A 144,179-nucleotide genomic window follows, 5' to 3' on the forward strand; every position below is an offset into this window, starting at 1 on the left:
TAGGTTATGTTCTATCTTTTTTTGCAGGACTGCGGAACAGACATATGGATGCAGACAGCGCACATGGGGTCATTTATCAAACTGGTGTAAAGTAGAACTGGCTTAGTTGACCAAAATGAAAGGTGGAATCTGATTGGTTGCTATGGGCAACTAGGCCAGTTCTACTTTACACCAGTTTGATAAATGACCCCAACAGTGTTTAGTCTGCACTTTTGCGGTCCCATTGAAATGAATGGGTCCTTGTCTGGTCCGCAAAAATAAAAAAATTATGGTCGCGTGCATGGAGCCTTATGAAGGTTTACATAAACCTGGAAAAACCCTTTAAGGCCTAGATCACACGAACGTGTGTGATCCGTGGCCGTATTGCAGCCCGCAAATTGCAAGCCGCAATACACGGCCACAGTTCCGTGTACATTCCGCATCACGGATGCGGACCCATTCACTTCAATGGGTCCGCAAATTCGGAATTGCGGAACGGCGGAGTGCTTCTGTGGGGTTGCGTCCCGTACTTCCATTCCGCAAAAAGATAGAACATGTCCTATCTTTTTACGGAACGGGCGGATCTCGGACCCGTTAAAGTGAATGGGTCCGCGATCCGATGCGGCTGACCCACGGCCGGGGATCGTGCATTGCGGGCCGCAGCACGGGCACGGGCCACACACGTTCGTGTGAACTCGGCCTAAGGCTGCGGCTACACACATGACAGCAAGTCTCCAAAAAATTGTGTGCTCAAAAACGTGTGTGCATTTTGCCGCTGCGTGACTATTTTAGGCTGCGACACCCATCATGTGACCAAAGATTACTGTGTATCAGTGCAGCCAAACTGAATGGGATCGCAAGTTGCTGCAACCCCAAAAAGAAAAAAAAAAAATCCAGCACTGCTGGATTTTTTGCAATTCTGGAGTCATGGTCGCAACAAGTCGTGCTGAAACCCCATTCAGTTAAATGACTGCAGAGCTGCACACCAATCTTTGGTCGTGCATTGGGTGTTGTGGGCAAGATCGCCATGTTCGCTTTAGGGCTCATGCACACGACCGCGTCGTGTTTTGCTGTCCGCAAATGGCCGGCCATGTGCGTTCTTCAATTTACGGAACAGGCCGCCCATAATAGAAATGCCTATTCTTGACCGCAAAACGGACAATAGGACATGTTCTATTTTTTTTGCGGCCCCACGGAACGGAGTAACAGATGCAGACAGCACATGGAGTGCTGTCCGTATCTTTTGCGGCGCCATTGGAGTGAATGGGTCCACATCCGAACCGCAAAAAATGTAGCTCGGATGTGGAACCAAACCACGTTTGTGTGCATGAGCCCTTAGGCCCCTTTAACACGAGCGAGTATTCCGAGCGGATGCGGTGCATGAGTTGAACGCATTGCACCCGCACTGAATACCGACCCATTCATTTCTATGGGGCTGTTCACATGAGCGGTGATTTTCACGCATCACTTGTGCGTTGCGTGAAAATCGCAGCATGCTCTATATTCTGCGTTTTTCACGCAACGCAAGCCCCATAGAAGTGAATGGGGTTGCGTGAAAATCGCAAGCATCCACAAGCAAGTGCGGATGCTGTGCGATTTTCCCGCACGGTTGCTAGGAGACGATCGGGATGGAGACCCGATCATTATTATTTTCCATTATTTTATTTTAACATGGTTATAAGGGAAAATAATAGCATTCTGAATACAGAATGCATAGTAAAATAGCGCTGGAGGGGTTAAAATAAATAAATAAATATATAATTTAACTCACCTTAATCCATTTGCTCGCGCTGCCGGCATCGCTTCTGTCTCCTTCTTTGCTGAACAGGACCTGTGGTGAGCATTCATTGCAGCAACAGCACCTGTGGTGACATCACTCCGGTCATCACATGATCTTTTACCATGGTGATGGGTCATGTGATGACCGGAGTGACGTCACCACAGGTCCTGTTCAGCAAAGAAGGAGACAGACGAGATGCCGGCAGCGCAAGCAAGTGGATTAAGGTTAAATTATTTTTAATTAACCCTTCCAGCGCTATTTTACTATGCATTCTGTATTCAGAATGCTATTATTTTCCCTTATAACAGAAAATATTATAATCTACACAACCCCGATCCCAAGCCCGAACTTCTGTGCAAATCTGGCCCGTGTGGCCATACCCTAAAAAAGCAGTTCTGCAGCGCTTCATACGACATGCAGTTTTCCCCTTTGAGTAGACTTTAGTTGGGTCATTTTGTTTATTACTGTTGGAAACTCTACTGTTTTTACTGGAATTCACCTTTAATGTAGGCGTGAGTCAAAACAGGATATAAGCCTTGATGACATTTAGAGAAGCAATGTACCCGGTTCTTAGAAGCAAAAGTCTAAATGAAGTGTCGCTGCTGATGATTAATTATGCTGATACTTTTTAGATTTCATATTTTCCATTGTATCTCAGTGATCTTCTGGTAGAAGGGAGGCGAATAACTACTGACAAATCTCTTCAGTGACTAGTGGAAAGATATCATCAAGCTTCTTAACCTGATGAAGGGAACCCAAGTATCCCCAAAATACGTTGTTTTATTTGATGAGAATCACCCTAATAGAGAAGAATCCATTTATCTATATTGCAAGTGTCTCAGTCTGTGTTTTTTTGCACCATATCGTGATCCTGCTACGTTTCTACTCGTGGAAAGATGACAGCTCTGTTCATCCGCTACTGTATAGAGATCATAGACATGTCATAAGTTGTTACCTCCTGGTTTAATCGAGGAAATAATACTATATACAATGCATTCTTTATAGCAGCACGGTGGCTCAGTGGTTAGGACTCGTGTCTTACAGCGCTGGGGTCTTAGCTATGAATCCGACCAAGGACAACATCTGCATGGAGTTTGTATGTTCTCCCCGTGTTTGCGTGGGTTTCCTCCGGGTACTCCAGTTTCCTCCCACACTCCAAAGACATACTGATAGGGAACTTAGATTGTGAGCCCCATTGGGGACAGCTTGATGGTAATATCTGTAAAACACTGCGGAATAAGTCAGCGATATATACAGTACAGACCAAAAGTTTGGACACACCTTCTCATTCAAAGAGTTTTCTTTATTTTCATGACTATGAAAATTGTAGATTCACTCTGAAGGCATCAAAACTATGAATTAACACGTGGAATTATATACATAACAAACAAGTGTGAAACAACTGAAAATATGTCATATTCTAGGTTCTTCAAAGTAGCCACCTTTTGCTTTGATTACTGCTTTGCACACTCTTGGCATTCTCTTGATGAGCTTCAAGAGGTAATCCCCTGAAATGGTTTTCACTTCACAGGTGTGCCCTGTCGGTTTAATAAGTGGGATTTCTTGCCTTATAAATGGGGTTGGGACCATCAGTGGCGTTGAGGAGAAGTCAGGTGGATACACAGATGATAGTCCTACTGAATAGACTGTTAGAATTTGTATTATGGCAAGAAAAAAGCAGCTAAGTAAAGAAAAACGAGTGGCCATCATTACTTTAAGAAATGAAGGTCAGTCAGTCGAAAAATTAGGAAAACTTTGAAAGTCAGGGTTATTTGACCATGAAGGAGAGTGATGGGGTGCTGCACCAGATGACCTGGCCTCCACAGTCACCGGACCTGAACCCAATCGAGATGGTTTGGGGTGAGCTGGACCGCAGAATGAAGGCAAAAGGGCCAACAACTGCTAAGCATCTCTGGTAACTCCTTCAAGACTGTTGGAAGACCATTTCAGGGGACTACCTCTTGAAGCTCATCAAGAGAATGCCAAGAGTGTGCAAAGCAGTAATCAAAGCAAAAGGTGGCTACTTTGAAGAACCTAGAATATGACATATTTTCAGTTGTTTCACACTTGTTTGTTATGTATATAATTCCACATGTGTTAATTCACAGTTTTGATGCCTTCATAGTCATGAAAATAAAGAAAACTCTTTGAATGAGAAGGTGTGTCCAAACTTTTGGTCTGTACTGTATGTGCATAAAATAATAATAAAGTCCCATCTTCATCTCTCCTAAGTTGAGCTCATAAGCAAGCAAGCGCACTCAACAGTTTTCTTAAAGGGGTTGCGCAGCCAGTACATATTGATGACCTATCCTCAGGATAGGTCATCATTACCTGATTGGTGGGGTCCGACTCCTGGCACTACCCACCAATCAGCTGTTTGAAGAGAAATCTAAATCAAATCAATATTTGGTGCGAGTACCCTTTGCCTTCAAAACATCAATCAATTGTTCTAGGTACACTTGCACGCACTTTTTGAAAGAACTCAGCAGGTCGGTTGTTCCAAACACCTTCGAGAACTAACCACAGGTCCGCTGAATGTAGCCTTGCTCAAATCCTTCAGTCTCTTCATGTAATCCCAGACAGACTTGATGATGAGATCAGGTGTTGCGGAGGCCATATTATCACTTCCAGAACTCCTTGATCTTCTTTATGCTGAAGGTAGTCCTGAATTACATTGACTGTATGTTTGGGGTCATTATTCTGCTGCAGAATAAATTTGAAGCCAAACAGATGCCTCCCTAGTGGTATTGCATGGTGGATAAGTATATGCTTATATTTCTCGGCATTGAGGACACTATTAATCCTGACCAAATCTCCAACTCCATTTGCTGAAATCAAAACTTCCAAGGAAGCTCCACCATGTGTCACTGTTGCCTGCAGACACTTATTACTGCACCACTCTCCAGCCCTTCGGCAAACAACCTGCCTATGCACAAAAAAAAACTCACTTCCTATATTTTTGTGCATACTTGAGTTGCTTGGCCTTGTTTCCATGTCAAAGGTATGACCTTTTGGCAACAATTCTTCCATGACTACCACTTCCGACCAAACAGTGGATGGATGTACCTGGGTATCACTGGTTTCTGCCAGTTCTGAGCTGATGGCTCTGCTGAACATCTTATTTCAAAGGAAAATAAGCATGATGTGTCTTTTATTTGCTGCACTAAGTTTGCTTGCCCGACAAATGCTTGTACAGTCTTCAATGTTGCCCATTCTTTGTGCTTCTTCAAAAGAGCTTGAACTGCACATCTTGAAACCCTATTCTGCTTTGAAATCCTGAGAGAGACCTTGCGGATGCAGTATAACTACCTTGTGTTTTATTCCTGTGCTGAATCTTGCCATGGTGTATGACCTGTGACATGAAACGGTCTTCCACAACCTCACCTTTGTAGCAGAGTTTGGCTGTTCCTCAAAGCTGTTTCCGTTTTGGTTAATACGTTTTTGAATCTCACATGAAAAGGAAGTTCATTATCATACGCTTGGTATAATTGGTTAATCATACACCTCACTATAATCCTACAAAATCTCAGATTTTTTGCAAGTGTACCTAGAAGAGCTGATGCTGTTTTGAAGACAAAAGGTGGTTACACCAAATATTAATTAGATTTATAGCTCTATTTTATTCATTCACTTTGCATTTTGTCAATTGCTAAAAAATAAACAATTACCATTTCAATTTTTGAAAGCATTCTTCTAAAACTTTTGCACAGTACTGTATACACATCTTGTAAATGTGCTATAAATGTATTTGGTGGAATACCCCTGGAGCCTAAGTAGGGTTGGTATTTCTTCCACAAAGTCAAGCATTTTAATGGCGATCAGCGAAGGGATAGGAGATAACAATTGTGAATGTTTTTTTTTTTTTTTTTGTGGCTACTCTCAAGTTACTTTCTGGCCTTGTGCAAAGACACAGAAGTGAAGGGGAGGTACATTTTGTGTTAACATTTCTCTTGCTGGCATGGTTTACAGGGAGGATTCTTTTTGGAGGGACATGCCTTATTGGCACACTCCTGGGCGGATTTTCCAAACTCACGTGAAAAAATATATATAATAATCAGCGCTGAATCCAAGCAGATTTTCAAGCCTTAAAATTACGCACATTTTTGATACTTTTTTTTGTGTTTTTCAGGCAGATTTTTAGCCGAAAAAAATGGCACAAAAAAAACGGATGTGCACATCTAACAGTGTGTTTTTTCTGCTTCCCATTAATTTGAATGGGAAAATTAGCTCTGATTCTGCCCTAAGATAGGACATGCTGTTTTTTGTTTTTTACACGTGTAAAAAAGAAGAAAGTGCTTCTTTCTATTGAAATGAATGGGGGAGGGGTCTGTTTTGAGGTGTTTTTGGAGCAGATTTGGAGGCAGAAACATTCCAAAATCAGCGCCAAAAAACTCTGTGTGAACTGACCCTAAGGCAGGCGTTTGTATCGGGCGTTTTTAATGGGTGGAAACAAGCAAACGCCCATTTACGCGCGTTCCCGCTGATGTCTATGGGCGGGAACGCGCGACAATACGCCCCAAAGAAGCTCCTGTACTTCTTGAGGCGTAGGGCGTTTTACAGCGCGTTCGTACGCGCTGTAAAACGCTCAGGTGAGAACCATGCCCATAGGGAAACATTGTTTTTTGCCTATTGAGCGTTTTACAGCGCGTAGGAACGCGCTGTAAAACGCTCAGGTCTGAACCCAGCCTTAAGCTGCACATACATGTTAGCATACCTGTCAGTGACTCTCCCATACAAAGTAGTGAGGGGAGGTATATTTTTTTTAACATTAATAAAAATATTGACTGACCTGTGAGTGCTCTTGCTGGCACGGTTATTGATGGAATTTCTTGGGGGACATGCCTTATAGACACACTCCCAGACAGGCACTGGTATGTTACACATGCACACTCAGTTTGGCCAAGCATGTGTTTTTAATTGGGATAAAGGAATATGCTGCTGCCAGATACCTCTGGCAGCCAGTTATCTCCCATGGGAACATGCATGTTGAAATCCATTATGCCCAGTCCTTCTTTGCCCCAATATTTGGCTTCAAGAGAGAGTTCCGTGATACCCATACCCAATAGAAGATTAACTGATACTGCAGAATTTTGTGGATTCAGCCGACATTTACCTAATGTGTATGGGCACATTTTGTGGAGATACTGTTAATGGAGACAGAGGGCACTGTTAATGAGGGAACTCTCTGCCTGTAACTGTTTACAGGGGAACTCTACCTTTCATTACGGAGCCATGGCCACAATTTTAGACTATGTTCACATGGCGAATTCTGACACTGTCAAAATCTACTGCGTATTCCGTAGTAGAAATTGCCACGGTTTTAGGGCCACTATTTCAGTTTCAATGACGTGGACCCACCCTTGTAGTTTAGCCACATTTTGTGGAGCTAAACTGCAAATGGACAGCCACCACGGCTTCCATTGGCGTCCATCTTGGCGTGACATGTCCTTTCTTGGCGCGGTCACGGCTTTAAATCGCTGGCCATATGAAAAGCAGCTCGGTCTGCCACTGAAAATAATGGGAGGCAGATTCCATACGGCTGCTGTCCTTTTTTTGGGGCGCGGAGTGCATGCCAAAATTTTAGTCAAAAGATGCCATGTAAAGGCCCTAAGAGTGCAGCAAAATTCTCCCAAATATTAGTCTATTTTGGTGTGTGACAACCATTTACCATTACGTATACAATATAAGCCACACCCGCCAACCCAGGAAGAAGTCAGTTGTGATCGCCATAGTAACCACAAACAAAAACTCAATGGAAGTGTAAATGGTGCACAAAAAGCCTCTGCAAAGTTCAGCTATAGGCAAAAGGGAAGGACAATGTGTACGTGTTGACACTTTGAGGGATAAGATCATTATTAAAGTCATTCATGCTTCCGGTAAAACATGCCTTTAAGGGCTCATTCACACGACCATATGGTTGCCGTGCCCCTGTTGTGGACTGAAAATAACGGTCCGTAATGCATGGGCACTAGCTGTGTGAATCCCGTATTGCGGTGCGGACCCATTGACTTGAATGGGTCCGCGATCCACACAATACGTTAAAAAAAATAGGACATATCCTATCTTTTGCGAAGAGGAAGCACAGACCTGAAAGCCCACGGAAGCGCTTTGGAGTGTTTCCGATCCTTACCTCCGCATGTCCTATCTTTAGCCGTATCTTGCCGTATTCAAGTCAATGGGTCTGCATCCGCAGCACGGAGTGCACACACCCAATGCCCGTATACGGCAGACCCGCAGTTTGTGGTCCGCAATACGGGCAGGGAGCCCTTACGGTCATATGAATGAGCCCTAATTCTTATCTGTGGGTGTAATATACTGTATATATTACTGCAGGACATTCAGACAGCGGTGGGGACATTAGAAGTGGTGCAGGTATCTGTAGGACTCATTTACATAAGGCCTGATTCAGACAGCAGACATTTCCATCTGTGTCCTATCTGGACTGCATCTGTGTAGCACATAGCCCAATAAACTAAATGGTGTAATTCACACTTAAATTTTTCTGTACGGCACGCGCTATTCTTATACAAATTCTGTCTGAGAATCATTCAAATGAATGGGTCTGAAAAAAGAAGAAACAGACATCCGGATACATCAGTGTTTTGTGGATGGAAAACATAATGGCACTGTGAATCGACATTTTCTGTGTAACCCATGAACTAAGGCTACATGCACACGAACGTTGTTTGTTTCCCAGTCCGTTCAGTTTTTTTGTCCGTTTTAGTCTTTGCTACAATGGATCCGCAAAAAAAAAGAAAAGAAAAAAAAACTAACAATGTCATCAGTTTTTTTTTTTGTGGATCCGCAATTTGCGGACCGCAAAACACATACGGTCATGTGCATGTAGCCTAACATGGAGCAAATCCTACTTCTGAACATATTGGTGATGTGATCTTCCCATTGAGTCAAATAAGCATGAAAAAAACTGTTATAATAAACCATTTGCAGGTCTGTAATTATTCATACCAGCTCATTAAAGGGGTTGTCCAAAGACAACAACTTATCCCCTATCCACTCCACATAAGAATGGGGGGGCTGTGTTCCCCAATTTTAATGGAGCAGCAGACACACATGCATGTCCATCTCTCCATTCAGCTCTATGGGACTGCTGGAGATAGAGTACAAGCGCTCGTCTATCCCAAGCAGCACTGTAGAGTTGAATGAAGCATCAGCAGAAACATGGCCCCCCATTCTTGTAATCCACAGAGGGCCCAGTGGTATGACCTCCACTTATCAGACACGTATAGAATAAGTTGTAATGGGACAACCCCTTTAAATGTGTTGCATGAGTTTCGAACCGTCGCCTATCCTGTTCATAGGCAGTGTCAGCACTAGGGATGAGCACAAAACTTAGTTTCAAAACTGTATGGAGCGAGCGCTCCGTACAGTATTAGAATGTAAAAAAACATTTCCAAGTGGTACCTTGGGACGGAACCAGAGTTCGGGATTTTTTTTTTTTTTACAGTAGAAATCAATTTATGAAGTTATTGCGCTAAATCTCGCGAGACTTCGCGAAGCAATAACTCATCGGGGCCAATACATTCTAATACTGTACAGAGCGCTCGCTCTGTACAGTATTGAAACAAAGTTTATGCGAATCGACTTCGGATGTTTCATCCGAAGTCGATTCACTCATCACTAGTCAGCACCATTCACATGAATACTTTATTTCTTGACAGTCCATGGACAAGAATGGCTCTGATTCTAGAAACTGAGACATTTCAAAGGGCAAACACGAAACATATTGTAGATTGTGTGCTATAAAAGGAGATAATCATGAAAAAGGTTTCCAAAAAACACAGCCCTGAAAAACCATATTGTGTGCATATGATTCCTAAGCAACAAAGGCACACTGTGTGCTGTCCGCATCCATTCCGTCCCCATAGAAAATGAATGGGTCCGCACCCGTTCCACAAAATTGCGGAACGGATGCGGACCCATTTGCGGACGTGTGAATGGAGCCTATAACCGACCATCCCCTAACGTAGCAGTCACATATACTGTATATAAGTCCTGGTGATTTCCACACGAGAATAAATGTTAGATCCAAATCATCGTTTATTTCTTTAGACAGGTGGGATATTGATTTACAGAACACAATATGATAGGTAACTAGGTCAGTTTAGGCAAGGCTGGAAGCAAAGGATTAAATCTAATTGAGGATTTGTATATAACGGTGCAAAAAAATATATCATTAATCCTGAGTGTGCTACTAGGCACTGCCGGGTGATCTGCTCCATCCCTGTTCTATGCTAGGACCCATTCTACATATACATAATGTGTACATAATGCGTAATATAGATTTCAGGAGTTTTATATAATAAACCGTTACTGTGTCAAGCCTAGTGCAGGGCCGGGGGGAGGCAGCTGTGACAGGATCAGCCATTCTTGTGTACACCCCCCATTGAGGCTCTTAGACTCTGCTTTATGTGCCATGGGATGTGTTCAGGGATAGAAATACATACCATATAGCAGGGATGCTCAACCTGTGGCCCTCCAGCTGTTGTAAAACTACAATTCCCATCATGCCCTGCCGTAGGCTGATAGCTGTAGGCTGTCCAGGCATGCTGGGAGTTGTAGTTTTGCAACAGCTGGAGGGCAGCAGGTTGGGAATCCCTGGCATATAGGATCAGCTAAACAAGTTTCTCAAGCAAGTCCAGCAAGGTCACCTAAAATGGACGGGTTTGTCTTTGAAGTCTTTCGTCTTTGTCCTCTACTTGTGTGATGGTATTTTGACAGCTAAGGCAACGTTCTCCATCAGTGCCATTATACAATGCACTGGTTGTAATCCCCGCGTCTGGTCTAATTACAGATATATATTAAGCCTGGCAGGTATTGTGAATACTTGGCAGATCCGTGAAGAAGGCGGTTCAGTTACTGTGGTATATTAATTTTATCACTGAAGCACAGTGCAATGCGAGAAGGGAGGCGGAGTGTATTTCTTATGATGAAAGATAATATTTCACAAGTCTAATTTTGGGTTTAGCCCTAAAATCCAAAAGCCATCCCCTATCTCACCCACTATGTACTAATTACTTGTGGGAAAGAGCATCTTCACTCCAGAATCTTACACTTATCAGAGTGCCACCATGAAGCCTCCCTGCCTTGCATGGCTCCACAGCAAACTCTTCTGTCCTAGTGCTCCTCAGTGGCCTTTCTTCGTGCCTCTACGGCCTCACCTTTTTCCCTCCTACTTTCATACACCCCCTGTGGCCTCCCCCTTATCCTTATACAACTCTACTCCTGTGCTTATGCACCTCCACAGCCTCCACTTTTGTATCTCCACAGCCTTCTCGCCTGTCAGTTGCAACCCCTCCCTTGCATACATCCACGGCCTCTTCTTAAAACACCGACATGGCCTCCTATCTTGTCCATGCACAACTTTGTAAACTCCTCTCCTGTGCACCTCTGCAGCCTCCCCTTCTGCCCTTGCACACTTTCACAGCCTCCGGTCTCTATAGCCTCCCCTCGTGCCCTTCTGTGCCTCCTGAACCTCCCCTTCTACCGGACTACTCTCTCATCCTACCAAGCTCCATACCCCTCTCCAGTCCTGACCAATGCTGTGAGTAATGTGTAGCATTCTCTGATCCCTCTATGCTCCATGTTTAATATCATGCTGTGTTTCACTGTATGCTAACTTTCCGTCTTTGTTACTTTGTGTTTGCTTTGCGTCTTTGTTACTTGCTTTTCCTCAGGACTAAAAACCTATTTATCAGCTATAATGCCACACATTGCTTAGAGGGTGGAGGAGTGGCAGACAGGATAGAGGAGATTATTCAAGGAGGCTCTGAAAACAAAGTGAGATAATGCTTAAATCAACAGGGTACTATTAACATGTTAATAATCATTAATCCATGCACAAGGCAAATTTACTGTCCAATGAGCTTTTTTATCGCAGCTTGGCCAAAAAAATTCTGATTCATTTCGTCCACTCCAGTTCTGTACAGGGGACTACACAGGCCAAAAGTAACAAGTCATCTTTTCCTCCATAAAAACCTGCGCAGCAGCCAGTGCGCGACAAATGGCCAGATAACTATGAACAGAAAAGTCCGAGACTTGGCCAGCACAGGATGTCGTTTTTTCTGTAAAATGAGACAAAGCAGACACGTTCTAATGCCACAAAAAAGTAGAAATTAAAGAATATCTGTTCTAAAATATTATTTTACCGCTTAACACAGTCCACGTTCCTTAAGCCAGCCACAGACATCAGATTTCTTTTGGTTAAAGGGGTTTTCCAATCTCCATTAAAAATAAGAGGCTGACTGGACAGTCATTTTTTGTTTTTTTAAAACACAACTTTTGACAGCCCCATCAAGGTGGAAGGCATGATGTTCCATAGAGTCATGTGACCGATGCAGGTCAATCAATGGCCTCAGCAGTGACATGTGCAAAAATGGTACGTGACCACTGAACCTCAGCGGTCATGTGCTGTCCATGCACGTCACTGCTGAAGCCATTGATTGGCTGACAGCAGCCATTAAACAATCAGGGTTGAAGGCTCACATGTAGAGGACGCCATATCTGGAGAGAAATGTATGCTATTATTTACAAGTACTCTTATTAGGCTCTGTTCACATTTGTTTGGTGGCTCATGTGCAGAATTCATCATATTTAACAGGACAAACAACTCTGCAGTCAATGGATCTGTTGGGCACCAGTTATGTCATGTGACGGATCTGGCATAGCGTTACAGCTTCCATTATAAACAGAAGCCACAACACACACGTGTTAGCCTTAGGCTAAATTCACACATTGTGGATTTCACATGGATTTGGGGTGTGGACTCTGCACTGCAAATATGCAACACAGTACAGTTCAATACAACTCTATGCTATTTTCCAATCCCCATGTACATACTACAGAGTTTTGTCTCATGCATATCCGCAGAACACCCATTGTCTTGCAGATTGGGGATTATCAGCAGATTTCTTCCATTAAAGGGGTTATCACATGATTAATTAAAAAAAAATATGTAAACCAATATCATATAGTATATAACAATCTATTTCTAATAAACTCAGAACCAGCCCTGAACCTCACATGGATCCAGAGATTCCCCATTCATTGCTCAGCTAGATTTATATAAAGCTGGCAGCTTAGGGGGTGTGCACTCTCTCAGGGGGAGTTTCCTTTCTACTGCAGTTGAAGAATGGAACTAAGGGCTTGTTCACCCGAACATTGCCCCTCCGAGCCTGTGCTGTGGACCGCAAATAGTGGTTTGCAATTCACTGACAACAGCCGTGGGGCTGCCGCAAAAAGATAGAACTTTGCTCTATCTTTTTGCGGTGCGGAGGCACGGAACGGAACCCACAGAAGCACTCCATAGTGCTTCTGTAGGGTTCCATTCAGTGCTTCTGTTCCGCACCGCATCTCCGGATTTGCGGACCCATTCAAGTGAATGGGTCCACATCGGTGAAGTGAATGAGCCCTAAGCATGTGCTTACATCTCAGTGAGCAGGACAGAGAAATTAGAAAAAAAAGCAAACAGCAAGTGGCGCTATACAGATAGATTTCAGTGAATAAGGCCTCATGCACACGACCGTTGTGTGCTTTGCGGCCTGCAAATTGTGGACCTGCAAAACACGGATGGCGTCCGTGTGCGTTCCGCAATTTGCGGAACGGCACGGACAGCCATTTATATAACTGCCTATTCTTGTCCGCAAAACGGACAAAACTGAGCAACGGATGCGGACAGCACACGGAGTGCTGTCCGCATCTTTTGCGGCCCCATTGAAGGGAATGGGTCCGCACCCGAGCCGCAAAAACTGCGGCTCAGATGTGGACCAAAACAATTGTCGTGTGCATGACTCAGTAGCTATAATAAATTTTTAATTACATGCAATTACAAAAGTATTCAGGTCCAGGTGCTGGTTTGAAAAAATGTAGAATATTTTTCATGGAACAACCCCTTTAATGAAGATTACATTCACAACTGACGTGTGTTGCAGAATTACCTGCAGATTTGATCCACAAGTGTAATTTTATGACTACTGTATTTAGTCACCGACATTGGCCCGTTTCACACTCTGATTACTGACATACTGCACCTTATGTGATCTCTGTGATTGCTCCTGTGTGTACTGTCGCTGTTCCTGTGAGAGAAGAAAGGATCTTTGTTTAGTATGAATGCTAAATGACAGCCAAAAACCTAAATCCTATCTGGACAGATATGTCTGTGCTCATTACCTAAATAAATGAGCCACAGAGAGACAAGAAAAAACAGGCCTAAAGTCTTAGAACATAATAGATGCTGTGAAACTAGAAGTCCCAGCATGACTTGTAGCTCACTTTATATCTGACACCGTCTTAATGGGGTTGTGCCAAGTTTTCAAGTTATCCCATATCCACAGAATAGGGGATAAGTAGCAGATTGCTGGGGGTCCGACCACTGGTCCCACCACTAAACACGAGAACAGGGATCCCGCTCCCCCATCCTGATGGAGCAGCAGGTTGTGCATGCGCTCTGCTGCTCCATTTATTCTGTATGAGAGCACCGGAGATAGCAGAGTACAGTATAGAGAATGAATGGAGTGGCAGTGTGCAGGCGCCATCAGAACGGGACTCCTATTCTCAAAATCGGTTTGGGATACCAGCATTAGGACCCCCAGCGATCAGTTAGTTACGGTATCCCCTATTCTGTGGATAGGAGATATCTTGAAAACTTGGCACAACCCCATTAAAGGGAATGTATTACCTACATATTTTCGCTAAATAAAAATCAGATAGACAGTTATACATGTTCTTTCCTTATAATCTATTTTTATTTTCTGATTACATATTTTACTTTAATTCTTTTTTTTTGTACATGATTATGGAGGCAGCCATCTTACCTGGACCGCTCTGAACAGCATTCAGACATACAGTCAGGTCCATAAATATTGGGACATCGACACAATTCTAACATTTTTGGCTCTATACACCACCACAATGGATTTGAAATGAAACGATCAAGATGTGCTTTAACTGCAGACAGTCAGCTTTAATTTGAGGATATTTACATCCAAATCAGGTGAATGGTGTAGGAATTACAACAGTTTGCATATGTGCCTCCCAAATGTAATGGGACATAATAATAATCATAAATCAAACTTTCACTTTTTAATACTTGGTTGCAAATCCTTTACAGTCAATTACAGCCTGAAGTCTGGAACGCATAGACATCACCAGACGCTGGGTTTCATCCCTGGTGATGCTCTGCCAGGTCTCTACTGCAACTGTCTTCAGTTCCTGCTTGTTCTTGGGGCATTTTCCCTTCAGTTTTGTCTTCAGCAAGTGAAATGCATGCTCAATCGGATTCAGGTCAGATGATTGACTTGGCCATTGCATAACATTTCTTTGGTTGCTTTTGCAGTATGCTTTGGGTCATTGTCCATCTGCACTGTGAAGCACCGTCCAATGAGTTCTGAAGCATTTGGCTGAATATGAGCAGATAATATTGCCCGAAACACTTCAGAATTCATCCTGCTGCTTTTGTCAGCAGTCACATCATCAATGAATACAAGAGAACCAGTTCCATTGGCAGCCATACATGCCCACGCCATGACACTACCACCACCATGCTTCACTGATGAGGTGGTATGCTTAGGATTATGAGCAGTTCCTTTCTTTCTCCATACTCTTCTCTTCCCATTACTCTGGTACAAGTTGATCTTGGTCTCATCTGTCCATAGGATGTTGTTCCAGAACTGTGAAGGCTTTTTTAGATGTCGTTTGGCAAACTCTAATCTAGCCTTCCTGTTTTTGAGGCTCACCAATGGTTTACATCTTGTGGTGAACCCTCTGTATTCACTCTGGTGAAGTCTTCTCTTGATTGTTGACTTTGACACACATACACCTACCTCCTGGAGAGTGTTCTTGATCTGGCCAACTGTTGTGAAGGGTGTTTTTGTCACCAGGGTAAGAATTCTTCGGTCATCCACCACAGTTTGTTTTCCGTGGTCTTCCGGGTCTTTTGGTGTTGCTGAGCTCACCGGTGCATTCCTTCTTTTTAAGAATGTTCCAAACAGTTGTTTTGGCCACGCCTAATCTTTTTGCTATCTTTCTGATGGGGTTGTTGTGTTTTTTCAGCCTAATGATGGCTTGCTTCACTGAAAGTGACAGCTCTTTGGATCTCATCTTGAGAGTTGACAGCAACAGATTCCTAATGCAAATAGCACACTTGAAATAAACTCTGGACCTTTTATCTGCTCATTGTAATTGGGATAATGAGGGAATAACATACACCTGGCCACGGAACAGCTGAGAAGCCAATTGTCCTATTACTTTTGGTCCCTTAAGGCCCCTTTCACACGGGCGAGTATTCCGCGCAGATGCGATGCGTGAGGTGAACGCATTGCACCCGCACTGAATACCGACCCATTCATTTCTATGGGGCTGTTCAGATGAGCGGTGATTTTCACGCATCACTTATGCGTTGGATGAAAATTGCAGCATGCTCTATATTCTGCGTTTTTCACGCAACGCAGGCCCCATAGAAGTGAATGGGGTTGCGTGAAAATCAAGCAAGTGCGGATGCGGTGCGATTTTCACGCACGGTTGCTAGGAGACCCGATCATTATTATTTTCCCTTAAAACATGGTTATAAGGGAAAATAATAGCATTCTGAATACATAGGGCTGGAGGGGTTAAAAAATGTTTTCTTTGATGACATCACTCCGGTCATCACATGGTACGTCACATGATCTTTTACCATGGTGATGGATCATGTGATGACCGGAGTGATGTCATCAAAGGTCCTGTAACTGTACTTAATGCTCACCACAGGTCCATTCAACAAAGGAGACAGAAGGAGATGCCGGGCCGCGATCAAGTGGACTAAGGCGAGTTAAATTTTTTATTTTATTTTTTTAACCCCTCCAGCGCTGTTTTACTTTGCATTCTGTATTCAGAATGCTATTATTTTCCCTTATAACTATGTTATAAGGGAAAATAATACAATCTACAGAACACCAAACATGCTCGATTTTTCTCACACCTGATTTTAAATGTAAATACCCTCAAATTAAAGCTGACAGTCTGCAGTTAGAGCACATCTTGCGTGCCTCCGCGTTTTGTAGCGGTCCCATTGACTTGAATGGGTCCACGAACCGTTTTCCGCAAAAATAATAGGACAGGTTATATTTTTTTGACGGACTGGAACCACGGATCACAGACGTGGATGGCAAACGGTGCATGAGCCGAGTTTTAAACGGACCTATTGAAAATCAATGGGTCCGCAGAAAATCAAGAAAAACGATGCAACGGACACGGAATAAAACAACGGTCGTGTGCATGAGGCCTTAGAAGGTGTTTGTATGAGGTCACGGTCAACAGACAGCATCACTCTTGTTCTCAGGCTGTATGTAGTATTGCAGCTTAGCCTTCTACATCTGCATGCAAAACCAGACAGTCTGAATTTATTATCCTAGTTATCATAATTTGTTTTTTTAAGGAACACTATATGTTTAGGAGCACCACTTTACATGTGCACCATCATAAGTTACTTAGGTTCATGAATCTATATAACATAATTAAAGGGGTACTCCCATCTTAACCATTTATGGCCTCTTGGTCTTGCACCTATCTCCAGAACAGGGATTCCCCTGACCTAAGGTCCCTTGGTGAAGCAGCCTATATTCACTTCTACATGCATTCGAAATACATTTAAACACAGTTGCGCCCAGGGGTGGGACCCTCAGATATGGCATATCCTTTGGATACCTGTTAACTGTGCAAAATAGGAACATCTCTAACTGATTAAGGATGCAGGATCATAACCTGTAAAGCTCTCTCCAGGTTTTGTAGCCGCTGACAGAGACCCTGGACTGTTGCTTGCAGAGCTTCCACTGTGGCTTTAATCTGAGGGCTCAAGTGGTATTGGGCACTTTGGCATCTGGTCTGTAATCCAGTTGATGTGTCCCCACTGTCTTCTTCACTGGGACTTCTCAGCCAAACATCATTACCTGAGTGAGGCACTAAATAGAGGAAAACACTCTGTGAAAAGCCATGTAATCTTGCAAAAACTATTCTTAAAACCGGTTTTACCCCCCGATATAGGATACCCCTTTGGGACCATCCTTCTCTCCCTACATCTATTTGTGTATCTGGCAATAAATTTATGAAGCTGCAGAATAAACCAGGTATTATAGGTCCCAATGACCCTTATCCTAAGCTGCCACACATCCAGCACATCTAGAGGTGGTTACCGCTTTTTGCATGCTTGAAAAATAATGAACTGAAAGACACCCAATGATATTTTGGTAAGAATTTCTCATCCTTTTCTTTTGCCTGTATGTCACAGAACAACAAGGCAGGTGGACTCCCTGGTCTTACTAAACCCTCATACTGATGTAAAATTGAGAGATTAGCCAACATATCCTACTGTGGAGGACATGTCTGAGCCCGAGCACCGCGCCAAGGTTTCTCAAGTAGCTCGGGACCTAACACTAAACCCCTGGGCTAATCAGCCAGTCTTGGGTGGGGCTCAGAGCTCTCTCCCTCCTACCATTGTAAGCATGGCTGCATGCTGGAGGTAACTGGGAGTTTGATCTGAGTCAGACCTTGCGCTCCTGTAATTTGCCCACTGGCTCCTGGTATTGCCCATACGGCACAGGTAGGTTTAGCGTTAGGTCCCGAGCTACTTGAGAAATCTTGGCGCAGTGCTCAGGCTCAGACATGTCCTCCACAGTAGGATATGTTAACTAATCTCTACATTTTACATCAGTATGAGGGTTTAGCAAGACCGCAGAGTGCACCTGTCTTTGTATAAAAGTTATTGTTATTTTGTTTGATTGTTTATCACATCCACACATTTTCTATCCTGTGTAGGATATCTATTGTGGTACTTGTGGTCTGCTGCAGGCATCCTCCATTGTATGCATTTTTGCTGGGGATTGCCATTAGCAGCAGACCACAAGTGCAGGATCTGCCCCCCCGGCATAGATGCACCACTGCATATGGGGTTGAGCACTTCCTGCTTTTCCTCACCACGCCAATTTGTAGTGTACTGTATGTCACAGAACTAGCTATAGTTGGCAGCTCAGGGTTTTACTGCGGCCTAGACAAGTACAGCAGAGGAAAAGCCATTCTTTGTGAAATTTTGATGGGAAATAGCAATTATCAGAAGAAGATCTTTCAATGTTTGCCTCATTTCACACTTTCAAGGTGACCATGACCATACACTTAAAGGAGTTATCCATCTCTGTGTCCCACTCCAATCTTGAGAAAGGGGCCCTGCTTCACGCCGCCATGAAAGGAGAGCTGGCTGTGCATGCGTGGCTCTCTATTCACGTCTAGGGGACTTCGGAAAATGGCACAATAAGCTTGCTCACCTATTTTCAGAGCCGTACATGCACAGCCACCCCTCCCTTCACAGTGGTCGAAACGAGGCCTAGTTCTCAGCCCATCAGACATTTATGGCATTTCCTTTGGATATGCCATAAATGTTCAGATGGGGATAACCCTTTAAGATCTCCTCATTGCATAGTTACTCTGATCTGTACCTGGTCCGATATTATCATCCTTTCGTCTGTCTGCACTTTTCCTCCTTGGTCTAGTCTTGGTCTTTTTGTGTGCATCAGATGCTTGAAATAAGTGTGGGTAAATCTTAGAACCATTTTCTTCACATTCCTAAAAGGAAAGGCATTAAACGGGATGCACATATTAAATATATATCTGGACAGAGTGTATACGATTTTAATAGTTTATTACACTAGTGTCTCACCTCATCAGATCCCAGCTGTTCCACACTGTCAGAATATTCATTTTCAGAGCCGCAGCTTTGGAGCTTCTGCTCACTTTGCAATGGGCGTGTTGTCTCACCTAAATTTCATTAGACAGCAACAAGAATTATGGAACCTATACACATTGATGTATTGTCAACCAAACGTCTAATCTGTGTGGGAGCTCCTGAATATCCCCAAACAAATGATTTCGAGGGAGAGAATATTTTTGCCCTATCCAGCAGCTTTATTCCCGTTCCCCATTGAATACATAAACGATCGGCCAAGTCGGAAAGGAGTCTGGAGAGATAGCTGTCAGCCAATAGATATTAAATGTGTATGGCTGCCATATCTGTTTGTACTGACCTTTATGTATGCCCAATACTGCAGATACAGAAGTGACAAAAGCTTCTATATCCTGTTTGTTTCAGGAGATGACATGACCCCGATCCATCCCTTGTCTAAAATATATCATAAGGGTGTCGGGAAGGTACCATGTTATCACTGCTGTTAATTTCCACTTCTGGATCAGGGTGAGGCAGCATGTCCCACCGTGACAGAGCTGAGAACTGAGCACATGATAACTGCCAATTTTCTCAATTTTCATGGAAATATATAAGCTGCCCACTCCAAGGCAACTGGATCATAACAATTAAAAGGGTTCTCCAGGAATTAAAAAAAATGAAAATACTTAAAGGGATTCTGTCATGACATTTGAGGCCTATAACCTAAACATATGACTAGGTCCCTACTAATAACCCGAATCCGAAACTGTCCTTATTAAATGTGCCTGTGGCTCTATTAGCACAGAAAACAGGTTTTTATAACCTGTCATTCACCTACCCAAGGTGCCCAAGGGGACGTCGCTTCATACAGGGTGCCCGGCTGCAGCCATCTCCGTCTGGTGCTCAGCGCCGCCTTCCCACTAGAAATCGCCGCCCTCCCTTTCTATAGAGCCGCCTTCCTCACCTCAGCACCGCCTCCCTCACCTCAGCGCCGCCTCCGAAATAGTCTGCTCCCTCAGCTAGATCTCGTGCGGCTATGAGAGGATGGCTGCAATAGGGCGGTCAAGGCAGGTTTGAACGAAGTGCGCCGGACGGCGCATGCGCACTTCGCTCAACGAGGCCGCTGCCAGGAGTCCGCACGGGCGCATCAGGTTATACCTAGTGCGCACGCGCGGGATCTGGCTGAGGGAGCGGACGATTTCGGAGGCGGTGCTGAGGTAAGGCGGCTCTATAGAAAGGGAGGGCGGCGCTGGGCATCAGATGGAGATGGCTGCAGCCGGGCACCCTGTATGAAGCAATGTCTTCTTGGGCACCTTAGGTAGGTGAATGACAGATTATAAAAACCTGTTTTCTGTGCTAATAGAGCCACAGGCACATTTAATAAGGACAGTTTCGGATTCAGGTTATTAGTAGGGACCTGGCCATATGTTTAGGTTATAGGCCTCAAATGTCATGACAGAATCCCTTTAAATATTATTTTATAATAAATATATTCACAAATACCTTTCATTACTCAGAATGGCTTGTTTCGTCTAGCAATCATTAGGAGAAATAAAATGGCCGCCTTGCTATTAGTACACACAAAACCTGTCCTAATCACACAGGAGGACAAGTTCTTTCACCACAATGAGCCATAGTGCTGCCTCATCCTCCTCTCTGCTTTGCTTTTCAGGAATCATGATCCTGAATACAAGAGAATATCTGTGGGAATGGAGATGATGAGGAGACATGAGAGGAGGGTGAGGTGTGGCTAATGAGCAGCAGCATTTGTTTACAGTCTCCATTACCACAGTCTGTCTGTCCCCTCTGTACTTAATGTCTCCTCATGAACTAAATTCCCCAGAGATTCAGCTAAAGATCTTATCATCTGTATTTAGGATCATAATCCCTGACAAGTAGAGAGGAGGAGGAGGAGGATGAGGCAGCTTTTTACCTCAGTGTCGTGAAGTAACTTTTCCTCATATGTGATTAAGACAGGTTTTGTGTGAACTAATGGGACAGTGGCCATTTTGTTTCCCCTGATGATTGCTCCCCAGACAAAACGAGCCATTATAAATAATGAAAGGTATTTGAGAATATATTTATTATAAAGTAATATTTAACTATTTTCATAATTCCCGAAGAACCCCTTTATTGGGAAATACCATAGCTAAGAAATTAGATTATGAGCCCCACAGGCACTTATGAACGATGACCATTTCTAGTCCTGCCTAGAGATCAAGATCAGTGATGCTCCCTATGTCATAGGACTTCATTTTTTACATTAATGTAACCTAAAACACAGAAGCAGCACCTGCATTTAGTTATGACCTTTCCCAATCTGAGTAGCAGAAGAAGGAAAAGGGCAGATCAATGTGCGCTCCATGATTTATTGGGTTAAAAATACAGAGAGAATACACTGTGCAACGTGTGTTGCTGGCGGGCCGCCGGTCTCATCAGGCACATACTGCCCACCAGAGTAACACATTCCCACTCAGTTTTTTTAACCCAATAAATCATGGAAAACTAGCACCCCTTCTTCTGACCTTTTCTGCTACCCACTGTTTTGTAGGATTCTTTGGTTACCTGGCGCAGGAGGGAGCTGCTGAAGTTCTCCATCAGGAAATTGTCTACACGTCTTCAGTGGTGCTGTGCCAGCAGCACAACATCCTCTGGTAAGCGGCCCTACACCCTGGGGGTCGGCCTCCAGTACTTGTCAGGGCATACACATGAGGCACAGCCCTCTCTCTCTCTCTTTTGCATCATTAATCTGTGCCACATCTTCCAGCAACTAGTGCAGATTTCACATTACCGTGAATGGTTCCAATTTGGTCTGTAATTCAGAGCAGATTTACACACTAACCTAAGGATTCACTTTGTTTGAGCTCTTCTAGCTCAGAGAGTGTACCCAGCTCTGTCTCCTCTGATATGGCTTCATATTGAATAGTGTCGCTAGATTGCTGCTCCTCCATATCGTCACCCTCTGGGATCACCTCCTTTGTATCTTCACAACTCTCTTGCTCTGCAACAGGACGGTTATACACAATAAGGGTACATTCACACAACCGTGCCGTGTTTTGCAGTCCGCAAATTGCGGGTCGCAAAACACAGATTCCTGCCGTATGCGTTCCGCATTTTGCAGAATGCAAAGGGCTGGTGCTATAAAGAAAATGCCTATTCTTGTTCGTGATTGCCGTGGAACGGAACTACGGATGTGGACAACACACTGTATGCTGCCCGCAACTTTTCCGGCCCCATTGTAAATAATGGGTCCAGACCCATTCATACAGTCGCGTGCATGAGACCTAAAACAGACAAAGACAACATCAAGCTACAAATTACAAAACTATCACAGGCCAAAGCCATAGCTTGGATGAGTGCGAGACTGGGGCCTCTAACTAATTCTTAGTGACTTTATATACCATTATATGATGACGCGCTATATAAAATCTCCATCCGGATAGTCCTATAGCAACATCTTGTTCCTGTTTTGGGTGTATAATCTACTCCATAATCTAATGCATAATCTACTCCACTGCATTGGCCTATGTCTATATTTGGGAAAGTTTTAGATTCATCTTTCTAATATACTTTGGGGCAGATTTGCTACTATTTGTAAGACAGTCTAAGGCTAAGCCAGACTTATCACAGTGGCTGAACCTGGATGATAAATTTGGTACATCTTTAGACTATCTAGTCTGAGTTTATACCACCTATTAGTTGACTGGCTTTGTGCCACAATTTTTAGAGCAAATATAGTGCAGAGTGGCACAATCTAAGTCACGCCCATTCCAATTAATCAATGCCCACTTGTCTAGCAAGGAGAAAAAGGGCCTAGGACACTTAAAAAAAGGTGGCACCAGAATTCTGACTGAATATGACCCAGATGTCTAGCGTATTTTGATTAGTAAAGTCTGCCTTTATTATAACTCCTCACCAGCCAGAACTGGAAGAATATATATTGTATCTACACTGAAACACTGAAGCGAACTCAGAACAGGAGAGACATTTGTGGTGCTGATGTGGTTTATTCTCAGGAGATTGTCTAGACTGGATATAACTGTATCCGCTTCTTAGCGGAGATCAGGACTAGATCTCTGGGGGGTTTTGACTTTGGGATACAAACAGGAATGTTTAAATTCACTGACCGCAAACAGAGATCTTGAAAACAGTGATACAATGAAACAGAAAAAAGAAAAAAAAAGCTTTATATACATCAAACTGGAAACCCCTTTTAAGTGTCCTTAGGACTGTATGAATTTACATTTGACCCACTCACACGTGTTGAGACATAAATAACTAAATATTTACAATTGGTCACTGGGACCAGTGATTGTCTCTGGGTTGACACTCGTTGTAAGCATATATAAAATTTATCATTTATTGTTTATCCTTTAAAAAAATACACTAATTAGAACTAACACACATTCAAAACTATCAGCTGCGTCTGCATTGTGGCTAGTAGCGTCTTTTAGTGGCTGTGAAGACGCTGGAGATGCAGTCTATACTAAAGGCTGCCTGGCTGATTCCACTGAGTGCTGGACCTCCAGACTGTATTTCATGTGCACTGTTCTTATCACGGTGCACTGCCTACAGGTAGTGGCAGCTCTCCTGGCGTTCACTATATGCTCATTATATAATCCTAACTGGACTTGTTATTTTGCAAGGCTTCAGCTGGCTAAAATGTTACATGTATCGCTATCTGCCCCCCATCGTCGTCCCGTGTAAAGGGACCTTTACAGCTAATTTTTGATGCATTCTTCTTTCATTTGGTAGATGGCAATTCTCTGGTGATCAGATAAACTTTGACCATTGGACAATATATTAGCTTATCCACTAGATCTTTAAACTTTACCCCTTGTGCCCTACACAAATTACTTTGCTGACACCGCAAACATTTCTTATACACATGCTCACACTGTATAAAGGCATGGCTGCTTTCAATGAAAATGGGGCCTTTGGCATATGGAGCCCTTTGCCATTTTATCCAAAATTCAGCCCATGTAATACCACCATATAGTGCCAAGATAATATTGCCACATATAGTGCCCACATAATGTGGAGTATTCAAGTAATACTCCCTTAAAGAGGCCGCACACTGTGCCCATATAGTTCCCACATAATCACATTCGCACCAAGCACTGCTAAGTAATACTTTGGAAAACCTCTAGTAAAGATGGACAATGGGCAGTTGCCTAGTTTTCTAACCCCTAAGAGCTGGATACTATAGTTAAAGAGTAAGTGAAGAACTTAATAATATGTGAGGTTTTATAGAGTAGGAGGACCACCTACCACTGGTCTGGAAAAAGGAGCCTGGGGGACGCGGCATGTCAGGGATGACATCATACAGGGGGCGGAAGGGCTCAAACATATCAGGCGATTTGTCTTCCAGAGGGATTGTGTCTATAATCTGATACAAAACACAAGGGTTATGGTTTTCTTCACAACAGATTGCCCTTTAGACTCAGATACCAGTACATATGTATGTCAGGTGTACATGTACAGGCAGCTCAAATGCCTAAGCTCGCCACTTAGTAATGTATTTGGCAATGTACCCAGTATACACTGTATACCAACCCAACTAATAACCAAGCTGCAGTGTTGTGGCCAGACTTTCCTTAACCCGCGGCAAAAAGTCAGCCGACTGCTCTAGTTCTGTATGTGCATATCCTGGCCAAGAAAAAACGACTTGTTGCTTTCCCCTGGGGCACGTCATCTCCTACCTGGCATGCTAGTGTGGTCATGTGGGCAGATATATGTTACTGACAATAGTTGCAGTTCATTTTATAGATTCTTTCAAATTTATTTTTATTAGATAAGATAAGGAATGCTACATTTCCGATAACCCATGCAAATGAGAGTGTAAGCGCATAATGTCCGTTTCAGAAAATTTCCTACCCAATTCTGTCGTCCAGTGCTGAATATAATTGGGCGTAACCTTACTCCTCGGAGTTAGTAAATAGATGTGTAAGTACAATATCAGTTTCCTTGGGAGGTTCCCTTTATCCATAAATTTCTTGAACCCAGTCCTCTCCCTTCTCTCACCTATTTATTTATGTAATCATTTACTGGTGGAGTACACGCCGGATCCGGACAACGCAAGTGTGAAAGAGGCCTAAGTTCTGAGGCATTCATGAAGTTTCTGCGCCTAGGAACTTGTGGGATGCTTTGCAGGCCCCCCTCTGCATCTGGTAAGCCTCCAAGAAACTTTTCTACCATGTACTCTCTGAGTTTATCCCACACCGGAGCAATATCTTTCATTCCTGGTCTTACAAATAGAGGAATAAGGTCAGCTGGCATATTCAGTGAGGGACTACTCAGAAGGCCATATTCTTTATTCAGGGTTCTAATCACTGATGCTGTTCCCCTGAAGAGTGGGTTATCATCTAAGGGCGTAGTATTGCTCTATAATAAGTAAGGGCATCTGGAAGGCCTAATCCTCCATGTTCTTTCCTCATTATTAGCCTATGGTAAGCCACTCTAGGTCTCTTCCCATTCCATAGGAAATTAGAAAAGATCTTCTTTACTTGAGAGAAAAAAGAGCTGGGTAAGAAGATAGAAAGCATTTGTAAGACATATAATAGTTTGGACATGATAAAGGTTTTCAATAGGTTTTTTCTTGCCATCAATGATACATAGGGGATTTTCAGAGACTTTAATTGTGTCTGAATGTCTTTAAGTAAGGGGACATAGTTTAGTTGGACCAGTCTGCCAAGCTGGGCGGGAATTTTAACTCCTAAGTAAGTAATATGAGACTGTTGCCATTTAAATGGTGTAGAGGTCTTGAGGGTTGACACTATCGCCTGAGAAGCAGAAATATTAAATTGCTTCAGTTTTAGAATGGTTAACCTTGAAGTTAGATAACATCCCATATTGTTCGAATAGGTCAAGTAGATGTGGGAAGGCCTCGACAGGGTTTGTTACCCATTTTAGAGATTCTGATGATATCTAGGGCTAGGTGCCAGCAAAGTCTTTATCCATAAAATGTCAGGGCTGAAATTTAAAGAGACTGTGACACCAGTAAATGTTATTTTAATAAAGTTCAGCATGAAAAACTGGTTACTTTTGTAATTTGCTTCATTTGTGAGATTCTCTTTACTTCATTATAATGGCGTCCCCTGGTGTTTAATCTGTACAGTAAGGTTTACATCCACCTACATGCTCATTTCCACCCTTCAACTGCCACTAGCCCTATCTATTGTTAGAAGCTGTGACAGTTACAGGAAGAGAGATGCAGCAGAAAGGAAACACTTCCTGAGCTGTGACAGGGAAAGAGCTGTAGCAACTAGGACACTCCCTCTGAGCTGAGCTATGATAGGGAGAGGGCTGCAGCAGATAAGACACGCCCCTGAGCTTTAAAAGTAGAGAGCTGTAGCAGATAAGACACACCCCTGAACTGTGATAAGTAGAGAGCTGTAGCAGATAAGACACACCCCTGAGCTGTGATAAGTAAAGAGCTGTAGAAGATAGGACATGCCCACTGAGCTGTGATAGGTAGAGGGCTGCAGTAAATAGGACATGTCCCCTCAGCTGTGATAGGTAGAGAGCTGTAGCAGATAGGACATGCTCCCTGAGCTGTGATAGGAAGAGGGCTGTGGCCGATAGGATATGCCTACTGAGCTGTGATAGGGAGAGAGCTGCAAAACAAAGGACACCATTACTTTCCATTACTGGAATACTGATACAACTTTAATAGCCAGGGGTCAGCAACCTTCGGCATTCCAGCTGCTGTGAAACTACGACTCCCAGCATGCAAACATGCTCAGCTCTTCTTCTAACTCCCATAGAAGTGAATGGAGCAATAAGGAAGTTGTAGTTTCAGAACACCTGAAGTGCCAGAGGTTGCTGAGCCCTGTTATAAGCAATCTACCTTTGAATGGCCCTTGTCTTGGAAAGCTATGGCCCTAAATGACTGCCATGTCTGTCTGTACATTCACTTGCAAGTCATTTACCAATGTTCACTGGCTCTGAACAAGTCAAAAACCAGACATCATTTGGGCTGTGATGATGAGTTTTAGCAATTTCTCCCTAATTATTACACTTTGCATTTGATGCTATTAGGAAATCGCATTGCTATGTACCTTTTGTGCAATTATTTTCATTTCTCTGATATAAGCACACATGGCATCTTCTTGACTCATAGCCCCAAGCTTGCTCCAGGCATCCCTGCAAAAACAAACCAGGAAAATGGAAACTGCATTTTGGTAGTAAAAATAGAAAAGTATTCGGTAGTCCACACTGGGACATGTTGCCTCACGCTGATCCAGAAGTGGAAATTAAAAGCAAAGTGACAATGTGGTACCTCCCGGCCCCCCTTATATATATTTTATCCAGGGCGCTCATCAGGGTCCTGTAATCTCCAAAAACAAATAGGATATGGAAGCTTGTGCTTTTCCTAAATTACATAGCGCTCACCACTGTTTCACTTCTGCATATGTATTACTGTGCATACATACAAATAAGGTCAGTACAAATATGTATTGTCAGTCCTTACAGGGACTGTCTCATCTTCACAAGCTCTTTTTGAAAACAAGGCGACCAGACGATCAGCAGATTGCAGCTGCTGCAGGGAAAATGTATTATTAGATGGAGGCCAGTCAAATGCCAGCGTCAAAGTCGCTAATACTTATCCCAGCCCACCCCCTATGGCATTCATATTATCTCATAGGGTATATGTGCAGTGTTCATACCACTTATATTTGCCAATCGGATCCCAGAAAGGAGGACGGGAGATATTGCAGGGTCCTACTGTGGCCTGTTTGTAGTAGCCGTAGAATCTGAGCATTTCCTCATAGGACGGCCGATAAGCACCTAGAGTGAGACAGAGGGTACACAGATACAAGGGATTACATACACATTCATTGGGTAATGCTAATGAAAGGTGGCTTTTTAGACATTAGCATTGGAGTCTATGAGGATTACATTATGTTCCTATGAAGCCCTGCCACAGGCAGGGGCTCCATAGGAACTTATGTGCGGCAGCTTTGGATCATTCCACAGCTGCTGATCATCAAGTGATTATCCGTGATCAGTTGTAGTCGGTGGAGAAACCTGGCAGTACATATTACATTTCCCTGCAGTGCCACCACAGGAGAAACTAGGCATTACACAGTGTCCTTTAAATTCTATGATCTGCGTAATGCAGGGCAGGTCCTCCAGAAAGATGCACTTTGTTACCTCTCTATTGTGGCTGAGAGATTAGAACCCTGAATAAAGGACCACCTCTATTAAAGGGATGGCGCCACCAATAAATGTTATTTGAATACAAGTCAGCATGGAAAACTAGTTACTATTGCAATTTACTTTCTGTTACAAAATAATTTAGTTGTGAAATATTCTCTTTGCTTCATTATTGTAGCTCCCCTTGGTGTTTAATTTGTATAGCAATGTGCACATCCACCTACTGAGGTGGTCGCACATGCTCAGTTCCATCCTTCAACTGCCACCAGGCATATCTACTGTTATAAACTGTGACAGTTACAGGGGAGAGCTGCAGCAGAAAGGACACGCACCCTGAGCTGTGATAGGCAGACAGCTGCAGCAGAAAGGACACTCCCACCGAGCTGCCAGCCTGGAGAGAATCTAGAAGAGCAATTGGAGCAAGAAATTGTGCAATCTCTGGATCCATGTGAGGTACATGGCTGGTTCTAGCTTTGTTAGAAAGAGATCATCATGTACTATATGATCTCTGGTTTTAATTTTTACATCAATCATGGTATAACCTCTTTAACCTAGTAATCACTAGCAGGGTATTTGAAAATGGGTTTTGTAAAGTTGACAATCCCTTTAAGAACAATGACTTGAAGATGTAATATCTGCCTATCCAGGTATGAATTGCAGAAATTCTATTTGCATGACCTGTCTATGAGCTATAATTGTCAAAGTAGCTTGGATAAGCGGAAACCAGGACACTGGGTCAAACATAGCCTGAATAATGGACATAGAACAAGGACTGAGCTGGAGGCTGTGCCAGTTACCAAGACATCTTGAAGCGCTACGGGCAAAAGCTACGCCTGGTACTGCCACTTCACATGCCATCCTATCTGGGGGTGTTATGCACTGCATCCATACATACCGTATAATATTTATGTGTTTAATGATATGGCTCAGTCTATTATAATGACATCATTACTGTGATCTATCATTGCGTCTCCATACTGTCCATTGTTTTCTTATGTGGCAGGGAGGCCTGTGGGGGTCTGCAGGTATAGGGGCCCAGGAGCATGTCATGGGGATAGAATTTGTGTTATGTATTATTCCTCTTGCATTGACAGGCACATAATAAATAATTCTTCCTCACATAGCAGCACATGGCAGGGTTTCATTAGATTATGCAGGGTCACATAAGGGCTTTCTTTACATACCATCTTTTGGTAAGCTCTGAATAACGGACACAGCTGCATTGAATTGCCTCCGATATCCAGTTTCATCTTGATCCGTCCCCATGAGTCCAGAACGCGGCGCTGCACAATCCCTGACTGCGGCGTAGAAAGCTCCTGTGCTTCGTTAACAGGGCAGAAGTGCTGCCAGATACTGCCGTGGCACTGATCTGCTGTACAGCGTCCTGATAACAGATGAACTCTGATCTGATTCTGTTGACTTGGTTTGTAATAAAATGACAAGAAGGCCAGAACCTGCAAAAAATAAAATCACACTGGAAATCTAGTAGACAACATCATAGCTACTCTTCAGTCAACTTATATCTACTTCTGGGAAAATTGGGCGACAACCCATACAGCCGTCAATACAGTACTCACAGGAGTTGTCACCCGGCTTTCCAGGAGATCTGAATGGAAATTTAAAGGGAGTCTGTCACCACATTTGGGCATATTAGACTGATCAAATAGCGTTATATGTGCCACCCAGAACTTAAAAACGGTACCTTTGTTGTATGTAACGGTACCTTTGTTGTAGCCGAAAATGAACTTTTAAGATTATGTAAATGAGCCCTCTCAAGTGCCCAGGGCGGCGTCTCAATCCTCCGAGCCCCAGGCAGCACCTCCTCAACGGCTCATAACCCCGCCCTCCGTGTGCCTCTGCCCGCCTGTTTACTCCCCTCCTCTGTCCTTTTCCACTGCAGCTGCGCGGTCAAACTCGTAGCGGGCTCATGCGCAGTAGGTATTGCGATGCCCTGCCAGGAGCGGGCATCGCATTGCGCATGCGCCCGCTACGAATTTGACCGCACAGCGCAGCTGCATTTTTAACATTTCGCAGAAAAGGCTGACTAGGATGTGGTTACTGCTGATTTTGATTTCATTTTAGAGGTTTTTTTTTTAAAGGGAATTTATCACCTATAGTTTTTTTTCAGTTTTTTATAGATATGCATTACAGCAGCCACATGGGCCATAAACACAAACAGGAGGGGACCCCATTGACTTACATGGGAGAGTTTTCTGGGCATGCTTTGTGACCTGCAGAGGTCAGGAGGGAGTAGTAGATAAGCTGTGATATCACCTATTGTGAATGTTGGAATATATATACATGTACAAGTAATCATGTTAATATTTAAATTGTCTTTACCAATTGATTATCATGTACATCTTGGTTACCTTCCCTATATATACTTGTTTGAAACACTGTTATCACTGCTTGACAAAGGCTCCATGGAGTGAGCTGAAACACAGATACATAAACACCCAATTTTTTTTTTTAAATACGCTTAATATAAAAGAAATCTTGGTTTAAACAATAGGCCATTTTCTGATTACACATTCTATTTAAAGTGTAACTGTTGTTTCAATTTATTTTTAATATAATGCAGGGACAGAAATGTTAAACATTTTTGTAATATACTTTATTAAGGAAAGAGGTTTCTTTGTACTAGAAAACAGCGTCGTTACTAAGGCTACTTTCACACGAGCGTTCGGAGCGGATCCGTCTGATGTTTCATCAGACGGATCCGCTCCGATAATGCAGACGTTTGCATCCGTTCAGAACGGATCCGTCTGCATTATTACTTAGAAAATTTTCTAAGTCAGAAAGTAGCCTGAGCGGATCCGTTCAGACTTTACATTGAAAGTCAATGGGGAACGGATCCGCTTGAAGATTGAGCCATATGGTGTCATCTTCAAGCGGATCCGTCCCCATTGACTTCCATTATAAGTCTGGACGGATCCGCTCGCCTCCGCACGGCCAGGCGGACACCCGAACGCTGCAAGCAGCGTTCAGGTGTCCGCTCACTGAGCGGAGTGGAGGCTGAGTGCTGGCAGGCGGATGCATTCTCAGCGGATCCGCCTCCACTGAGAATGCATTAGGGCCTGACGGCTGCGTTCAGGGCCGCTTGTGAGCCCCTTTAAACGGAGCGCACGAGCGGACACCCGAACGCTCGTGTGAAAGTAGCCTAAGGAGAGTCTGTCTTCAGTTCTAGACTGCCTCTTGTCACTACCCCACTCCTTGACTATGTACATGTGCTCTATCACTACCCATCACCCTTCCTATCCGACCTGTTACACACAGGCATTTTCAGCGCTCACTAGAACTTAAGACTGAAGACAGATTCTCCTTAGCAATGTTCAGGTAGAGCTTTTCTAAAACTCTTTACACCCTGTTTTCTAGTACAAAGGAACATCTTTCCCTAATAAAGTATGGGGGTCATTCATTAAGCTGAAATATGCCTATATTAGGCGTATTTCAGCTAGGGATAAGCAAATCGACTTTGGATGAAACATCCGAAGTCGATTCGCATAAAACTTTGTTCTAATACTGTACGGCGCTTTTGCAGCGGCTGAAGAGAGGCTGAAGCTCTCTCTGCCCATGATGTGGAGACTGATCTCGTAGAATGAGCCCCAACCTCCATGAGCGGAATAACTCCCTTAGAAGAGTAGGCTAAGGAAATGGCCTGTCTAATCCACCTAGCAATAGTCTGAGAGGAGGCTGCCAATCCTTTCCTTGCTCCCTGAAACAAAATTAACAGACGTGAGGAGGATCTCCAAGGCCGAGTGACCTGTAGATATTGCAAGATACATCTCCTAACATCCAAACAGTGGTATTCAGAATCCTTCTTATTTTTTGGGGAAGCACAGAAGGAAGGTAACACTATCTCCTGAGAACGATGAAAACATGAAGAGACTTTTGGTAAAAAGGAAGGATCAGGCAAAATCACTACCCGATCCTCCAGGATCACCAAATAGGGAGGGTCAACTGAGAGGGCAGCAATCTCACTGACACTACTAGCCGAGGTAATGGCCAGAAGGAAGGCAAGCTTAAGGATGAGCAAATTCGGGGAGATTTTATGGATAGGCTCGAAAGGGTCAGAAGTGAGAGCAGAGAGGACTAAGTTTAAATCCCAGGGGGGAACTCTATTTTTACATACATAATTTAGACACTGCTGTTACAAATCTTTTAATCCAGGGGTGATCTGCTAACTTAAAATTCAGACAAGGCGCTTAAGGCTGAAATCTGGACCTTCAAAGTGCTAGACCTAAGTTTTTAAATCCACCCCTCTTGTAGGAAATCTAACACGAGCGGGATGTTTTTTGGCGAATCTGAAAAAGCTCCTCCAAACCTTAAGGTAGATCTTGGAATTGACCCTTTTCCGACTGGCCAACAGAGTCTACTACTTCCTCAGAGAGGCCCCTTTTCTTTAAAATCTCCCTTTCAATAACCAGGCAGTCAGGTGTAGCTTTCTCACCTCTGGGTAAAAAACTGGACCCCGAGACAGAATCAAGGCTATCCTGATCGCATCCAACTCCCTGAAATTGTGCGACTGGGAAAGAGATCTGCTGTCCCAATTGCCTTGCAATGTCAGGGACCCCGCATGGGCTCCCCAACCGGAGGGGCTCGCATCCGTGGTTAAGGGGAGAACATCCTCCCAGGTCCAAGGAATTCCTCTCTCTAAGTTCTTGAAATCCATCCACCAGCCCAAGGAATCTAGGGTCTGGGAGGACAGAGACATCTCCATGTCCAGAGAGGGGAGATTCCCGTCCCAGTGTTGCAGGATCTGTAGCTGAAGAGACCTTGAATGGTACTGGGCCCATCCCACTCCTGGAATAGCGGATGTCATGAGACCCAGCCCAGACATGGCCTCTCTTATGGTGACTGACGGAGACGAATGAAGAAGCTGAACTCTTGACCTGACCCGTAAGGCTTTCTGCAGGGGTAGTAGGTACTTCTGGGAAGTGGAGTCCAGAATCATTCCCAGAAAAATGCATCTCTGGCTTGGGCATAGACTGGATTTTTCTAAGTTTATCTCCAATCCCAGCCTCTCTAGAACTTCCCTCAACCAGGCAATCTGACCCTGAAGAATCTGATCTGACCGGGCCACCAGCAAAAAAATTGTCCAGGTATGGTATAATGAGGTCCTGCTCCCTGATGTGGGCCATTATTTCCGAAATAATCTTTGTAAAGACCCTCGGAGCCTGAGAGAGTCTGAAGGGTAATGCTCGGAATTGAAGATGCAGAATTTCCTTCTCTAACTGGACCGCTACCCTCAGAAACCTCTGGTGGCTGGGATGAATAGGGACATGATAGTATGCATCTCTCAGGTCTACTGTGGCCATGAAGCAGTCCGGGAAAAGATTGTTTACTACCGATTTGATGGACTCCATACGAAAATCTCTCATACTGCAAAAATTGGTTTAAACACTTCAAGTTTATTATGGTCTGAAACGAGCCATTTGTTTTTTTGACCAGAAAAAGAGTCTAATAAAACCCCTCTGTCAATTCCTGCTCTGGGACTCTTACTAGCACCTTTTTCTCTATCAGGGAAAAAACCTCTAATACGATGGCAGAATGTTTTGCGGGATCTGACCGGAAATCTGTAATTACTAATTTTCCTACTGGAACACTCTGGAATTTTAGTTTAAGGCCCTCCCCTATCACTGACTTTATCCAGGGGCTGCTGGAGATCTTCTGCCATTGATGTACAAAAAGGGACAGACGACCCCCAACAGGTGCCCTGGCTTCATTTGGATTGCTTTTTTGAGGCATCCGACCTGGAAAAAAGAAATCCCTTATTCTTCTTTCTCGGACCTGCAAACTGTCTTGCTCTTTCTTTCCCATTAAACGACCCTTTGTTAACTCTGGGACAGAAAGATCTTTTGGGTGTCTGACTAACAGAGGGAAAGCCCTTCTTCTTGTCTGAGGCCTTTAACCCCTTAAGGACTCAGCCCTATTTCACCTTAAAGGGTTTCTATCACTTCGTATCACATATTTAGCTGTCAGACACTAGCGATCCGCTAGTGTCTGCTCTAACAAACCATCCTAATATGATAGGTTTTGGGGCAGCCGTTTCGCTAAAATAAGAACTTATATCTATATGCTAATGAGCCTCTAGGTGCTATGGGGGCGTCATTAGCACCTAGAGTCTCCGTCTACCTTCATAAACTGCCGCCGCCCAGCGCGTCCCTCCAGCCCGCCCATCTCCTGCTGAATGCGATCCTCCCCGTGCGCGTCTCTGTTCGGCGCATGCGCAGTGAATGTCTGACCGCTTCCCTGCACAGACATCTCCACTGCGCCTGTTCCTCGGAGCACTATGATGTCATCGGCGCAGGCGCAGTGGAGATATCTGAGCAGGGAAGCGGTCAGACATTCACTGCGCATGCGCCGAACAGAGACGCGCACGGGGAGGATCGCGCTGGGCGACGGCAGTTTATGAAGGTAGACGGAGCCTCTAGGTGCTAATGACGCCCCCATAGCATATAGATATAAGTTCTTATTTTAGCGAAACGGCTGCCCCAAAACCTATCATATTAGGATGGTTTGTTAGAGCAGACACTAGCGGATCGCTAGTGTCTGACAGCTAAATATGTGATACGAAGTGATAGAAACCCTTTAAGGACTTGGCCATTTTTTGCAAATCTGACCAGTGTCACTTTAAGTGCTGATAACTTTAAAACACTGACTTATCCAGGCCATTCTGAGATTGTTTTTTCGTCACATATTGTACTTCATGACACTGGTAAAATGAAGTAAAAAAAATAAAAATTTATGCATTAAAAAAATACCTAATTTACCAAAAATTTGGAAAAATTAGCAAATTTCAAAGTTTCAGTTTCTCTACTTCTGTAATACATAGTAATACCCCCAAAAATTGTGATGACTCTACATTCCCCATATGTCTACTTCATGTTTGAATTATTTTGGGACCACTACAGGTCTGAAGTCACTTTGCGAGGCTTACATAATAGAAACCGCCCAAAAATGACCCCATTCTATAAACTACACCCCTCAAGGTATTGAAAAATGGGGATGAAATTTGAGGTTTTCATTTTTTTGCCAAATTTTCAATGGTTAACAGCCAAACAAGACTGTATCTTTATTGCGCTGACTCTGCCGTTTACAGAAACACCCCATATGTGGCCGTAAACTGCTGTACGGGCACACAGTAGGGCGTAGAGGGAAAGGTGCGCCGTATGGTTTTTGGAAGCCAGATTTTGCTGGACTGGTTTTTTTGACACCATGTCCCATTTGAAGCCCCCCTGATACACCCCTAGAGTAGAAACTCCATAAAAGTGACCCCATCTAAGAAAATACACCCCTCAAGGTATTCAAAACTGATTTTACAAACTTTGTTAACCCTTTAGGTGTTGCACAAAATTTAATGGAAAATAGAGATACAATTTCAAAATTTCACTTTTTTGGCAGATTTTCCATTTTAATATTTTTTTTCCAGTTACAAAGCAAGGGTTAACAGCCAAACAAAACTCAATATTTATGGCCCTGATTCTGTAGTTTACAGAAACACCCCATATGTGGTCGTAAACTACTGTACGGGCACACGGCAGGGCGCAGAAGGAAAGGAATGCCATACGGTTTTTGGAAGGCAGATTTTGCTGGACTGTTTTTTTTGACACCATGTCCCATTTGAAGCCCCCCTGATGCACCCCTAGAGTAAAAACTCCAAAAAAATGACCCCATTTTAGAAACTACGGGATAGGGTGGCAGTTTTGTTGGTACTAGTTTAGGGTACATATGATTTTTGGTTGCTCTATATTACACTTTTTTGTGCGGCAAGATAACAAGAAATAGCTTTTTTGACACGTTTATTTTTTTTGTTATTTACAACATTCATCTGACAGGTTAGATAATGTGGTAATTTTATAGAGCAGGTTGTCACGGACGCGGCGATACCTAATATGTATACAATTTTTTTTATTTATGTAAGTTTTACACAATGATTTCAATTTTAAAACAAAAAAAAGGTTTTATTGTCTCCATAGTCTAAGAGCCATAGTTCTTTCAGTTTTTGGGCGATTATCTTAAGTAGGGTCGGGATGAGATGACGATTTGATTGGCACTATTTTGGGGTGCATATGACTTTTTGATCGCTTGCCATTACACTTTTTGTGACGCAAGATGACAAAAAATTGCTTTTTTTTACACCGTTTTTATTTTTATTTTTTTACTGTGGTCACCTGAGGAGTTAGGTCATGTGATATTTTTATAGAGCCGGTTGATACGGACACGGCGATACCTAATATGTATACTTTTTTTTTATTTATTTAAGTTTTACACAATGATGTCATTTTTGAAACTAAAAAAAAAATCATGTTTTAGTGTTTCCATAGTCTAAGAGCCATAGTTTTTTCAGTTTTTGGGCGATTATCTTGGGTAGGGTATGATTTTTGCGGGATGAGATGACGGTTTGATTGTTACAATTTTGGCGTACATGCGACTTTTTTGATCACTTTTATTACCTTTTTTTGGGAAGTAAGGTGGGCAAAATTTCAATTTCCTCATAGTTTTTATTTTTATGTCGTTCACCGTGCGGGGAAAGTAACATGACCGTTTTATAGATCAGGTCGTTACGGACGCGGCGATACCAAACGTGTAGGGAATTTTTTTTTTTTTCATTTTTAATCAGTGATAAATGTGTTTTTTGATTTTTACTTTTTTTTCCACTTTTTTTTTTGACCCAGACCCACTTGGTTCTTGAATATCCAGTGGGTCTGATGTCTGTATAATACAGTACAGTACACTATATAGTGTTTTGTACTGTATTTTACTTACACTTTGTCTGAACAGATCTATGCCTTTAGCACAGATCTGTTCAGCACCATGGACAGCAGGATGCCTGAGAAGGCGTCCTGTTGCCATGGGAACCTTCCCCGTCTGCTCAGTTGTGGCCACAACTTCGCAGAAGAGGAAGGGTAAGGAGGGGGGCTGTCTGGCGGCTGCCTGGGGGCTCTCTCCTTCACCATCGGGGGGGCTGCAAAGGCACAGCAGCCCTCCAATAGGAGAGGGAAGCAGCTCCCTCTTACTGTTAACTTTTTCCATACAGCGGTCCGTACGGACCGTGGTATGCAAAGGGTTAAACGGCTGACATCTGCACAGATGTCAGCCGTTTATACCAGAGTGTCAGCAATGTGCTGACACTCTGGTATAACCACTGGCCACCAACGAATTTTCAAGAGGAGGCGGGCGGGGGATCGCGATCCCACCTGCCGCACCGCCCACAACCCCCCCCTGCACCACCCGCCGGCAAAAAATCATGCAGGGGTGCAAAATCGATATTTTAGGCACACTAAAGTTTCTGATCAGAAACTGCAGAAAGCGCAGCAAACCGCAGGTCTGAATTGACCTGCGGTTTGCGGCGATCACCGTTACCGGGGGGGTCACATGACCCCCCCTGGCGTTGTGATAGGATGCCGGCTAAATGATTTCAGCCGGCATCCTGTTCGGATTAACCCCCGCAGCTCCGCAATCTCGATTTAAACTTTGGACGTACCGGTACACCCTGAGTCCTTAAGGATTCGGGAAATGGGGCGTACCGGTACGCCCCAAGTCCTTAAGGGGTTAATAAATCATCAAAATTCCCCCTGACAAGGGATAGTGCACAGTTTTGCCTTGGAACTGGCGTCTCCGCTCCAGCCCTTTAACCAAATAGCCCGCCGGGCAGAGTTGGATAAGGCTGAGCCCCTAGCAGAAAATCTCAAGGGATCCGCAGAAGGGTCAGCTAAAAAATCCAAGGCATTGTTTATAAGGAAGAAAGTAATTGCTCCCTAGGGGTATCCCTTCTAATGTGAGCCTTTAACTCCCCCATCCACACTTTCAGGGACCTGGCAACAGATGTAGCGGCAATGGCAGGTCTAAAAGTTACCGCAGAGGCGTCCCAATTTTTTTTTTAAATAAACCTCTGCCCTTCTGTCCATTGGGTCCCTGAGTGAACGCATATCCTCAAAGGGGAGCGCGGCCTTTTTGCTACAGGGGCATCCAGCTTTGGGGCTCTATCCCAATGATCAGACAATTCCTCATTGAACGGATACTTCTGCTTCACTGAAGAGGAAACGAAGAATTTCCTATCCGGTCTTTCCCATTCTCTGGCAATCACCTCCTGAATGTTCTTATGCACATCAAACACTTTCCTCTTCTTGCCTCTTCTTGGGGCCTAACCCTTCAAACATTGTATCCTGGACTGAATGCTGTGGCTTCTGATCCTCCAACCCCATCGTAGCCCTAACCGCCTTTACTAGGGACCTAGTGTTCTCCACATGAAAAAGTGGTCTCCCTGCGGCCTTGTCTTCAGAAGAATCGTCTGATGACCCCCACTCTCCTTCTTCCTCCAGACCCAAAAGTATCTCACTGTCACTGGAGGAGGAGTCCTTAGCAGCAGCAGAAGTAGTACCGGGACGGTGCTTTATCAAACCGCAAACCAACTCTCTGACTTCTTCACGTATCATTAAAGACAGAGTTTCCTCCTCCATTAACTTGCCGATACATGCTTGACATAGGGGTTTTGCCCAGGCAGAAGGGAGCTTACATACACCACATCCCCGTTCCTTTACTCTGGTGGTCTTCCTAGAAGACTTCTTTGATACCCAAGCAACAAAAATGACCCCATGAGCATATAAATAAATAATATTCATGCTGGGGTAAAACCCCTCTTACCCCACCCTGGTACCGATGTATCATTGATGGTCTCAGTGGGTTCTGCGCACTGAGCCTTCTCCATGTATCACACAGCCAACAGCCTGAATGGAGGTACTGCACACGCTCTTTTCACCCAGCGTGTCAGTAAGCTGGCTGGGCTTTTCTCCTCAAGTGCGCGCAGCCGGCATCCCTCCCCTTCTGGTCCAAAGCATAGCTTCCTCCCACCGCTGCAACCCGGAAGTAAAAGCTGAAGCACCTGACAGTGAACGCGCGGGCCGGCGTCCTAACACGGCCACAGAGGTTCGCAGGAGCCCGGGAAGGTCAGGACCCTCTCTCAGGAACCGGGAAGGACGGAAGGGGTAAGGATAGAGAAGGGAGCCCAGACTTTTGCAGCGGCCCCCAGAGGAGAACTTATGCTGCATGGGGTAACCCTCCACACACTGTTACAATAACTGGGGCCCCCGCAGCTCTCTTTGCTAACTCTTCTTCCAGTGGATTCGGTTCCCTCCTGCCCTTTAGGACATTAAACAGAACTGGAGATAGAGGGGATGATCCATCCGTTAAAAAGGAGGTTCTGGTTCCTGTTGCCTGTCTGAGGAGGTGGAGGCGGTCTCTCCAGGGGTGCTGTTATAGGCGGGAAAGAAATGACAGTTACACCTTAAGGAAGAACTCCAACCTCTTTAAATCAACCTTCTTCAGTTGCGTTTGGCCACACATCATTAAATTGCCAGCCATAGCGCCCCCTCGACAATGCCAGCCACCAAGCCCTTCTCCTGATATTGCCAGCCACAATGTAGCCTAATAGTACTAGCCACCATCTCTGGCTGGAACCGATGACATCACCGGCCTAGGTTATGTGTTAGTGGAGTGGAAAAAGATCTGCTCCACTGTCCACCATAGATTGAGGCTCTCTTCTCATCAGAAGATTTTGGTGCACTTTGCTGGTGCTTCTTTGTCCCTATGACAACACTGAGATAATAGTATAAAAGAAGGGAGTGCAACTGTAGGGACACTGTGACTTTAGACATCAATCATATTTAAGGGGCTTTCATTTCGGTCTTCTTTACTATACAGTCTGCAGGGCTACAGTCATTCACATGTAGGAGCAGCAACAGATACAACATAAAGATGGCACCTTCATGAGTGAATGCTCGTAGTCTTTCCATTAACAGAGCACTTGTTCTGAGAGGGCATACATACACAGATATACATTGTTAAATGCTACAAGTAAATTATTCATAGATGAGAAAAATAAAGAGAAATGTGAACTCAATAGGTATTTTAGGACCTCCACCCTAGTGATTTTTATTCTCAAGAGCATGGAATAACTGTTTACTACAGAGGTGACTACCTAGGGAACGTATGCTGGAAAACAACTTGTAAACCAGAAAAGGAGAGAGGTTGTGAATACAATAAAGGAGATTAGGGGCAGGACAACCCAAGTTCTTATGTACTATTAAGGCTTTATTACACTGGTCAATGGTTGGCCAGTTCATCGTTAACGAGCGTTCGCAGGAACCACCGATTACCCGAAACAAGCAAACACTTGTTCATTGGAATCTTTCAACAGTATGGGGACGAGCAATCAATTGCACTAGTAATCACTTGTCCCCATACAGTGGAAGAGACCGCTGAATGTAACAACTGCGGTCTTCTCCGCTAGTGAGCAGGTGATTGCTGGAAAGGAACGCTTCCCTCCTGACAATCTCCTGCAGGATCTTTTAATCTAATACAGCCTGAGTCCCCCCCCCCCCCCCCCTTCATGCTTAGGCTACTTTCAAACTTGCGTTCGGAGCGGATCCGTCTGATGTTTCATCAGACGGATCCGCTCCGATAATGCAGACGTTCGCATCCGTTCAGAACGGATGCGTCTGCATTAAAACTTAGAAAATTTTCTAAGTGTGAAAGTTGTCTGAGCGGATCCGTTCAGACTTTACATTGAAAGTCAATGGGGAACGGATCCGCTTGAAGATTGAGCCATATAGTGTCATCTTCAAGCGGATCCGTCCCCATTGACTTACATTGTAAGTGTGGACGGATCCGCTCGCCTCCGCACGGCCAGGCGGACACCCGAACGCTGCAAGCAGCGTTCAGGTGTCCGCTCACTGAGCGGAGGCTGAACGCTGGCAGGCGGATGCATTCTCAGTGGATCCGCCTCCACCGAGAATGCATTGGGGCCAGACGGATGCGTTCGGGGCCGCTCGTGAGCCCCTTCAAACGGTGCGCACGAGCGGACACCCGAACGCTAGTGTGAAAGTAGCCTTAAATGGCTTAGTCAATTAATAAATATTTATATTTTCACGCTCCTATACCATTTTACAGTTATATATAGATAAAAAGTGGAGGAATACCTTTGTAAATACATTACCTTACTTAAACTGATCCTAAATTTTAGGCTGTATTAAACTCCAGAGCTGTGTACACATTTCAGTGGAAACCGTCAGCAATCTTGTGAGACACACGCCTGGCAGTTTACCTGAACACCTGTGATGCAGGAGGAAACAATAGTTTTGCCTTACATGAGATTTCTGCTGATTTTTAACCGGAGCACCATGGTTTCTTCATACAGCTGATCAGCAGGGGTGCCTGGAGTTGGACCCCCACCGATCTGATACGGATGACCTATCCTGACGATAGGTAATCAGTACTATATTCCCAGAAAACCCCTTTAATGATCTACACCTATCTGCCATAACATTAAAATACTACAAGCCCCATACACAACAGGCTGCTGTGTTCTCACATTTGAGGAGCTCTTCCTGGGACTGAACCTGACAGGCTACCCTTTTTTCCCCATGTGCATCAATGACCCTTCGGGTGCCGATTCACTTGTGGTCTTTCCTTTGACCACTTATGTAGGTACCAGGGGTGGATTGGGAACTTAAAGTGGCCCTGGAACAAAAACTAGAAGTGGCCCCTTGTTGTAGGAAGGTCCAAACTGACTGAAGTCTGGCCAACACAAATAGGCGGTGACAAGAAGTAGGCGGTGAAGGGTTAAATAGAATAAGCTATATGATCTGTATGTGGGACAGGATGCTGGGTGACATCATACTAGAGGAAGAATAGGTTTACATTAGCCTTATGACCATATAGGGAATGGATTCTGCTCAGCAACAGTGAATATGTGAATCACATCTGTTTCCAATATGTGTGGATGAATGTCTATAAAGATGCTAAATTCTTAGAATTAAATCAGAACTGTTTCAGAAACACGTCTGTGTGTATCATTGAGATAGTTCTCCAGGTACCTGTCTGTGGAGACAAAGGAAGAATCAGGGTGCATTCAGAAGCAGATTTCTTTCAGCTGGGGGCTCGTCCGGGGATAGAACATACAGCATCTAGGTAAGTACGGAACATTCCTGTCTTTAATGACTGGGGACATTCCGATGCTTTCCGACAAACATACAGTTTTTTCTATTTTGAATCCACTTCAGACACACTGAAAGGAATAATATCTATAGTTAGGCAAGATAGACTATAAATAGACTACTGGCCAAGTCTAACAGATAAATTCTTTAGGGAAAGATTTAAAAGAGGGATTCTTTTGGGAAGAATTCAAATAGTGTCTGCACCCTGATTTCTCTTTGTCAGACAATTTCTATTGCTTCTTATCTGTCACTTTCTTTATGCTCTCTTGTATGTTATGATGTTATGAAGCATTAAGTAATTTTTATGCTGAAGGTAAGCAGCAAATGATACTGTGAAAACTGTACTAACTTTATTGTGTGTGTCCTGGATAACCGTAAGATGCCCCACTTTTCTGGCGAGGGGAAACCCGCTAACACAGAAACTAGTGAACGCAAGTGACGGTTTGAAGGGATAATACTAACAGTCCGTTGAGAAGGAAGTTGAGCATAGACATAAGTCCTCTGACTGAGTTGACAGGATTGTTTGGAGCCTTTACGGTTCAGTACAGCCAGTCCTGGGGAGAGTTCAGCTCTGCTTCAGTCTCAATTAAGTTATAAGAAATGGGTGCAAAGCAAGGAAAGGTCTCTCCACCCCCCTCCTCACCATTTAGGAAATATCCCACAGATATATCCATCCCTTCCAAAAGAGGAGTTAGATTTACTGGCTGGATATACTGCTACCAATATCCAACCACCTACAGCTCCCCAGCTCCCGCAGCCACCTCCGCAGTTGCCACAACCTATGCCTGATCAGAGTGGTCAGGATCCAGCGGCTGGTGCTGGGGATGTCATAGCTCCCATGCGCCTTAGATCACAAAAGTATTTTCCCAAACCTGAACATATATCTCATCCTGATGAGGACAATGACCCTGTTGAAGAGTTCCCTTTTATGACTGTAGGGGACACCTTGTTAAAGAAACCTATTAAAGTAGATGATATTAATAAGATTGTTAAACACTGCCCTAAACCCTCTTCATCTTCATCTGGGACATTTAATTTTTTGAAAAGAGCTTGTAAAGGGAGATGTCTAACTCAGGAGGATATGCGCCTTATAATAGATGGGATAGTTAGGCACAATTCCCCCTGAGATTGGAGTAAGGTCCCCTCTATAAGCACTGTAGAGCCCCCGAATACGCCGGCTGGAAATTATAAATTAAATACTGAGGCAGGCATAGACACAATGTGGGAAGAAATTAAGTGTGAAATGGAGAGGTGTTTTCAGACTAGGTCCTCGTTGCCGATTGCTGTAGCCTGTAAACAAAAATCAGGAGAGTCTGTTATAGACTTTTGGAAGAGGTTTAATGAAGTTTGGACTCTGGAGGCAGGAATGAGTATTCAGAATAATATGCATTCTATGCTCAGACTTTCCTTACCAACCTACAGCCACATCTCCAGCTTACAGTTAAACAAATGATCTCCGAATGGCCTGGTCTTAATAAAGATCAATTTCAAAATAAGTTAATGGAGAAAGATGCGGCGGGTTGTTTTGAAATGGTAGGACCTAAAGAGGCCCATTACCAAACACAGGATAAGAATTGTCCCTCAAATCAGCCCAATAGGGGAAGTGGCAGAAGAAGAGGTAGAGGGCCATGCTCTGGGAGAGGGGGGGAATAATAGAAATCGTTCTGCAGGTTGCTTTAATTGTGGTAAGACTGACCACTGGATCAGTCGATGCCCTTACCCACTCAGGCAACCTGCCCTAAATGATACCCAAGCTCAAGGCACCCAACCATACCCACAAGCTCAGATCCAAGATCTCCCCCCCCCCACCACAGCCCCAGAATAACACCCCTCGTTTTTCCGTAGCCTGGGAGCAGCAGACATCAATGAGGAGGCCCAGGGGACAGTATCCAAGCATTCACTCTCATCACAAACCACTATAAGGAATCACCACTGATTGTGTTAACCATAGAGGGACGTCCTCTCCCTTTTCTTGTGGATTCTGGTGCTACTAGTAGTACTATATGTGAGGATTATTATAGTGGTCCAAGAGAGAATGCTGAGCCCTCTGTGGGAATTAACCACCTCCGGACCGCTGTACGCACAGACGCGTCCTGGAGGTGGTTGATTCATTCCTCCTGGACGCATATACGCGTCCTCTCGCGAGACGCGAGATTTCCTGTGAACGCGCGCACACAGGCGCGCGCGCTCACAGGAACGGAAGGTAAGAGAGTTGATCTCCAGCCTGCCAGCGGCGATCGTTCGCTGGCAGGCTGGAGATGTGTTTTTTTTAACCCCTAACAGGTATATTAGACGCTGTTTTGATAACAGCGTCTAATATACCTGCTACCTGGTCCTCTGGTGGTCCCATTTGTTTGGATCGACCACCAGAGGACACAGGTAGCTCAGTAAAGTCCCACCAAGCACCACTACACTACACTACACCCCCCCCCGTCACTTATTAACCCCTTATTAGCCCCTGATCACCCCTGATCACCCCATATAGACTCCCTGATCACCCCCCTGTCATTGATTACCCCCCTGTCATTGATCAACCCCCTGTAAAGCTCCATTCAGATGTCCGCATGATTTTTACGGATCCACTGATAGATGGATCGGATCCGCAAAACGCATCCGGACGTCTGAATGAAGCCTTACAGGGGCATGATCAATGACTGTGGTTATCACCCCATATAGACTCCCTGATCACCCCCCTGTCATTGATCACCCCCCTGTCATTGATTACCCCCCTGTAAAGCTCCATTCAGACGTCCGCATGATTTTTACGGATCCACTGATAGATGGATCGGATCCGCAAAACGCATCCGGACGTCTGAATGAAGCCTTACAGGGGCATGATCAATGACTGTGGTGATCACCCCATATAGACTCCCTGATCACCCCCCTGTAAAGCTCCATTCAGATGTCCGCATGATTTTTACGGATCCACTGATAGATGGATCGGATCCGCAAAATGCATCCGGACGTCTGAATGAAGCCTTACAGGGGCATGATCAATGACTGTGGTTATCACCCCATATAGACTCCCTGATCACCCCCCTGTCATTGATCACCCCCCTGTCATTGATTACCCCCCTGTAAAGCTCCATTCAGACGTCCGCATGATTTTTACGGATCCACTGATAGATGGATCGGATCCGCAAAACGCATCCGGACGTCTGAATGAAGCCTTACAGGGGCATGATCAATGACTGTGGTGATCACCCCATATAGACTCCCTGATCACCCCCCTGTCATTGATTACCCCCCTGTCATTGATCACCCCCCTGTAAAGCTCCATTCAGATGTCCGCATGATTTTTACGGATCCACTGATAGATGGATCGGATCCGCAAAACGCATCCGGACGTCTGAATGAAGCCTTACAGGGGCATGATCAATGACTGTGGTGATCACCCCATATAGACTCCCTGATCACCCCCCTGTCATTGATCACCCCCCTGTAAAGCTCCATTCAGACGTCCGCATGATTTTTACGGATCCACTGATAGATGGATCGGATCCGCAAAACGCATCCGGACGTCTGAATGAAGCCTTACACGGGCGTGATCAATGACTGTGGTTATCACCCCATATAGACTCCCTGATCACCCCCCTGTCATTGATCACCACCCCTGTCATTGATCACCCCCCCTGTCATTGATCACCCCCCCTGTCATTGATCACCCCCCCTGTCATTGATCACCCCCCTGTCATTGATCACCCCCCTGTAAGGCTCCATTCAGACATTTTTTTGGCCCAAGTTAGCGGAATTATTATTTTTTTTTCTTACAAAGTCTCATATTCCACTAACTTGTGACAAAAAATAAAATTTGACATGAACTCACCATACCCCTCACGGAATCCAAATGCGTAAAATTTTTTAGACATTTATATTCCAGACTTCTTCTCACGCTTTAGGGCCCCTAGAATGCCAGGGCAGTATAAATACCCCACATGTGACCCCATTTCGGAAAGAAGACACCCCCAGGTATTCAGTGAGGGGCATATTGAGTCCATGAAAGATTGAAATTTTTGTCCCAAGTTAGCGGAACGGGAGACTTTGTGAGAAAAAAATAAAAAATATCAATTTCCGCTAACTTGTGCCAAAAAAAAAAAATTTCTATGAACTCGCCATGCCCCTCATTGAATACCTTGGGGTGTCTTCTTTCCAAAATGGGGTCACATGTGGGGTATTTATACTGCCCTGGCATTCTAGGGGCCCCAAAGCGTGAGAAGAAGTCTGGTATCCAAATGTCTAAAAATGCCCTCCTAAAAGGAATTTGGGCCCCTTTGCGCATCTAGGCTGCAAAAAAGTGTCACACATCTGGTATCGCCGTACTCAGGAGAAGTTGGGGAATGTGTTTTGGGGTGTCATTTTACATATACCCATGCTGGGTGAGATAAATATCTTGGTCAAATGCCAACTTTGTATAAAAAAATGGGAAAAGTTGTCTTTTGCCAAGATATTTCTCTCACCCAGCATGGGTATATGTAAAAAGACACCCCAAAACACATTCCCCAACTTCTCCCGAGTACGGAGATACCAGATGTGTGACACTTTTTTGCAGCCTAGGTGGGCAAAGGGGCCCATATTCCAAAGAGCACCTTTCTGATTTCACTGGTCATTTACCTACTTACCACACATTAGGGCCCCTGGAAAATGCCAGGGCAGTATAACTACCCCACAAGTGACCCCATTTTGGAAAGAAGACACCCCAAGGTATTCCGTGAGGGGCATGGCGAGTTCCTAGAATTTTTTATTTTTTGTCACAAGTTAGTGGAAAATGATGATTTTTTTTTTTTTTTTTTTTCATACAAAGTCTCATATTCCACTAACTTGTGACAAAAAATAAAAACTTCCATGAACTCACTATGCCCATCAGCGAATACCTTGGGGTCTATTCTTTCCAAAATGGGGTCACTTGTGGGGTAGGTATAATGCCCTGGTATTTTAGGGGCCCAAATGTGTGGTAAGGAGTTTGAAATCAAATTCTGTAAAAAATGACGAGTGAAATCCGAAAGGTGCTCTTTGGAATATGGGCCCCTTTGCCCACCTAGGCTGCAAAAAAGTGTCACACATCTGGTATCTCCGTACTCAGGAGAAGGTGGGGAATGTGTTTTGGGGTGTCATTTTACATATACCCATGCTGGGTGAGAGAAATATCTTGGTCAAATGCCAACTTTGTATAAAAAAATGGGAAAAGTTGTCTTTTGCCAAGATATTTCTCTCACCCAGCATGGGTATATGTAAAAAGACACCCCAAAACACATTCCCCAACTTCTCCCGAGTACGGAGATACCAGATGTGTGACACTTTTTTGCAGCCTAGGTGGGCAAAGGGGCCCATATTCCAAAGAGCACCTTTCGGATTTCACTGGTCATTTACCTACTTACCACACATTAGGGCCCCTGGAAAATGCCAGGGCAGTATAACTACCCCACAAGTGACCCCATTTTGGAAAGAAGACACCCCAAGGTATTCCGTGAGGGGCATGGCGAGTTCCTAGAATTTTTTATTTTTTGTCACAAGTTAGTGGAAAATGATGATTTTTTTTTTTTTTTTTTTTTCATACAAAGTCTCATATTCCACTAACTTGTGACAAAAAATAAAAACTTCCATGAACTCACTATGCCCATCAGCGAATACCTTGGGGTCTATTCTTTCCAAAATGGGGTCACTTGTGGGGTAGGTATAATGCCCTGGTATTTTAGGGGCCCAAATGTGTGGTAAGGAGTTTGAAATCAAATTCTGTAAAAAATGACGAGTGAAATCCGAAAGGTGCTCTTTGGAATATGGGCCCCTTTGCCCACCTAGGCTGCAAAAAAGTGTCACACATCTGGTATCTCCGTACTCAGGAGAAGTTGGGGAATGTGTTTTGGGGTGTCATTTTACATATACCCATGCTGGGTGAGAGAAATATCTTGGTCAAATGCCAACTTTGTATAAAAAAATGGGAAAAGTTGTCTTTTGCCAAGATATTTCTCTCACCCAGCATGGGTATATGTAAAAAGACACCCCAAAACACATTCCCCAACTTCTCCCGAGTACGGAGATACCAGATGTGTGACACTTTTTTGCAGCCTAGGTGGGCAAAGGGGCCCATATTCCAAAGAGCACCTTTCGGATTTCACTGGTCATTTACCTACTTACCACACATTAGGGCCCCTGGAAAATGCCAGGGCAGTATAACTACCCCACAAGTGACCCCATTTTGGAAAGAAGACACCCCAAGGTATTCCGTGAGGGGCATGGCGAGTTCCTAGAATTTTTTATTTTTTGTCACAAGTTAGTGGAAAATGATGATTTTTTTTTTTTTTTTTTTTTTCATACAAAGTCTCATATTCCACTAACTTGTGACAAAAAATAAAAACTTCCATGAACTCACTATGCCCATCAGCGAATACCTTGGGGTCTCTTCTTTCCAAAATGGGGTCACTTGTGGGGTAGTTATACTGCCCTGGCATTCTAGGGGCCCAAATGTGTGGTAAGGAGTTTGAAATCAAATTCTGTAAAAAATGACGAGTGAAATCCGAAAGGTGCTCTTTGGAATATGGGCCCCTTTGCCCACCTAGGCTGCAAAAAAGTGTCACACATCTGGTATCTCCGTATTCAGGAGAAGTTGGGGAATGTGTTTTGGGGTGTCATTTTACATATACCCATGCTGGGTGAGAGAAATATCTTGGCAAAAGACAACTTTTCCCATTTTTTTATACAAAGTTGGCATTTGACCAAGATATTTATCTCACCCAGCATGGGTATATGTAAAATGACACCCCAAAACACATTCCCCAACTTCTACTGAATACGGAGATACCAGATGTGTGACACTTTTTTGCAGCCTAGGTGGGCAAAGGGGCCCACATTCCAAAGAGCACCTTTCGGATTTCACTGGTCAGTTTTTACAGAATTTGATTTCAAACTCCTTACCACACATTTGGGCCCCTAGAATGCCAGGGCAGTATAACTACCCCACAAGTGACCCCATTTTGGAAAGAAGAGACCCCAAGGTATTTCGTGATGGGCATAGTGAGTTCATGGAAGTTTTTATTTTTTGTCACAAGTTAGTGGAATATGAGACTTTGTAAGAAAAAAAAAAAAAAAATAAAAAATCATCATTTTCCGCTAACTTGTGACAAAAAATAAAAAGTTCTATGAACTCACTATGCCCATCAGCGAATACCTTAGGGTGTGTACTTTCCGAAATGGGGTCATTTGTGGGGTGTTTGTACTGTCTGGGCATTGTAGAACCTCAGGAAACATGACAGGTGCTCAGAAAGTCAGAGCTGCTTCAAAAAGCGGAAATTCACATTTTTGTACCATAGTTTGTAAACGCTATAACTTTTACCCAAACCATTTTTTTTTTACCCAAACATTTTTTTTTTATCAAAGACATGTAGAACAATAAATTTAGAGCAAAATTTATATATGGATGTCATTTTTTTTGCAAAATTTTACAACTGAAAGTGAAAAATGTCATTTTTTTGCAAAAAAAATCGTTAAATTTCGATTAATAACAAAAAAAGTAAAAATGTCAGCAGCAATGAAATACCACCAAATGAAAGCTCTATTAGTGAGAAGAAAAGGAGGTAAAATTCATTTGGGTGGTAAGTTGCATGACCGAGCAATAAATGGTGAAAGTAGTGTAGGTCAGAAGTGTAAAAAGTGGCCTGGTCTTTCAGGGTGTTTAAGCACTGGGGGCTGAGGTGGTTAATGGGATACTGACCAGATCTTATGAAACTCCTCCCCTCTCGATCCAACATCCATACAAGCACCAGTCAATGTTCACACACAGTTTTATGATCATTCCAAATTGTCTGGTGAATTTATTAGGGAGAGATTTGTTTGTCCTGTTGAAGTTGCAGTTGGGGATTAGCAAGACGGGACACCTACATGTCACAACCTCAGTTATGCCCATTCATGTACCAAAGGATAATTGTTTTTTATATTTGGAAAGCCAACCTCAGGATCCGCTACTTGATCCGGTTCCTCCTGAGGTTTGGGCAAATACCGACCAAGATGTTGGCCTTATCTCTTGTACACCATATAAGGCAATGCTTAAGCCCGGCGCTGCACCTGTTTATGTTAAACAATACCCCCTTTCCCCAGAAAAAGAAAAGGGGATTGAGTCTATGTTGATGGAATTCCTAGAGGCAGGGGTTATTGAGGAAATTATGTCCCCCTATAATACACCTATCAACCTAGTGAGAAAGGCTGATAATACCTTTAGGTTTGTCCAGGATCTTAGAGCGGTAAATGCACAGATCATACCCATAGTCCCTATGGTTCCAGGCGTACCATCTCTGCTATCAGCTATTCCTGCCCATGCAGAGTTTTTCTCTGTTATTGATTTAAAGAATGCATTTTTTCTGTCCCAGTTGACAAGGAGACACGGCCACTTTTTGCTTTTACATTTAAATTATACTTGGTGTAGAATGCCTCAGGGTTATGTAGACTCCCCAGTAGTCTCCTCCATTGTCCTCCAAGTTACACTTCGCCCTTGGACTGCCCCTCATGGTTCTGTCCTTCTACAATATGTGGACGATCTCCTCATATGTAGTCCTACTCGGGAGGCCTACCATGCAGACTGTGTTAGTTTATTACTGTGGTTATGTGAAAGTGGTCACAAAGTTTCTAGGAAGAAATTACAATGGTGTATGGAAAGTGTTGAGTATTTGGGCTTTGTTCTCAGTAAAGGTGAGAGGAAAATCAGCCATGCCAGAATTACCTCCGTACTGGGTCTGCCCTGCCCACAAACCAAGAAAGACATGTTGACCTTTCTTGGCATATTTGGTTACTGCCGTCAATGGATTGCTGATTGTTCCTACTATGATAATATTCTGAGACAAGCCACTAATACTGATATGCCTGACTTCATTAAATGGTCTGAGGAAATGTTACAAGCTTTTAGTCATTTGAAATGTGGGATGGTTTCAAGTCCTGGTTTGGCCCTACCCGACTACGGCGTGAAGTTTCACTTATTTGCCAGGGACAATTGTAAAACCATGGCGGGAGTCCTGGCGCAAGATCATGGAGGCAAATTCCGCCCTGTTGCTTTTTCCTCAAAAGTGGTTCCCGAACAAGTTCAGGGCATGCCTGCGTGTCTCAGGAGTTTGGCAGCCTGTGCTATGGTCGCTGAGATGGCCACGCCTATCACCCTAGGTCAGTGATGGCGAACGTTTTATAGACCAAGTGCCCAAACTGCAACCAAAACCCACTTATTTATCAAAAAGTGCCAACACAGCAATTTACCCTGTATACTGCAGTCCAATATAGTATATCTTCCATGTACTTTATCATTTCGCTATAATAGCCTCCCTACATTCAGTGCGCTGCCTGTGCTGTTCATAGTGCGCCCTGCCCTAATCAATGGTAGGAAAAGTCTAAGGAATATTGGTACGCCATAGACTTTTTCCAGGGTGCGGGTGCCCACAAAGAAGGCTCTGAGTGCCGCCTCTGACAACTGTGCCATAGGTTCGCCATCACTGCCCTAGGTCATCCCACCACTCTGCATACCTCACACAATGTTCAGGCCCTATTGAAGAACATACATACACAACATATGTCAGCACAAAGACTGAGTGGATATGAAGTTTTGTTGCTATCTAATCCTCAACTTCATATCAAATACTCAGCACCCACATTCGGACCAATGGCTATACTGAATGCCCTACTTGGCTACAAGGGAGAGCAGGATGATTTGCCTCCTCCCCATGCATGTACTGAACTTATACATGAACATACCTCACCTAGGCCTGACTTACAGTCCACACCCATTGAAGGAGCACCTGATATTTTTGTGGATGGATCCTGTTCCCGCCCTAATGACAACACTCATCATGCAGGATACGCTGTGGTTCAACTCCCTGATGTTATACTGGAATCAAATCCTATACCTTTTCAGTCAGCCCAAGCAGCTGAACTGATTGCCCTCACTAGAGCTTGTTGTCTTTTTGAGGGGAGATATGTAAATGTATACACCGATTCCAAATATGCCTTTGGGGTTGTACATGATCATGGGGTAATCTGGCAGAGGAGAGTCTTCATAGCTGCAGATGGGAGACAAATTTCACATTCCACCCTAGTACATGATCTCCTGGCCGCCATCCAATTACCAAGCAAAGTTGCTATTATCCATTGTAAGGCACATACTGGTCTCCAAACACATATAGCTAAAGGGAATGCCCTAGCTGATCAGGCAGCAAAAGAGGCTGCTATTAGAATGGCAGCAGCAGTTCAAATGCCCTCCCTAGTTCCAGACATTACCCTTACTGACAATCTATTGCTCAGCCTCCAGGATTTGGCTACCAGTAGTGACAAAATAGAATGGCAGTCGGTAGGTGCAATACAAGACCCTAAAACCATGTATCCCAGTTCCAAGTGCCCCGATTTTAATTGCACAATATCATGGTCTTGGCCATAGGGGGGCACAGGCAACCACTGACCTAATTCGGAGAGATTCTTTTATACCAGGTCTTAGATCAAAAGGTACAATCTTATGTTTCACGGTGTATTATATGTCTCAGAAACAATCCATATAATTCAAAAAAGGCCCAACACCAGCATCTGAATTACCCGACTTCGCCATTCACTCACATACAAATTGACTTCACCCATATCCCAAAGACAGGAAGAAAGCAGGAGTATGCCCTTGTAATTGTGTATATGTTCTCTAGATGGCCGGAGGTCTTTCCTACCACCAATGAAACAACATAAATTGTGGTAAAAATTTTGTTACAAGAGATTATCCCCAGATGGGGGTGTCCTGTTCAAATTGACTCAGATAATGGCCCAGCTTTTGCGTCCAGGGTATGTAAGGAGCTTTCCAAAGCCCTTAGGATTGACTGGAAGTACCATCTCCCTTATCACCCACAGAGTTCAGGGGTAGTAGAAAGAATGAATAAAACAATTAAAAAGAAAATAAGGAAAATTACTGGAGGCACATTCACTAATTGGAAAAAGTTCTTGCCTATAGCCCTAGCAGAAATTAGGATGCAGCCTAATAAGAATACTGGTTACTCACCATTTGAGGTCCTAATGGGAAGACCCTTCCCCACCCCTTGGGGTCCAAAGGCCCCGGTGATAGAAAAAGGGGATCTAGAAGTAGTACAGGCAGAATATGTGAGGAAACTTGTAGAAACTTTAAATCAAATTGATTGAGATGTTGCTCGTGCCTCTCCTTTCTCTCCACAGGAAACTACGCATCCTTTCCAACCAGGAGACGTGGTGATAGTCCAGCGCCTGGCAAAAGGACGAAAACAGACTGAGTTCCCGTTTGGACTACCCACCCGAGTGGTAGCAGTCACCAGAACAGCGATGCTCACAGAAGAGGCTCCAATCTGGATTCACGCTAGCAGAGTGAAAAGGGTCCCTGAGGCTTCTTCTCCAGTGACGGACAAAGACAAAGAGGGTGAAGCAGGTGTGAATTCCCTGAACAAAGAGGGGAGCTCAGAAGAAGTTTCCCTGAAAAGTGCCTTGCCACAGGCTGAAGATGATGACCCCACAATATTCTGGGAGATTTGTTTGTCTGCTGATAATTATTAATCTTTGTGTTTGCTTGCCAATCTGGCTTATTACTACATGTATTTATCACCCAGAGGAGATGAGTTTCTTCTGCGGTGCACCAAATAGTCAGTATATAAAAGAGCTCAGGAGCAAGATCCCTTTGCTCCCGTCCCCTTTTATTCTGAACAGAATAGTATAGTCAGGATGGCAAATGCCCTAAATGTTAGTTCATTGTGCCTTAAAGACTTACAGAGCCCACGGGATCTTATACAAACATGTGTTATTGCTGTGCCTACACCCGATTAATCCCTCCTTGAAGTCAGGTCGAAGGCTAACAATACACAATCTTTTATTCCCTTGTATGACTTCTGTGGGGAGTGTCAGAAATTAGGAAATAGCAGGGATAATATTAGAATAAACACTATTAATGTGACTACAGCAGAGACTTGTTTTACCTTTTCCCAGGATATGACTTTATATTGTGATGGTAGAGACATAAAAAGTGGATTACCTAAGAATAGTGTATATGATTATATTGATGACACCTGTAAAAAGAATAGTAGGCTTGCTAGCTCCCTGGATAATTCCATGAGTTGTAATAAGACCATTGTGACTCCCAGTTTTATCTAGAATATAATGCTCCCTAAGGGATGGTTTTTGTCTTGTGGTAACATCACTTACAATTACATTCCTGCTAATGTTATTGGAGGTCTCTGTGCGTTATCCAGGCTGACTTTGCCCCTTCCCAGTCAACCCCCTATCAGGAGAGCTTACAGATCAGTTACCAAGACTTTACCAGAAGACTGTGACTCTACTTTACCCCTTCTCAGTCGTACAGAATATACAAGTTTTGGCGCCTCTATATTAGGAGTGTCTGGACTGGCTATATATAAGACTCGTACTATAAATTCTATTGCATGTGACTTAGCAAAATCTCTGAATCATACATCTATCGCCTTATCAGATATGCTTTTAGATATACAAGCGTAAGAGGAGCAGTGCTAGAAACTAGATTTGCTGTGGATTATTTGTTACTTAAACATAATATAGGATGTCAAGATTTTAAAGGAATGTGTTGCTTTGATTTATCTGACCATTCCAGATCAATCCAGTCCCATATTCAAGCGTTACATGAAATTGCTAATAATATCAGGAAAGATGTTGATTCATCCTCTTGGTGGGACTGGTTATTGAGCTGGCTGCCGGATTTGAGTTGGTTGAGAACATTATTTATCAGTATTATAATTATAATTGCTTCCTTGATTGTTATATGTTGTTGTATCCAATGTATCCCTTCCCTCATACAGATGTTTTGTGTAATGTGTCCAAAACCCACAGACCCTGGACAATCATATGCTACTTACCTCTCTATGAGAGAAAGAAGATAAGTCATATTCATGACTTAAGAGGGGATTGAAGGGTTAAATAGAATAAGCTATATGATCCATATGAAGGACAGGATGCTGGGTGACATCATACTAGAGGAAGAATAGGTTTACATTAGCCTTATGTCCATATAGGGAATGGAGTCTGCCCAGCAACAAGTGAATATGTGAATCACATCTGTTTCCAATATGTGTGGATGAATGTCTATAAAGGTGCTGAATTCTTAGAATTAAAGCAGAACCGTTTCAGAAACACGTCTGTGTGTATCATTGAGATAGTTCTCCAGGTACCTGTCTGTGGAGACAAAGGAAGAATCAGGGTGCATTCAGAAGCAGATTTCTTTCAGGCGGGTCAGCAATACCATAGTGCAGCACAGGATACCGTCCCTGCAGAACCAAATACCACAGTGTAGCGCAAAATACTACCTCAGCAGAACCAAATATCACAGTGCAGCACATAATACTGTCACCCTCACCGCAATATTCAACTGTATCACCATCCTGAGGGTGCAGTTGAATTCAGAAGAGCACCTGCTGCCGCTGGCAAGGTGCCCCTAGCATTAATTCATGCTGAGAGCATTAGATTGTATGTACCTGGCTGGGGGCTATGAAGAGGGCTCGGGCATTGGCCTACCAGGAAATTTCCCTGTAAGGTCTAAGACCAGTCCGCCCCTGGTAGGTACTAATCACTGTACACTGGTAACACTTCACAAGACCTGCCATATGAGAGATGCTCTGACTCTAGGGCTGCAGTAAACGATTATTTTAGTAATCGAGTATTCTATCGATTATTTTTTACGATTAATCGAGTAATCTAATAAGAAAAAAATAATTAATAGACTGTTTTCCTTTATAAAAACTCATCAGACCCCCTGCCATTAGTCCCCAACACCCTTTGTTCCCCACTGTGCGATCAGCCCAAGTGCATCAGTTCCCCCCAGTGCCATCAGGTCCGTTCCCCCAGTGCCATCAGCTCTCTCCCACCAAGTGCCTTTAGCTGTCCCCACCCCAGTGCCATCAGCTCTCCTTCACCCCAGAGCCATCAGCTCTCCTTCACCCCAGTGCCATCAGCTCTCCTTCACCCCAGTGCCATCAGCTCTCCTTCACCCCAGTGCCATCAGCTCTCCTTCACCCCAGTGCCATCAGCTCTCCTTCACCCCAGTGCCATCAGCTCTCCTTCACCCCAGTGCCATCAGCTCTCCTTCACCCCAGTGCCATCAGCTCTCCTTCACCTCAGTGCCATCAGCTCTCCTTCACCCCAGTGCCATCAGCTCTCCTTCACCCCAGTGCCATCAGCTCTCTCCCACCAAGTGCCTTTAGCTGTCCCCACCCCAGTGCCATCAGCTCTCCTTCACCCCAGTGCCATCAGCTCTCCTTCACCCCAGTGCCATCAGCTCTCCTTCACCCCAGTGCCATCAGCTCTCCTTCACCCCAGTGCCATCAGCTCTCCTTCACCCCAGTGCCATCAGCTCTCCTTCACCCCAGTGCCATCAGCTCTCCTTCACCCCAGTGCCATCAGCTCTCCTTCACCCCAGTGCCATCAGCTCTCCTTCACCCCAGTGCCATCAGCTCTCCTTCACCCCAGTGCCATCAGCTCTCCTTCACCCCAGTGCCATCAGCTCCCCTTCACCCCAGTGCCATCAGCTCTCCTTCACCCCAGTGCCATCATCTCTGCTCCCCCAGTGCCATCACTCCCCTTTCTTTGTGCCATCAGCTTTACTCCCCCAGTGCCATCATCTCTCACCCCTTGTGCCATCATCTCTCACCCCTTGTGCCATCATCTCTAACCCCCATTGTGCCATCAGCTCTAACCCCCATTGTGCCATCAGCTCTAACCCCCATTGTGCCATCAGCTCTAACCCCCATTGTGCCATCAGCTCTGCCCCCTTGTGCCATCACTCCCCTTTCTTTGTGCCATCAGCTTTACTCCCCCAGTGCCATCATCTCTCACCCCTTGTGCCATCAGCTCTCCCCCCATTGTGCCATCAGCTTTACGCCCCCAGTGCCATCAGCTTTACGCCCCCAGTGCCATCATCTCTCACCCCTTGTGCCATCATCTCTAACCCCCTTGTGCCATCATCTCTAACCCCCTTGTGCCATCAGCTCTAACCCCCATTGTGCCATCAGCTCTAACCCCCATTGTGCCATCAGCTTTACTCCCCCAGTGCCATCAGCTTTACTCCCCCAGTGCCATCATCTCTCCCCCTTGTGCCATCAGCTCTCCCCCCATTGTGCCATCAGCTCTCCCCCCATTGTGCCAGCTTTACTCCCCCATTGTGCCATCAGCTCTCCCCCCATTGTGCCATCAGCTCTTCCCCCATTTTGTCATCAGCTCTCCCCCACTGTGCCATCATCTGTCCCCTCGTGCCATCAGCTTTAACCCCCTTGTGCCATCATCTCTCACCCCTTGTGCCATCAGCTCTGCCCCCTTGTGCCATCAGCTCTGCCCCCTTGTGCCATCAGCTCTGCCCCCTTGTGCCATCACTCCCCTTTTTTTGTGCCATCATCTCTCACCCCTTGTGCCATCATTAACCCCGCTTGTGCCATCAGCTCTCCCCCCATTGTGCCATCAGCTTTACGCCCCCAGTGCCATCATCTCTCACCCCTTGTGCCATCATTAACCCCCTTGTGCCATCATCTCTAACCCCCTTGTGCCATCAGCTCTAACCCCCATTGTGCCATCAGCTCTAACCCCCATTGTGCCATCAGCTCTCCCCCCATTGTGCCATCAGCTTTACGCCCCCCATTGTGCCATCAGCTTTACTCCCCCCATTGTGCCATCAGCTTTACTCCCCCCATTGTGCCATCAGCTTTACTCCCCCAGTGCCATCATCTCTCCCCCCATTGTGCCATCAGCTCTCCCCCCATTGTGCCATCAGCTCTCCCCCCATTGTGCCATCAGCTCTCCCCCCATTGTGCCATCAGCTCTTCCCCCATTGTGCCATCAGCTTTAACCCCCCAGTGCCATCATCTCTCCCCACTTGTGCCATCAGCTCTCCCCACCCCTTGTGCCATCAGCTCTCCCCCACCCCTTGTGCCATCAGCTCTCCCCCACCCCTTGTGCCATCAGCTCTCCCCCACCCCTTGTGCCATCAGCTCTCCCCCACCCCTTGTGCCATCAGCTCTCCCCCCCCCCTTGTGCCATCAGCTCTCCCCCACCCCTTGTGCCATCAGCTCTCCCCCACCCCTTGTGCCATCAGCTCTCCCCCACCCCTTGTGCCATCAGCTCTCCCCCACCTCTTGTGCCATCAGCTCTCCCCCACCCCTTGTGCCATCAGCTCTCCCCCACCCCTTGTGCCATATTCTCTGCTGCCCTGCTCCTCCTGACACCCGGATTGCACAGAGTCATTGGTTACTATGACGCTGTGCACTCCAGGCGCCTGGCCTTAGTCACGCCCCCACCCCCTCGGTTTCACTAACTTACCTTTCCAGCAGGGGCGCTGCGGACACTCCATCGTTCCGCGCTGCTCTGCGCATGACGTCACACAGTGTGTCAGGTCACGGCGTGCGTACGTCAGGAGGTCAGAGCAGCGCGGGACCATGGACGTGCTGTGAAGTTTCCGGAGGCCCCCTGCTGGAAAGGGGAGTATTCCAAGCGCAGCGGGAGACCACGGAGCGGGAGTAATAGCAAGCGCTTCACTCCCGCTCCGTGGTCACATGACACAAACGAATCTTCGATGCAAAAAAATTTGAATCGAGGATTTTTTTGTGTCGAATTACTCGATTTAATCGAGTAATCGTTTCAGCCCTATCTGACTCATCTAGCCATCACAATTTGACCCTAGTTGCTCAGATCTTTATGCTTGCCCATTTTTAGCATTTCCAACACATCAATTTGAAGAAGTGACTGCTCCTTTGCTGCCTATGTCACACCCCTTGACAGATGCCATTGTCGCAACATATTCAGTTATTAACATCACGTGTCACTTGCGTTGTTGGATTCTGGCAGGCAGTTCCGTTGCCGGAAGTGCCTGCCGGATCCGGAAATCCTTATGCAAACAAATTGCATTTGTTTGCAGATCCGGATCCGGCTGACAAATGCATTGAAACACCGGATCAGTCTCTCCGGTTTCATCTGGAAAAACGGTTCCGGTATTTTCTCCGGCCAAATACCGTAAGAGTGACTTAACTGAAGACATCCTGATGCATACTGAACGGAATGCTTTCCATTCAGAATGCATTAGGATAAAACTGAAGTGTTTTTTCTGGTATTGAGCCTCTAGGACAGAACTCCATACCGGAAAACTTTAACGCAAGTGTGAAAGTACCCTTAGACTGTGTCTCCATGGATTGGTTGTAATGTGGTGGCTGAAACCTCGCCTGCCAGCAACCATAATAGCTGCATGAGTTTGCAGGCAATTCCTCTGTGAACCTGCCCTAGGGTTTCATGCACATGACTGTGATCGGCCCTGCAAACACAGACTGTTGTTCTTGTTTAAAGAGGTTCTCCAAGCTTTTAAAATTGATGACCTATTCTCAGGATAGGTCATTAATATCAGATAATCAGCTGTTTGAGTAGACGGCGCGCCCAGTGTGCACGTGCCGTCTCCCTTCTCTCTTCCTACTCTCCCCTGTATGTCTATGGGACAGCAGCGCTGAACAAGGAGAGAAGGGAGGCGGCACGTGCGCACTGTGAGCGCAGTCTCCTCATACAGCTAATCAGCAGGGGTGCTGGGTGTCGGGGGCCTCCCCGATCTAATGTTGATGACCTTTTCTGAGGATAGGTCATCAATACAAAAAGCCTGGACAACCACTTTAAAATCAGGTTTTTCTGTTAAACATATTTGCTGCAAAGAATGTTTGGTGATATTTTATAGGGATGAGTGAATCGACTTCGGATGAAACATCCGAAGTCGATTCGCATAAAACTTTGATTCAATACTATACGGAGCTAGTGTGTCGTACAGTATTAGAATGTATTGGCTCCGATGAGCCAAATGTATTATTTTGCGAAGTCTCGCGAGACTTCGCGTAATTACTTCAGAAATAGATTTCTACTGTAAAAAAAAAAAAAAAACATTTCCTGAACTCGGGTTCGGTTTCAAGTTGTAAAGTGTTTTTCCACTTTAAAAATCAACTACCAAAGTTATTCAACAAAGTAATGCGCAACTAACTAACTTCGGCTCATCAGAGCCCATACATTCTAATACTGTACGGAGACAGATCTCCATAGAGCATTAATCCGAAGTTTTGAACGAAGCGACTTTGGATGAAGCATCTGAAGCTCGCTTCGCTCATCACTAATCACAATGACAGATATCACTCAAATCAACAAATCAGGGGGGGAAAAAAAATGATGTGTCGCTATCAGATTTTTTAGGGAATCTATCACCTCCAAAAGTACAATAAGCTGTGTACAGTGTAAGTGATGCCGACCCGGTTATGTAATTTTTATCTGCATACTCACTGGTATTCCTGTGCTGTGCCCTCGCAAACTAGCAATAAAATGCATTGAGTGGACTCCTCCCCATTATATGTGTGCGCTCAGGACTCCTCTCATTGCATTATACTGCTGGTTTGTGGAAGCACAATGCATGTCACAGTCAGAATGCACGATGCATGTTACATGCTTGGACTCGGCGTCATTTACACTGTACATCGCCTCCTCCAGTTTGATGTCAGTATGATTCTGTTACAGAAAGGTCAGGCAGAGGCACACAGCATTATCAATGATAATGACATGCACTTCTGTAGTCCAGGCCGCACAATCTCTCTCACACACAGAATGTGATTCCCAAAAGGGACATGCTCGTGTGAACGAGCTCTTATTCTGCATTCACATGACATTGAAAAGTGTCATGGCCAGCGGCTGTCAAAAAATAGGAGAGGTCCTATTTTTGGCCGTTTTCAAAGCCAGATGGACCCCATTGAAATCAATGGGACTGTTTTTAGCGGCCATTTAGATAGGAGTGCACTCTTCTACTGACCATTAAAAATAGGTATACTTTGGCCTTTCAGGGGTTAAAAAAAAAAAAAACTTATTCACTTGCACATGCAGGTATACTAGCCCCTAACTGGATGCAACAGGACCTGCACTCCCAGTGTGATGATGTAAGCAGGCTGGGAGTGTCAGTTCCTGTTGTCTTCAGTGAACAGCTTGTGTGCCTGTGCATACCAGTGGAGGAGATGAGTATTTTTGGGGACCACTACAAGGGGGGCATTGCGCCTACTGGGAAGCACAAAGGAGGCCGTTATTCATAATGGGGGGGCACTTTGAGGGTCATTTGATGTCCAGAGAGCACTATTGGGGGGGACGGGGACTTATTATGTATGCTGTCAGGGCAATGCACCGGTGGGGATGTTAAAAAAAAAATATCCAATTAAGTTCATCAGTTTTTAATGGCCATGTGTGAAGTACTCCAACTATGCTAAGATCTTTTTCAAAAGGGATAAATCTCTCCTTTAAGAGCTGCACCACTATTGTCACATTAGGTAGAGAACAGTTCACCCACACAACTGTCACTACCTACTTGGACAATACAAATGAGCGACGATCCCTACCTCGCCTAAGGGAGGTAAAACTGTAATCAGACAGGCCAAAACCAGACAAGAACAGCAGGTCCAAATCAGAAACCAAATACAGAGTGAGATACAAGCCAGTGAGAGTCCAAACCAGGGAGATCATCAGAACCAAAGCAAGAGACAGAGTCAAAATAACGTATTGGGTCAGAACCAAGAGATAACATCAATAGAAGAATCATAAGTCAGAGGCTAGGTCAGGGTAATCCAAAGGTTTGCCCTGGTGAGGCAACTAAGACCAATCACAGGTGACTGTGGTCAGCATTCGCCTGTTGAAATATCCCGCGGTCAATCAGCACTGGACAATAGCGCTGAGCCTGATTTGCTTGGCATCCCAACTATCTGATAGGCTGATCAGCCATAACGTGAACGCGTATGGGATTCCGGTACCGAGCACGATTTGCCCGGTGTCCCTGTTCACCGATAGTTCAACCAGCCTGCTGTCATTAAGGATGGTTGTCACCGAGATAACGTGACGCTGCCGTAGCAAAGTCAGACTATTCGGGAGAGCGCGGGCAGGTAAGTATGCGACGCCCTCAAGAGGAAGCGAGGCGAAACGTACGTTGGGGTTGTTTGCACCCCCCAGGCTCTAGGTCTATTTTTAATTTAGCCAGTTTTTACTTGCCTACCTATTTTATAGCTTGTGTTCAGTAGATATACTTTGATTTAGCACTTTTATGCCCCTGCTTGACCCCATCTCAATGTTTACTATTATGTAAAGGATTTTTGAACTTTAGTTAATATAACATTCTGGGTCTTGGCCATAAGAGGGGCATATATAAAAGAGATCAGGTGGAGTTAGAGAAATATCTATATCTGGATAACTAAGGGTACTTTCACACTTGCGGCAGGACGGATCCGACATGCTGTTCACTATGTCTGATCCGTCCTGCGGCTATTTCGCCGTGCCCCCGGGCCGCCGCTCCGTCCCCATTGACTATAATGGGGACGGGGGCGGAGCTCCGGCGCAGCACGGCGAAAGCCGCCGGACTAAAATTACTGCATGTCAGGTTTTTTAGTCCGGCGGCTTTCGCCGTGCAGCGCCGTAGCTCCGCCCCCGTCCCCATTATAGTCAATGGGGACGGAGCGGCGGCCCGGGGGCACGGCGAAATAGCCGCAGGACGGATCAGACATGGTGAACAGCATGTCGCATCCGTCCTGCCGCAAGTGTGAAACTAGCCTTACTGCCTATATTTAACACCCATTTATGTATGTAAGGGGATCTAGTTGATGGGGCAGTGCAGACCCCGAGTCTGGTAGGGTTACTATCATTCATAGCACTTATCTGTACTGCAATTTGTAATTGATTTTATTATCTCATTGTATGTCTAATTTGATAATATGTAATATAGTATGTATTTGAATTACATGTGTGGTCTTTTTAGATCGGTGCGATATATACTGTTGCCACACACCATCATTTGTGGTACCATTTGGTTTTCTAAGTATGTGACAATTATAAGCCCTCATGTATGTGTTTTGTGGTCTGAAAACTGCAAGTCCGAAAAAAAAACACGGATACCAGCCATGTGCATGCAGCCTTTTTCCCTTCAATAGCAATACGGACAAAAGTATAGGACAAGTTCTATTTTTTATTTTTATTTTTGCGGGACTATGGTGTGGACATAAGGATGCGGTATACTGTCTGCATTTTTTTGTGGCCCCTATGAAATTAATGGGTCCACATCCAATCCATAAAAAATGCGTATGGGATGCGAAACAAGAATACGATCATGTGCATGAGGCCATACTGCCGTGTGAAGCCGGACTGAAAGGGACAAGGCTGCAGGCTTAATACAGAAGATGTAATCTGAGAAATCAGCAGGAGGCATTAGTAAATTCTTTTATTGGAGGAATCTGCTCCACATGTTACAACAGCTAACTCTGCAGATGTAGTGCGGGGATACTGCTGATCCAGCAGACGTCTGGCGGTACCTGGTAACTCCTGAATGCTGTCATAACACGACTGCCATATTGGCGGCAAAAATAACATCATTGTATTTGAGGACTGGGGCCTGGTACTGCACATAGATGAGCTGGCAAGTGCACTTACCAGTGTGTGTCCACAAAGGGGGGTGATGCATTCAAATGTTGAGATGCATTAATTCAGGCAGACAATGTAAAGTGCTGCTGAGAGACCTGTGTGAACGCACCAGCTAGAGGGCAGGCAAGATTCAATTGTACCAGGAGATGTGCATCGCTTAGAATGGAAGGTAGTGGCCCCCTAGCCAACTGCCTATTGGGCCTCTCACACGAGGGATGCAGATTGTGTCAGGATCTGTTGCTTTTACACGCAATTTCAATTAGTTTTGTCTGTGATTGCGTTCAGTGTGTGCGGTTTTTTTCCCTTCCGGATTGTACCTGGATTGCATTCATTTTTTTATGCGTGTGAAGATAGTGAAGAATCACAACCTACTTCTTATAGCAAAAATCTGTTTAAAAAGACATGCTTTCCGTTTTTCACTAAAGCCTCATTCACCTCTACAGAGCCAGGGCTGTGTAAAAGACACACAATATAGAACATGCTGCGATTTTTCCTGAATGCAAAGATGATGCGTCAAAAATGACGCTATACACAGACCCAGTGACATGAATTGGTCAGGATTCAGTCCGGATTAGGGTTGGGCGATATCAAAAATATTCAGACGATAAGGATATTAAGAAATGTATCGTGATAACGATATATATCGCGATAAATACCCGTTAAAAAGAAAAAACCACAAGGAGACGTTATACTGCATGGGGGCCGCCACAAGGGGACGTTATACTGCATGGGGGCAGCCACAAGGGGACGTTATACTGCATGGGGGCAGCCACAAGGGGACGTTATACTGCATGGGGGCAGCCACAAGGGGACGTTATACTGCATGGGGGCAGCCACAAGGGGACGTTATACTGCATGGGGGCAGCCACAAGGGGACGTTATACTGCATGGGGGCAGCCACAAGGGGACGTTATACTGCATGGGGGCAGCCACAAGGGGACGTTATACTGCATGGGGGCAGCCACAAGGGGACGTTATACTGCATGGGGGCAGCCACAAGGGGACGTTATACTGCATGGGGGCAGCCACAAGGGGACGTTATACTGCATGGGGGCAGCCACAAGGAGAGGTTATACTGCATGGGGGCAGCCACAAGGGGACGTTATACTGCATGGGGGCAGCCACAAGGGGACGTTATACTGCATGGGGGCAGCCACAAGGGGACGTTATACTGCATGGGGGCAGCCACAAGGGGACGTTATACTGCATGGGGGCAGCCACAAGGGGACGTTATACTGCATGGGGGCAGCCACAAGGGGACGTTATACTGCATGGGGGCAGCCACAAGGGGACGTTATACTGCATGGGGGCAGCCACAAGGGGACGTTATACTGCATGGGGGCAGCCACAAGGGGACGTTATACTGCATGGGGGCAGCCACAAGGGGACGTTATACTGCATGGGGGCAGCCACAAGGGGACGTTATACTGCATGGGGGCAGCCACAAGGGGACGTTATACTGCATGGGGGCAGCCACAAGGGGACGTTATACTGCATGGGGGCAGCCACAAGGGGACGTTATACTGCATGGGGGCAGCCACAAGGGGACGTTATACTGCATGGGGGCAGCCACAAGGGGACGTTATACTGCATGGGGGCAGCCACAAGGGGACGTTATACTGCATGGGGGCAGCCACAAGGGGACGTTATACTGCATGGGGGCAGCCACAAGGGGACGTTATACTGCATGGGGGCAGCCACAAGGGGACGTTATACTGCATGGGGGCAGCCACAAGGGGACGTTATACTGCATGGGGGCAGCCACAAGGGGACGTTATACTGTATGGGGCAGCCACAAGGAGACGTTATACTGCATGGGGGCAACCACAAGGGGACGTTATACTGCATGGGGGCAGCCACAAGGGGACGTTATACTGCATGGGGGCAGCCACAAGGGGACGTTATACTGCATGGGGGCAGCCACAAGGGGACGTTATACTGTATGGGGCAGCCAGCAGGAGACATTATACTGTATGGGTGGCCACAAGGAGACATTATACTTTATGGGGATAATGGGGGCCACAAGGAGACATTGGCTTGGGGCAGCGGCCAGGCAGCCACAACTTGGAGACATTAATTGGCACACTGTATGGCAGTGTTCGCCAGGGCAGCAGCCACAAGGAGACATTACAGTATCAGGGGCAGCAGCCACAAGGAGACATTACAGTATCAGGGGCAGCAGCCACAAGGTGCTGCCCCCCCATGTCTTATGGCCACCTGTGTGACCTGCCTGCCACCACCATACAGTAATTCCTTCTTGTTGGTCATGGGGGAGGGAGGGACTCGTGATGGCTCATTCCCTGCCTGCTGGCTGCTATTTTAATGTGCAGTGAGGAGCATGCAGCTAGTTGCATTGAAGGCATGAAGGACTGACGACTCAGTAGGCCAAGGTCGGACAGAAGACATAATTGGGGCAGAAACATTACACCTTTAATAGCTGCCGTCCGGCAGCTGTGATAAAGTTCAACTTCTGACTGACTTTCTCGCCACTCGCTCGCTGCTACTGCGCTATTTAGCCTGGGCGTCATCTGATTCCGACGTTAGACGTCGGTGGGCGGCGACTGCACCATGGGAGCAAGCGAGGAGGAGCCTGGTCGGCCGCTGCGGGAAGCAATTGGTGTGTAATGATTCAGGGGCGGGTGGCTGCAGTTTTTGAAGCGATCAGCGCACATGACCGCTTCGATGACGTTACAAAATACTGCGGTAATTAGGAAACAGCAATAGCGCCGGTTTTTAATACCACGGTATATCGCCTAACCCTAGTCCGGATGCAATGAGTTCACTACACGCATCGGATCCGGACTGAAAACTCGCTTGTGTGAAAGAGCTTTTAGCTTCATGCACGGTCGTGTTCACATTTTGGTCTGCAAAATACAGATATCTTCCGTGTGCGTATTCCGGATTTTTTTTTATCACTCCCATCAATATTCTCATCTGCAATACGGACAAGAATAGGACATTTTCGATAATTTACGAAACGGCCACATGGATCCACAAAAACTACAGATGTGTGCATGGCCCCATATAAATGAATGGGTCAGTGTGTCGTCCGCAAAGAATGTGGCTAGAATACATTAAAAATATGGTTGTATGCATGAGGCCTTACACTTGCCCCTTGTCCTGGCACTGTAATTTCGCATTCAGTATATACACTGGCATGCAAAGGTTTGGGCACCCCTGGTCACAATTACTGTTACTGTGAACAGTTAAGCAAGTGGAAGATTAAATAATCTCCAAAAGGAAAAAAGTTACAGACGACACATTCCCTTTGTATTTTAAGCAAAAATAATTTCTTATTTTCATCTTTTAGATGTTGAAAATAACAAAAAAAGGGGGCAGAGCCTAACTGCTCAGCAAGACGGACACACGTGTGTGTGAGCTCCTCTCTACATAAGGCCTCATTGCACACGGCCGTTGGGCGGCCCGCAAACGGCGGATCGGCAATCCACGGCCGCCGGCCGTGTGCACCCCGCATCACTGATTCTGACCCATTCACTTGAATGGGTCTGCAATTCCGGAGGTGCTGAACGGAGTCACGGTACGGAAAACCGGAAGCACTACGGAGTGCTTCCGTGGAGTTTCTTTCCGTGGTTCCGCACCGCAAAAATATATGACATGTCACACATGTCAAGTTGAATGGGTCCGGCCCGCTGCACAGATGTTGCCCGTGCATTGGGGACTGCAATTGCGGTCCCCAATGCAAGGAACGGCCGCACAACGGCCGTTTGCATGAGGCCTTATCCTGTAGCCCAGTCTATTTTTCACCTTCCCTGACCACACCATGGTCAAAATTGGCAAAGACAAAGCCAAAGATAAAGCGAACCAGATGAAGCATGATCGAGGTCCCTCAGACATTGAAAAATACCTCCACAAAAAAGCCACGGCGCTCCTGGCTGGGACCAACAATATGGCGCCGGAAGAACATGCTGAGGCGCTTACAGGCTTTGATGCTGACAACTCCCTGGAGGCCAGTCCAGCTACACTCTCCAATAACCCAGCTCCAGTCTCCCGCCAATTACTACAGCAAGCCTTAACTCAGCACTTGCCCCAGTTATGCAGGAGCTGTCTGAAATTAAGAGTGACATAAAACATATTGGGCAGAGTGGAGGCCCTTGAGAATAATCAGGCCGCCATGCTCTCTTACAATCAAGCACTTGGAGACAACTGCATGGCTCAGATGGACTCTATTAATGTGGCCTTCGCCCTGATCGAGAATCAAGAGAATCGTAGCAGGCATAAAAATATTCGGATATGCGGCGCCCCAGAGGCCATATCTCACGAGAGCTTACCTGCTGCAGCTGGCGCCATCTTTGCTGACCTCCTAGGAGAGGAGCGGGCCTCGGAGATCTCAGTTGAGCGTATTCATAGGTCCCTAAGGCGAAGCCCAAGGAGGGTGAGCCGCCGAGGGATGTGGTTTGTGGACTTTTAAATTATCTAGACACTGCAGTGCTCCTCAAAGCTGCCAGGGAGAAGAAGGAGGTACGCTTTGAAGGTGAAAAAAAATCCTCCTTTCCAGGACTTGGCGCCATTAACACAAGAAATGGCGTGCGCTGCGCCCCTTGACGGACCACCTTAAATCCAGTCAGATTGCTTTCAAATGGCTGTTTCCCTTTGGACAAGCCTAATGCAATTTTCTGTTGCCTTCAATAGTGCCACTTTTAAGTAGTCCCATTTCTCCTGGACTCCAATGAAACTGTTCCAGCCTGATAGGGACTCGTATACCACTAATCTAATTTTAGAAAAGTCTGTTTTTCTAAAATCTAAAACTTTTGTTTTTGTGTGGTGTGACTCAGTCACTGTACTTATAGTAAACCACACTGACTGGTGATCACTAGATCCCAAGCTTTCCCCTACAGTAATATCAGATACCAAATTCCCATTTGTGAATACTAAATCTAAAATGGCCTCCTTCCGGGTTGGCTCCTCCACTACTTGCTGTAGAGATAATCCCAGTAGGGAATTTAGAATATCTGTACTCCTGGCAGAACTAGCTATGCAAACCATCTTTCTTGTACAGTTCTTTTCCATTCCAACAAGAGCTAACATGAGACACAAAGCCAAACCCTTGGTTCAGACACCATTCACCAAGCCATACACTGAATTCCTTAATGCGCATCTTCCTGTCCTACTGAAGGTTATGCACAGGCAAAACTGCAGAGAATGAAACAGTTGATGCAACCTCCCGTATATCCTTTTCAAGTGTGTGAAAAACTTCTTTCACCTTTGAAACCTCATTGCAAGCCAGATCGTTTGTCCCAAGATGGAGAATAACATCCACTTCCCTTTCCTGCTTTGCTTGCCTAACAATATTAAGGATCCGTCGTCTATCCCTGCTAGCGGTAGCACCAGGGAGACATCTCACAACACCATTCTCCTCAAACTTCACACCTCTTATGATGGAATCGCCCACCAACAGCTGCTTACTATCAATCCTCACCTTCTCCTTTTTGTCTTTGGCTGCAGTCTTACATACTTTAGGCATGGGAGATGATTGTTTCTCACCCACTGTGCTTGAGCCATCCTCCATGTTGCTCTTGCACTCTGAAAGTGCTGAAAATGAATTATGGAGAGCCACAGACTGTGGGACATGCCTTCTATCCATAACTCTCAGTCTACCAGAACCTACAGTAACCCATCTTCCATTTCTAGGGGGCCTCTGTGGCAGTGGCAGTGGCATTGCAATGTTCTCAGCCTGAGTTTGTTTAGTGGTTAATTTAAAAATCTTATATTTCAAAAAGGTAATTTCCTGCTGCATTATGGAGAGCTGTCTACAGATCAGACAGTATCCAAACCTCTGAAGAGTGGAACCTGAAATAAAAGCACAACGATTCCTGCACAGAACCAGGTCTGCCATTGTAAAGAGGGGAAAGATTTTAAACAAACAAATCTTACTTGTTTAGATTGTATCCACCTCCAGATTACCTCCTGAGTATCTCCTGAATATCTCCAATGCTCTTGTAGATCAGCTCTTGGTAAAGCAGTCTTGGAAAAGCAGCAAGCTACATCAGAGGGAATGCCATGTAGTTTCACGACGTTGTCGACAAACACCTGTGCAAGAGTTTTAGCATTGGGTAGACTAGGTAATGCAATAAAGTGTACTATTTTACTAAAACGATCAACAACCACCAGAATCGCATTTTTTCCCAGAAGAATTCGGTAAATCTGTGACAAAAATCCATGGACAAATAGGTCCAAGGTCTGGACGGGATGGGCAATGGAAGAAGAAATCCTGAAGGGCGAGTATGTGTCACCTTAGCACGTGCACAGGTACCACAGGTTGACACATAGTCCTCAACACACTTACGCAACCCCGGCCACCAGAATCTGTAAGAGAGATGAGATCGACAGTCGATCTTCTCCCAGGGTGCCCAGCAAGCACTGTACAGTGATGTTCCTCGAACACCTTGTGACGTAATTCGGAGGGAACAAACAATTTCCCCGGAGGACAAGAGTCCGAAACATCCTCCTGTGCCTCCAACACCTTGGCCTGGAGATCAGGATAAAGAGTGGATATGACTACCCCTTAAGATACAATGGGACTAGGGTCATTAGACTCACCCGCCCCGCCCTGCCCCCCCCCCCCCCCCCCAGGAAAGCTACGCTACAAAGCATCCGCCTTGACGTTCTTAACCCCAGGGCGGTAAGTGACTAAGTTAAATCTGGTGAAAAAAAATGACCATCTGGCCTGCCTTGGGTTCAGTCGCTTAGCCAACTCCAGGTAGGCCAGATTCTTGTGATCCGTAATAGGATGAATTGCTCCTTCCAACCAATGCCGCCATTCCTCGAACGCCAACTTAAAGAGGACCTTTCATCAGTTTTGACATAGACTAATTTATGGTATTACCTTGTAGGGCGGCCCCCACTGATGCCACAGGTGTATATATTTTTTTCAAACCCACCCCCCGTTCGTCCGCTGTGGCCCTCCGATGATTTGGAGCGCTGTATTATAATGAGCATTAAACTCGCAACGGGAAGGAGACGCAGTCTTCTGCTGTGGGAGTCTCCTTTTCCCTGGCTGTGAGCGCGATCTAATCAGAGTGGACCGCTCACAGCCAGGGAGAAGGAATCTAGGGGGCCACAGCATATGAATGGGGGGGGGGGGTTGATTTGAAAAAAATTCAAATACATCCATGTCTTCAGTGGGGCCGCCCGACGAGGTAATACCATAATTAGCCTATGTCAAAACTGATGAAACGTCCTGTTTAATGACCAGCAATTCCCATTCCCCACATCATAATTTCTTTCAGCAGTCGAGAGTTTGTTTTTTTTTTGTCGAGAAAAATGCACATGGGCGCCATTTACTGGGTGAAGGACCCTGCGATAAGATTGCCCCTACCCCTACCTCGGACGTGTCAACCTCAACAATAAATGGCTAAAATACGTCCGGTTGCACCAGAATAGGGGCCGAAGCGAAACATTCTTTCACAGCAGAAAAGGCCTGTAATGCCACATCAGACCAGATAGAAATATCAGCACCCTTCCTAGTCATGTCTGTTAACCCCTTAAGGACCTAGGACGTACCGGTACGCCCTATTTCCCGAGTCCTTAAGGACCCAGGACGTACCGGTACGTCCTGACTTAAAATCTGTATTCCGGCGCCCCAGGGGTTAATTGGAACGGGATTTCGGCTGAAATCATTCAGCCGGCATCCCGTAACAATGCAGGGGGGGGTCATTTGACCCCCCCGTATCGGCGATCGCAGCAAACCGCAGGTCAATTCAGACCTGCGGTTTGCTGCGCTTTTTGCAGTTTCTGATCGCCGCGGTCCCTGACCGCGGGGATCAGAAACTTTAGAGTGGCTAAAATCATTATTTTTCACCCCCCCCTGCACCCCTGCACGATTTTATGCCGGAGGGTGGTGCGGGGGGGGTGTCGCAGGCGGTGGGGGCGTTGCGGGAGGCGGGCGGTGCGGCAGGCGGGATCGCGATCCCCCGCCCGCCTCCCCATGAACGATCGTTGGCTTCTAGTGGGTATACCAGGGTGCCAGCACATTGCTGGCACCCTGGTATAAACGGCTGACATCTGTGAAGATGTCAGCCGTTTAACCCTTTCCATACCGCGGTCCGTACGGACCGCTGTATGGAAAAAGTTAACTGTCATCGGTCAGGGAGCTCCCTCCCTCTCCATCGGGGGGCTGCTGTGGCTTTGCAGCCCCCCGATGGAGAGGGAGAGAGCCCCCAGAGAGCCCCCCCTCAGCCCCGTCCTTACCCTTCCCCGTCTGCGAAGTTCTGAGCAGACGGGGAGGGTTCCCATGGCAACAGGACGCCTGCTCAGGCGTCCTGCTGTCCATGGTGCTGAACAGATCTATGCTAAAAGCACAGATCTGTTCAGTGTAAGTAAAATATAGTACAGAACAATATATATTGTTCTGTACTGTATTATACAGACACCAGACCCACTGGATCTTCAAGAACCAAGTGGGTCTGGGTCACAAAAATGTAAAAAAAAGTGAAAAAAGTTAAGATAAAAAAAAAAACCATTTATCACTGAATAAAAATTAAAAAAATAAAATAAACTACACATATTAGGTATCGCCGCGTCCGTAACGACCTGATCTATAAAATGGTCATGTTACTTTCCCCGCACGGTGAACGCCATAAAAATAAAAAAATAAAAACTATGAGAAAATTGAAATTTTGCCCACCTTACTTCCCAAAAAAGGTAATAAAAGTGATCAAAAAAGTCGCATGTACGCCAAAATAGTACCAATCAAACCGTCATCTCATCCCGCAAAAAATGAGACCCTACTCAAGATAATCGCCCAAAAGCTGAAAAAACTATGGCTCTTAGACTATGGAAACACTAAAACATGATTTTTTTTTTTCAAAAATGAACTCATTCTGTAAAACTTACATAAATAAAAAAAAAGTATACATATTAGGTATCGCCGCGTCCGTATCGACCGGCTCTATAAAAATATCACATGACCTAACCCCTCAGATGACCACCGTAAAAAAATAAAAATAAAAACAGTGTAAAAAAAGCCATTTTTTGCCATCTTACGTCACAAAAAGTGTAATAGCAAGCGATCAAAAAATCATATGCACCCCAAAATAGTGCCAATCAAACCGTCATCTCATCCCGCAAAAAATGAGACCCTACTCAAGATAATTGCCCAAAAACTGAAAAAACTATGGCTCTTAGAATATGGAGACACTAAAACATTTTTTTGGTTTTAAAAATGAAGTTAATGTATAAAACTTACATAAATAAAAAAAAATGTATACATATTAGGTATCGCCGCGTCCGCGACAACCTGCTCTATAAAAATACCACATAATCTAACCTGTCAGATGAATGTTGTAAATAACAAAAAAAAAAAACGTGCCAAAAAAGCTATTTCTTGTTACCTTGCTGCACAAAAAGTGTAATATAGAGCAACCAAAAATCATATGTACCCTAAACTAGTACCAACAAAACTGCCACCCTATCCCGTAGTTTCTAAAATGGGGTCACTTTTTTGGAGTTTCTACTCTAGGGGTGCATCAGGGGGGCTTCAAATGGGACATGGTGTAAAAAAAAAACAGTCCAGCAAAACCTTCCTTCCAAAAATCGTATGGCATTCCTTTCCTTCTGCGCCCTGCCGTGTGCCCGTACAGCGGTTTACGACCACATATGGGGTGTTTCTGTAAACTACAGAATTAGGGCCATAAATATTGAGTTTTGTTTGGCTGTTAACCCTTGCTTTGTAACTGGAAAAAAAATATTAAAATGGAAAATCTGCCAAAAATGTGAAATTTTGAAATTGTGTCTCTATTTTCCATTAAATCTTGTGCAACACCTAAAGGGTTAACAAAGTTTGTAAAATCAGTTTTGAATAGCTTGAGGGGTGTAGTTTCTTAGATGGGGTCACTTTTATGGAGTTTCTACTCTAGGGGTGCATCAGGGGGGCTTCAAATGGGACATGGTGTCAAAAAACCAGTCCAGCAAAATCTGGCTTCCAAAAACCAAACCGCGCACCTTTCACTCTACGCCCTACTGTGTGCCCGTACAGTAGTTTACGGCCACATATGGGGTGTTTCTGTAAACGGCAGAGTCAGGGCAATAAAGATACAATCTTGTTTGGCTGTTAACCCTTGCTTTGTTAGTGGAAAAAATGGGTTAAAATTGAAAATTAGGCAAAAAAATGAAATTCTCAAATTTCATCCCCATTTGCCAATAACTCTTGTGCAACACCTAAAGGGTTAACGACGTATGTAAAATCAGTTTTGAATACCTTGAGGGGTGTAGTTTCTTAGATGGGGTCACTTTTAGGGAGTTTCTCCTCTTGGGGTGCATCAGGGGGCTTCAAATGGGACATGGTGTCAAAAAACCAGTCCATAAAAATCAGCCTTCCAAAAACCATATGGTGCACCTTTCACTCTACGCCCCGCTGTGTGGCCGTACAGTAGTTTACGGCCACATATTGGGTGTTTCTGTAAACGGCAGAGTCAGGGCAATAAAGATACAGTCTTGTTTGGCTGTTAACCCTTGGTTTGTTAGTGGAAAAAATGGGTTAAAATGAAAAATTTGACAAAAATATGAAATTCTCAAATTTCCTCCCCATTTGCCAATAACTCTTGTGCAACACCTAAAGGGTTAACAATGTATGCAAAATCAGTTTTGAATACCTTGAGGGGTGTAGTTTCTTAGATGGGGTCATTTTTGGGTGGTTTCTATTATGTAAGCCTCGCAAAGTGACTTCAGACCTGAACTGGTCGCTAAAAATTGAGTTTTTGTACATTTCTGAAAAATTTCAAGATTTGCTTCTAAACTTCTAAGCCTTATAACATCCCCAAAAAATAAAATATCATTCCCAAAACAATTCAAACATGAAGTAGACATATGGGGAATGTAAAGTCATCACAATTTTTTGGGGTATTACTATGTATTACAGAAGTAGAGAAACTGAAACTTTGAAATTTGCTAATTTTTTTCAAATTTTTGGTAAATTAGGTATTTTTTGTGCAAAAAAAATAATTTTTTTGACTTCATTTTACCAGTGTCATGAAGTACAATATGTGACGAAAAAACAATCTCAGAATGGCCTGGATAAGTCAAAGCGTTTTAAAGTTATGAGCACTTAAAGTGACACTGGTCAGATTTGCAAAAAATGGCCTGGTCCTTAAGGTGAAAATGAGCCCGGTCCTTAAGGGGTTAAAGGTTTAACCACCGCTGAATAGTTCAAGATAAATTTACGGTAGTAGTTGGTAAACCTCAAAAACGCATATGCGCCTTCAGATTTTCGGGTCGATCCCAGTCCAACACGGCATGGAGCTTCTCAGGATCCATACGAAAACCTGAGGATGAGAGCAGGTAACCCAGAAATTGCATTTCCTGTACAGCAAATACACACTTTTCCATCTTAGCATACAACTTATTCTCTCTTAGGATCTGAAACACCTGTCGCATATGATCCTGATGAGTCTCCATATTAGGCGAATAAATTAGAATGTCATCAATGTATACAACTACAAACCTCCCCACCAGAGGATGAAAGATGTCATTGACAAAGTGTTAAAAAACGTCAGGAGCATTGGTTAACCCAAAAGGCATGACCAGGTTTTCAAAATGACACTCAGAGGTATTAAATGCGGTCTTCCACTCATCCCCCTCCTTGATCCTCACCAAATTATGTACCCCCCTCAGATCCAATTTAGAGAATCCCTTGGCACCGACAATCTGACTAAACAAATCCGGAATCAAAGGAAGGGGGTAAGGATCACGGACAGTAATATGATTGAGCTCCCGGAAGTCCAGACATGGCCTCAGGGTACCATCCTTTTTTTGTTTACACCTTGATGCTGCAAGTACAGACAAATATTCACAAAATGTCCCTTCTTGCCACAACAAAAGCAGACTCCTTTCACATGACCCAAGCTTTTGCCAGTAGTTCCAGGAGTAGCTCCTCCTAACTGCATAGGCACATCACAAGACGCAACCACCAGTGTCTCTCCACCATAAGTGTCAAAGGTAGCAGTACCCTTGTTGGACAGTACATCCTGAAGGTGAGGACCCCTAGATCTCTCCCTCAGGCATCTATCAAGACGTACAGCAAGGGACATGCTTCCAATGACTCAGAATTTTCATGAAAAGCCAACGCGTCCTGCAGTCTCTCAGAGAGACCCTGACAGAATTGGCTACAGAGAGCAGGATCATTCCACTCTGTATCGGTAGCCCATCTCCTAAATTCAGAGCAATAGGTCTCCGCAGAACATTCTTCCTGCCGCAAACCCTGTAACTTGGTCTCGGTCTGAGAAATCCGATCTGGGTCATCATATATTCATCGTAGAATTCATCTACCGACTGGAGGGTCGGTGATCCGGTCGGCAGAGAAAAAGCCCAAGATTGGGCGTCCTCTTTAAGCAACAAAATAATCATACCCACACGTTGACACTCATCCCCAGAAGAGTATGGACGCAGCCTAAAGTATAATTTACATGACTCCCTGAACCAGATAAAATTGTCACTTCCCCCGGAAAGCCTGTCAGGGAGAGGCACCTTCGGTTCAGGGCAGGCCTGGGACCCACCACTGGAACCAGCAGTCTGTGGACTCTGAATCTGCAAGACCGTCGCGCGGAGGTCTTCTACTTCCAAAGTCAGATTCTGCAGCTGTTCGACCAGTGCAGACATAGTATCCAAAACTGCACAGATCAAAACAAAAAATGGCGGTATAGGGGCTCTGGATAATTTCACGGATTTAGTAGGGGAGGCCTAGTAAACAACCGGGGGGGGGGGGGGGGGGAGGGGATACAAAACACAACAAGCAGAACACTTAAACTTCTGAGAATGATGGATGAACAAAACTTCAACAAGAACCACACTCCAGCTCTACCAAAACCAAATGAAGCTATCCAAAGCAAGGAGTGATGGGTAAAGTCGTACTAAATAGGGAGAGGTAAAGGTCACATGATCCACACCTGAACAGGAGGTGTGGACATACCAGCAACACACAAAGTGAAACCAAAAGAGGCTGTCAGATCACTCATGTGCAGTCAGTCTATCAGACCTTAAAACACCTGTCACAGGTGTGACACCGCCACGCTGCTCCGCTGTGTACTGATGCGTATTCTGACACTAGGGCTGGGTTCACATCCTATTTTTGCCATCCATTTAACCACCTCCCGTCCGCCCATAGGATATAAACGTCCGGGAGGTGGATCTCTATTTCTGAATGGACGTTCCAGAACGTCCGTTCAGAAACTGCAGCTGCACGCTAATCGTGCAGCTGCTGATCGGGTTGCCCACTGTCAGTGACAGCAGGGCAACCCAGAGAGAAGGCAGAGAGTGCCCAGGTGTCCCTGCCTTCTAGATCACTGTATACACAGCGCTCACCGAGCGCTGTGTATGCAGAGCAGGAAGCGCTATGCGCTTCCTGTTCCGGCCCGGCAGTCATGTGATCGCCGGGACCGGAGAGTGCAGGAGCTGTGTGAGGTCTTTCAGAGACCTCGATCAGCCCTGCACTGAGGCTGTACAGCGCTGAATTATGCTGTACAGCCTCTCTGGGGGGTGTATTTCTCCTGTAACTGGGGCTACTATGTCAGCCCCAGTTACAGGAGAAATCAACAGTGAAAAAAAATAAAGAAAAAGTGAAGTAAATGTCCCCCAGAAGTCTTGTATGACCTTATGGGGGACGAAAAGTGTAAAATAAAAAATAAAAAAGGGTTGAAAAAATAAAATAAAAAAAAGGTTTCACATGTAAAAAAAAAAAAAAAAAAGTCCCCAAGTAAGGCCCCTTTCTCACGGGCGAGTATTCCACGCGGATGCGATGCGTAAGGTGAACGCATTGCACCCGCACTGAATACCGACCCATTCATTACTATGGGGCTGTTCACATGAGCGGTGATTTTCACGCATCACTTGTGCGTTGCGTGAAAATCGCAGCATGCTCTATATTCTGCGTTTTTCACGCAACGCAGGCCCCATAGAAGTGAATGGGGTTGCGTGAAAATCGCAAGCATCCGCAAGCAACTGCGGATGCAGTGCGATTTTCACGCATGGTTGCTAGGTGACAGTCTATTCACTGTATTATTTTCCCTTATAACATGGTTAGAAAGGGAAAATAATAGCATTCTGAATACAGAATGCTTAGTAGGTGATCAATTGAGGGTTAAAAAAAAAATAATTAACTCACCTTCTCCTCTTGTTCGCGTAGTTCCCGGTCTCTTCTTTACTTCTTAAAAGATGAACTATCGGCTAGGACCTGTGGTGACGTCAGATCACATGCTCCAATCACATGGTCCATCACCACAGTGATGGACCATGTGATTGGAGCATGTGATCTGACGTCACCAAAGGTCCTTTAGCCCACAGCTCATCATTAAAGAAGTAAAGAAGAGACCGGTAACTACGCGATCAAGAGGAGAAGGTGAGTTAATTATTTTTATTTTTTTTTTAACCCTCAATTGATCACCTACTAAGCATTCTGTATTCAGAATGCTATTATTTTCCCTTCTAACCATGTTATAAGGGAAAATAATAACATCTACACAACACCTAACCCAAGCCCGAACTTCTGTGAAGTTCGGGTTTGGGTACCAAACATGCGTGATTTTTCTCACGCGAGTGCAAAACGCATTACAATGTTTTGCACTCGCGCGGAAAAATCGCGGGTGTTCCCGCAACGCACCCGCACATTTTCCCGCAACGCCCGTGTGAAAGAGGCCTAAGGAATAAAAAAAAAAAAAAAAGTTAAAAATAGAAAAAATAAAATAAAATAGACATATTTGGTATTGCCGCGTCCGTAAAAACCAGCTCTATAAAAATATCACATGAGCTAACCCCTCAGATGAACACCGTAAAAAAATAAAATAAAAAAAAAACTGTGTCAAAACAAGCAATTTTTGTCACCTTGCATCACAAAAGGTGCAACACCAAGTGATCAAAAACGCGTATGTCCCACTAAATGGTACCAATAAAACAGTCACCTCATCCCGCAAAAAATGAGCCCCTACATAAGAAAATCTCTCAAAAAATAAAAATAAATACAGCTCTCAGAACATGGACACATTAAAACATTATTTTTTTGTTTCAAAAATGCTATTATTGTGTAAAACTTTAATAAATGAGAAAAAGTATACATATTAGGTATCGCCACGTCCGTAACAATCTGCTCTATAAAAATGTCACTTGACTGAACCCCTCAGGTGAACGCTGTAAAAATAAATAAATAGAAACTGTTGCCCCATAAAGTGTTATAATGAATGATCAAAAAATCATATGTACCCAAAAATAGTAGCAATTAAACTGGCACCTTATCCCCTAGTTTCCAAAATGGGATCACTTCTTGGGAGTTTCTACTGTAAGGGTGCATGAGGGGGCTTCAAATGGGACATGGCATCTAAAAACCATGTGGAGTTCCTTTTCTTCTGTGCCCTGCCGTGTGCCCATACAGCAGTTTATGACCACATGTGGGGTGTTTCTGTAAACCGCAGAATCTGGGTAATAAATATTGAGTTTTGTTTGGCTGTTAACCATCGATGTGTTAAAGAAAAAATCTGATCAAAATGGAAAATCTGCCCAAAAAGTGAAATTTAAAAATTTGATCTCCATTTTCCTTTAGTTCTTGGGCGGCTACTTGCTGGTAGCAGCCGCATCCTCCTATCATAATGACGCCCCCTCCGCATGTTGATTGACAGGGCCAGCGAACGGGATCTTTCTCTGCTGGCCCTGTTTGCATTCAAAATCTGGCGCCTGCGCCGTACCTGTCTTCAGTTGGCGCAGGCGCACTGAGAGGAGGACGCTCGCTCGGCCGCTCCATTCTCAATGCGCCTGCGCCGGGTGTAGTAGATGTGATGTCATCGGCGCAGGCGCATTGAGGATGGAGTGGCCGAGCGAGCGTCCGCCTCTCAGTGCGCCTGCGCCGATTGAATACCGTTACGGTGCAGGCGCGAGATCTTGATAGCAGACAGGGCCAGCCAGAGAAAGATCCTGTTCGCTGGCCCTGTCAATCAACATGTGGAGGGGTGTCATTATGATAGGAGGATGCGGCTGCTACCAGCAAGTAGCGGCCCTACTTGCTGGTAGACAGGTAATTTACATATTATAAAAGTACGTTTTTAGCAGAATCTACTGAACCAAAATGATTAATCACATTATGTATGGATAAATCGCAGTATAGGGATTATAAGTACACAAAAAAAAAAACTGTTTAGTGGGGTGACAGAAGCCCTTTAATGCATACCAAAAACGTATGCGTTAACAGATGCCTCAGACTGATTCCGTACAATGGTGTCCGTTCACAATACAGTTCCATTGTAGAAAAAAAAATTGCGTTAACGTATGCATTTTTTTAAATGGACTCTGCAGGATACAAAAACGTGGAGTGCTGTACATTTGTATACATCAAACCGATAGGAAATAAAAATTGTCTAGGCTCCAGCAGGGCACATTTTTAAGAGTTTCCCTTTAAGATGCATAAAAATGGCCCCCGATTAAAATACTTATTTTTTGTGGGAATTTTTGCCAATTATCTGGTATGTCACTGTCCATGTTGTGAGACTATTTGTGTACTTCTAGTAAGTGTTTGCTGGCTGCAAAAATGACCTGAAGGTTTTTCAGGTTCACCTGCCATTAAAGTGAATGGGGCCCACCGCGAACGCCCAATGTTCGTCTATCACTATCAGTAACGGAAGCATTTTTGCTGAACCCTGCCGGATCCAGCAAAAATGCTACTGTAAAAGTAAGGAGGCCACAGTGCTCACCAGAGAGCCACAGCTGATTGGTGGTGCTACTGGGAGTTGGACCCCCACCGATCAGATATTAATGATCTATCCTGAGGATAGGCCATCAATTTCAAAATCCTGGAGAACCCCTTTAACTGGACATAAGGTATGTGAACAGATAAATGCTTCCTCCATGTGTGATGGCCTGTACAGGACTATAGTTATGATTACTGAAGGGAAGGCTCTGGAAAGACTGTGGCTGGCACCAGCTCCAGGCAAACTTGGGCAAAAACACGCTGGGCTTTGGGGGCGGATCATAATCTAAGTAAATACTCTCACCACTGTGACTTTGTTGTCCTACATACATCTTCCCTGGGCTAACGTGGCAATTCCAGATGCGATTTGAGTCACATGGTGGTCCTGTGCTAACCCTGTGTTCACATCTGCGTTGTGAAATATGGCAGGCTGTTCCTCTGCCAGATTTCACAAAGCAGAGGTTAATGTAGCCTAAGGGTACTTTCACACTTGCGTTGTTTGATTCCGGCAGGCAGTTCCGTTGCCTGAACTGCCTGCCTCATCAGGCAAACTGTATGCAAATGCATGTCATTTTTTCTGACTGATCAGGCATTTTTCAGACTGATCAGTATCCTGATCAGTCTGAAAAATGCCTGATCAGTCCGAAATATGCATTGCAATACCGGATACGTTTTTCCGGTGTCATCAGGCAAAACGGATCCGGTATTTATTTTTTTCTCATTTTTAAAGGTCTGCGCATGCGCAGACCGGAAGGACGGATCCGGCACTAATACATTCCTATGGAAAAAAAATGCAGGATCCGGCATTCAGGCAAGTCTTCAGTCTTTTTCGCCGGAGATAAAACCGTAGCATGCTACAGTTTTCTCTTTTGAAAACCTACAAAAGAACACTGAAAGCTGATAAACTATAAAAATATTGTTTTATTTGGGTACATGATTAAAAGCATACATAGAGATAACAGACAAATGCACAAAGTGCAGCACAATCCTGGGAGAGTTAGTAGAGTACAAAAAGGGTAAAAAGACAGAAGTGACCCGAGTATGGATATATCTAAATCAGGCAAAGTTACCATGTAAAATATATGTTAAGTTAGTGACCACCCATACGTGTTTTTACTGACGTAAACAAAGGGGGTTTTAGCTAAACGGCTGGCTTTAATCAATCATTACATGTACTTAAAATGGTGTATTAAAAACTATAACTTGTCCTGCAAAAAATAAGACCTCCTACAAGTACATTTATGAAAAAACAAAAAAGTTCTAGCTCTTGAAATGCAATTTTTTTTAAAATGTGCTTGGTCACTAAGGGGTTAAAGGGATACCCACTATTGATAAGAGTACATGTGATCTCGTCAAATATAAAGTGCAAGTGCAAGCTTATATATATATAAGCAAAGGAGAGGAGAAGTAACCCTTTAATGTGGGTCCCTAAATACATATATATATATATATACCTATTCAAGTAATCTAAGCGGGTAAATAAAGTGCATGTGCAAATCACGTAACAATTTACAAGAGAAAACACATGATGAGTGTTCGATCAAAAAACACAAGACAACCGCAGAAGTTTAACAGGTAAGCAGGTGAACAGGAATGAGGTCACATACCGTATGTAAAATGATGGTAAGTCCTCAGGAAGACTGCACACCCCGATGCGCGTTTCGATTTGAAACCTTCCTCTGGGGGTACCGTTTTCTCTTTTGCCTGATTAGTCGAAATGACTGAACTGAAGACATCCTGAACGGATTACTCTCCATTCAGAATGCATAGGGATAAAACTGATCAGTTCTTTTCCGGTATTGAGCCCCTAGGACGGAACGATATGCCGGAAAAGAAAAACGCTAATGTGAAGCTAACCTAAGTCATATCAGTCGTGAATATGTTGTGCAATAGTGAAGCCTTGCATTTTATAAATAGGAAGGGGGTCTGTAACGGTGGGTTCCACCATGGTAGACCCACTGCATCCATGTGGATGGCCTTTTACTATAATGGCTGCCATGTAATGCTACATTTCCCCTGCAGTGGCTGGTGTGTACCGCCATACAGTGTCTGCGTACATGGACCCTAAGATTGCTAGCAGCACAATTTTTCCTGTCCAAATAATGGCCACCAGTGCAACCCAAAGAACATCGTTATAAGTCAACGAGATTCGTCAGGTATCTACCGTTTTTTGGATTCTATTTATAATAGGGACCACAACGCAAATGTGAACAGAACCCTAGGGTTTGTTCTGCAGTCACAGTTTTTGCTGCAAACTTCTCAAACTGCAGGAACAATGCTTCGGTTTTGCCCCGATTTTCAGAAAATCGCAGGAAAAAGTGACTTTTTTTGCTGTATAACTTTTTAACTCTTGAGCTATAGTTACAGAGGAATACTGCGCGTGGCAGGCAGCTGTCACTTCACAATTTTTGGGCACACATGCCAACTCTCCTAGAACATCGGTAAGGCTCCTGGAAGAGCTGGTAAATCTCCAGGGCTGCATTCTCCTGGGAAGGCGCGCCTTTAGACGCAGCCCGATACTTGCTGTGAAGTGGCGCGACTTGTAACAAGAAGTGGAGAACCTTCTTGGAATGGGGTAGGACCTTAGGAAAAGGTGTGTGTTCATGCCCTGAAAAATATGGGCAGCGCCGCTCTTCTTCTGCAGGCCAGCGGCAAAGAGTATGGTAATTGCACGATTTGGTGCCGAAGCGCCGCTGCAAACCCTATCCTTAGGCCTAATGCACACGACCGTGCCGTTTTTTGCGCTCCGCAAAAAACGGAAGCCGCCCGTGTTTTGCGGAACGGGCGGCCCATTGTAGAAATGCCTATTCTTGTCCGCAAAACGGACAAGAATAGGACATGCTATATTTTTTTTGCAGGGCCACGGAACGGTGCAACGGATGTGGACAGCACAAAAAATGCGGCTCGGATGATGACCACAAAAACGGTCGTGTGCATGAGGCCTTAGGGTGTGGATGTACCCTAAGGATACGTTCACGCAACGGATTTTTGGCACGGATTCTGCAGTGAAAACCGCTGCAAACCTGCACTGAACCCACCTCCCATTGTGTTTAATGGGAGGCTGTGCTGCATTTTATGCAGCCGAGGATTTTTCACATGTCGTTTTCCAGACAGCACCGAGAATGGACATGTACAGTTACCGGGCAGACACCTCGAAACACCGCAGCGGGAACCGGCTCCAGTCAATGGACTTAAACCGAGAGGAGGACCGGACCATTCAAAATGAAAGCCCACCGCAGAAAATACAGCGCTTTCCGTCGTTGGGCTACACGGCGGTCCGAATCCGTCGCGAGAGCATACTCTAGGGAGGATCATTTACTAGCGTCTTTATGCCATTTTATCGCGTAAACAAAGTCGCAAGAATATTTTATCGCATGGGCGTTTTTATGTTGCTCTCGCCACTTGGGAACATTGGCCTCAGCAAATTTACTTAACATGCGTTAGGAACAGGCACACAGACTGCTGGAGGATGCGCCAAATTTATGAAAAGGTCATAAATTACGCGCATTCCCCGGCAGCATAGGGGAGAATCAAAGGCTGGCGTAAAATGGCAGTCATTGTAAATGAGTCCTTAGGACTGAATTCACACTGGAGTGTTGTATTCTGCAGTGCGAATTCAGCAAACGCTTCCATAGGACGCCATTGACCTGACAGCCATAGTCTGGCTGGCATACGTTTTTTTTTCCCCAGGCGTTTGGATAGCACAGTCTGTAGCGCTATTCCATAATGGAGTCGTCCAGCAAAAAAATACGTTTTTATTTAACATGGGAGCCATATGTCATTGTATGTATAGCGCCATTTTATATCAGTATCACAATATAAACCAACGAGTGACATAAACATTAATAACACATGGCTCCATCTTCAGACTCCTGGGGCCCTTCATATAGGAAATAACTGTAAAATGGCTACTTTATTACATATGTCATATACATGTGTCCATTTGTTATGCTGTACTTCCGTCATTACCTGCACCGGGCACCGTGGCCCAGGCCTCTGGAGCTAGCAGCCACTCCTCCGGAACACTGGGGACCCTCAGCCCGCCCGCGCCGCCCATAAATCCGGATGCAGCAATTACGCCAGGCCGGGGATTATGAGGTGAATGGAGGCGGGGAATCCTGCACGGTGGGAGGACGGTGCGGTGACGTGCGGCTGACGGTCCGTCTACAGCGAGCGTGTGCTGAGCCTGTCATACACAAACCCGATGACACTGCCAGCATCGGCCATTTTGTTGCCAGGCTTTATGGTTGTACTTAGTCATATCATGTGTAGAGGGTGGCAGCCATTACTGCTCCTCATGGCCGCTAGTCAGAATGTATCCCCTGCTGTGCAGGACACAGTGACAATCGTTGTGGGAGCTGTAATGGCGGATGCTAGGGTTGTCACCCAACTTTCCCAGGCACAGAAACCTGCTACTCCTATGTGACAGTTTCCTAACAATTTTCTGAGCAGTGGCATAAATGGTGGCACAAGGAAGAGAAGACAGTATATGCCTAGTAATAGCTGCCAAATGTATCACCATTACTCTGCTCCATTATGTTTTTGACTGGTGATGTGAGGACATGCAGTGCTGTACAGACACCACAGAGGACACACCCTATTTTATCAGTCAAATGTGCCCAGTGCTGCTGGCATCCATCATAGGACGGTTCCATCTCTGTGTCATGGTTTTTATTGATAACGGAAACCACATTGTAGATGTAAATTGAGCCTAATATGGTGCTGGGGCTCCATCCAAAGAGCAGCCATTTTGTCAGTGGAGTCCCTACCTTAAACCCCCTTAAAGGGCTTCTGTCACCCCACAAAACTCTTTTTTTTTTTTTTTGGGATAGTTACATTCCTTATAGCGCGATATAGGAGAATATAATCTTATCACTTACTTTCATGCGGCCGTTTCTTTAGAAAACGAAGTTTTATAATATGTAAATCCGGTCTCTACCAGCAAGTAGGGCGTCTACTTGCTGGTAGCCGCAGCAGAAAACCGCCCCCTCGCCGTGTTGATTGACAGGGCCAGCCGTGATCTCCTCCTCCGGCCGGCCCTGTCAGTATTTCAAAAAACGCAGGCGCACGATTTTTGAAAGAGAGGTAAGGTAAGAGAGTTGATCTCCAGCCTGCCAGCGGCGATCGTTCGCTGGCAGGCTGGAGATGTGTTTTTTTTAACCCCTAACAGGTATATTAGACGCTGTTTTGATAACAGCTTCTAATATACCTGCTACCTGGTCCTCTGGTGGTCCCCTTTGTTTGGATCGACCACCAGAGGACACAGGTAGCTCAGTAAAGTAGCACCAAGCACCACTACACTACACTACACACCCCCCCCCCCCCCCCCCGTCACTTATTAACCCCTTATTAGCCCCTGATCGCCCCTGATCACCCCATATAGACTCCCTGATCACCCCCCTGTCATTGATTACCCCCCTGTCATTGATCATGTGTTTTGGGGTGTCATTTTACATATACCCATGCTGGGTGAGAGAAATATCTTGGCAAAAGACAACTTTTCCCATTTTTTTATACAAAGTTGGCATTTGACCAAGATATTTATCTCACCCAGCATGGGTATATGTAAAATGACACCCCAAAACACATTCCCCACCTTCTCCTGAGTACGGAGATACCAGATGTGTGACACTTTTTTGCAGCCTAGGTGGGCAAAGGGGCCCATATTCCAAAGAGCACCTTTCGGATTTCACAGGTCATTTTTTACAGAATTTGATTTCAAACTCCTTACCACACATTTGGGCCCCTAGAATGCCAGGGCAGTATAACTACCCCACAAGTGACCCCATTTTGGAAAGAAGAGACCCCAAGGTATTTCGTGATGGGCATAGTGAGTTCATAGAAGTTTTTATTTTTTGTCACAAGTTAGTGGAATATGAGACTTTGTATGAAAAAAAAAAAAAATCATCATTTTCCACTAACTTGTGACAAAAAATAAAAAATTCTAGGAACTTGCCATGCCCCTCACGGAATACCTTGGGGTGTCTTCTTTCCAAAATGGGGTCACTTGTGGGGTAGTTATACTGCCCTGGCATTCTAGGGGCCCAAATGTGTGGTAAGGAGTTTGAAATCAAATTCTGTAAAAAATGACCTGTGAAATCCGAAAGGTGCTCTTTGGAATATGGGCCCCTTTGCCCACCTAGGCTGCAAAAAAGTGTCACACATCTGGTATTGCCGTACTCAGGAGAAGGTGGGGAATGTGTTTTGGGGTGTCATTTTACATATACCCATGCTGGGTGAGAGAAATATCTTGGCAAAAGACAACTTTTCCCATTTTTTTATACAAAGTTGGCATTTGACCAAGATATTTATTTCACCCAGCATGGGTATATGTAAAAAGACACCCCAAAACACATTCCCCACCTTCTCCTGAGTACGGAGATACCAGATGTGTGACACTTTTTTGCAGCCTAGGTGGGCAAAGGGGCCCATATTCCAAAGAGCACCTTTCGGATTTCACAGGTCATTTTTTACAGAATTTGATTTCAAACTCCTTACCACACATTTGGGCCCCTAGAATGCCAGGGCAGTATAACTACCCCACAAGTGACCCCATTTTGGAAAGAAGAGACCCCAAGGTATTTCGTGATGGGCATAGTGAGTTCATAGAAGTTTTTATTTTTTGTCACAAGTTAGTGGAATATGAGACTTTGTAAGAAAAAAAAAAAAAAATCATCATTTTCCGCTAACTTGTGACAAAAAATAAAAAGTTCTATGAACTCACTATGCCCATCAGCGAATACCTTAGGGTGTGTACTTTCCGAAATGGGGTCATTTGTTGGGTGTTTGTACTGTCTGGCCATTGTAGAACCTCAGGAAACATGACAGGTGCTCAGAAAGTCAGAGCTGCTTCAAAAAGCGGAAATTCACATTTTTGTACCATAGTTTGTAAACGCTATAACTTTTACCCAAACCATTTTTTTTTTTACCCAAACATTTTTTTTTTATCAAAGACATGTAGAACTATAAATTTAGAGCAAAATTTCTATATGGATCTCGTTTTTTTTTGCAAAATTTTACAACTGAAAGTGAAAAATGTCATTTGTTTGCAAAAAAATCGTTAAATTTCGATTAATAACAAAAAAAGTAAAAATGTCAGCAGCAATGAAATACCACCAAATGAAAGCTCTATTAGTGAGAAGAAAAGGAGGTAAAATTCATTTGGGTGGTAAGTTGCATGACCGAGCAATAAACGGTGAAAGTAGTGTAGGTCAGAAGTGTAAAAAGTGGCCTGGTCTTTCAGGGTGTTTAAGCACTGGGGGATGAGGTGGTTAAAGAGGACCTTTCATCAGCATTAAGTATGTAAACTTAGCCATGCTATGAGCTGAGCGCTGCGATTGGCCAGCGCTACAGCATAGGAGAAGGAGACGCCGGCAGGCTCAAATGGGTGGAGCCTAACTATGACTTTACCGGAGCCTGTAACCGGAGAACGGACCGGCGCCCGGGGATAATAGTAAGTGCAGGGGGATCCCTGGGCGCCGCTCTCCATGTATGTATATTCAGTTTACATACTTGATGCTGATGAAAGGTCCTCTTTAACCACTTAAGGACCACAGGTTCATACCCCCCTAAAGACCAGGCCCTTTTTTACAAATCGGCACTACACTACTTTCACCGTTTATTGCTCGGTCATGCAACTTACCACCCAAATGAATTTTACCTCCTTTTCTTCTCACTAATAGAGCTTTCATTTGGTGGTATTTCATTGCTGCTGACATTTTTACTTTTTTTGTTATTAATCGAAATTTAATGATTTTTTTGCAAAAAAATGACATTTTTCACTTTCAGTTGTAAAATTTTGCAAAAAAAACGAGATCCATAGAGAAATTTTGCTCTAAATTTATAGTTCTACATGTCTTTGATAAAAAAAAAATGTTTGGGTAAAAAAAAAATGGTTTGGGTAAAAGTTATAGCGTTTACAAACTATGGTACAAAAATGTGAATTTCCGCTTTTTGAAGCAGCTCTGACTTTCTGAGCACCTGTCATGTTTCCTGAGGTTCTACAATGGCCAGACAGTACAAACACCCCACAAATGACCCCATTTCGGAAAGTACACACCCTAAGGTATTCGCTGATGGGCATAGTGAGTTCATATAACTTTTTATTTTTTGTCACAAGTTAGCGGAAAATGATGATTTTATTTTTTTTTTTCTTACAAAGTCTCATATTCCACTAACTTGTGACAAAAAATAAAAACTTCTGTGAACTCACTATGCCCATCACGAAATACCTTGGGGTCTCTTCTTTCCAAAATGGGGTCACTTGTGGGGTGGTTATACTGCCCTGGCATTCTAGGGGCCCAAATGTGTGGTAAGGAGTTTGAAATCAAATTCTGTAAAAAATGACCAGTGTAATCGGAAAGGTGCTCTTTGGAATGTGGGCCCCTTTGCCCACCTAGGCTGCAAAAAAGTGTCACACATCTGGTATCTACGTACTCAGGAGAAGTTGAGGAATGTGTTTTGGGGTGTCATTTTACATATACCCATGCTGGGTGAGATAAATATCTTGGTCAAATGCCAACTTTGTATAAAAAAATGGGAAAAGTTGTCTTTTGCCAAGATATTTCTCTCACCCAGCATGGGTATATGTAAAATGACACCCCAAAACACATTCCCCACCTTCTCCTGAGTACGGAGATACCAGATGTGTGACACTTTTTTGCTGCCTAGGTGGGCAAAGGGGCCCATATTCCAAAGAGCACCTTTCGGATTTCACAGGTCATTTTTTACAGAATTTGATTTCAAACTCCTTACCACACATTTGGGCCCCTAGAATGCCAGGGCAGTATAACTACCCCACAAGTGACCCCATTTTGGAAAGAAGAGACCCCAAGGTATTCGCTGATGGGCATAGTGAGTTCATGGAAGTTTTTATTTTTTGTCACAAGTTAGTGAAATATGAGACTTTGTATGAAAAAAAAAAAAAAAAAAATCAGCATTTTCCACTAACTTGTGACAAAAAATAAAAAATTCTAGGAACTTGCCATGCCCCTCACGGAATACCTTGGGGTGTCTTCTTTCCAAAATGGGGTCACTTGTGGGGTAGTTATACTGCCCCGGCATTTTCCAGGGGCCCTAATGTGTGGTAAGTAGGTAAATGACCTGTGAAATCCTAAAGGTGCTCTTTGGAATATGGGCCCCTTTGCCCACCTAGGCTGCAAAAAAGTGTCACACATGTGGTATCGCCGTATTCAGGAGAAGTTGGGGAATGTGTTTTGGGGTTTCATTTTACATATACCCTTGCTGGGTGAGAGAAATATCTTGGCAAAAGACAACTTTTCCCATTTTTTTATACAAAGTTGGCATTTGACCAAGATATTTCTCTCACCCAGCATGGGTATATGTAAAATGACACCCCAAAACACATTCCCCAACTTCTCCTGAGTACGGCGATACCAGATGTGTGACACTTTATTGCAGCCTAGATGCGCAAAGGTGCCCAAATTCCTTTTAGGAGGGCATTTTTAGACATTTGGATACCAGACTTCTTCTCACGCTTTGGGGCCCCTAGAATGCCAGGGCAGTATAAATACCCCACATGTGACCCCATTTTGGAAAGAAGACACCCCAAGGTATTCAATGAGGGGCATGGCGAGTTCATAGAATTTATTTTTTTTTGGCACAAGTTAGCGGAAATTGATATTTTTAATTTTTTTCTCACAAAGTCTCCCGTTCCGCTAACTTGGGACAAAAATTTCAGTCTTTCATGGACTCAATATGCCCCTCACGGAATACCTGGGGGTGTCTTCTTTCCGAAATGGGGTCACATGTGGGGTATTTATACTGCCCTGGCATTCTAGGGGCCCTAAAGCGTGAGAAGAAGTCTGGAATATAAATGTCTAAAAAATTTTACGCATTTGGTTTCCGTGAGGGGTATGGGGAGTTCATGTGAGATTTTATTTTTTGACACAAGTTAGTGGAATATGAGACTTTGTAAGAAAAAAAAAATAATAATTCCGCTAACTTGGGCCAAAAAAATGTCTGAATGGAGCCTTACAGAGGGGTGATCAATGACAGGGGGGGTGATCAATGACAGGGGGGGTGATCAATGACAGGGGGGTGATCAATGACAGGGGGGGTGATCAATGACAGGGGGGTGATCAGGGAGTCTATATGGGGTGATAACCACAGTCATTGATGATGCCCCTGTAAGGCTTCATTCAGACGTCCGGATGCGTTTTGCGGATCCGATCCATCTATCAGTGGATCCGTAAAAATCATGCGGACGTCTGAATGGAGCTTTACAGGGGGGTAATCAATGACAGGGGGGTAATCAATGACAGGGGGGTGATCAGGGAGTCTATATGGGGTGATCACCACAGTCATTGATCACGCCCCTGTAAGGCTTCATTCAGACGTCCGGATGCGTTTTGCGGATCCGATCCATCTATCAGTGGATCCGTAAAAATCATGCGGACATCTGAATGGAGCTTTACAGGGGGGTGATCAATGACAGGGGTGTAATCAATGACAGGGGGGTGATCAGGGAGTCTATATGGGGTGATAACCACAGTCATTGATCACGCCCCTGTAAGGCTTCATTCAGACGTCCGGATGCGTTTTGCGGATCCGATCCATCTATCAGTGCATCCGTAAAAATCATGCGGACATCTGAATGGAGCTTTACAGGGGGGTAATCAATGACAGGGGGGTGATCACCACAGTCATTGATCATGCCCCTGTAAGGCTTCATTCAGACGTCCGGATGCGTTTTGCGGATCCGATCCATCTATCAGTGCATCCGTAAAAATCATGCGGACATCTGAATGGAGCTTTACAGGGGGGTAATCAATGACAGGGGGGTGATCACCACAGTCATTGATCATGCCCCTGTAAGGCTTCATTCAGACGTCCGTATGCGTTTTGCGGATCCGATCCATCTATCAGTGCATCCGTAAAAATCATGCAGACATCTGAATGGAGCTTTACAGGGGGGTGATCAATGACAGGGGTGTAATCAATGACAGGGGGGTGATCAGGGAGTCTATATGGGGTGATAACCACAGTCATTGATCACGCCCCTGTAAGGCTTCATTCAGACGTCCGTATGCGTTTTGCGGATCCGATCCATCTATCAGTGCATCCGTAAAAATCATGCGGACATCTGAATGGAGCTTTACAGGGGGGTGATCAATGACAGGGGTGTAATCAATGACAGGGGGGTGATCAGGGAGTCTATATGGGGTGATCACCACAGTCATTGATCATGCCCCTGTAAGGCTTCATTCAGACGTCCGGATGCGTTTTGCGGATCCGATCCATCTATCAGTGCATCCGTAAAAATCATGCGGACATCTGAATGGAGCTTTACAGGGGGGTGATCAGGGAGTCTATATGGGGTGATCACCACAGTCATTGATCATGCCCCTGTAAGGCTCCATTCAGACGTCCGGATGCGTTTTGCGGATCCGATCCATCTATCAGTGGATCCGTAAAAATCATGCGGACGTCTGAATGGAGCTTTACAGGGGGGTAATCAATGACAGGGGGGTGATCAGGGAGTCTATATGGGGTGATCACCACAGTCATTGATCACGCCCCTGTAAGGCTTCATTCAGACGTCCGGATGCGTTTTGCGGATCCGATCCATCTATCAGTGGATCCGTAAAAATCATGCGGACGTCTGAATGGAGCTTTACAGGGGGGTGATCAATGACAGGGGGGTGATCAATGACAGGGGGGTGATCAGGGAGTCTATATGGGGTGATCAGGGGCTAATAAGGGGTTAATAAGTGACGGGGGGGGGGGGGGGTGTAGTGTAGTGTAGTGGTGCTTGGTGCTACTTTACTGAGCTACCTGTGTCCTCTGGTGGTCGATCCAAACAAAGGGGACCACCAGAGGACCAGGTAGCAGGTATATTAGACGCTGTTATCAAAACAGCGTCTAATATACCTGTTAGGGGTTAAAAAAAACACATCTCCAGCCTGCCAGCGAACGATCGCCGCTGGCAGGCTGGAGATCAACTCTCTTACCTTCCGTTCCTGTGAGCGCGCGCGCCTGTGTGCGCGCGTTCACAGGAAATCTCGGCTCACGCGAGATGACGCCTATTGGCGTTAGCGTAGCCTGGGGGAGCCGCCGCAATGACGCCTTTCGGCGTTAGCGTGGCGGCAAGCGGTTAATGACCAGGCCACTTTTTACACTTCTGACCTACCCTACTTTCACCGTTTATTGCTTGGTCATGCAACTTACCACCCAAATGAATTTTACCTCCTTTTCTTCTCACTAATAGAGCTTTCATTTGGTGGTATTTCATTGCTGCTGACATTTTTACTTTTTTTGTTATTAATCGAAATTGACCGAAATTTTAGCAAAAAAATGACATTTTTCACTTTCAGTTGTAAAATTTTTCAAATAAAACTACATTTCTATATAAATTTTTCTCTAAATTTATTGTTCTACATGTCTTTGATAAAAAAATGCAATAAGTGTATATTTATTGGTTTGCGCAAAAGTTATAGCGTTTACAAACTATGGTACAAAAATGTGAATTTCCGGATTTTGAAGCAGCTCTGACTTTCTGAGCACCTGTCATGTTTCCTGAGGTTCTACAATGCCCAGACAGTAGAAAACCCCCACAAATGACCCCATTTCGGAAAGTAGACACCCTAAGGTATTCGCTGATGGGCATAGTGAGTTCATAGAACTTTTTATTTTTCATCACAAGTTAGCGGAAAATGTTTTTTTTATTTTTTTCTCTTACAAAGTCTCATATTCCACTAACTTGTGACAAAAAATTTAATTTTACATGAACTCGCCATGCCCCTCACAAAATACCTTGGGGTGTCTTCTTACCAAAATGGGGTCACATGTGGGGTATTTATACTGCCCTGGCATTTTAGGGGCTTTATAGTGTGAGAAGAAATCTGGAATATAAATGTCTAAAAAGTTTTACGCATTTGGATTCCGTGAGGGGTATGGTGAGTTCATGTGAGATTTTATTTTTTGTCACAAGTTAGTGGAATATGAGACTTTGTAAGAAAAAAAAATATCAATTTCCGCTAACTTGTGACAAAAAAAAAAAAATCTTCTATGAACTCGCCATGCTCCTCAAAAGTGATCTTTATAGCCCCGCAGCGATTTTACGGTGTTTTTGCAGTGATCAGAAAAAAAAAAAATTCTGTCACTGCGGTGGGGCGGACTGAACACAAGTGTGCGCACAAGATCAGGCCTGATCGGGCGAACACTGCGTTTTTTGTAGAGCCTATAGAACATGTCCTATTCTTGTCCGCAATTGCAGACAAGAAAAGGCATTTTCTATATAGTTCTGGCAATGTGCGGATCCGCAAAATGTGGAAAGCACATTGCCGGTGTCCGTGTTTTGCGGATCCTTACAGGGGGGTGATCAATGACAGGGGGGTGATCAGGGAGTCTATATGGGGTGATCACCCACCTGTCATTGATCACCCCCCTGTAAGGCTCCATTCAGACGTCCGTATGTGTTTTGCGGATCCGATCCGCGGATCCGCAAAACACATACGGACGTCTGAATGGAGGCTTACAGGGGGGTGATCAATGACAGGGGGGTGATCAGGGAGTCTAATATGGGGTGATCAGGGGTTAATAAGTGACGGGGGGTGTAGTGTAGTGGTGTTTGGTGCTACTTTACAGAGCTGCCTGTGTCCTCTGGTGGTCGATCCAAGCAAAAGGGACCACCAGAGGACCAGGTAGCAGGTATATTAGACGCTGTTAACAAAACAGTGTCTAATATACCTTTCAGGGGTTAAAAAAATTGCATCTACAGCCTGCCAGCGAACGATTGCCGCTGGCAGGCTGTAGATCAGCTCGTTTACCTGCCGTTCCTGTGAACGCACGCTCCTGTGTGCGCGCGTTCACAGGAAGTCTCGCGAGATGACACGCCGGCGCGTCAAGGAGGAATGAATCGACCGCCTCCGGAACGCAATCCTGCGTTAGGCGGTCCGGAGGCGGATAAAGGAGGTTTCCGGTACTTTCATATAGGTCATCAATATTAGATTGGTGGGGGTCTGACACCCTGCCACCCCACGGGCAGCCAGAAACGCAGCAGGCGACAAAAGGCTCAGTCCACTTTGTATTTTAGGCGCTGGGGTGCTGCAGTTACTACCCAGTAGATGCAGCGTTCTGCTTCTGGCTCTGTATAGGTTTACCCCCTGAGTGTAAAGTGCTACTGAATATGTAAAAAGAATATTATTATAGGTTCTGGTCGCTGCCTGAAATAGCTAATGGGAGGTGCTAAGTGTCGGGCCCCCACAGCTCTAATATTGATGACCTATCCTCAGGATAGATTATCAGTATTTAAATACCAGCAAAGCCCTTTAAGGACATGGCCAAACGTGTATGGTAGAAATCGACTTTAAAACTGGCGCTCGCTCAGAAGCTAACACAGCAGACATCCAAGGCAAGGTCCATGATTGGCAATAAAGCCAACCGCGGACCTTCAACAGCTCTGCGCTGTTCAGTCCTCCGCTATGTCCGTGTTCCGCTCTCCAGAGTTTTTAATCTGCATGCATGGTTATGGTCACATGTTCTGCTAGAGCCAGTGACTGGTTTCAATGGTAATGTGGCCACAAGCAGCACGTCACTGCAGGAACCAGTCATTGGCTGCAGTGCAGCACGTGACCACGCCTATGCAGAGCCAGATGTAAACACTCCAGGGACTGGAACATGGACAACAGCGGGGGCAGCGAGGGGCAGGTTAGTATAAATCAGGAGGCTGTGGCATTAGATAAAATGTAATTACTATAAGTGTAAAAAAAAATGAAATCAGCCCCTTTTCACTGTATTAAAAATAAACTATAAAAAATAAAGATCCTATTCATCGCCATATCCCAAAATGCCCATAGTGTTAAAATATAAACGTATTTTTCCCATACGGTAAACGCGTAACAGAAAAAAATTAAGATGGCCGATTTGCCTTTTTTGCCACTTCACCTCCCAAAAAAATGGAATAAAAAGTCATAAACACTCCAGAAGGGTAACTACAGATCGCCCTGCAAAAAATGAGCCCTCACACAGCTGCAGAGACGTAAATATAAAAAAGTTATGGGGGTCAGAATATGGAAATGGGAAGAAAAAATTTGTTTTTGTTTTTTCAAAGTTTTTTTTAAGTATTAAAACACAAAAAAATATAAAAAAAAGTTAGCACTAATTGTACTGACCCAGAGAGTGAAGATAATGCGTCATTTTTACTGCATAGGGAATGCTGTAAAAATGAAACCATTGCATTTTATTTTCCATTTCCTCCCCATTCGGAATATTTTTCCGGCCTCCTACTACATTGTATACAATAGTAAATGGTGCCCTTAGAACTTGTCTTGCAAAAACAAAGGCCATGTGAACGGAAAAAAGAAAGAAAAAATGAAAAATCGCTTGCTCCCTAAGGGGTTAATAGCTCCTGTTTACGGATGTGTGATGTCACTGGTGTTTGAGGAAGGATTATCCCCATTCTTCGGATACCTGAGGTGATGTCATGCCGCTGGAGAATGTACACGCTGCATTCGTATGAAGCCACGTTATGGAGAGGACATGTGCTTCATTCAGTTATAGCTTTACAACATTTTTGAGAGGTGATTGCGCCTGCGAGGAGAGGAACATGCATTTCCTCTTGTGTTGTATTGAGTACAATGGGGGAGATTTATCAAAACTGGTATAAAGTAGAACTGCCTTAGTGGCCTATGGCAACCAATCAGATTCCACCTTTCATTTTCCAAAGGAGCTCTGAAAAATGAAAGGTGGAATCTGATTGGTTGATAGATTCCTTTACACCAGGTTTGATAATTCTCCCCCAATCAGTGCCAGCCATACATTAGGCCTGAGAACAGTGAGTGCGACAATGTACCAACCACATATGGGGTCATTTATCAAACTGGTGGAATCTGATTGGTTGCTATGGGCAACTGAGACAGTTTCACTTTACCTCAGTCTTGATAAAATCTCCCCTATAGAGGCATATGCACATTATGGTACTGTGTTTTTTTTATTATTATTTCAGCACCAAAATCCGCATGGGTTACTTGCAGGTTTTTTCCTGGATTTTGACACTGATTTCCCCAGATCTAATACAAAGGGTGAAATCGGCACTGAAAATCCACCCCAAAAAATTGACATCCTGTGGATTTCAAAATCTGCACTTAAGGTCAATTTCTGTATGGAAAATGCCCCCACTGTGTACATGACATATTTAGCTGGTACTGTACTTTACTGTACATGAAAGTCCACACTTAATGTGCACCCTGAGCATATACCCTCAGGCCACCTGCACACATTGCAGATTACGCATGTTTTTTTCCGTGCGGATACACCACGGCTTAGTACAATACCAGTTTTAGTGAACACAAATGAGCAAAAATAGCTTCGCTCACCTGTATCCTGCTTAATGGAGGCACGGACCATAAACCAGGATAAGGCAAGATCAAAGTCCAAGAAAAGTGAAAAATGTCCAGTGTCATGCCCTGCTCTGACTATGTGCGGAGGTCGGCCAGAATAGCAGCACGTGTTTTAGTTTTTTTTTTTTGTTTTGGAGTCGTGCTGGTTCCGCCTTTCTTCAGGTGCACTGGGTGGGGTCATTGGTGGGAAGGGAAGGGAAGGGAAGATTGCGATCCACAATGCACGGGCACTGACCGCGGGCCAGCCGCATGCGGATCCCAACCCCATTCACTTGAATGGGTTTCGCGATACGTCCGTTCTGCAAAAAGATAGAACAATATTCATCTTTTTGCGCAACGGAATCACAGAACGAAACCCCACGGCAACACTCTATAATGCTTCCGTAGTATTCCGTTTTGCATCTCCGGATTTGTGGACCCATTCAAGTGAATGCATATGTTGCTATATTGTTATATTGGTTATCACATCCACATAATTGCTAGCTTGTGTAGGATGTCTATTGTGGTACTTGTGGTTCGCTGCGGGCATCCTCCACTGTATGCATTTTTGAAGGGGATCCCCATTAGCAACGAGCTACAAGTGCAGGATTTGCTCCCCTGTATATATGTGCACAACTGCATATGGGTTTGAGCACTTCCTGCCTGTTTAATACCACGCCATTTTTTCTGTTGGTTTGTATATTGACATATGGAAAGCACGTGGAGTCGTTTTCATTTTTTATGCAACCCATTGAAGTTAATGGATCCGCATATGGGCCACAAAAAAAACCTGGCATGTACGTTTGTGTACATGAGCCCTTCTACTGATTTATAATGCTGTATCTCTGCAAGATCTGGATCCAGATAATACTGTCAGTGTAGTTCAGTAGGTTCCATGTCTGTCAGGGTCACATAGCTTTATAAATCAGTAGAAGGGCTCATGCACACGAACGTATTGCAGCCCGCAGTATACGGGCCCCAGCCGTTTTTGCATTGCATCACGGATGCAGACCCATTCACTTGAGTGCTTCCGTGGGTTTCACTCCATGCCTCTGCACCACAAAAAACAACAACCATGTTCTATCTTTTTTTGCGGCGCGGACTAATCACGGACCCAGTCAAGTTGAATGGGTCTAGAAATGTCTGCAGAAACCGCATGGATGGTGCCCGTGCACCGCAAATTGCAGTCCCCCATGCACGGAAAGGCTGAGCAATGGCCATGTGCATGAGCCCTAACCCTGTGTGATGCTGTCAGAGGAGCAGAGGTCAGAACGGGAACTCGCACTGCCACTCTCGCATTTAACTTGCTCATCTGCGTTTGGCCTTAGGCTACTTGCACAAAGGGACAGGTTTACAAACAGAAAATCCGTTTTGCTGTAGATCTCCCCCTTGCATTAAAAAGGGTGAAATCCGCACAACAGAACCACACAAACAATTGACATGCTGCAGATTTCAAAATTTGGGAAATCTCTTACACTTGGTACTGTACTTAACGGCGGTTTATCCACAAAAGAATCCACGTAAAAACCGTGTGCAATCTACAGTGTGTGCAGGTGGCCTCAGGCTGAGTTCACACATGATTAGCTGCGGATTTGCTGTTGCGGATTTTCACGCGGCCAACCTGCAGCATTGTACAGCGCCAGCAAAGTGAATGAGCTTTTAGCAATTCTCATTCACACGCAACAGAAAAAAATCTGCAGCAGAAACTGAGCTGCGGTGCGGATGTTAAGGCCTCCTGCACACGACCGTGTGTCCCCCGTGGCAGTATTGCGTTCCGCATACGGAGGCTCCGCAATACACGGGACACCGGCCGCGTGCATTCCGCATTATGGATGCGGACCCATTCACTTGAATGGGTCCGCAAATCCAGAGATGCGGTGCGGAACAGAACCACGGAACGGAATGCTTTTGTGGGGTTCCGTTCTGCAAAAAGATAGAACTTGTCCTATCTTTTTGCGGAACGGACGGATCGCGGCCCCCATTCAAGTGAAAGGGGTCGCAATCCGCATGCGGCTGGCCCACGGTCGGTGCTCGTGCATTGCAGACCACAATTGCGGTCCGCAGCACGGAAACCAGCAGCACACGTTCATGTGCAAGAGGCCTAAATCTACAGCATGTCAAATTATACCATGGATTTCACCATTTCCAATGCAAAGAATGAAATCTGGTTCTAATCTGCTGCATTTCAGCAACAAAATCAGCCTTAGGGCTCATGCACACGAGTGTATTTCATTTCCGTTCCATTTTTGCGGTTTCCATTTGTGGTCCGTATGCGGAACCATTCATTTCAATGGTTCAGCAAAAAAAACTGAATGTTCTTCGTGTGCAAAATACATACGGTTGTGTGCAAGAGGCCTTGCAGACCTACACAGCGCAGCGTGCAGGAGGGATAACCGCGGGCGCACTGAGGTCATATCCGGCGGGCCGCGGCATTACAGGAACAGCACCAGCTGCTCTGATGTCCTGCCGCCGGATATACGTCACAGACGCACAGCCAGATAGAAGGCTGGCTAAGCATGCTGAGAGCTGTGTCCATAAATCATAACAGCACTATGAAAATTACTGACTGGCTAAGCATGCTGAGAGCTCAGTCTAAATAACATAACACATAAAGAAATTACTGTTCCTAGCTGCTAGTCCACAGCAGCTAGAAACAGTAATTTCTTTAAAGGGATTCTGTCACCAGGTTTGACCCCTGTCAGCTAAAAATATGCTGATGTTCAGGGCGTCTTCACGATTCCTAATGTGGGATTATAAATGTCATCTGTGGGCTTATTTGGCTAAAAAACAGCTTTTACTAACCTGTCAGTCAAACAAATAAGGTGCCCAAGGGGATGTTAATGGATGCAAGGTGCCGGCCGCACCCACCGCCGTTCGTGCCCAGCGCCGCCTTTCCGGACTTCTGCGCCGCCTCCTAATCCTCTGTGCCGCCTCTCGCTCTCCCTCCCCCCTCCTTCTGCTGTAAGATCTCGCGCTTGCGCACAGGGCTCTGCCTGATGCGCCCGTGCGGACTTCTCCATTTGGCTTCTTACAGCGAAGTGCGCATGCGCTGGCACTTCGCTCAACCCCTGTATGCGCGAGATCTTACAGCAGGAGGAGGGGGGAGGGAGGGATAGCGAGAGGCGGCACAGAGGATTAGGAGGCGGCGCAGAAGTCTGGAAAGGCGGCGCTGGGCAAGAATGGAGGCGGGTGCGGCCGGCACCTTGCATCCATTAACATCCCCTTGGGCTATTTGTTTGACTGACAGGTTAGTAAAAGCAGTTTTTTAGCTAAATAAGCCCACAGATGACATTTATAAGCCCACATTAGGAATCGTGAAGACGCCCTGAACATCAGCATATGTTTAGCTGACAGGGGTGAAACCTGGTGACTGAATCCCTTTAATGTGTTATGTTATTTAGACACAGCTCTCAGCATACTTAGCCGGCCTTCTATCTGACTGGCTAAGCATGCTGAGTGCTGTGTCCATAAATCATAACACAGCTCTATGAAAATTACTGTTTCTAGCTGCTGTTGTCCACATTCCACAGTAGCTAGAAAACAGTAATCTTCATAGTCATGTTAAATGATCACTATAGTGTCAGGAAAACAAAGCGGTTTTCCTGACACTATAGTGCCCTGAGGGTGCCCCCACCCTCAGGGTCCCCCTCCCGTGGTCCCCCTCCATGTTGCCAAGATAGACGCCAAATGAAGGGGTAGTTGCAGGAACAAAATACTTTAATGGTATCGATAAAATATATATGTAATTAAGACACTGAGTGCAGTTCCATAAAAAGGCCCAGCAAAATCCTCAGCACCAGGCCCATGATGCTCTTAATCCGGCCCTGCTTACAGTGACAGCCACAGAGCCCCCTGGAGTCATTCCCAGTGCCCCCAGGCACCCTTGTGCCAGGGGAAGACCCATCTGTTCGGGCAGCACTGTAGGCGCCTTGCTCTGCTGGTACTGCACAGGGTTACACCGTGCTGCAGCGTCGCTGGGGGTGGACTGGGTCATCCCGTCTCCATCAGGTCTTGTCAGAAAGTTTAGCTCTGAGCCATCTGTATAAAAAGATTAGAATCTGCCTTTCAATTCAGATAGAAAATGAGTTATTTACCACAATGCAGTAAAAAGGAAGGTTCCCCACACGCACAATATCCAGATACAATCATGTAGGCGCTGCGGCCTGGAGATAAGGCTCTACTGAGAATTCCTATGAGGTAAAGACATACAGAGCCATATCTAATTCACCATAAACTGCTTCACTGCATCAAAAGCCGCCCAGACGCCCCACCAGCAGTCCCACACAGATCTGCCTCTGTATTCGCATTACTGATAAGGTTCCATGTTTCGCCTGACACTTTTGACTGGTTTTAAGGCGTATGTAAAGGATGGCAGCGGTGGTGTGCCTATAGGAGGTGCAAAGGTGGCAGTCACAGCCAGGCCTTTATTCCTTGGGAGGGGTCTGCAGGCCTCCTGTGCTATATGGAGGCCTGCCATGTATTACAGCAGTGATAACGCCCATCTTTATATTGTGTATACATCCACCATGTAATCACATATGACAAGTGCACAGTTGTCAGCAGGTAGGTGCTGGGTTGCGCCTAAAAGGGGTATTCTGGTCATTTCAAGTTATTCCCTATCACATGATGGGGAATAACTATTAGGGTCCATTCACACATCCGCAAAATGGGTACGCATCCGTTCAGCAATTTTGCGGAACAGGTGCAGACCCATTCATTTTCAATGGGGCCGGAATGTGCTATCCGCATTTGCGGATCCGCACTTCCGGATCCATACTTCCGTTCCGCAAAAAAAAATAGAACATGTCCTATTCTTGTCCGCAATTGCGGACAAGAAAAGGCATTTTCTATGAGAGTGCCGGCGATGTGCGGTCCGCAAAATGCGGAACGCACACGCCGGTGTCCGTGTTTTGCGGATCCGCTGGGACCCCAACTGATAACATGAGTGGGAGCCTCATACCCCGCAGAGGCCCCCCCCCCCAAATGACCAGAGTGGTGGGTTGAGCATGCCCACTGCTGCTCCATTCAGCTCTATGGGACTGCCGGAGAGGGCACAGGACAGGGCTCAGCTATTTCTGGCGGTCCCATAGATATGAACGGAGTGGCAGTGCGCATGCTCAACCTGCTGTTCCATTCGTTCCCCTGGGAAAGGCCAACAAGGCGTAAGGTGCCACCATACTTGTTAATGGTAGATATTGGTAGAACTCAGTTATCCTCTATCCAGGGGATAACTTGAAATTACTGGAATACCCCTTTAACAGTTTCATGCATGATAGACTATTGTTGGTCGGTCCTGTTTTTGTAAAGGGTGGGGAGCTTCAGAGTACATACCAAGGGGCACACTCCGATTTTTAGGGGGTCTGCATGTTCACTTAGCAGTCATATGTGACTACAGGAGGAGTAATTATGTATCACAGCCACTACAAACACCATAGGTAGGTGGCCTTCACATTTTAATAATCAATAAATAAAAGTGGGATTATTTATGGCACAATTGCCTGATAAGTGTGGGTCCCACCTTTGGGACCTGCTCCTATCTCAAGAATGGGCCCCAACGTGAATGTAGAGCAAGTTGCTCATGCTCTGTCACCCCTTCATTCACCACTGTGCAAATCCTGAAAATAACCAGACATCCCTTAGCAGTGAATGGAGCGGTCGCCAATCATGCACGGTTTGCTCTCCATTTACACTTATGGGACTTCTGAAAACAGCATAGTGTGCTCACTCTGCTGTTTTCTGAAGTCCCATAGTATGCAGAGGATGCCGCGCATGCGCAACGTGCTGTCGGTTCGCTCCACAGCCCTGTTACTGAGATAGGTGCAGGTTTCACTTCTGAGACCCACTCCCATCAAAAATTTCTGATATCAATATGCCATAAATGCCCCAAATGGGAGTACCCCTTTAACACTGACGAGTGGATGAATTACATTTATTGACCCTTTAAGGGCTCTTTCACACCTGCGTTATTGTCTTCCGGCATAGAGTTCCGTCGTCGGGGCTCTATGCCGGAAGAATCCTGATCAGGATTATCCTAATGCATTCTGAATGGAGAGTAATCCGTTCAGGATGCATCAGGATGTTCTCAGTTCCGGTACGGAACGTTTGTTGGCCGGAGAAAATACCGCAGCATGCTGCGCTTTTTGCTCCGGCCAAAAATCCGGAACACTTGCCGCAAGGCCGGATCCGGAATTAATGCCCATTGGAAGGCATTGATCCGGATCCGGCCTTAAGCTAAACGTCGTTTCGGCGCATTGCCGGAGCCGACATTTAGCTTTTTCAGAGTGGTTACCATGGCTGCCGGGACGCTAAAGTCCTGACAGCCATGGTAAGTGTAGCGGGGAGCGGGGGAGCAGTGTACTTACCGTCCGTGCGGCTCCCCGGGCGCTCCAGAGTGACGTCAGGGCGCCCCAAGCGCATGGATCACGTGATCGCATGGATCACGTCATCCATGCGCATGGGGCGCTCTGACGTCATTCTGGAGCGCCCCGGGAGCCGCACGGACTGTAAGTATACCGCTCCCCCGCTCCCCGCTCCTACTATGGCAACCAGGACTTTAATAGCGTCCTGGGTGCCATAGTAACACTGAAAGCATTTGGAAGACGGTTCCGTCTTCAAATGCTTTCAGTACACTTGCGTTTTTCCGGATCCGGAGTGTAATTCCGGCAAGTGGAGTACACGCCGGAACCGGACAACGCAAGTGTGAAAGAGGCCTAAGTACTAATAGGGAGAAAGCGCCATGGAAACAAAAAACATCTTTAAAAACAAAAGTGTAAAAATAAGCTGTTTGATCAGTGGTGCTTATCTGCTACTGAAAATGGGAAGGTGTTTTTTTTAACCCTTTCATGACCAAGGGTCATTGATGCCCCAGTGTCCAGGTCAAAATTTACAAATCTGACATGCGTCACTTTATGTTGTAATTGCTTTGGAACACTTTATTTTTCCAAGCCATTCTGAGATTGTTTTCTCGTGACATATTGTACTTCATGATAGTCATAAATTTGAGTTAATATATTTCACCTTTATTTATGAAAAAATCCCAAATTTACCAAAAGTTTTGAAAAATTCACAATTTTCAAAATTTCAATTTCTCTGCTTCTAAAACAGAAAGTCATACCTAATAAAATATTTATTACTTAACATTTCCTATATGTCTACTTTATGTTGGCATCATTTTGGAAATGTCATTTTATTTTTTTAGGACGTTAGTAGGCTTAGAAGTTTAGAAGCAATTCTTAAAATTTTTAAGAAAATTTCCAAAACCCACTTTTTAAGGACAAGTTCAGGTCTAAAGTCACTTTGTGGGGCTTACAAAGTGGAAACCCCGCATAAATGACCCCATTGTAGAAACTACACCCCTCAAGTTACTCAAAACTGATTTTACAAACTTTGTTAACCCTTTAGGTGTTCCACAAGAATTAAAGGAAAATGGAGATGAAACCTATCTCAGTAACAGGGCTGTGGAGCGAACCGACAGCATGTTGCGCATGGTTATTAACGGTACACACTCAGATTGGGTCACTGTCACTAGTGGAGTACCTCAGGGGTCAGTATTGGGCCCTATTCTCTTCAATATATTTATTAATGATCTTGTAGAAGGCTTGCATAGTAAAATAAAAATTTTCGCAGATGACACTAAACTGTGTAAAGTAATTAACGCTGAAGAGGACAGTATACTGCTACAGAGGGATCTGGATAGATTGCAGGCTTGGGCAGATAAGTGGCAAATGAGGTTTAACACTGACAAATGTAAGGTTATGCACATGGGAAGGAATAATGCAAGTCACCCGTACATACTAAATGGTAAAACACTCGGTAACACTGACATGGAAAAGGATCTAGGAATTTTAATAAACAGCAAACTAAGCTGCAAAAACCAGTGTCAGGCAGCTGCTGCCAAGGCCAATAAGATAATGGGTTGCATCAAAAGGGGCATAGATGCCCGTGATGAGAACATATTTCTACTACTTTACAAATCAATAGTCAGACCACACATGGAGTACTGTGTACAGTTCTGGGCTCCAGTGAACAAGGCAGACATAGCAGAACTGGAGAGGGTCCAGAGGAGGGCAACTAAAGTAATAACTGGAATGGGGCAACTACAGTACCCTGAAAGATTATCAAAATTAGGGTTATTCACGTTAGAAAAAAGATGACTGAGGGGAGATCTAATTACTATGTATAAATATATCAGGGGTCAGTATAGAGATCTATCCCATCATCTATTTATCCCCAGGACAGTGACGAGGGGACATCCTCTGCGTTTGGAGGAAAGAAGGTTTGTACACAAACATAGAAGAGGATTCTTTACGGTAAGAGCAGTGAGACTATGGAACTCTCTGCCTGAGGAGGTGGTGATGGTGAGTTCACTAAAAGAGTTCAAGAGGGGCCTGGATGTATTTCTGGAGTGTAATAATATTACAGGATATAGCTACTAGAGAGGGGTCGTTGATCCAGGGAGTTATTCTGATTGCCTGATTGGAGTCAGGAAGGAATTTTTTATTCCCCTAAAGTGAGGAAAATTGGCTTCTACCTTTTTTTTTGCCTTCCTCTGGATCGGCTTGCAGGGTGACAGGCCGAACTGGATGGACGGGTGTCTTTTTTCGGCCTTGTGTACTATGTGTACTATGTTACTTAAATTTCAAAATTTCACTTTTTTGGCAGATTTTCCATTTTATTACATTTTTTTCTTTAACACATTGAGGGTTAACAGCCAAACAAAACTCAATATTTATTACCCTGATTCTGCTGGTTGACAGAAACACCCCACATGTGGTCGTAAACTGATGTAAGGGCGCACGGCAGGGCGCAGAAGGAAAGGAACGCCGTATGGTTTTTGGAAGGCAGATTTTGCTGGACTGGTTTTAGATGCCATGTCCAATTTAAAGCCCCCCTGATGCACCCATACAGTAGAAACTCCCAAAAAGTGACCCTATTTTGGCAATATCTAATATGTATTCTTTTTCTTATTTATTTAAGTTTTACACAATAATAGCATTTCTGAAACCCAAAAAATGATGTTTTAGTGTCTCCATAGTCTGAGAGCCATAGCTTTTTTAGTTTTTGGGCGATTGTCTTAAATAGGGTATCATTTTTTGCGGGATTAGGTGATGGTTTGATTGGTACTATTTTGGGGGTCATAAGCCTTTTTGATCGCTTGCTGTTGCACTTTTTGTGATGTAAGGTGACAAAAATGGCTTTTTTGGCACTGTTTTCTTTTAATTTATTTTTTTACGGTGTTCACCTGAGGGGTTAGGTCATGTGATATGTTTATCGAACAGGTTATTACGGATGCGGCGATACCTAATATGTACACTTTTTTTTATTTATTTCACTTTAACACAATAATAGCATATTTGAAATAAAAAAAATATGTTTTAGTGTCTCAATGTTCTAACTATATTTTTATTTATTTTTTTAGCGATTTTCTTATGTAGGGTCTCATTTTTTGCGGGATGAGGTGACGGTTTTATTGGTACGATTTTGTTTGATATACACCTTTTTGATCGCTTGGTGTTGCACTTTTTGTGATGTAAGGTGACAAAAATGGCTTTATTTACACAGTTTTTCTTATTATTTTTTTATGGTGTTTATCGGACGGGGTCTATCATGTGATATATTTATAGAGACTGTCGTTACGGATGCGGAGATACCTAATATGTGTATTTTGTTTTCATTTTTTATAGGAAAAGGCAATTTATTTTTTTATTTCAACATTTTTTATTTATTTTTACTTTTATTATTTTCACTTTTTTTTTTTATCAAGTCCCTCTTGGATCTTGAAGATCCAGTGGGGCTGATGGCTGTACTATACTTTGCAATGCTCTTGCATTGCAAAGTATAATACTATCAGATGCCCTGTAGGTGGCAACACTGGACGCTTTTGCAAAGCGTCCGGTTGCCATGGCAACCCATGGGGTTTTGCCATGGTGGAGAGAGGGAACCCCCTGCCTCTATTAACCCCATGGATGCCGCTGCCAACATTGAGGGAGGCTGAGGCAGCAAAAATGGGGCAGGAGGAATGTATGGGGCGGGGAGGGGGTGGACCGCATCAGGGCAGGCGCTGCATCGCATCAGGGCAGGCGCTGCATGAATATGGAGATCAGCTTCAGGGGCAGGCGGACACAAGGGGGGGCTTGGAGGGGCACAGATCGGGGGGCACGAGGAACACTACCTGATTTCAGGCTCTGATCTGCAGAGCGCAGATCAGAGCCTGAAACCGGCATTTTTTCACTGCTGCGATCCGATTGGTTAGTCTGCATAGACTAACCAATCGGATCGATTGTCGGCAAGGGGCCACTCTGATTGGTCCCTTGCCGGTGTTCTGCCACTTTTCTATACCCGGACAAAAGTCTATACCCGGAAGTGATGTAGCTGCACCGGAAGTCACGTGGACGTGTTGGAATCAGCTGGAGGAGGGGGTGTGCGCGCTGCGCAAGCGCATTCGGCTAAAGTATGTTAATCTGGCAGAACGCCCCTGCATTTTCCCAGCCCTCCATTTCTTTACTATCCATCTCTTTCTTTACCATCCATTTCTTTCTTTACTATCAATGGCGGCATAGAGTTAGTTTTAGCAAATGCCGAGCGCAGCAAGGCCGAGCCCAATGCGTGGCGAGCCTGCGAGGGTACAAATTAATGTAGATTACGGGCTCGCGGCGTTCTGCCAGATTACTATACTTTAGCTGAATGCGCTTGCGCAGCGCGCACACCCCCTCCTCCAGCTGATTCCAACGCGTCCACGTGACTTCCGGTGCAGCTACATTACTTCCGGGTATAGACTTTTGTCCGGGTATAGAAAAGTGGCAGAACACCGGCATTACTGAACTGTATGCTGTCCGTCACAGCAGCAGGACAGGGGCAGAAGCTTTAATCCAAGCGCTTTGCAGCGCTTGGATTAAAGAACTGGCTTGACGTTTATACACGTGGTAGCTGCACGGGGCATGTGCAAATATCACGTATATAAACGGATTGCAGTCGGGAAGGGGTTAAGCGTATTTTGGCACATAATGTAAAGTACTGTGGTTTTCAGTGGACTTTCCCACTACACATTCAGTTTGGCTCCAATGGTCGTGTTATTTCTAAAGAGAGTGGGTGAGCAGCTCCGACACCGCTCCTCCCGGGAGAAACAATAGAATTATAATATCCAATATGGGCATCACTCAGGATTAAGAAATCTCAGGTTGTGTAAAGATCGGGGAGAATAATTAATGCATGTACTATGTATCTACAGCCCCCTATTGATAAAACAGGGAATTGCATGCTCTGCCCCACAGTACAGGCTCATGCACATAGAAATACCGTGTGCACGTTAACCCTGTACTGCAACACGTGGCATCCATACAGTTCCTTATTACAGCCCTATAGGCACTGTACGTGCCATCAGTGTGACACTGTGTTCTTACCTAGTTTCCCAGTTAAAGGGGTTCTACAGTTTGTTTTAACTGATGATCTTTCCTCTGGCCTGGGAGTGGCTAAGCTCTGTTCACTTGAATGGAGCTTAGCGCCGCCCAGGCCAGTTGATACTAGTTGTGATGTCACTGGGCCAGCGGTAAACAGTGAGAAGGCTGCGGCGCTGCTGGAGCGCCGCTGCCTTCTCAAACAGCTGATTGGCGGGGGTCCTCCGGGTGTCGGACACCCGCCAATCAGATGCTGATGATCTATCCAGAGGATAGATCATCAGTTAAAACAAACTGTAGAACCCCTTTAAAGTTACAATGTAGAAAAATGTGAAAGTTAATACCAGTTTAATCCACAGCTTTCTTCAAGGTAATGACCAGACTGTGGATAAAGTCCACTGTGTGCTCATTTTTCCAAGCTGAATTTTTCTGCTACATGTGAATGAGAATTTTTGAAAGGCCCAACCACGCGGACTGTACTGTATCCACACTGCTAATCCGCAAAGGTCCCCCATGTCTGTAAATTGCCTAAAAGTTAGTTTCTCCAAAGTTGCGTGGGTGTCCACCATCTTGGCCAGAATTACAGCTCTTTCAGAAATCTTCACCAAGCTTTTCCAGGGTCCTGAGATAATTTGGAGAGGTAAACATGGAGAGGAAACTACTGATGCCCAAGGCCCCATACACACCACCGTGATGGCATCCGTTACCTGAGGGTAAGTGGTTCATCCGTGAAGGATCCGTGTCTGGACTACTAGGCTGAAAATTAATTTCCAGAGCATCTCGAAGCAACGCTCCATGAAAACCACGGTCCAAACACAAATATGGCATCCATGTTGTGTCTGTGGTTTTCATAGGCCCGTAGACTATAACGTGTGTTCATGCTTCCATGGTGTCACCACTGACCATTGAAAGCCCTGATGTGTGAATATACTGTATAGCTATTGCTATGGAAAATTATAAATAACCCAAAATTATTTAGAAATGTTATTTAAAGGGTTTCTACCACCAGATTTTGACCTAATTAGCTGTCAGACACTAGCGATCTGCTAGTGTCTGCTGTACCTAACCATGCTATTGTAATTCCTTTCTCTGCAGCGGTTACCCTAAAAAACGTAGTTTTATTGGTATGCTAATGAGCCTCTAGGTGCTATGGGGGCGTCTTTTCAGCACCTAGAGGCTCCGTCCACTCACCATTTCTGCCGCCCAGCGCGCTCCAGCCCGCCCCTCTACTCTAGATTGACAGCCTACTTCTCTCCATCTCGGCCGAATTCTCGCGCCTGCGCCGTGTGCTTCTGTATTCGGCGCAGGCGCAGTGACTGTCTCCCTGCGCCGGCATCTTCACTGCGCCTGCGCCGATTACGGCACAGGGAGCAGTCCAGCAGTCACTGCGCCTGCGCCGAATACAGAATCTAGAGCAGAGGGGCGGGCTGGAGAGCGCTGGGCGGCGGAAATGGTGAGTGGACGGAGCCTCTAGGTGCTGAAAAGACGCCCCCATAGCACCTAGAGGCTCATTTGCATACCAATAAAACGACGTTTTTTAGGGTAACCGCTGCAGAGAAAGGAATTACAATAGCATGGTTAGGTAGAGCAGACACTAGCAGATCGCTAGTGTCTGACAGCTAATTAGGTCAAAATGTGGTGGTAGAAACTCTTTAAAAATATGTTTTATCCGCACATGGGCAGAATCAGCGGCGGCCATGCCAGGAACCAGGAGCGACGCGGGTTCCGGGGAGCAAGGTAAATACATTGCGTGTGAGGGGCCTGGGCATATGGGAGGGGGGGTTTTCGGGAATCGGATAACCCCTTTAAAGTCAATGGTTGCATGAGTGGTTCATGGAGACCACAGACAGCACAAGTCCATGATTCACTGACCTGAAAGAGGCCTAAGAGCGAGTTCACATCACTGTTTATTTTTCCATTTTTCTGACAGATCAGAAGAACGGAAAAATAAGTGGCGATGTGAGCCTTACAAGGGCTTATGCCCATGAGCGTACTTGCTCAGTGTATTATGGACTGTAAACGGCCGGTCCGCAATATACGGGCACTGGCCATGTGCAGTCCTTACCACTTGACGTGAATGGGTCCCCATCCGCCAGATAGGACCGAAGATAGGGCTTCACCTATTTTTTTGCGGAGGGACGGATCAGAAGCACTTCGAAGTGCTTCTGTGAGCTTCTGATCAATGCCTCTGCACTGCAAAAAGATAGAACATGTTCGCGGATCCATTCAAGTCAATGGGTACGCATCTGCACATGGCCAGTGCCTGTGCATTGCGGACCGCTATTTGTGGTCCGTAGCATGGGCACTGAGCCATTACGCTCGTGGGCATGAGACCCAAGGCAGATTTTCCATTCAGTCATCTGGAAAACCTGGAGGATGACATCTGCTGATGATTCAGTGCTGGCTGTATTGGTTTTCACAATCTTTCCAAACCTTTGCCACTGTTCTACCATCCATACAGACACAGTGATCTATTTTTGTTGGTCGGTCACACATTACTCCCCATTTCCATCAAACATGTATAGGCATGTGTTCAGCCCCTGGTGTCCAGCAGGTGTCATGGCAACACTTGTACACTAGATGGTGCTGTTGCTATAATAATAATAATTCTCCTGTACATTTATAAACCCAGAGAGGTGTGTATAATAATGTCAGCTGAAGGTAAACGGTGTATGTGACACATGTATCTGAAGAGCTGTGATTGTATATTCATGCTATGAAATAAGCAGTCATTCATATGAGAGATATACATTCATGCTCTAGGACAAGCAGTCATTTACTGGACTAGGATTACTGCAAAAGCACTGACCCCTGGTGGTCAAGATGGGTAACAAAATGATTTGGAATAGCAGTTTACGTTGTCTCATTTATCTTGTTTTTCTGTTTGTAGGTCATAGTTTATTATTTGATATTTTTGTTAGTATATAAAGGGTAATTCTACCTTCAAAACCACACCAATTTTATATTTCAATGTCATAAATAAGGGTCACCAGCTTAGAACCCGGAACGGAAAGTTGTCCTTGTATTACACGGACAGCCAATCCTCTGAATAACCGCCGTGCGGTACTGCATTCTCCTCCCCAGCGGCTTCTGCAGTGGGATTTTGTAAAACAACCGAACAGGACCAATTACATAATGAGTAAAGCAGGCTATAAACACATTAGCCACAAATAAATCCGCAATAGATGTCGTCCAGTATACAACACGCCACACGGGAGGAAAGTCAAGCAGCCTAAACAAACTAACAATGTGGATATACATAGATAGGGATGTATGTGGAATGATCGAGCAGGAGGAATGGCCATTGGGCAAGTCAGACGCACCCAGACGAGAGACATCAAGATACAAAAGGACGTATCTCTTGTCCATCTGCAAACTCCAACCATGGAGACCATATACACCTATATTTGGGAATTGTACGGTTCGTAAGATGGCAAAGCTCCTCTAATCTAGCTGAGCAATCTTCCTAAACCAGTGCAAGATAGTGGGAACAGAAGTTTGTCTCCAATATAACGGGATCAGCGTCTTGGCTATCAATACCAGTTGTAACCAGAAAGGCTTGTTATATGTGGTAATAGAAGCGGGAATGGGATTTAAAAAGAGTAGTTTGGGGATCAACAGTGGGGCATTAGGGTATATCTTGGACAATACCTCAGTCAACCTAGCCCAATAAGGCCAAATCCAGATACAGTCGCACCACAGATGTAAATATCAACCCACATACCGTAGTTGGAACACCGCCAACACGTAGACGGTATAGTGGGATCAATACGGCTTAACATGACAGGGTCCCATTAAAAGTGCCCTGTCTGACAAAGAAAGAAGTACAGCGGCGTCTTAAAAAGATTAAAATAGACAAATCGCTAGGACCAGATGGCATACACCCCTGTATCCTAAGAGAATTAAGTAATGTCATAGCCAGACCCTTATTTCTGATATTTAAGGACTCTATATTGACAGGGAGTGTTCCACAGGATTGGCGCATAGCCAATGTGGTGCCAATATTTAAAAAGGGTCCAAAAATAGAGCCCAGAAACTATAGGCCGGTAAGTTTATCATCTGTTGTGGGTAAACTGTTTGAAGGTTTTCTAAGAGATGCTATCTTGGAGTACCTCAATGAAAATAAGCAAATAACGACATATCAGCATTGCTTCATGAGGGATCGGTCATGTCAAACTAATTTAATCAGTTTCTATGAGAAGGTAAGTTCTAGACTTGACAGTGGCAAATCAATGGATGTCGTATATCTGGACTTCTCCAAAGCATTTGACACTGTACCACATAAAAGGTTAGTATATAAAATGAGAATGCTTGGACTGGGAGAAAATGTCTGTATGTGGGTAAGTAACTGGCTCAGTGATAGAAAACAGAGGGAGGTTATTAATGGTACACACTCAGATTGGGTCACTGTCACTAGTGGAGTACCTCAGGGGTCAGTATTGGGCCCTATTCGCTTCAATATATTTATTAATGATCTTGTAGAAGGCTTGCACAGTAAAATATCATTTTTTGAAGATGACACTAAACTGTGTAAAGTAATTAACATGGAAGAGGACAGTATACTGCTACAGAGGGATCTGGATAGATTGGAGGCTTGGGCTGATAAGTGGCAGATGAGGTTTAACACTGACAAATGTAAGGTTATGCACATGGGAAGGAATAATGCAAGTCACTCGTACATACTAAATGGTAAAACACTGGGTGACATTGAAAAGGACCTATGCATTTTAGTGAACAGCAAACTAAGCTGTAGAGACCAGTGTCAGGCAGCTGCTGCCAAGGGCAATAAGATAATGGGTCTCATCAAAAGGGGCATAGATGCCCGTGATGAGAACATAGTCCTACCACTTTACAAATCACTAGTCAGACCACACATGGAGTACTGTGTACAGTTCTGGGCTCCTGTGAACAAGGCAGACATAGCAGAGCTGGAGAGGGTTCAGAGAAGGGCAACTAAAGTAATAACTGGAATAGGGGGACTACAGCACCCAGAAAGATTATCAACATTAGGGTTATTCACTTTAGTTAAAAGACGATTGAGGGGAGATCTAATAACTATGTATAAATATATCAGGGGTCAGTACAGAGATCTCTCCCATCATCTATTTATCCCCAGGACTGTGACTGTGACAAGGGGACATCCTCTGCGTCTGTAGGAAAGAAGGTTTGTACAAACATAGAAGAGGGTTATTTACGGTAAGGCCCCATTCACACGTCCGCAATTTCGTTCCGGGTCAGCATTTCCGTTCCCGAAAAAAAATATAACATGTCCTATTCTTGTCCACAATTGCGGACAAGAATAGGCATATTCTATCAGTGCCGGCGATGTGCGGTCCGCAAAATGCGGAACGCACATTGCCGCTGTCCGTGTTTTGCGGATCCGTGCATCCGCAAAACACGCTACGGACGTGTGAATGGACCCTAAGAGCAGTGAGACTATGGAACTCTCTGTCTAAGGAGGTAGTGATGGTGAGTTCACTAAAAGAGTTCAAGAGGGACATGGATGTATTTCTGGAGTGTAATAATATTACAGGCTATAGCTACTAGAGAGGGGTTGTTGATCCAGGGAGTTATTCTGATTGGAGTCGGGAAGGAATTTTTTTCCCAAGTAGGGAAAATTGGCTTCTACCTCACAGGGTTTATTTTTTGCCTTCCTCTGGATCAACTTGCCGAACTGGATGGACATATGTCTTTTTTTCGGCCAAATAAACTTTGGTACTATGTTACGGTCTGTACCACCTGATGACCAATTTGTAAGAAGTCTCTTGCAAGGTGATGCAACAAGAGGGACCTCCACACAATTTATTAGGTCGACAGTACTGTGTCAGAGAGAGTTCCTTCTCCCATGCAGAGATATAAAGGGGAAGGGAGTCATTTAGAGAAAGAGAGAGTTAAAGGGAACCTGTCATGTGGATATTTGATTATAATCTAACTAATTATATACAATCATGAACTACTAAAAAGTACCTTAGATGTATTCACTTACTGGTGTGACAGATGGTTACCTCATAATATACACACAAAGATGCCGCATGCTAATGAGCTGATTTGAGTCCAGCGTGATGTCATTGAGTCCAGCGTTTTTTTAAATTCAGAGCTATAGCCACTCCCCTGCCCACCTGCTGCTGATTCATATGGAAAATAACTGTCAATCAGCAGCAGGTAGGCGGGAAGAGTCAGGAGCTCATGAATATTCAGGACTCATCATTATGAGCTGGAGCTTTTCAATACAAGATGTTGGCAGATTGACTGGGTCAATTAAAGAAAGTGACCCAGCATTTCGCTAAGAGAATCAGTCACTTATTTATGTTGCCCTTAGTTAGGACACCATAAAACTGGTGACAGGTTCCCTTTAACCCCTTAATGACACATGATGTACCGGTACGGCATGTTTCCCGAGTCCTTAAGGACACATGACGTACCGGTGGGCGGTGATCGGAACATGGCACCTCGGCTAAATGCGCGGGGGGGGGGGGGGGTCCCGTGACCCCCCCGTGTCGGCATTTGCCGCAAACCGCAGGTCAATTCAGACCTGCGGTTTGCGCCTTTCTATAGTGCAGCAGCGGTGCCATCGGGTCCCCATGGGGCTGTGGGGGGGACCCGATGGCATGGAAGGCAGCGCGATGCCTTCCTAAAGGCATCTGCGCTGCCTTCCGGTGAAGAGCCTGTGAGATCCAGCCCCCTGGATCTCACAGGCCCCGGAAGCTGTATGAGTAATACACACAGTATTACTCATACAGCCAATGCATTCCAATACAGAAGTATTGGAATGCATTGTAAAGGAATATACCCCCAAAATTTCAAGTCCCAAAGTGGGACAAAAAAATTAAGTGAAAAAAAAAGTTGAAAAAATAAAGTTTTCCCCCCAAAAAATAAAGTTTCAAGTAGAAATAAACAAAAACGTCATTTTCCCCAAATAAAGTTTAAAAAAATTGGTAAAAAATAGGGGGAAAAAAAAGTATACATATTAGGTATCGCCGCGTCCGTATCGACCGGCTCTATAAACATATCACATGACCTAACCCCTCAGATGAACACCGTAAAAAATAAAAAATAAAAACTGTGCTAAATAAACCATTTATTGTCACCTTACATCACAAAAAGTACAGCAAGCGATCAAAAAGGCGTTTGCCCATCAAAATAGTACCAATCTAACCGTCACCTCATCCCGCAAAAAATGAGCCCCTACCTGAGACAATCGCCCAAAAAATAAAAAAAACTATGGCTCAGAATATGGAGACACTAAAACATCATTTTTTTTGTTTGAAAAAAGCTGTTATTGTGTAAAACTTACATTAATAAAAAAAAGTATACATATTTGGTATCGCCGCGTTCGTATCGACTGGTTCTATAAAAATATCACATGACCTAACCTCTCAGATGAACACCGTAGAAAAAAAAAAAACTGTGCTAAATAAACCATTTATTATCACCTTACATCACAAAAAGTACAACAGCAAGTGATAAAAAAGGTGTTTGCCCACCAAAATAGTACCAATCTAACCATCACCTCATCCCGCAAAAAATGAGCCCCTACCTGAGACAATCGCCCAAAAAATAAAAAAACTATGGCTCAGAATATGGAGACACAAAAACTTTTTTTTTTGTTTCAAAAAATATATTATTGTGTAAAACTTACATAAATAAAAAAAAGTATACATATTAGGTATCGCCGCGTCCATATCGAACGGCTCTATAAAAATTTCACATGACCTGACCCCTCAGATGAACATCATAAAAATTTTTAAATAAAAACTGTGCTAAATAAACCATTTTTTGTCACCTTACATCACAAAAAGTGTAATAGCAAGCGATCAAAAAGTCCAACGCACCCCAAAATAGTGCCAATAAAACCGTCATCTCATCCCGCAAAAATCATACCCTACCCAAGGTAATTGCCCAAAAACAAAAAATTATGACTATGGAAACACTAAAACATGATTTTTTTTGCTTCAAAAATGAAATCATTGTGTAAAACTTACATAAATAAAAAAAAAGTATACATATTAGGTATCGCCACATACGTGACAACCTGGTCTATAAAAATATCACATGATCTAACCTGTCAGATGAATGTTGTAAATAACAAAAAAATAAAAACGGTGCCAAAACAGCTATTTCTTGTTATCTTGCCTCACAAAAAGTGTAATATAGAGCAACCAAAAATCATATGTACCCTAAACTAGTACCAACAATACTGCCACCCTATACCGTAGTTTCTAAAATGGGGCCACTTTTTTGGAGTTTCTACTCTAGGGGTGCATCAGGGGGGCTTCAAATGGGACATGGTGTCAAAAAAAACAGTCCAGCAAAACCTGCTTCCAAAAACCGTATGGCATTCCTTCCCTTCTGCGCCCTGCCGTGTGCCCGTACAGCGGTTTACGACCACGTATGGGGTGTTTTTGTAAATTACAGAATCAGGGCCATAAATATTGAGTTTGATTTGGCTGTTAACCCTTGATTTGTAACCGGAAAAAAATTATTAAAATGGAAAATCTGCCAAAAAAGTGAAATTTGGAAATTGTATCTCTCTTTTCCATAAATTCTTGTGGAGCACCTAAAGGGTTAACGACATTTGTAAAATCAGTTTTGAATACCTTGTGGGGTGTAGTTTATAGAATGGGGTAATTTATGGGTGGTTTCTATTATGTAAGCCTCGCAAAGTGACTTCAGACCTGAACTGGTCCCTAAAAATGGGGTTTTTGAAAATTTCAGAAAAATTTCAAGATTTGCTTCTAAACTTCTAAGCCTTGTAACATCCCCAAAAAAGAAAATATCATTCCCAAAATGATCCAAACATGAAGTAGACATATGGGGAATGTAAAGTAATAACTATTTTGGAGGTATTACTATGTATTATAGAAGTAGAGAAATTGAAACTTAGAAATTTGCAATTTTTTACAAATTTTTGGTAAATTTGGTATTTTTTTATAAATAAAAATGAAATTTTTTTACTTCAGAATGGCCTGGATAAGTCAAAGCGTTTTAAAGTTATCAGCACTTAAAGTGACACTGGTCAGATTTGCAAAAAATTGCCTGGTCCTTAAGGTGATATAGGGCTGAGTCCTTAAGGGGTTAAAGAGGTTGACCAGTCTGTTTAAGGGTCCATTCACATGTCCGCAACGTGGTTTGCGGCGCCGCGGATCCGCAAAACACGGGCAGCGGCAATGTGCGTTCCGCATTTTGCGGACCGCACATTGCCGGCACTATAGAATATGCCTATTCTTGTCCGCAATTGCGGACAAGAATAGGACATGTTCTATTTTTTTCGGGAACGGAATTGCGGACCCGGAAGTGCGGGTCCGCAATTCCGTGTGAGGGCAGTACATCGTGCTGCCCCATAGGAATGAATGGGTCCGCAATTCCGTTCCGCAAAATGCGGAACAAAATTGCGGACTTGTGAATGGACCCTAATACTGTAGACCTATCCTCAGAATAGGTCATCAATATCAGATCGGCGGGGGTCAGACACCTGGCACCCCCACGATCAGCTGTACGGGGAGACAGCGTGTGCAGTGTGTACAGTCGTGGCCAAAAGTTTTGAGAATTACATAAATATTGGAAATTGGAAAAGTTGCTGCTTAAGTTTTTATAATAGCAATTTGCATATACTCCAGAATGTTATGAAGAGTGATCAGATGAATTGCATAGTCCTTCTTTGCCATAAAAATTAACTTAATCCCAAAAAAAACTTTCCACTGCATTTCATTGCTGTCATTAAAGGACCTGCTGAGATCATTTCAGTAATCGTCTTGTTAACTCAGGTGAGATTGTTGACGAGCACAAGGCTGGAGATCATTATGTCAGGCTGATTGGGTTAAAATGGCAGACTTGACATGTTAAAAGGAGGGTGATGCTTGAAATCATTGTTCTTCCATTGTTAACCATGGTGACCTGCAAAGAAACGCGTGCAGCCATCATTGTGGATATTGTGGCTACTAAGATTGCACCTCAATCAACAATTTATAGGATCATCAAGAACTTCAAGGAAAGAGGTTCAATTCTTGTTAAGAAGGCTTCAGGGGCTTCAGGGTGTCCAAGAAAGTACAGCAAGTGCCAGGATCGTCTTTTAAAGAGGATTCAGCTGCGGGATCGGAGTGCCACCAGTGCAGAGCTTGCTCAGGAATGGCAGCAGGCAGGTGTGAGCGCATCTGCACGCACAGTGAGGCGAAGACTTTTGGAAGATGGCCTGGTGTCAAGAAAAGCAGCAAAGAAGCCACTTCTCTCCAAAAAAAACACCAGGGACAGATTGATCTTCTGCAGAAAGTATGGTGAATGGACTGCTAAGGACTGGGCCAAAGTCATATTCTCAGATGAAGCCTCTTTCCGATTGTTTGAGGCATCTGGAAAAAGGCTTGTCCGGAGAAGAAAAGGTGAGCGCTTCCATCAGTCCTGTGTCATGCCAACAGTAAAGCATCCCGAGACCATTCATGTGTGGGGTTGCTTCTCATCCAAGGGAGTGGGCTCACTCACAATTTTGCCCAAAAACACAGCCATGAATAAAGAATGGTACCAAAACACCCTCCAACAGCAACTTCTTCCAACAATCCAACATCAGTTTGGTGAAGAACAATGCATTTTCCAGCACGATGGAGCACCGTGCCATAAGGCAAGAGTGATAACTAAGTGGCTCGGGGACCAAAACGTTTACATATTGGGTCCATGGCCTGGAAACTCCCCAGATCTTAATCCCATTGAGAACTTGTGGTCAATCCTCAAGAGGCGGGTGGATAAACAAAAACCCAGTAATTCTGACAAACTCCAAGAAGTGATTATGAAAGAATGGGTTGCTATCAGTCAGGAATTGGCCCAGAAGTTGATTGAGAACATGCCCAGTCGAATTGCAGAGGTCCTGAAAAAGAAGGGCCAACACTGCAAATACTGACTCTTTGCATAAATGTCATGTAATTGTCGATAAAAGCCTTTGAAACGTATGAAGTGCGTGTAATTATATTTCACTACATCACAGAAACAACTGAAACAAAGACCTAAAAGCAGTTTAGCAGCAAACTTTGTGAAAACTAATATTTGTGTCATTCTCAAAACTTTTGGCCACGACTGTATGTGCCGTCTCCCTTCTCTCTTCCTGCCTGCCTGCTGCCGCTGTCCCATAGACAGTGGCGTACCTACCATATAGGCAGACCACGCAGCTGCTATGGGGCCCGTGAGGAAGAGGGGCCCGCAGTGGAGGAGAGGCCCCGCCCCCTAATTGCTCCGGTCTATCTTTCTAAAGCTAAAGGACCTTTGATGATGTCATCACAGGTCCTGTAAGGGAACTGCACAGTGTAAAGTGTAGTTCCCAGGTTAGAACAGTACATCTGCCAGGACCTGTGATGACATCATCTCCAGCATCACAGGTCCTGCAGGATCTAGCAAAGGAACTGCACCAAAAATGGTGTAGTTCCTAGGTTTGAAAGGTACATCTGCCAGGACCTGTGATGACATCATCACAGGTCCTTCAACCCCTAACAGCAAGTATTAGAAGTTTACAATCAGCTCTGCATTGATCCATACAGACTGGAATGGAGTGGTAAGAGGAGGTCCTCCACTTCTTGTCATTTACCCCCCTCCCCATGCCCTGTTTTTACTGATTGCACACTCATGTATAATACTTCAGACAGGTACAGTGACCACAACCTCATGTACCTCCCACACATGTGGTCAGTTATGCATTATGGTCACTATTTCTATAAACAATGCATCTACAGTATTATACCTTGTATGCCTCACATCTCTATATATATATATATATATATATATACACACACTGCATATATTAAACAGTATTATAGATTAAATATATACAGATATATAATATATATTGCAGTGTACTGATATGTGAGGTATGAGGTATAATATATGCAGTGTATATAGATATATAGTATATACAGCAGTGTACTGATATGTGAGGTACGAGGTATAATAGATGAAGTGTGTACAGGTATATTGTATATACAGTATTGGATTGATATGTGAGGTATGAGCTGTAATTTATACCTCACATATCAGTACACTGCTAAATTTACTATATATCTGTACACACTGCATCTATTATACCTAGTACCTCACATATCAGTACACTGCAATATATACAATATATCTGTACACACTGCATCTATTATACCTCGTACCTCACATTACACTACTGTATATACTATATACCTGTACAGACTGCATATAATATACCCTGTACTGCACATATCAATACACTGCTGTATATACTATATACCTGTACACACTGCATATATTATACCTCGTACCTCACATATCAGTACACTGCTGTATACACTATACATCTGTACACACTGCATCTATTATACCTCTTTTGTCTGCCAGGCCTGTTTTGTAATCCCAATCCGGCCCTGATGCATAAATTATAAAACGCAGTGGCAAACATAGTTCATGGAACAAAGAGAGAGGCCTGGAATGGGTAGTGGGAGGGGCTATAAAAGAGGAATGGGGGCCCAATTTAGATTCTTGCTATGGGGCCCAGTGATTTCTATGTACGCCCCTGCCCATAGACATATAGCAGTGGACAAGAAGGGAGATGGCAAGTGCGCACTGCGCGCGCCGTCTCCCCGTACAGCTGATCGGCGGGGTGCCTGGTGTCGGACCCCCGCCGATCTGATATTGATGACCTATCCTGAGGATAGGTCATCAATATTAAAAAGCCTGGACAACCCCTTTAAAGGAAAATGACCTATTTTTTTAATCACATTTTTATTTTTACCATATTTTTAAAGAATTTTTTGATTTTTAATTTTCCAAGTCAATATCTAAAATATAAAATCTTGCAGTTTTCGCACTGTCCACTAAGCCTAATAGGCGTGTCACAGTGTGGTTCACTGTGACAAGGGTTGCTGTGTTTGCTCACATTGGTTGCTCTGGCGTACTGGCTACTGTGGATGCCGTGTATTCTGGTTGCCATGAGCGATGTGTAGTTTAGGCAAAGATAGTTAATTGAATGAAGTGGCTCACTGCTGTTAGCGGGTGGTACGGTGCTACAAACTTGAAATTGAGGACACTCCACCTCAATGTATGATATATGTAAAAAGAGTAAGGAAGCGAGCACTCACTCTATGGCACTTACTCAGATTTAGGCGTGTATGCCTGTAGAAAATAGTTCAGGAAAAATAGTTCAATTGACCACTGAGGAAGGGATTGGAATCATCCCGAAACGCGTCTGGAATATCAGACACTCTGCTGAAACCTCCATTGAAAGAACTTTTGCATGGCCATGCTACAAAGAGAAATTACTAAACTAAAGAATGCAACTCTGTGACAATTGAATCGCCCCAAACATCTGAGTGAGTACAGAGACCGGACGGAAGTCCCACTCGTAACATCGCGAGATCGGGCTAGATTGTCAGAACCTGCAAGCTGTGAAGACGGAGCGGCGTCTCCAGCACATTTCTTGCAGCACACCAAGGAAGAGATCTTCAAACATAGCATCATAGGAGGTAAGACAACTTACTCCTTAGCAAGGACCATCCTCTATTCAGAGGTAAGAGTCGAGCCGATATCATAGACTGTCTATACAAACTAATCATCTAACAGCTGAATATAGATAACGGCTAAAGTGTTTGATGCGGTTGAGTGCATGTACTGATACATTGATCCGGACGTTTCTATCTGCCATAGGAAGGATTACAAGCATACTAGCTTGCACGATTGTGCAGGGCTCCAATAGGTGTCCCTTTCATTTCCTGAACTATTTTCTACAGGCATACACGCCTTTATTCACTCATTTTTGCACTTTATGGACATTATTATTAGTTCACCATCCTGATCCCAGGAAGAAAAATTTTTTCTATCACTAGGAATTTTGTCGTCACTTAATTGTTTTATCACTTTTTTCCACCAGGATACCATTGGAGAACTATTTATACTTAGTTATTATTTCCTCCATTAATTATATTTGCGACATTCCGAATAGTGTCATATATATGGTCGACCATTTAGTCATACATAATATTGTATTTTATAATCATTGCATTTTATAATTATTGTATTTTATATTGAAGTGTAATATTTTGACTTAATTTTAATTATTAAATCTGAGTAAGTGCCATAGAGTGAGTGCTCGCTTCCTTACTCTGTGTAGTTTAGGCAGCCTTACACGTAGCTGTGTAGATGGCTGCATGCACTCTGTGTTCTGACTTTAGCGTTTCCCTCTGGTTGTGTGATGCTTGCTGGCTGCAGCTTGATGTGAGAACGTTGGCCTGTGTATTTGGATACTATTTTTCTTGTTGGTGTTTGGTTCGTTTGCGGTTAACTTCCCTGTTCTTTCTGGGTGTGTCTGCTAGGTGGTCAGATGACCTCCTCACCCTGCTATAATGTCCTTGGTTTTGCGGGTCAGTCTGTCTCCAGCTTTTCTGGGTGCACGACCTATGCAACAGACATAGGTTATTCCATCTGCCCTGTCTGTGTGGCCAACTAGTAAGTCATCAAGGTCACCTTGTCTGGTTCCGTGTTTGTCTGTGACCACCATGTGTCATGCTGCATGGGGTCCAGACATCTGCCTGTCTGTGCAGCTCTACTTGGCACCGCTATGTGTCGTTTTGCATGGGGTCCAGGCATCTGCTTTTCTGTCCGTGTCTATGTCTTCGGCAAGAGGGCTCCTGGGTTATCCGAAGGGAGGACATCTCTGTCTTTCCTTTATTCGTCTGGTGTCTGGTCTATGTTAGCCTGACAGTGCTTAAAGAGGACCTTTCATCTGGCAAAAAAATCTGAACTAAGTATCATGATATGTACAGCGGCGCCCAGGGATCTCACTGCACTTACTATTATTCCTGGGCGCCGCTCCGTTCTCCCACTAGGTCCTCCGGTATCTTCGGGGACTTGGTTATACTGGGCGGAGACTGTCCTTGTTCTCCTGGGCGTCTCCTTCTCCCAGGCTATAGCGCTGTCCAATCGCATCGCAGAGCTCACAGCCTGGGAGAAAAAATCCTTCCAGGCTGTGAGCTCTGCACTGTTATTGGCCAGCGCTACAGCCTGGGAGAAGGAAACACCCAGGAGAACAAGGACAGTCTCCGCCCAGTATAACCAAGTCCCCGAAGTCTCTGCCCAGTATAACCAATTCCCCGAAGATACTGGAGGACATAGCTGGAGAACTGAGTGGCGCCCAGGGATAATAGCATGGGTATATGTAAGAAGACACCCCAAAACACATTGCCCTACTTCTTCTGAGTACGGCGATACCAGATGTGTGACACTTTTTTGCAGCCTAGGTGGGCAAATGGGCCCACATTCCAAAGAGCACCTTTCGGATTTCACAGGGCATTTCTTACACATTTTGATTTCAAACTACTTCTCACACATTAGGGCCCCTAAAATGCCAGGGCAGTATAACTACCCCACAAGTGACCCCATTTTGGAAAGAAGACACCCCAAAGTATTCCGTGAGGGGCATGGCGAGTTCCTAGAATTTTTTATTTTTTGTCACAAGTTAGCGGAAGATGATGATTTTATTTTATTTTTTTCTTACAAAGTCTCATATTCCACTACCTTGTGACAAAAAATAAAAACTTCCATGAACTCACTATGCCCATCATGAAATACCTTTGGGTGTCTTCTTTCCAAAATGGTGTCACTTGTGGGGTAGTTATACTGCCCTGGCATTTTAGGGGCCCTAATGTGTGAGAAGTAGTTTGAAATCAAAATGTGTAAAAAATGCCCTGTGAAATCCGAAAGGTGCTCTTTGGAATGTGGGCCCATTTGCCCACCTAGGCTGCAAAAAAGTGTCACACATCTGGTATCGCCGTACTCAGAAGAAGTAGGGCAATGTGTTTTGGGGTGTCTTTTTACATATACCCATGCTGGGTGAGAGAAATATCTCGGCAAAAGACAACTTTTCCCATTTTTTTATACAAAGTTGGCATTTGACCGAGATATTTATCTCACCCAGCATGGGTATATGTAAAATGACACCCCAAAACACATTGCCCAACTTCTCCTGAGTACGGCGATACCAGATGTGTGACACTTTTTTGCAGCCCTGTCAATCACAATGCGGAGGGGGCGTCATTAGGATCGGAGGATGCGGCTGCTACCAGCAAGTAGCCGCCCTACTTGCTGGTAGCAAGGTAATTTGCATATTTTAAAAATCGCTTTTTATCAAATTCTACTGAACAAAAATGATTTAACTTATATATGCAGAGCTCGCAGTATAGGCATTATTAGTAAAGAAAAAAAACAAAACGGTTTAGTGGGCTGACAGAAGCCCTTTAAGCTAGGGGAGCTGAGGTGGTTAAAGGGCTTCTGTCACCCCCCAAGCCCCAATTTTCAGTTTTTGACTTATTATATTTGTTAATGGAAACAGATTCCATATATGCCCCTCTTACCTCGGGCTGTGCAGTAATTACAGTAAAAAATGTACTTTTGTTATATGTAAATTTCTTCACTACCAGCAAGTTGGGCGGACTTGCTGGTAGCCGCCGCATCCTCTGTTTGAAAAAACGCCCCCTCCTCCACTTGATTGACAGGGCCAGCGAGCGATCTCCTCCTCTCGGTGGCCCTGCCTGCAGTCTCGAATCCCGCGCCTGCGCCGTACCGGTCGTCATTTGGCGCAGACGCTCTGAGAGAAGGACGCTCGCTTCGCCGCTCCTCCCTCAGTGCGCCTGCGCCGAAGACATCAGCCCTACACCCGGAAGAGAAGTCTTCTCTTCCGGGTGTAGGGCTGACGTCATCGACGCAGGCGCACTGAGGAAGGAGCGGCCGTCCTTCTCTCAGAGCGCCTGCGCCGAATGACGACCGGTACGGCGCAGATGCGGGATTTGAGACTGCAGGCAGGGCGAGTGAAAGGACGAGAGCGCTTGCTGGCCCTGTCAATCAAGTGGAGGTGGGGGCGTTTTTTCAAACAGAGGATGCGGCGGCTACCAGCAAGTCCGCCCAACTTGCTGGTACTGAAGAAATTTACATATAATAAAAGTACGTTTTTTACTGTAATTACTGCACAGCCCGAGGTAAGAGTGGCATATATGGAATCTGCTTACATTCACAAATATAATAAGTCAAAAACTGAAAATCGGGGGTTGGGGGGTGACAGAAGCCCTTTAACTTTAACAGTTCGGTGTTTATTCACACATAAGGAAACACAAAATGACCGTTCACAGTCTTGGTATTTGTTCACACCATGCAATGTCCATAGAACAAAATGTTCACCTGGATAGCAGTCTTTCCCCTAGCCGTCCACAGCAGGCTTTAGGTGCCAGTTTTCCAGCATACGGCTTTCAAGCCTTTAGCACAGCACCAATTCACAGATCCCAAAACGGAGTCTCCACAGCTTCCCTGTCAGATGGAGGATCAACCACACCCAGCTGTCACGGATGGTGTTGCAGAAAGCTGGAACTTATAAATAAACATCCGACTGGCTTGATCCCAAACTAAGGAGCATATGGGTGAGCCCTATAAAACCCCTAGAGCTCTCCCTGACTGCTATGCCCATGCAAAGATCTTTATGGTAGACGATTGCATGGCCTCGTACCTTATACTATGTGACACCTGAAAACCCTATAATAGTGAGGGGACACGACCACCGGCTCCCTGCACTTAATACGGACGGAGTCAGGGTCACCTACAATCAAGCCAGCAAGAAACACAAATAAAGGAAACAGACTTATCTGAGGAATCAAGAGAAGCAGCCTCCAGCAGTGAACACAATCCAGGAAGAAGTATAAACCGCAAAGTGAGGCAGTATGGGAGGGAATATAAAGGGAGACAATCAGTGCAAATAGGTGACAGCTGTGAGAAGGAAAGGAGATTAGAAAGTGAAACCAAAACAAAGAACATCATACAACAGGTGGAGAAGAACGTCTGCCAGATCTTCTCACAGAGCTGGCGGTGACACCAGCTGAGACTGCTGGCTGGGTTTTATATAGGCCAATTAAGACCCGGCCTGGAGTCTGGGGAGAAGCCACCCACCCACCACTTTGGCTACTCCCAGTAAGAGCTGGCCCGGATCGGCTTTACAGCCATACTAACAACAAACAGTGTCAATCAGCACCAGCTGCCACAGACACTTAAAACTACCGGCTCTTACCTCACCGAGGCCAGGAACCTCGGTGACACATACCTTCCATCAATAACGGCCCCTTGCGCCTTCCTACATACCTCCCCCTTTGTTCAACCCTAAGGGGGTGAACACACGCCAGACAGTGTACCCGGAAAAGGGCATCTTTTTTTTCCTTCTAACCTGCCTGCCCTAGGTTCCACGGAAAATTTTAAGTTTTGTAATGATAAGAACCACCTGGTGACCCGAGCATTCCTCTCTTTGGCCTGGCTCATCCACTTGAGAGGGGAGTGGTCGGTCACCAGACGGAACTTTCACCCCAACAGATAATAGCGGAGAGACTCGAGTGCCCATTTGATGGCCAGGCACTCTCTCTCCACTATACTGTACCTAGTCTCGGCTGGGTTAAGCTTTCGGCTCAGGAAAACAACAGGATGTTCCTCCCCATTGATGTCCTGAGAGAGTACAGCTCCGAGGCCTACTTCAGAGGCATCGGTCTGTACCACAAACTCCCTCTTGAAGTCAGGCATCACCAATACCGGGCACCCACACAGGGCAGACTTCAAAGCGGAGAAAGCCTTTTCCGCCTGCTCATTCCACTGAACCGTCACTGACTTGCGTCCCATTTAAAAGGCCTGGCAATAGTGCGGCGACTGTAGCAAAATTGGGAAAAAACCTCTATAGTACCCCACCATACCCAGGAACGACTTTACTTGCCGAGTAGTGACAAGTCGGGGCCAATTCCTAATTGCCTCAATTTTGTTCACCTGAGGTTTGATAATTCCACGCCCAATTGCATACCCCAGGTACTTGGTCTCTTCTAACCCTATCGCACACTTTTTTGGATTAGCGGTTAAGCCAGCCTTCCTAAGGAAATCCACTACAGCCTGTACTTTAGGTAGGTGACTTTCCCATTCGGTGCTGTGGATAATGATATCGTCCAGGTACGCAGAAGTGTACCGACGATGTGGGCGGAGTACAATGTCCATTAGCCTTTGAAACGTGGCGGGAGCGCCATGTAGACCAATGAGTAATACCTTGTACTGATACATCCCCTCTGGCGTGATGAAAGCCATTTTTTCCTTGGCAGCCTCCGTCAAGGGTACCTGCCAGTACCTTTTGGTGAGGTCCAACACAGAAAAATACCGGGCTTGGCCCAACCTCTCAATAAGCTCATCCACTCGGGTCATGGGATACGCGTCAAAATTGGACACCACATTCAGTTTGCGGAAGTCGTTACAGAACCGCAATGTCCCGTCCGTCTTGGGTATCAAGACTATCGTACTGGCCCATTCACTTTTTGACTCCTTGATGACACCTAGCTGGAGCATTAGCTGTACTTCCTCCGCGATGGCTTGTCGCCGAGCCTCGGGTACCCAGTATGGTTTTAACTGGACTTTTGCCTGAGGCTCACTGATAATGTCATGTCGGACTATGGAAGTGCGTCCAGGAAGGTCCAAGAACACATCCGTGTTCCGACTAATGAACTCCCTGGCTTCCTGAGCCTGTTTAGAGGAGAGGCTGTCACCAATTTTTACTGTGGCAGCCGCTTCCCTTACTTTAGACAGAGGGTCTGAAACCGCCTTCCCTAGGAACCCTGGTCGTGGGCTATCTTCCGTACAGGTTTCCCTTTCTTTCCAGTGTTTGAGCAGATTTACATGGTACACCTGCTCCGGCTTTCGCCTTCCTGGTTGGTGCACCTTGTAATCTACCTCTCCAATTTTTTTCAAGCACCTCGTAGGGCCCCTGCCACCTAGCTAGGAACTTACTGTCTACGGTTGGTACCAGATCCAATTCCCGATCACCCGGGTTAAAGGTCTGAACCCGAGACTGCCGATTATAGATCCTACTCTGGGTTCGCTGCACTGCCTCCATATGCTCTCTAAGCAGAGGTAAAACTGTTTCCATCCGCCCTTGCATCTGGGTGACGTACTCAACAACATTTCTGTGCGGTGTGGGTTGTTGTTTCCATGCCTCTTTGGCCATGTCCATCAAACTGCGAGGGTGTCTGCCGTATGCCGAGTTTGAAGGGAGAGAACCCAGTAGAGGCCTGGGGCACCTCTCACACTGCGAACATGAGATAGGGCAGAAGAAGGTCCCAGTCCCTCCCATCATTAGAAACCACTCTTTTTAGCATATTTTTGAAAGTTTGATTAAACCTCTCTACCAGGCCATCTGTTTGCGGATGATACACGGACGTCCATAGCTGTTTTATGTGGAGCAACTTACAGAGTTCCCTCATGACCTTGGACATAAACGGGGTCCCTTGGTCAGTCAGAACCTTCTTAGACAGACCCACGCAAGAAAACATCTCCATTAACTCCTTAGCTATGAGTTTGACTGATGTATGCCTCAGTGGCACCGCCTCCGGGTACCGAGTGGCATAGTCGAGGACGACCAAGATGTGTTGGTGTCCTCTAGCAGACTTCAGTACCGGGCCTACAAGATCCATAGCAATTCGCTCGAATGGGACCTCGATAATCGGGAGGGGTACCAGGGGACTATGGAAATGTGGTTGGGGACTCGTTATTTGGCAGGTTGGAAAAGACTTACAAAATTCTTCTACCACACTGGGCCAGTAAAACCGCTGTAGAATCTGGTCCTGCGTTTTTTGCATTCCCAGATGACCCCCGAGAACATGCTGGTGGGCTAACTCTAACACAAGCTGGCGATAAGCCTGGGGCACCACCAACTGTTGAATGGATTCACCTCTCAGCTGATTAACTCGATACAACATCTCTTGATGAACCACAAAATGGGGGAAACACCGACTCTGCCCCCGGTTGTTGTGGTTCCCCATCTATTATTAATACATTTTCCCAGGCTCGGGATAGGGTTGGGTCCCGGTGTTCTGCAGTACCAAAACTATCCCCGGAGACATTGAGGTTGGCTAGATCCGGACCTGGCGGCAAGTCCTCCCTGTCTCCCACCATCATACTTAGCGGGGTTGTCTCCCTCTCTTCCACCGAAGTGGCGGTCACCCCTACCGCTGGCCCTTCGGACTCAGGTTCCCAGGGTTCTGGTCCCCCCCTGAGCCAGGCCAATCTGCTAGGGTTACATCTGTCTCACGGGAACCGGTAACTTTCTATTCCGGCCATAGTGCCGGGAAACCGGGGAAGTCTCTCCCAATTATTAGTTCATACGGTAATTTTGTGGCGACGGCCAACTCATGAGGTGGGATAGTCCTTTAAGTCCCCATGAATGCACACAACGCCGACCTTTCAGCCAGTATACTCGACAGGCCGCACCAGGGCAGCTCTTACCAGGGACACCAGGCTCCCCGAATCCAGCATTGCCACCGCCAGAGTGCCCCCCACTTCCATCTGGCACAGGTGGCTATTGTCTACAGTCTCGGAGATACCTGTGGCACACAGCTTCCTGGCATACAATGAGTGGCGATAGCCGTAGTTAGTATCCATGGGTTCATCCCGATGGGCACAGTCGGCCCTTATGTGTTTAGGCTCGTGACACCGCCAGCAAACTACCGGGGCTGGTTCTGCAGGGGATACATCCCGGGCGGGTTCGGCTGGCACCGGCCGCCGGGTCTGGGGTGGAGATTTCCAGGGTTTGACTGGCCCCCTCCCACAAGAACCCCCTGCAGATTTCTGGTGGCCTCGTAGTGCTCCACCAGGTCGACCATCTCTGAGGCATTACCAGGAGACACCTGGCCGATCCAATGCTGGATAGGGTACGGCAAAGCCCTCCAAAACACATCCACCAACAGACGGTCCAGTATAGCAGTGGGAGTCAATATGTCAGGCTGCAGCCATTTCTGCAACTGGTGTAGCAGGTCATAATATTGTGGTCTGGCGGGTTGAGCCGAGTTAAATTCCCACTGGTGCACCCGCTGAGCCCGGACCAATACATTCACCCCCAGTCTCACCAGGATCTCACCTTTTACAGTCAGGTAGTCGGTCGCTTGATCATCGGTAAGTACAAAAAAACACTTGCTGGGGCCCTGACGCCAGGTCTCGGGGTAACTTCTCCCTCACGGCCACCTTTTTGAACATCGCCAGATAGGTCTCGACGTCATCCGAGGGGCACATCTTAGGGATCCCCGCACGGACAGCTTTCCAGGCATCGTGGACATTCTGGGATGCTCTGGCCGCTTGCAACGCCATTACATGTTGTAATAGCAGCTGGTTAGTTTCCTACTGCTGCTTGTTAACCTAGTCTTGGTGTAAGTTCACACCATGCAATGTCCATAGAACAAAATCTTCACCTGGTTAGCAGTCTTTCGCCCAGCCGTCCACAGCAGGCTTTAGGTGCCTGTTTTTGAGCATACGGCACAGCACCAAATCACAGATCCCAAAATGGAGTCTCCACAGCTTCCCTGTCAGATGGAGGCTCAACCACACCCGGCTGAGACTGCTGGCTGGGTTTTATATAGACCAATAAAGACCCGGCCTGGAGCGTGGGGAGAAGCCACCCACCCAGCACTTTGGCTACTCCCAGTAAGAGCCGGCCCGGATCGACTTTACAGCCATACTAGCAACAAACAGTGTCAATCAGCGCTAGCTGACCTCTGCAATTCGACTGGGCATGCTCTCAATCAACTTCTGGGCCAATTCCTGACTGATAGCAACCCATTCTTTCATAATCACTTCTTGAAGTTTGTCAGAATTAGTGGGTTTTTGTTTGTCCACCCGCCTCTTGAGGATTGAACACAAGTTCTCAATGGGATTAAGATCTGGGGAGTTTCCAGGCCATGGACCCAAAATGTCAACGTTTTGGTCCCCGAGCCACTTAGTTATCACTTTTGCCTTATGTGCTCCATCGTGCTGGAAAATGCATTGTTCTTCACCAAACTGTTGTTGGATTGTTGGAAGAAGTTGCTGTTGGAGGGTGTTTTGGTACCATTCTTTATTCATGGCTGTGTTTTTGGGCAAAATTGTGAGTGAGCCCACTCCCTTGGATGAGAAGCAACCCCACACATGAATGGTCTCAGGATGCTTTACTGTTGGCATGACACAGGACTGATGGTAGCGTTCACCTTTTCTTCTCCGGACAAGCCTTTTTCCAGATGCCCCAAACAATCGGAAAGAGGCTTCATCGGAGAATATGACTTTGCCCCAGTCCTCAGCAGTCCATTCACCAAACTTTCTGCAGAAGATCAATCTGTCCCTGATGTTTTTTTTTGAGAGAAGTGGCTTCTTTGCTGGCCTTCTTGACACCAGGTCATCTTTCAAAAGTCTTCGCCTCACTGTGCGTGCAGATGCGTTCTCAGCTGCCTGCTGCCATTCCTGAGCAAGCTCTGCACTGGTGGCACTCCGATCCCGCAGCTGAATCCTCTTTAGGAGACGATCCTGGCGCTTGCTGGACTTTCTTGGACGCCCTGAAGCCTTCTTAACAAGAATTGAACCTCTTTTCTTGAAGTTCTTGATGATCCTATAAATTGTTGATTGAGGTGCAATCTTAGTAGCCACAATATCCTTGCCTGTGAAGCCATTTTTATGCAACGCAATGATGGCTGCACGCGTTTCTTTGCAGGTCACCATAGTTAACAATGGAAGAACAATTATTTCAAGCATCACCCTCCTTTTAACATGTCAAGTCTGCCATTTTAACCCAATCAGCCTGACATAATGATCTCCAGCCTTGTGCTCGTCAACATTCTCACCTGAGTTAACAAGACGATTACTGAAATTATCTCAGCAGGTCCTTTAATGACAGCAATGAAATGCAGTGGAAAGGTTTTTTTGGGATTAAGTTAATTTTCATGGCAAAGAAGGACTATGCAATTCATCTGATCACTCTTCATAACATTCTGGAGTATATGCAAATTGCTATTATAAAAACTTAAGCAGCAACTTTTCCCATTTCCAATATTTATGTAATTCTCAAAACTTTTGGCCACGACTGTATATATTGTATATTAGGGTAAATCATAACTATCTAATAGGTGAGATCCTGTTACTCCTGTACTGCACAGGGAGCAGGAAATGACTGAAAAGACTTGATTATGAAGTCATATGACAATTATATCATCACACATCTTAAAGGGGTTTTCCCATCTCAGACTATGGGGGCATATCACTAGATATGCCCCCATTGTCTGATAGGTGCGGGTCCCAACCACTGAGAAAGGAGGCCTGAACGTTGTGGAGGGCACACTGCGCATGCCCAGCCGCCCTCCATTTATTTCTATGGAGCCACCGAAAATAGCTGTCTTATCATACAACATGTTTATGATTTATAAGACATGAATATCACATCATAGGATATGACCTATGAAACTGGCTGACCTGTTGCATGTGCACTTGGCAGCTGAAGGCATCTATGTTCATGTTTATATGTGCCCTCATTGCGGAGAAAAATAAAGTTTTAATATATGCAAATGAGCCTATAGGAGCAACAGGTGCGTTACCATTAAACCTAGGGGCTCGGCTCTCTCTGCAACTGCTGCACCCTCTGCACTTTGATTGACAATACCAGGCCCTAACAAAGTGGAGAGAGCACGGCAGTTACAGAAGAGTAGAACCTCTAGGAGTAATGGCAACACCTCTGTTGCTCCTAGAGGCTCATTTGCATATATTAAAACTTCATAAACCATTTTTGGAGATCTGCTCTCTGTTTCCTTCAGGGGATGTTGTAGAGATAGGTGCAGGTCTCACATCTGGGACATGCTCCCATCTGACACTGATGGCATATCCTAGCTATATGCCATCAGTGTCCCAGATGGGAATTGTCACGACCATGGTCATGGTCGTGACTCAGGATCCGCATGCAGTTGCCTGCGGTTTGGTTTTATTGTCAACCACATGGTGAGGGCTGCTGGTATGTTGTCTCACGTGTGGTTGCCGCTGGCAACATGATTTGGTACTTGGCAGTATAGCAGCCTGAGCTGTTGCCAGGCAGCTTGCTGTCAAGTGCATGCGGTAACTCCTGGTTGTGTGTGTGTGTATGTTATGCACTTTGTATGTCTGGTGTGCACGAGGTTTATGTAGGTGTGCACTGTGACACTTCCCTTCACTGTGGCTGCCCGTGGCAACGTTTGGTATTGTGTACATGTGGTGGCAGTGTCTCGGCCTTCTGGCTGACTCCCAGGACATGGTTGCCACGCATGTCGTTGCCTGCGGTAACAGCTGCAGTGTGATGCTTATTTGGACACTTCGCCTTTAAGTGGCTTTTTACCTTGCCTGGTGTAGGAAGGGTTAACTCCCTTCTGAGTTTGTGAACACTGGGTGTGTGTGTGGCCACTGGGGGCTATTCAGCTCCTGCTGGATGCCAGACTCTGAGGGGTACTTCAGCCATGGTTAGCTGAAGTCATCCTCCTGGCTAATACCATCTGTCAGTGAAGGCCACCCTTGTGGTCATAAATTACGTTACATGGTGTTATGAAGGTGTGTGTGTGGTCTCATTGTTATTGCAGCTTATGGTCCTGGGTTCCTGTGTGATGTGTGGTGTGTGCTGTCTTCGTTTGTGTTGTTGTGGACAGCAGCACTTGCACATGGGTTCCAGGCTTTGTTGTCTGTGGCAGGTGAGTGTTGTGTTTGTTGCATTTACCTGCCATTGCCATAAGTTGTTTCTGTTCCCCTTGCAGCCCGGCCACTTTAGACTCCTGTTTCTCCGCGTCCAGGAGGAACGGGCTGTCTACCCAGCTCCTAGTTCAGGGATCGACGGAGGGTCAGTAGGGATCCGAGGTTCCTGAGCATGAGCCCTCCTACCTTCAAGGGCGGCTCATGCAGCTAGGAGTCAGGGTCAGATTAGGGAAGCTCTAGGAGGTGACCTGCTCCCTAATTCTGTGGTTCTGGCCAAGTAGCGACCTTTCCATCTTCTGGCATCGCACGGCTGAGGGTTTTCCCCATCCTCAGCCGTGACAGGAATACCTCTTTAAGGAACAGAATCTGGCAGACTAAAACTTCATATTCCCACGACTCCTGATGAGAAAAACTCCACAAAAGGTATGCTTGCACTGCTGTGCCCTGCCCTTACCTAGTACTGCTAGCTGATTAGAATGGTTAAAACTGCTGACAGACCCTTTAACTGTCAGTTATTATTATTATTAGGCTTCAGTGTGTTGGAAGAATAGAAAAGCTTGATTATATAGGCAGCATATACAGTCAAATGTTTTCATTCCGGCATCAGATGATCCAGAAAGTCTGATAATCGTACACAACTGCAGTATATGTGATTCTGACAGGTTCCTTTGATGGCGAATCTTACGGCATAGGCTTTTTTGGCTCTCTTTGATATCCCGTAAGTCTTTTTTTCTTCTTTCCATCTCCCAGTATTTCTCACTGAAGTTTTATTCACTGTATTTCTCATCTGTTCCTACTTTTCCAGGTGTAAAACACAGAGCAGAAATTGCTTGGGTCTAAGCCCTAGGTTCAGGGAGGATGATACAGTAGGTGTGATTGAGGTAATACAAATGCTGCTCAGTCAGAAATCAGGAGTTAGAAGTTCACATTACATAACTATATAGCTATAGTTACATAAGCAGCGCTTATGTATTGGGGGGAGATGAGCAAGGCTTTGAGTTGTGCTTCGAAGTAGAAAAATGTTGGAAAACAGAGCGAGGTCTTACAGGGATTCATCAATGGGTACTCTCCAGTGGCAGCCAATATTGGTGTTCAGGTGATGGCACCACTGATATTATACCACTCTGTGATTGGTAAATGAGCTTCAGCATCTTTCTATTATCCCTAGTTCCTGTGATGTCATTGAATCTCTTTTGTTGCTCTTCTTATACAGCTACATCATGGATGTTGGTCAAAATAGGAGAAGGAGGCTGCTGCTAACTTTGGTTACTGTATATTATCCCAGGCATCCTGCATGCACAATGATCTCACGCTTCTGCCTTTAAAAGTATAGCTGCCTATCTATGATATCCTGACAGTGAATACAGTGTCAAGATGAAGCTGTGGTAGAAGAAAGATTTCTCGACAAGCAAGCACTGTGTATCAGGTCAGAAATTACTTCAGACCATAATTTCAAGCACATATTGCAGAAAATATTATAGACAATGACCTTCTGCACCAATTCAGTTGCAAAAAATATCCTGATATAGTTAATGCATTTAATTTTTTTTGCTTGCAAACTGTTTTCACTGGAAAATAATTCAAATAAGATATAATACTTACATTGTTCCTTCTAGTACAGTGTTTTTATAGGTTTATATAGATGGGGAACAGTGTAACTGATGACCTATTTTCTGGATAGGTCATCAGTATCTGATCGGTGGGTGTCCGACACCCGGGATCCCCGCTGATTAGCTGTTTGAGAAGGCGCTTATGTGGGCACCGCAGCCTTCTCCGTGCTTACCAAGCACAGTGTGGTACATTGTATAGCGGCTGTGCTTGATATCATGCTCAGCCTCATTCACTTGAATGGAGTTGAGCTACGCTTAGGCCACGTGACCGATGAACGTATCATCTAGGGACTGGCCTAGGGCAAGCTGAGAGGAGGCCACAGAGCTACTGTGAGTGCTGGTGCCTTCTCAAACAGCTAATTGACGGGGGTTCCAGGTGTCGAACCCCCACCTATTAGATACTGATGACATATCCAGAGGATAGATCATCAGTTCTAAAGTCTCAGAAAACCCCTTTAAGTTATAAGGGGCTTGCTTTTATTTCCTAGGAGAAGCGTCACAGCGGTCTCTTACCTGTGTGTGGTATTGCAGCTCAGTCCTATTAAAATGAACGGAGCTGAACTGCAGTACCAGTCAAAGCCCGTAGACAGGTAGGTTTGGTACTAAACTATATGGTACTTTAGGAAAAGAAAGTAGATCCATTTTTCAAATTCTGGACAACCCCTAAAGAGTCTCTGCCATTTCAGCAAGCTTTGCATAAATCAAAAATACAAGTAAGATAAGAAATGTTGTAATATATTTTTTTTCAGTACAGTAGGTAGGAAACACCCACAATAGTGAGCCCTGACTGGAACCCAACCCGCTTTCCCTGCCTACTTGCGGTGCAAGCCCTAAGCGGCAATTCTGCAACTGGTCGATGTTCCCTGTTCTGCTAAGTGCAAGACAGACAGACACAGAGACGCAACCACACAGAGAAGGGTCATATGGAAATAGGTCAAAACCAGGAGGACAATATCAGAGAATGGAGGGCAGTCAAAATAGCGAAGCCAAAGTCTGAACCAGACGGGGAAGGTCAGAGGCAAGCCGAGGTCAATATACTAAACAATCCAAAACACTCACAGACAGAACCAGTAGCACAGCTAGGGAGTCTGATGCCATCACTGGCAAAGGTATAAGGCTAGCAAGGGATTTAAGTAGAGCACCGACTCACAGGATCAGAACCTGATAGGTCCATGACTCAATGCTCCATTAGGTTTCATCCACACAACCGTATGTATTTTGCTGTCCGCAAAAAACGGATCAGCAAAAAATACGGCTGAAGTCTGTGTGCATTCCGTATTTTGCGGAACGGAACAGCGGGCCCCTAATAGAACAGTCCTATCCTTGTCCGCAATGCGGACAATAGCACATGTTCGATTTTTTTGTGGAACGGAAATACAGAAACGGAATGCATACGGAGTACCTTCCTTTTTTTTTGCAGACCCATTGAAATGAATGGTTCCGCATACGGTCCGCAAAAAAAATGGAATGGACGTTCGTGTGCATGAGCCCTTAGTCAGACACAGGAACAGAACAGCTGAATAATCAAGCACTGCTAGTTTTCCACCAGCACACGCCTGCTCTTTTTGCTGATGACACAAAGATATGTAACAGGGTTGATGTTCCTGGAGGGAAACGCCAAATGGAAAAGGATTTAGGAAAACTAGAAGAATGGTCAGAACTCTGGCAACTGAAATTTAATGTGGATAAGTGCAAGATAATGCACCTGGGCCGTAAAAACCCAAGGGCAGAATATAGAATATTTGACACAGTCCTGACCTCAGTATCTGAGGAAAGGGATTTAGGAGTAATTATTTCAGAAGACTTAAAGGTGGGAAGACAATGTAATAGGGCAGCACGAAATGCCAGCAGAATGCTTGGATGTATAGGGAGAGGTATAAGCAGTAGAAAGAGTGAAGTGCTTATGCCGCTGTACAGAACACTGGTGAGACCTCACTTGGAGTATTGTGCGCAGTACTGGAGGCCATATCTCCAGAAGGATATAGATACTCTAGAGAGAGTTCAGAGAAGAGCTACTAAACTAGTACATGGATTGCAGGATAAAACTTACCAGGAAAGGTTAAAGGACCTTAATATGTATAGCTTGGAAGAAAGAAGAGACAGAGGGGATATGATAGAAACTTTTAAATACATAAAGGGAATCAACTCGGTAAAGGAGGAGAGCATATTTAAAAGAAGAAAAACTACCACAAGAGGACACAGTTTTAAATTAGAGGGGCATAGGTTTAAAAGTAATATAAGGAAGTATTACTTTACTGAGAGAGTAGTGGATGCATGGAATAGCCTTCCTGCAGAAGTGGTAGCTGCAAATACAGTGAAGGAGTTTAAGCATGCATGGGATAGGCATAAGGCTATCCTTCATATAAGATAGGGCCAGGGACTATTAATAGGATTCAGATATATTGGGCAGACTAGATGGGCCAAATGGTTCTTATCTGCCGACACATTCTATGTTTCTATGTTTCTATGTTTCTATGGAGACAAACAGAGCATTGCATCCTGTTGCTAGGGATACTGTCACATCACCAGAGGGCGTGGCTTCACAGCGCATCTCTCCTGATGCAGTCGCGCCGAAGCTGGAGATCTCACCGCCGGAGCCCAGACAGGTAAGTTAGTGCCAATTTTATTACAGAAAAAAATGCTTATTTCTCCACTTATCAGACTTCTCTCACAAAGCTTCTTTCTCCACTTGTCAGACTACCCTCTGCCTCCCACACTGATAAATACCTCTCAGTTCACTGAAAAGATCCTTCTTTAGAGACAAGACGGTTTACCAGCTCACTATGGGATCAGGTTACAACTGCTGCATATAGAAGTCTATACAGAGAGAGAGGCACAGACGCTTCTGCTTCAAGTAAGTTTTTACCCCAGTGCTAGTCTCCTTATCAGCTAGGCCACTTTTTTCACTTGTACAAACAGCACTATAATCAACTTATGGCACCAAATGCTGGGAACTACAGTAATAAAGTTACTCCAATGTGAACAATAAAAAAATAAAGCCTTTTTTTCCATGAAGAGTGGCTTTAGTTTGTGTGATATTGCTGTAATTATAGTGTCCCATGTAATAAAAAACTCAGCAGAATAGGTTATATTTTAACATGCATTAATTATGGCTCTTGGAAAGTGGGGACATAAAAGCATTTTTTTTATATGAACCTGTTGTTTCCTTCTTTGTGACAAAGTCCTTCTTCTGCTGCTGACCGATCTATAAGCCGCCCAGATGTAACTTGTGCACCCCTCATTGCTGCAGTATAGTAGAATTGAAACCTAGGGTGTGAATAGGTGCATACAGATCTCACAACCCTGCTTTTCTGTAGGGAGCACAAAGATTCATTCCCATGTGTCAATGACTCTGCCAGAGGATAATTGCTTTTCTATAGAGATGTCCAGTCAGCACATTCTCTGTAGTCAATGTGTGAAATACTCCAGAGACCTTACAGTCTGTTCCAACTCAACGCTGGACTGGGAGATGGACAAAGAGAAGAAGCATAGACCGTGGTGGAGGAGAAGGGGCAAATCTCCAAGGTGGGTGAGACTGGAGCGACAGCTCTTTTCTTGTGACAGTACCAATGTTCATGGTACACAGTATAGTAAGAAAGGACCAGGAGAAGTCCCCAACTGTTTAGTCAAAAGGGCTTCAAGTGACTGCTCTTAGTTTTCATAAATGGCAGAAAATACAGAACAGAAGAATGTATATTGTGTTCACCTTTGAGAGTTTTTAATATATCGTAATTGGTTGTTTAATTGGTAGATTTTTTTTTAACCCTTACGATTTTCCATTTTTGTGTTACTCCCTGTTTTCCCAGAGCCACAAGCTGTTTATTTTTCCATTCACATAGTATATGATGTAGTGGTGAACTGGAATAAAAATTGTGAATGAGGTGGAATTGGGAAAAAAAAACGCAATTCTGCCATTGTTTTGTGGGGGTTTTATTTACGGCATTCCCTATTCTGTAAAATTGACCTGCTACCTTAATTCTTCAGGTCAGTACGATTACAGCACACCACACTTGTATAGTTTTTCTTGCGTTTTAATTTAAAAAAAATGAAAACCGTGAAAAAATTTTTTTTCATCGCAATATTGTGACCTCTATAACTTTACTGCAGTTATGTGTATGGAGCTGTATGATGGCTCATTTTTTGCGGGTCAATCTGTACTTTTCAGTGATACAAGTTTTGAAGTCTGTTTGACTTTTTGATCACTTTTTATAAAAAATGTTTGGCAGGTGAAGTAAAAAAAAAAATGGTGAATTGGCCATTTGCTGTATGAGATAAATATTTTTTTTGTGATAAATGACTCTCCCCATCATTGCACCATCATTGTACCCCTCAAATGCTGCATTCATAGCTGATCACAGCATCTGATAGCAATATTACAGTGTAAAATAAATAAAAAATAAAAAATTACATCATGCTTACCACTGCCATCTTGATTGAAGATCTGGCGCAAAACCTTGCGCGGCCCGTGATGACGGCATTACGTCTGCCGGCGTGGTGACGTCATATGTAACTGTACACAGGATTTTGTGCGAGATCTTCAATCAAGATGGCAGCGGTTGGCCTGTCGCAAGCAAATGGATGAGGTAAATATGATTTTGTTTTTCTTACACCATTTCAGAGAAAATTGATTTGCTACCACGAAGCACGAGGAAATTCGGCTTTGTGGTGAATTGAATTTTCCCTGAAATTCGGATCAGAGTTTGTGGACTTCAATTCGCTCAACACTACCTATAATGTATTTTATTTTATTTTTTTATTGTTATTTTGGTTTTTAAACTTTTTTTTACTTTATTAAGTCACCCTAGGTGACTATAACTGTTTTATAAGCACATTTCTTTTATTGTTGCAGTCTGGAAAATGGGAACTGGAACTGGTCCTTTATATCTTCCTTTTCTGCATGGATTAGTGTCACACAAAGTGGTGAGTTTCTGTCATCCTAAAATACTATTCAACAAAGAGGGTACGGCCACACATGCATATTTTTATACAGTTTTTGAATCCAAAATCAGGATCATAGGAGAAGAAAAAATACGTAGGGGAAAATTTGTAATTTAATTTACTGCAAAAAAGTTAGCAACTTTTTAAATGCGACTTCTGAAAAGATAGACACGAGGGGCGTTTACTGGCGCAAATGAAGCCAGAAATCTACGGCAGCTCACAGCTGGACTAATGGAGGATGCACCTAATTTATGACGAGGCCTGTGCCTCGTCATAAATTAGTCTTATCCTTTAGCAGAGAAGGGGATATCAAGACCATTGCAGAAAGAGCTGGTCTTGATAAATCTCCCCCATAATGTTGATACATAAGTTAGTGAAGACAGCAGGATCCTGGACACACAGGGGGTCTGAAAATAAATGAAGGAATGAAGATCGCAGACTGAAATGTAGTGCAACTATGTTTTTTAAGGTAACTACTAACATACGTAACAATATTTTATTCTATGTCAAAGTTGGCCATTGCCTTTAAGTCTGAGTAACATACTAAACCGTCCTACATAATAAACAGACGAATATAATACAATATCTAAGACACTTGGTGTAGACAGGAAGATGTCCTCTTCTTTCCTGAACATCCGTGTTGAAGGAAACTCTATATACTCTATATATGACTCTATATATGAACTAAAAGAGGGCATGCCACTTGCAAGAGCAAGTTTGCAAATCTCCTTACCTATTCTTCTGAAGAAACACTTGACTAGGGTATTGTCGACTCGCTCCAACCTCCTAGATGCCACCACCCCCCAACCTTCATTTAACCCCAAGAAAGACACTTACCCAAAGGTGGATTTAGTTGGCCACAGCAGCCATTTTATAAAAAAAAACATATAAATACCATAAATAACATCTAACATCCCCAACGGCCTTCTTTCCTTAAGGCCCCTCAACGACCCCAAAACATTCCTAAACGGGGAGGGTCCTTGCAGCCCCAAAACCTGGTAGAAATTTGCCCCACCCCTCAACTAAATTACCTCTAGCCGTATAGCCGCTCAGAGGCAGAACTATGCAAACCTGGGCTACACCTGGGCAGATTCCCGCTATTTCCCCCCTTCCTTCCAATTCCAAGGCATGAGGAGTCCAGAGCCCTCTTGGCTCCCTCCCTACCACTCCAGAGCCACCATTCCACCAACTCCAAGGACCCCTCAACCGCCACAACGCAAGGCGTGAACCCTCACCTCCTTGTGTCCCTCCACACCCGAAGCGCCACCTCAATACCATCCTGCAGCGCCGAGCACCACAAATCGATGCCCACTGCATTAAGATGCACTTCGTCCGCCCGCCAAAAAGCCCCCTACCCATCCTCGAACTCCCTGTGCCGCACTGCCACTCCCCCATTCCTGACAACAAACCGCGCCACCGCCCGATTCGCCTTAATTCGGGCCTTATTGACTCTCACTACCGACCTCACGTCCCTCCACCTCTTCCTCAGCACGATATCTGACCACACTGTCACGACCCTCAGGAACTGCGTCCACAATCTTAACAAGTCGAACTTCATGTCCTTATTCAGCTCCCTAAACGGGCACACCCCTAAGTCGTTCCCACCCACATGCAAAACTAAAATCCCAGGAGCCTCATCTAGCCATGCAAACCTATAAAACTCTGGCAAAACCCTACTCCACACCATACCTCGAAGGCCCAGCCAGCGTATCACCGCCTCACATCTCTGAAACCCCAACTGCCTGCCGTTCCGGCCGGACCGCCGCGCGTAAAGCCCCCCCAAAACACAAAAGAGTACCCCAGGATCCACACTAAGCATGCTGGAACGCCTGAAAAACAAAACAAAGAAACCACCGTCAACCCCGATCTAAATAAAAAATTCCCCCCAAAATACTCAGACCCCGTTAAGGTCCAGCCGAATGTATGACCAAAAACGGATAGATTTCCAGCGCCCGATCCGACGGATCACCTCGTCCCCCAGACCCCTCCTCGCCGCCTCCGTGGCAGTCCCAATCCGAAATGAATGCCACCCAAAAAGCAACAAATCCAGCCCCAAACCCCCCCCAAAAAAACTAAAAATCCAAATAAATTTAAAACGCAACAGAAACGACCCAGCTTTATGTACCAACAACGGCTGACCTAAAACCCCCAGTAAACCAAAATACTGGAGACACCTCACCGGGCAAGTGTCCGACCTCCGGACTTTAAACAAAACTACCCTGCAACTGGTCCGTCTTTGACCTGTGGATAACAAACTCCACCCTATCCTGATATAGGTCCACGTCCTCTCTACGCAATCCTCGCAAACAATTGGCCCAAAAGCTGAAACTAAACCGTCCGTCTCAGGTCCGACGCCGCTCTCTGCCGCCTCCAACCCTTCAAAGCCTGCAACACCAAAAATACAAACCGGATTCCAAAAAAGTTGGTACACTAAACAAATTGTGAATAAAAACTGAATGCAATGATGTGGAGATGGCAAATGTCAATATTTTATTTGTAATAGAACATAGATGACAGATTTAATCCGAGTAAATGTATCATTTTAAAGGAAAAATACGTTGATTCCAATTTTCACGGTGTCAACAAATCCCAAAAAAGTTGGGACAAGTAGCAATAAGAGGCTGGAAAAAGTAAATTTGAGCATAACGAAGAGCTGGAAGACCAATTAACACTAATTAGGTCAATTGGCAACATGATTGGGTATAAAAAGAGCTTCTCAGAGTGGCAGTGTCTCTCAGAAGCCAAGATGGGTAGAGAATCACCAATTCCCACAATGTTGCACAGAAAGATAGTGGAGCAATATCAGAAAGGTGTTACCCAGCGAAAAATTGCAAAGACTTTGCATCTATCATCATCAACTGTGCATAACATCATCCGAAGATTCAGAGAATCTGGAACAATCTCTGTGCGTAAGGGGCAAGGCCGTAAAACCATACTGGATGCCCGTGATCTCCGGGCCCTTAAACGACACTGCACCACAAACAGGAATGCTACTGTAAAGAAAATCACAGAATGGGCCCAGGAATACTTCCAGAAACCATTGTCAGTGAACACAATCCACCGTGCCATCCGCCGTTGCTAGCTGAAACTCTACAGTGCAAAGAAAAAGCCATTTCTAAGCAAGATCCACAAGCTCAGGCGTTTTCACTGGGCCAGGGATCATTTAAAATGGAGTGTGGCAAAATGGAAGACTGTTCTGTGGTCAGACGAGTCACGATTCGAAGTTCTTTTTGGAAATCTGGGACGCCGTGACCAAAGAGGACAAGGACAACCCAAGTTGTTATCAACGCTCAGTTAAGAAGCCTGCATCTCTAATGGTATGGGGTTGCATGAGTGTGTGTGGCATGGGCAGCTTGCATGTCTGGAAAGGCACCATCAATGCAGAAAAATATATTCAGGTTCTAGAACAACATATGCTCCCATTCAGACGTCATCTCTTTCAGGGAAGACCCTGCATTTTTCAACAAGATAATGCCAGACAACATTCTGCATCAATCACAACATCATGGCTGCGTAGGAGAAGGATCCGGGTACAGAAATGGCCAGTCTGCAGTCCAGATCTTTCACCTATAGAGAACATTTGGCGCATCATAAAGAGGAAGGTGCAACAAAGAAGGCCCAAGACGATTGAACAGTTAGAGGCCTGTATTAGACAAGAATGGGAGAGCATTCCTATTT

At 44.9% G+C, this 144,179-nt stretch overlaps 1 protein-coding gene across 3 annotated transcripts; it reads right to left on the reverse strand.

Annotated features, from left to right (window-relative positions):
• Positions 1-9,805: 9,805 nt before the first annotated feature.
• ACBD4 (acyl-CoA binding domain containing 4) lies at positions 9,806-84,849 on the reverse strand. 3 transcript variants are annotated; one of them, XM_040435369.1, is made up of 11 exons: positions 84,699-84,849; positions 29,807-30,076; positions 28,133-28,253; positions 27,524-27,608; positions 24,735-24,852; positions 22,306-22,446; positions 19,461-19,558; positions 19,240-19,366; positions 17,516-17,712; positions 13,807-13,851; positions 9,806-11,841 (listed from the first exon to the last, which is right to left on the reverse strand). In XM_040435369.1, exons 2-11 carry the CDS (start codon positions 29,886-29,888, stop codon positions 11,734-11,736), a joined length of 1,122 nt encoding a protein of 373 aa, XP_040291303.1. In that variant the 5' UTR covers positions 29,889-30,076; positions 84,699-84,849; the 3' UTR covers positions 9,806-11,733. The 3 variants fall into 3 exon arrangements, 2 of the variants coding, with proteins under 2 accessions (XP_040291303.1, XP_040291302.1); XM_040435368.1 differs by having other exon boundaries at positions 22,306-22,464; positions 84,699-84,847; XR_005779484.1 differs by having other exon boundaries at positions 11,771-11,841; positions 17,459-17,712; positions 22,306-22,464.
• Between the last annotated feature and the right edge of the window lie 59,330 nt (positions 84,850-144,179).

This window comes from Bufo bufo, chromosome 6 (assembly GCF_905171765.1).
Source record: "Bufo bufo chromosome 6, aBufBuf1.1, whole genome shotgun sequence".
In the NCBI taxonomy this organism is placed as follows: domain Eukaryota; kingdom Metazoa; phylum Chordata; class Amphibia; order Anura; family Bufonidae; genus Bufo; species Bufo bufo.

Excerpts from the sequence above, each read along its gene's own strand:
- ACBD4 (XM_040435368.1), bottom strand. The coding sequence starts at position 29,888 with ATGGGGACGGATCAAGATGAAACTGGATATCGGAGGCAATTCAATGCA. Across the intron at positions 19,559-22,305 it reads CAAACAAAGTGAATCCTTAG|GTGAGACAACACGCCCATTG; the intron begins GTTAGTGTGTAA and ends AATGAAATTTAG. Across the intron at positions 19,367-19,460 it reads AACAGCTGGGATCTGATGAG|GAATGTGAAGAAAATGGTTC; the intron begins GTGAGACACTAG and ends CTTTCCTTTTAG.